Source organism: Ambystoma mexicanum, chromosome 4p, assembly GCF_040938575.1.
Source record: "Ambystoma mexicanum isolate Mex_15411 chromosome 4p, UKY_AmexF1_1, whole genome shotgun sequence".
NCBI classification, from domain to species: domain Eukaryota; kingdom Metazoa; phylum Chordata; class Amphibia; order Caudata; family Ambystomatidae; genus Ambystoma; species Ambystoma mexicanum.
In genome coordinates this window covers 1126544009-1126688187 of record NC_090927.1, presented here as the reverse complement: position 1 = coordinate 1126688187, position 144179 = coordinate 1126544009, and positions in this window count along the sequence as shown.

Genomic DNA, 144179 nt, shown 5'->3' with positions numbered 1-144179 from the left:
GCCCTCCAAACAGAGGTGAACAGGGCTGTTGATATAACACAATCACTGTCTAGGGCAGTTTGTCTGCACTGGTTTGTGGTGTCTGTAACTACATTCGACATGCGGCAGGGAAGTAGCAAGGGTCACCAATAGACCCCTGGGTTCACAAAAAAGCAGAATATTACTGCGCTGAACACCCCTGTATCTGGACACATGCGCTTTAATGTAATGTTTACATCTAGTATGTGTGTAGTGCACTGTTGATACAGATGACAAAGTGTGAAGGTCGGGTAACAGAGCTATGGATGTAACAGACATCATAACATAAAAGGTGATATAACATAAACGTGCTAAGGAGGCCAGATGCATTGCCTAGGACATTGGAGGCATGGGCTCGTGTTGGCCAATGTCCTATTTAAAAAGCGTGTGTAGGGCCATGTTCCTTTCTACATTTGTTTTTGGGAGAGAGAGCTTGTGTTGGGCGTGGAATGAAGTTGGGTTTCAAGTGGGTGTAACACTTTGGGGATTGTTTGGCATAGTAGGGGTTACGACTAGATGTATATGTTACTAGCAGAAGTACCCATTCCTCGAACAGGTTCTGTAGACAGAAATGATAACACTGGTCCTGTAGGTCACTGTTCCGATTCGCTTACCGCTTGATGTGCTTTGCACCCTGAAGTGAACTGCACTGGGAATGAGCGCATGTGGCTGACTGACATACCACGGAGCAGAAGTTGGGTGGAGGCAAGAGTTGGTGTGCTGCTGCATAATGGGACCTTCTGTGCTCTTTCCCCACCTGTCGCCTCACCCTGGCGCTTATACGACCACATTGATGTTTTACCGATTACAGGCAACCGTATCATGTGTGAAGGTGCTGAAATCTGGGGAAAGGAGTGGGGTGTCCACATGTCATGTAGTATTGTCCGGAGGGTTCTGACAGGTAACTATGCAAAGGTTGGTTCAGATTGGTGAAACGGTGTGGAATTGTATAAGGAACAATGCTTCACCCAGCCACAATCCCAGAAACAAATTTGGACTTGTGCTGAAATCCGGGGAACGGGGTGGGGTGCCCAAATGTCATGGAGCAAGTATGCAACATTTGGTGCAGATTGGTAAAACTGTGTGGAATTGTATCCTGCCACAAACCCTGAAACACATTTTGACTTTTGCTGAAATCTGGGGAAAGAAGGTGGGGTGTCCAAATGTCATGGAGCCAGTAATGTCCGGAAGGTCCGGTGCAGAGTGGTGAAACAGTGTTTAATTGTATAAGGAACAACTCTGCGCCACATATCCTGCCACAAACAAATGTTCACTTTTATATATATAGGTAGAGTTAAGGGAGGTGGCAGATAATGTTTGGAAGTTGCCAAACTGGGTGGGTGGTATATTGTGCATTTTGCGGATGTTGGGGTCACGGCTGGAGTTGATTTTAAGATTATGGGTTTCTTGAGTTAGTGAGAGCGTGAAAAGTAGGCGTTGGGTTAGAGCAAGATCTGGGGGGCAGTGTGGTACCCGTTTGGTTTATGCATGTGGTTTTGGTTGTTAACAGCTGTATTTATTTATTTTATTTTGCATATCACCAAGGCGCCTAACAAATAGCTTCAAGGCGCTTGTGTGGTGCTTGCCGAATCAGTTTTCAATGCAGACCTCATTTAACACTTCCGATTTGCATGCTGGGTATGCTGTCTTGCTAACGAAAAGACTTATTGATACTTTTGTGTTGGCAGTTTCGTTTGTGGAGGGTAGCACAAATTCACCATCTTGGGTTGGCCTCACTCTCATACAGGTGATGCAAGGGCTTCCTTCCGCAATAAGACGCATTCTACCAATCGCAGAATGTACTGCCAGGCTGGAGAATGTAAATAATCTTTTCCGTAGCTGGTTCCAAACTACATTTTCTTCTGTAAAATTGTTTTCCCACCACACACTCTTTCCTATCCGTATTGCACTTTTTCATTACAGCCTAGAAACACTTTTGCCTATACACACTGAATACAATATAAACGGCATTCTTCTGTTGCATGCCCCCCATCCCCCCACACGATTATGTCCATTATAAATGGAGGCATAAATGGCATATCATATCATTACACCATTACAGGGAATGGAGCCCAGAGTTAAATACTTCATATGCCATTAGAAATACTGAAAAGTATTCCAAGTAGCAGGCAACATGGATTGCATTCCAAATTGCTAGATAGCTCCATTATGAACAGCTCACATATGATTGTGTTTAGACATCTTTGTCTTTAGATTTTTTCCTATAGGTTGTAGCTCTGTAAACCACCATTTCATTATTATTGATGTTGCGCATTCAAATCAAACAAGGATTTGGATTTATTGAGTTATCTATCTTATTACACGGTAAAGGTAAAATAAACACAGACGATCTCACACTGAGACGCCAGTTGTCTGTTTTACAGCGAAAAGAACCCTTCTTTCGGTCATCGTTCGTTTTCTTTTGCTGGTTTTATCGGAAAGGAACATGACCAAAGAGAAATTAAGCGTCAGAAATAGGTGGAGGCAAGGCGAGGTGTACTTCTTCTTCTGACCACCAGAAAGCGCTAAAACACTACAGTTCATGAACCACTCGGCAAGGCGCTCCATCCTCGTGTGGTCTGGCGGAAGGCAGCCTGAACACGTTGATAATGTCATTGGCCGTGATGAATGTTATAAAACAGGGCAACATGCTTTTTCTTCCTCCATTTTTCAGCATTCCCCTCGGTGTTCTTGCATTTGTCTGACACCGAAAAACGAATCCAGTGCAAGCTGCCCGTTTAGTCTGTGCTTCGCAGGTGAGCAACATGAGTTAATGCGTGTTTAGAGACACATATTATTTATAGTTTGGGCGCAGGTGCAGTGGGAGAAATGTAAAGACATGGTGGACAAGCTCCCGCTTTCCTCGAGGGTTTCCATCGTGTACTGAAAAACGCAGGTTCCCAGATACCTGCTTGCATTCTGCTTTCCCGTGAGGAGCAGCGGGAGTCCAGTGGCTCTGAGTCTAAAGTTGTACCCATGCTCGTCCCCATTTTTTTAAAACACGCCCTTTCCTTGTTTTTTAACCTTAATTTTACCACCCCCCCCTTATTTCCAAAAACAAGTAACCGTCCCTTACATCACCCTTATGCTTGAAAATGCAGATTGCCACCCATTTTTCTTTACGATTCCCTTTTCCTTGTAATATAAAGATTGGTCTTACTAATAGGCCTAAGGCTTCCTTTCCTTTGATTCCCAAACTAATGGCTCTACACCGAAGCAAAGTCATCATGTTGGGAAACAGATGAATACGTCATCCATAGCTGCTACCCCTCCCCCAGACCAATACCGCACAGGTGAGAAACGTTGCTCACTAAGGCCACGGTACCGCCCATATCCTGTACAGCTGGAAAATACCACAATCTGAGCTAAAGATGGCGACAACTAACTAACAATGTAACAAGGCATGTGCATGTATTAGACAAGTAGCAAATATGCACTCAACGTGAAGAAAATGAACGTTAGGTCAGATATGCATGAAAAATATTAACATATCATCCACAAGACTGGAATACTAGTATCATAAGCAATGTATACGCTGCATGCAACATGAACAATAAGCACATATATCTCACTAACATAGAAAGGCAACAGTAATGGGCAGACTACTTTTCCAAAATGGAAGCCACAACACGCTTCTAAGTAAACGAAGGGTATCAAAATTCCACGAGAATATAAAATGCTGAAATACAGATTTGTGCAGAGCTCAGACAGTAGCTCAAAGCCCAAGCCAAGGTTACCAAGAAACTAAGGAGGCTCTGAACGCTACAGAAACGGCACGAGATAACGATTCCCAGGATGTAAGAAGTATGCTCCCCAATTAATTAACATTCTAGAATAGCACAACCGGCCATTGTGAGCCAGATACGAGAGAATTAGACGTCAAAAAGACTCCATGAAGAATAACTCAAGCGTGTCCCCAGTGTTAAAAGAAACCAACACATTCACACTAATATTAGCTAAAATACTAATAAATGCAGGGTGAACTAATTCCAAATGTGGTCTCATCACACGTGACCCATAATTAAAGGACACTGTCTATTCATTAGCAAAGAACACAGATAAGACACTTGCCTCACTCCTCACACATATCCCCAGACACAAGGCACCTCACCAGGTTAAATACAAAGGGGTCCCTCTGGCTCATGGCCTAGAAATGAGGGCTGGTATCTTCTTCAATTGAAAGGAAAGTAGTCTGTGGACCTCTCTCCCGCTACTCCTGTCTGGCTCATGTCTTGATGACTTGTCAGTTGCCCAAGGTTGGTCTGTAGCACGCCAACCAATCAAAACTCCTGATGCTAGGCCGCCCGTTACATATTATGCCAACCAATAATTTATTGTAATGATGATGTACTTGCCATTTGCATCTCTATCCTGAAAAATGAGAGTGAGTTGGCAAAGGATTCAAGCAATGTGGATATCATTGAACAGGATTCCTGAATACTCAAAATCTATTGCAATATCACCTTCGTATCCTGGGGAAGTGATGCAAAAGCATTAGCACCTTATCAGCAAAAGTTGTGCATTTTTCAATTTGTGTGCTTTCTAACAACATCTTCAAATGAAGAAGTCTTTAGTAAACCTGTTTATTAGTTAAAAAAAATAAAGTGAAAAGCAAAGCATTTTTTTTCAATCACTGTTCATTTCTGTCTGCAGATAGTATAGTGTTTTACCTCCTCTTCTGAGCTGTAAACTGTGTTCTCAGATTAGTTTTTACCTAGGTGGGCTTTTGAGCCATGTTCTCTGATTAGCTGTTGAAGAAGGAATGATGCATTGTGTCTGTGGCTCCTGAGGCAAAACAGACAAGCATCACCCAGCATTTTGGATTGTCAGGAAGATCCATTAAGCGACAGGGAAGAAGTCTTTTACGCAATTGGGAAGCCAGAGTAACTAAACAGAAGTAGCAGCCTAAAGATCGGTCAACATATTAAAAGCAAACATAGCAGGTGACGCTACATTACTAGAGGGACCAGATACAGATGGTGAAAATTAAGAAAGAACCAAAAATGCTTTTCAATGAGACCCCAGTGGGTGGGGTTTTGTTCGGGGAGAGGTTAGTAGGGGGAGGACATTCACATCAGCCTTAGCTTAGCCATGGGCATTATCTGGAAGGGCCCATAACCAAACAACACCTTCAGGCTGTGTGTCCCTCCTCACATCCTCACATACATCTCTCTCCTACCTTCACTTCCCTTGACTGTAGTTTCGGCTTATAGGCAGCGCTTGCAGTGCCACCTAATAGTAAAAAACCTAAAAACTTTTTATCTTTACTAACACCAGAAATTAAGGCACTGATGGTGGATTGTTCGGCAAGTTAACCTTCATTAGCATTATTAAGTAAGGAACTCACTGTACCCTGAATATTTGTGTATCCCCAATGTATTCAATAGTTTTGTTACTCCTAATCTTTCAACCACTTGCTGTTTTCCTCTGAGACAAGCTTCTAATGACATGACCCAAGCTTGTGGAACCAGTAAACTAAAGCAGAATGGAGTTGATTTCCTGGAAGTCAAACTGTGAAAAAATGACTTCTGCTCTGAAGGAGTACAAGAGTGAGAAGTGGGTAAACTGCCAACTTAGCCTCCACACTTCTTCAAGACAACACAGTTTTCCAGTCATAAAGGTCATTCAGGCACTGCTAAGAGCTACACCGCCTTTGCCTTTTGTGGTAACGTTGGACAAGGGAAGGCTATACCCTCACAAGGGGTGCACATGTGAGCCAGTAGCAACTCACAAAGCAATAGTATGCAGCTCCGAAATAAAAGAATGCCCACTGAAGGTTGTATGACAATACAAACTGTCATTAGACAAATCATGTACATAACTCTTAAAACACCATTAAAAGCCCACCCTTGTAGAAGGTAGACTGAAGATACAGAACAGAAATATTTCAAAACTCTGGATACTTTGTAAACGAGGGGAACAGGCAGTAAATGCAACACTGAGTTCGAAAAGTATATGTCTTGCTCGAAAAAGGTGCAGAAGGGACTTAACCAGTTGCGGGTTCCCCCAAAGGTGGACCAGGAGATATGTCACTTCAAAGTACCTGATTCCAATGTTAGGTGTTTTGGCAATGTTTAACCAGGCTTAGGATGGTTGTGCTTGCAAGCGAATCAGGTTCAAAGGCATCAAATCACATTCATACTAGGCAATGAGTGCGCGTCAAGTCTGATTCGAGTGGGTGCTCCATCCGGTTCTATGCCACAGCAAGCAATGTAATTCACATGGATCACCAGAAGCGGTTTGACAGTTGAGCATGGTTTGAAATGATGAGTGCCACTGGTTTGGCTTGACAAGGGATGCAATGGTCTAGTGGTTCAAGTTGGGCTACAATGCAACTTCCGTGCAGTTCATGCTTTGCTCTATCTGGCAGTTTGATGTTGTATGCATGGTGTGCTTGTGCTGAAACTGGACAGGTGATGAGGCTCTGCTGGGGTGCAATTCGATGATGCAAGCACAGTGGTTGGAGGTTCGAGAGTGTCAAAAACAGCAATGGTGGGTTCCTTTGGTTCAAGTGTGGTTAACATGCTTGTATGTGTTTTGATGCAATGAAAACAGATACAATCTGGCTGTCCGGATGTTGTGAGACCCACTGCAGGGGATGCTAGGACAATGTAGGGAAATATATCTAGGCTACTTTCACCACGTGCAGGAATATGTGTTTCTTTGCAAACACTTGTATAAACCTATTACTAGGGAATTAGTACACTTGTTTACTATTATACTTTTTATGTGTGATGCTTGGCTAGTGAAATGCCAGACTTGGTGCAATGCCAGGCACACTAAGTTTTCACATCAGTTATACTGATCACCAAATAAACAGATCACACAATAATAAACCACCTGGAGTGTCTACGATTCTGTCCTGAGGCCCTTTATAAACTTTCTACTGACTAGGACAAAAACACACAGGGACAAATATCAACATTGCATGTTCATTGGACCTATGTAAAACACAGGAAGAAAAGCATAAGCCAACTTAAAAGAGAAAACAGTTTTACACAATCTGTCAGTGCGTTTATATTTTCACTTACTTTGGCATCAGCTTGCTTGGCATCCCCCACCCCAGAAAATGATTTTCCCTTTTGTCTTCAGCAAAATTAGCTACTCGTTAGAGAACTTGGCAGAATATATGCATACTTTGAATACGTAACCTTGGAAGTGTGAATGATAAAATTTAGCAGTTCTGCACACTTCCCCTTTCCACCAAGTTATTTTTTGCACACGGGTGACAGAGAAATACATGGTTCTTGCCCTTCATGACATAAATAGATTAAAACAGGGTTTATCCTAATTAACTGTTTCTTTTTTCTTTTTAGACCTATATTCATTAATTTCAGCCTGAAGATTCTGTCTGCATGACTGGGTGCCCTTTGTCTCACAGGCACTCTCCCCCCCTCTTTCTCTCACTCTCAGGTGCTTGCAGGGATGCAGCCAAGTCTTCCAACACCCGTCTCCCTCCTCTCTGCAGTCCGGCTCAGCAAGCCTGCCGTCTCACAGCACAGTGCAGCCCCAATTCAATGTTTTTTCTTTTCACTTTTCTCCTCCTTCCCTTCTTCCTCTACTCGATCATTTTCTTGCCAACACCCTTCTTTCCTCTTCCTCTAGCTTTTAAGTTCTCCTCCATTCTCCTCCCCAATGTCTATAATTTCATAAAGATCTATATTGTTTCACCACCCATTTTAATGCATTCTGTCATGATGTCATCAGTCAATCATCAGCTCCCCTTTTAGTCAACACCCCCAGTAACTTTATAAACCCTTTCTGGTTCTCCACAGTGACGTGACCTTTGTACAGCACTTTTCTCCAGCCTGGATGAAATGTGCAACATGGCATCCTGACATCCTTTCTATCTTTCCCGTTTAAGGAGCTGTTTTTTTTGCAAGCCACATTCTGTTGCCACATTGTCTTCTGAATCTAACCTCTGCAAAGCACACTGCTGTGCAGCTTTCACATTTTCGCCTTTATTTGCTAGGTTGCAGCAGGTCTATGGGCCAAGCAAACCACTCTCATCACTGCCCTATGCTATGATAAGTCCTAAATCACCCCCTCTTTAGTTTACCCTCAGTGCCTCACATCAGTGCTAAGTCACACCTAACACATGCTGCAACACTAGCATAATTTTAAAATGGTGCACATTACCCCTATTGAAGTCAGTGGTGCTGCTGGAATTAGTGCACTAATTACTCAAACATCTTCCCCCCTTCTTTTGCAGAGACTTGGGGCCTCATTACGACCCTGGCGTCCCGTAATGAAGGGTGCCGGTACGGGACCGGCACCCTTCATTACGGGACGCCCTATTACGAGGTTCCCTTTGCGGGACCCGGTAAGGACGCCTGGTAAAACCAGGCGTCCTTAGCGGGTCCCGTGAGGGGAACAGGGAGCTAATAACAGGCCGTTATTAATGGGCCCGTTATTAGCTCCCTCCCCATTCCCATTGAGCCCTATGGGGGCTCAAATTGGAATGGGGATGAGTTCCTTCAAGGACAAATTACCGGGTCCTCCAAAGTCGGAATGACCCGGTTATTCCTCATTGAAGGAACCCAGTACTGGGTGCCTTATTTAGGGCATGGCTGCCTCCATACTCGTAACGAGGCACTTGGATAAACAAAGTCCTCTGCAAAAGTATGAGTTTTAGCTACACCTCACCAACCCATGTGATCCTTATGATAAAGCAAATGACCCGTCACGGTGCATTTGACATTTTCACATTATGTTAGTGGGCATTCATCTCCAAACCCAATACTTCACCCTTCCCCATTATACAGAGACATAACCCTAACCAAATCATATGTAATTGCTCATGTAAACATGTGAGTATGTGTTTTGCAACTATGTTGCGAAAATATATATGTATTTCTTTTTTTAACTTAAGCTTTTCAACCAAGCTCATCAACATATAACAAATGATTTATTCATTCATGAGAGTAAGTGGTCTGCTAAATATTACAATAACCGAGTCCTTTTAAAAAAATAAAAAATAAAAACTTTACTTGATCACAGATTTGAAAAAATTAGCAATATTCGTCCACACAGGCAACACATGTCTATACCTACGAATAAGTGGCAGTAAATGTCCATACCTATGAATACATTTCAACCAATGTTCATAGGTCAAGGATAGAACATGAGACAGAGGATATAGAAATTAGGATATTATGAAAGAATTGTAGAGAAGCAAAAGGAATGAAAAATGAACACTTCATCAGACCTGGCAGTGGCATATCCATCACAAGGCCTAATGCTGGCCCCATCAGTTATGCAAAGTGCATATGTTTGCTGGAAATGTCTGTGTCTATACCATGAATTTCTTTACAACATGGATGTAGATGTTAACCTCCTACATCTGGGTCCTCTCTTTACGCTCTTCGGTTTCCTATTCCCTTTTTTCCTTCCTTCTGGTCTTCTTTTTGATCCCAGGGACTCTCGTTCATCCAAGGGTCTCCTCTGTCGACACCCGGTTCCATGGGTGCTGGTGAGGGAAACGAGTTAGCAATCAAAATCAGAGAAGAGAGACAGACAGATTAAGTATCAAGCAACATATTGTTTTTACTCCCCTTTTCAACTACCTGGAAACAAATATGTGCATTATACAACATACAAACATAATAAAAGTATTTATTTTACAACTCCTCTTTTCAACTACCTGGAAACTAACATGTGCATTATATAACATACAACCATAATATTCATAAGCCTGTAATTGTTTTTTCCTACACACCTACTTATCTGCTCCGATGAATCCTTTTCGTCCTTTGAGTGAGCTGCTTATCTCACTGCCATAAACTGACCTACTCACCTTCATTTTTATGGAACCGTTGCAGCTCTCAATCCCTACTGGTTTATCCAGTCTGTTCCAGCCTCCCGATTTCATGTGTCGGGTGGAATGGTTTTATGTGGTTCACATGGACAAATTGATACAGAGCCAGTTCTCCTTCCTTCATCATAATCCCTTATACGACTGGTGAACCGTTGTCCACAATTTTGAATGGGCCGTGCCAGGATGCCAGGAATTTGGCATTTTTGTTTTTCCCTTTCAAAAAATGTCATTTCTATAGCTGACGCCACCAACTTCATACTCCTTAACAGGTGTTTTCCTGTCATAGTATTATTTGGCACCCTCAGCTGACTTTTCCAGATTTTGCTGTGCAAATGTAAACTCGTACTGCAAATGCTTTGTCAATTCTTCCACATATTCATGAATCGTGAATGCATTCACAAGGACTTGTTCATTGGTCCTGTACAACAAATGTTGAGGCAAATCCATTTTCCTGCCTGTTATAATTCCAGGTGGGCTGAGGCTTGTGGACTTTGATGGTGTTGCCCTAATGGCCATTAGGACCAAAAGGAGTCACAAATCCCAACTGGACCCTGCTTCGGTCATACATTTGTTTAGAATGTCAATTATTATTTTTAAACATTTTTTTTAAACTTAGAATTATCGATCACTTCCAGATTTCTATCATTCTCAGACATTAGTCTGAACACCTCATCCTCCAATGCTTGTAATTCCATAGAAGACTGACTATCACATTTACGTAGTGCCTGCACTTCTGATAAAGCAACATTTCTGTCATTCCATACATCTTGAAAAAACATTTCCAAATGAGCAATTTCCTCCTCCCCTTCAATCATCTGCCTCTCTTTGTGTGCACTCTTCACATTTAAATTGTCACATCTGGCCTATAATTGTACACTAAGTTCACCCTGTTTCAAATTCTCTTCTAATTGTAAAATGCTCTCATGCATAGTTGCCAAGTCACATCACAGACCTGCCATGTTCTCACCATCCTTCATTCTCAGTTCAATTAGGCTATGTAAAGCAAACCATGCTTTCTCTCCAAGGTGAATTAAACAATCAATTTGTGTCTTCTGGTCCATGGTATTCAAAAGTCTCAATAAAGATCTCTGCAAAATAGTCCCCTCTGCAAACAATTACTCAGGACATTCTTCACTTATCTCTGACACTATTCGCTCCCACCACCTTGAAATAGTTTCAGTCATCCAGGTCGGTAAAGAAAACAACTTTGTTTCTGTGTGTGTGTCCCACTTTTACTTTCATACAATGCCACTAAAGCAATACAAAATAAAAAAAAGTGCACCCAGCATGACACAGTATGACCACGCCACAAAGGAGCCACGCCTAGCAACTGCACCGAGACAAAAACTGCCTGCATTCTCCACCAAATATGTAGGGAAATATATCTAGGCCACTTCAACCATGTGCATGAATATGTGCTTCTCTGCAAACCCTTGCATTAGCTTATTACTAGGTAATTAGTTCACTTGTTTGCTATTATACTTTTTATGTGTGATGCTTGGCTAGTGAAATACCAGACTTGGTGCAATGCCAGGCACACTAAGTTCTTACATCGGTTATACTGATCACCACATAAACAGATCACACAATAATAAACCACATGTAGTTTCTACGATTATGCCCTGAGCACTTTATAATATTTCTACAGATTAGGACAAAAACATGCAAGTAGAAATATCAACATTGCATGTTCATTGGACGCATGTAAAACACATGAAGAAAAGCATAACCCAGCTTAGTAGAAAATACAGTTTACACAATATGTCAGTGCGTTTATATTTTCAGTTACTTTGGCATCAGTCAATCATAACCTTACCTTTAAGTGAACACCCCCAGTAACTTTCCAAACCCTTTCTGGTTCTCCACAGTGACGTGACCTTTGTACATCACGTTTATCCAGCCTAGATGAAATGTGCAACATGGTGTCCTGACATCCTTTCTGTCTTTCCTGTTTAAACTAAACAAAGGAGCTTTCTTGCAAGACACATTCTGCTGCCTTATTGTGCTCTAAATCTAACATCAGCAAAGCTCACTGCTGTGCAGCTTTCACATTTTTGCCTTTATTTTCCTAGGCTACAGCAGGTCTATGGGCCAAGCGAACCACTCTCATCCCAATCTTATTTCTAATGTCAGTAGGATTATATTTAGTTATTGTTAGTGGTATTAGTATTTAGTAATGTTAAGCTTTATTTGCACCCTACACTACGCTATGCTGTTCTAAGTCCCAAATGACTCCCTCTTTAGTGTACCCTCAGTGCCTCACATCAGGGCGGCAACAGAAGCATCATTTTAAAATGGTGTACATTACCCATATTGAAGTCAGTGGCGCTGTTGAAATTAATGCACAGTTAAAAGGGTAATTTATCTAACAACAAACTGAGTCCTGTCAGCCTCTGCTCCCAGCCAAGGGGGATTTGCAGCTCAGTGGTGGTAGGCCTTGTTCCTGAGCAAAAGTCACCCACAATGTGCCAGGGGAGGGGGCGATTTGCAGACCTTGCCTCTGCCTTGGAGCAAACCTTCTTCACATTAATGACTGAAGGTTTTGGAACAATATACTCTCCCAAAAGAGGTCCAAATATATTCTTCCATCAGACATGGATGATGCAAATGTGAATCAAATAAGAGGTGGAAGACCCCCCTCTTTTATACGCAAAATGACACATGGGGTTCGAGGAAAACAAGACTCATTTAAGAGTCCAATCCCTGTACTTGTAACAAGTGCACCTTGTCTTCTGATGCCATACCCAGAATGCTTTGCGGTACAGGAAGTGTGGGGGGACAGGAAGGAAAGAGAAGACACAGAAAATTAACAGAACAAGGTCTTCCTTGTGCTCTGCCGGTATGATTGTGCCTGCCTCTTTCTTCAACCTTGCACTTAGCAGGCTCTCTGCAGTGCACCGCTTGGTGTGAGGCAAGATTCCATGCCTGGCGAGGAGGGCTTACCCTATGGCAGGGTCTGTGGCTCAGTGGACTAATGCATCCCCGAGAGGGGGTCTGTGTTTGACCTCATGGTCACAGGTTCAAATCCCGGTAGGTCTGCTCAGCCCTTCATCCTTCTGAGGTCGATAAAATGTGTACCATTAAGTTCGGTAACAGTAAACATCAGTTATTAGTGCCCAGATTCCCCATGGGGGGTGAACATGTGCTTTATAAATGCACCTGTTATGTTCCCTCCAAGACGGTTAATGGAAGCATGCATTTTTTTTGCGCTTTGTCTCATTCACTGGAATGTAGACAGGGAGGAGCCTCTCATAGCTGTCTGAGGTCACAAGGATGTCGCTGGTTTGCTACACATCAGATATCATTGTAATAATTATGTGATCTCCCCATCATCATACCAGAATAGGTCTGGCTTATATTTTTAGAGTACCCTGTCAACAGGTGTGTAGTTTATCATAATTATATTGAATTTGGAACATAGGTGTAGACTACTACCTCTGTACTGTGACAACTTGGGTGCCACCCGCTGTGGTCAAACAGGGCACCTGTGGTTTATGAACCTACTCTGTGCCACTTTAGCACAGACACTGTAAATCAGGATACTGATGCAGCAGGGCCAATGTGTACGCTATGCTTTTGGCATGGAGTTTGTTTAAAGGTGGGGGTCTGGGTGACAGACCACCCTTAATGAGATGGAATTACCTACATTGTTATGCTATTCAAGAAAAAAAGCAGGGCTTCTACATCCTTGCCAGATGGCGATCCCTAACACAAACTATGCAGATGACACCTAGTTGATTCTTGAAATCAGAAGGGATCATGACACAGATACCGTGAACCTGAATTTCACCAATGCTATCATTGAATGTTGGATGACCGAAAACCGGCTCTGTCTTAATGGAACAAACACTGAATTACTGTTATTCGGAAGTTCCATGGCCAGAGCCAAACTTGAGAAGGAATACTAATGCTTCAGCATTCAGGATTGTTCTATCCATGTCGTTAGAAAAGTTAAGATGCTGGGTGTCTTTCTTGATTCTTACCTCAGACTAGTTATATCTCTAGGAATGTTCAGTACCACCTAAGACTTCTCAGGAATATCAAGCCTTTCATTTCAGAGGCAAACTGCTCCTCAGACGCTCAAGCCATTATTCTTTCACGCCTGAACTACTGCAATGCATTACTGTTGGAGGTCAGTAAATATATTTTGCAGCATCTTAAAATCCTTCAAAATGACGCTGTGCACATCATTAAGGGCATCCCCAGACATGAGCACATATCAGCTGGTAGGCAATGTTTACATTGGTTCCCTATTGCTGATCAAATTCACTTCAAGACCGTATCCATAGTGCTTAAATGCCTCGTTGGTAAAGCGCCTTCCTACCTGAAGACTCGCATTTCCCAATACAAACCCGGATGCACTTTAAGTTCCTCCGATCTGGGACTTATCAACATCCACAAATCAAAGACAGCTAAGGGTCCAGGGGACTTTCCACACAGTGGCAGCACAGGTATGGAACTCCCTACCAACTGCCCTACATCTAGATACAAATGTGAACACTTTTTGATCATCACTGAAAACCATACTTTTCAAATAAATATCTTCCTTCCTGCTCTATTAGTGTAGGAATAAGTCCCTTGAGTCCCGTTCTATATATGTTTGTCTACTTGTGCCTGTGTGCGCCGAGATGCCCGTGGATCCACTGTGCGTTATAAATAAATAAATAAAATTAACCATCTATTGGATACAGAAAACTGAGCCCCCCCCTTCACTCCCTCTTGAGCAACTAAATATGGTTTTAAAGGTATTGTTAGCCATTTAAAAACATAAAGCAAAAACATCCATACTGTCCAGATGAATGTACTAGTAAGATCTCAAAAATACACTTACCCTCCAGATAGTACTAAAAGAGGTAACATTATGAATACTAACATTAAAACCAAAGCCATGACCCACAAATCCTGTAAAGTTTTCTATATGCATAGTGTACCTCCCCTCTTAAGTGTAATACAAAGCAGGGGAATGCTCCAATTAATAAATGATGTCAATCAATAAGACATGACAGAGGATGCAAGTCCATGTGTAAATGTAGAGTGGTCAATGTACACCTATGTGATGAGTTCAAACTAGATCTTGATATTATTAAGTTAATTCTGTATGATGAAGAATTTGTGGAAGGATTGCTCTCTGTTGCATTTAGATGCTTTTCTCCATCAGATACAAATATACAATGAAGACTCTCAGAGATTGTGGAACAGCAAAAGACAGATCCTTAAGCACCCCTTACCAGTTGTATCTACCATGAGCCGTCAATGGAAACAAGTGAAGATTATCCTGTAACGATCATGTCATTTGTGGTAGTCACACCTGACTCTGCCAACTAAATTGAAATTGAAACTATTGTGAAGAAAAGCAATAAAAGGTAAACTTAGAAAGCAAAGTCGGCAATAGTCCTTACACGATAAAGTAAGTAATTCATTAAATAGTGAATAGTAAATAAGAAACACAAAAACAGTTCTTAGGGAAGAGATGGGTAGATCATGTTGGGGTGCACATACAGCGTCCCTGCCAGGTGAAAAGGTTCAGGCTGAGAAAAGCATATTAGAACGTACCACTCTGTGAGCAGGACGAGGTTTTTGTGGCACTAGGTACATGTATTGTTTTAGTTAGGTTTTGCACATATTTGATACTCACATATAGCAACACAGAAAGAGCAACAAACATATTAATGTTGCGGTTGAAGAGGTTTTAGAAAGGGCAGTGTTATAGGCCCTGTGTTTTGTCGTTGTATCCAAAGATATGTTTTTAGTGAGATGTGCGGAAAAGAGCGGAAACAAGTGAAAGATGGAGTCTGAAAGGTACTGCGGTAGAAGCGAGGTCAGTGTATTAACATGGCAGAAGTGTCGCCATATTGGGTGTTAAGGCCTAGTACATAAACAGAAGAGAACGCAGGCCCTGATGAGGAGGTCCGACTCTGTTTAGTTCAGTCCCAAAAACAAATCCCAGTTTCAGTTGCCCAGAAGAAAAGCCGAGATCAGAGGCACCAACGGTGCACAGTTAACCTTGAATTGCATCCAGCTGCAAGACCTAAGCGTGGTAGGAAAGGAAAGTTAGTTGTAGGGAGGGCAGGCAGGGATGCACCCTTCGAAGGACAAATTAATTAGAACAGCGGACAATGTCTTTTGATACCAATAGGCCCGTTAAACATTTAGAACACTACTTCCCTCACCTAGGGGTGGTCATCCCATATGAATTACAAGTAGACACACAATCAAAGCAAATAAATCCCTGAAATTCAGACATGAGAGTGGTTCCCGGATCATGCCATTACTGGGCACCTCAGGTTTGAAGGAGATAAGGGGGGCAGTCTCTGCTGCGTTCTGTGATTTGGGATAGGAGGAGCAGAGGTGATGCTAATCCATTTAGTTCAAGGTCCGGGGTGCAACTTGTGTTCGCTGCGGTGTCTGGTATAATGAGAAGGCCTATTGTCTTACTAAAGCAGAGTTAGCCTTGCCAGTTTACTTTGAACTTGTCTCACTTGGAGGGTTGCACATCACGAGACAGTCACGATTTATCCGTGTGCCAATATTTTAGTAACCAATACCGTACCTTGATTCAATAGTGATGATGTAGTGGATCACGTGTCTAAGGAAATGGGTTTAGATACAGCGTGACCAATTGGTTCAGGGACTATACAGAGGTGTTATCATGGTCTATAGGTGGTAGTCAATGAGAGTGGTGGGATAACATTTTAGCCCACATGAAAGAGATGCAAACATTTAAAGCAGAATCTAGCTCAGAAAGAGTTAAAAGACTGAAAAAAGATTTAACTAATTTTGCGCATGAGAAGGCTTTCCAATATGTCACCAAAGATTACAATTTTGGAGCATCCACAGGAGGCCAGAGACCGAACCGTCGGGTGAGATTCAGGAATACATCGTATAGTTCTAGTGATGAAGGAGGTACACCGGGTGAGGACGAAGAAACCAATGGTGCAGGACAAAGAGGAAGAAAGAAGAATACCTCAACCCAAAGGGGCCGTAATACAGGAGCAAGGAATGGGTCGAGACGCCCACCTTTTTTAGGCAGAGGGAACAGTCGGCAGGAATGGCAAACAGACCGCATGCAGACACGCAGCAACCGGGTTGGTAATGAATCCATCTAGTGAAACCTTAACTAAGGATGAAGAACGATGTCTGAATAAAGGCCTGAATTTTGTGATATCTAAATACCACAACCCTTCTGAATTCAGGATAGAGTTCAGTGCATTTATGCGCAAGTTACTTCTGAGAGAATTCTTTGAAAATCAACCAGCCAGCTTGCATACTAATTTTAGTGGGTTGAGAAATCCCTCTACTTGGTGCCCACCACATCACACGCATTCTTCTGAAAAGAAGGCCTTACAAGAACTGAGAAAACTTGAAACTAAAGGCATTCCTAAGAACTCCAATTTGAGTCAGCAAGAAATTGCCATATTGCGAGGTTTGGGGAAAAATGAGAGAATTGTCATCCGCCAGGCCGATAAAGGAGGAGCGATTGTCCTTTTGAATAGGAAGCAGTACATTGAAGAATGTCACAGACTATTGGCAGATAACATCAGCTATTGTAAAATAGATCAGGATCCCAGTCCTGGAATTATGAAAATGATAAAGGAGAAAGTTGACAAAGCTGTCGATTTAAAACAGATCAGTAAACAGGAAGGAGACTATTTAACAAGAGAGACAGCGAGAACTCCTATTTTTTACATCCTGCCTAAAATGCACAAAGATCTGGTGAGACCCCCTGGCAGACCCATTGTGTCTGGTGTCAATTCCATTTTGGAACCCCTCTCCAAATTTGTAGACTTTTATTTACGTCCCTTTGTTATGAAAATGAGAAGCTATGTTCAAGATACCGGCGGAGGCCATCGGGAAAATTGAAGGGTTGACTTTTGATCACACCAAAGATATACTTATTTGCCTGGATATTCAATCCCTATACACGAACATCCCACAAAGAGCCACTCTTGAAGTGGTGGAGGAGACATTGCTTCAACGTGATGATGATCATCCTGTGAGCAATGCCTTCATCCTATGGTGCGCTGAAACAGCTTTGACAAATAACTTTTTCCAATTCATGGGCCAATTTTATCTACAGGTTGAAGGCACAGCCATGGGTGCTGTCATGGCCCCAAATTTGGCCAAGTTGTATGTAGATATGGTGGAGAAAACAGTGATCTATTCAGAAATCAATCCTTTCAAACAACAAATAATACAATGGCTAAGATACATCTATGACGTGTTCATGGTATGGCATGGCTCGATGGATGAAGCCAACAACTTTCTGGTTTGGCTAAACAATCAGAATAGATACCTGAAATTTACAGCTATCATGAGTTCCATAGAGGTGAACTATTTAGATCTGCACAATTTACCATCAGAATAACCAATTATGGGTGAAACCGTTTGTTAAAAGTACAGACAAAAATGCGTTACTTCATTACAGAAGCCATCACGCTAAACATGTCTGGGATAACTTGCCCTTCGGGCAGTTTCTACGGTTGAAACATAATAGCAGTACCAAACAGGATTATGAAGTAGGCGCCAACATACTAATGGATAAATTGATTGATAGGGTTACCCTACCAAGGTAGTCAGGCAATCGGCCAAACGAGCTTTTAACAACAACCGGGAAGCTCTTCTGGTAAAGAAAAAGAAAAACACTGCTAATCATGATACCCCATTGGTGTTTGTGAACACTTTTAGCAACATGTCCTACAAAGTAAAGAACATCATTTGTAAAAATTGGAAAAAGACAATGAATAGCCCACTACCTTTGATAGTGTTTAAAAAGAGCACTAATATTCGCAATCTCGTCATGAAGATTGATGTACATAAGGTAGTTAGTAATGAGGGCGCTCAAAGTACATTGTGGGGTCTGCCCCGAGTGATGGGTCATCATCCTTGTGGAGAATGTGTTATGTGTCCATTTACAAAGAAAATGACCTCTGCTGATTTAGGTCTAACTGCAGAATGGATATTAAAAGAACATACAAATTGCAAAACGTAAAATGTAACTTATATGATTAAATGTCCGTGTGACCTAATTTATATAGCAAAACTCACAGAAAGTGCAAGACTCGCATGATCGAGCACAGGAGCTGTTTGAAAAATCATATTGATAAAGCTCCTTTGGTAAAACACTTCAAAGATAAAGGACATGCATTCTTGGATTTTGAATGGTGTATTTAAAAAAGATCAAAGGGAGATCTCAAGATTAAATTAATAGGAAATTGATTAATCTGGAACAGAAGCTTATCTTCCTTACTAACAGTCACATCACAGGATTGAATGAGAATATTGAGTGGCATAATATTAGATAAGCAAGCCACCAGTTTCGGTATAGAGCTCTTAAGGTCTTTGGAGTTTTGCACTTTCTGTTGGTACCCACTGAGGGAGAATATCAATCTCTATGTTTACAAATATGGAATTATGTAACATGATGAACAATAGAGTGGGGTGCTGTAATATAGGTGATGTACAAAATTGAGCATGGGTATATGTCACTTTTGCTTGCTTCTGTATATGGGGTAACCTACATTGTGAGGTGTGTCCCGTTTCGTTGCCACGTTCCTTGGACATGATCAGGGTCAGGGTGGTTCAAGGTGTACTATGGGCATTGGTTGCCTGATTAGTTAGCCTTTGTTTGCAATATTGGGGAAAGTCTGTGTTGTTCACAATTATTTTTCCCGTAGAAACCTATTAATTGCTATTTTTTTAGCTTTTGGTAAGGTACCTAGGTTTTTCTTTTGGGCACTCTATTGGCCCCTTGCACTCGGGGTGATTGTTGTAGTCCCCGGGTTTCCTTTGGCAATGGTTACCTGGCAACCTGGCCAGGATCAGGGATCTCATTCCAGTCAGGAGCGGGTGCGGCGACATATGACATCACCGCGCTATGTTGAGCGCGATGACGTCATCACGTTGCGTCAGTGACGCGGAACGGGGATTGTTGAACAGCTCCTTGCCGTGGCCACAGTGTGTGTTTCCGCCGTTTCCTAAGTCTGAGTCTTAGTACTCTGCCATTTTTCAGGACTACACCTACCCCAGAGAAGGTAAGAGCCGGGGGGGGGGGGTGTTGTCCAGTTACTAGAGTCCAATGAGGGGGGTAATATTTTAGATATCCAATTTTGCTCACTTATTTATTTAATTAATTACAGAGCATGAGGCTGATCATCCCATAGAAGGAGGAGGCTCTATCCTGACGGGCACTGACTTGAGTGCTTAGTGGATGGCTTACAACAGCCTGAGATAGGTAAGAGCCCTCGGTTGACGCGCACAATAGGGACATTTATGTATATCTTGTAAGATTGATACTTATTATAAACTCCCCTTATTTTAGGCATCGGAAGGCCAGCAGGAAGTCAAAAGGGAACACGGGTTGTTACGGCGATTGTGATCTGGTCATGTCTAGGAAGGAACAGCTTGTACATCCTAGAGTGAGCTGCACTTTTTTTGTTTCAGGTGCTACTGTATATGGGCATGCTAATATCCCATGTGTTCAGGAGTAAGGACAGATACTAGGAATATTATAGCCCTTGACAAATGACTCCAAGTACTCTAATTTGAATCCTACATGCTTAAGTAGTGAAGAGCTAGAATTATTTTGGCTTTTGAGGTCAAAGACATACATGTCTTGTGACCGTTGAATCAGGTATTTGATATATTGTATACTTGATACCCTATTGGTGATTAGGGATTGGCTATGGTGATTAATTATACCTATAATGCCCGTATTAGTGATACGTTCTTGTCTTTTTTACCCTTGGATATAGCAGTCTGGTGTATGAATAGGAAGAATCTACCTGAAACACAGGAGTACTTCTGCCCCTGATGAATGTCCGGTTACTTGTAACAAAGAGGACAGAAACTTATATAAGTTGGGCTTGTTCACACAATGGGAAATGGGAATAATTGAGTTGCCATTGTTGTGTTGGTGCCGATCAAATATTTGGCATTTTTTCTGATACTGTGAGGTGGAATGATTTTAACATGTATATGACTATGTGATGTGTATATGTTTTTTAACAATTGTATTACTTGTGTATTACTTGTGCTGAAAAGAGACGAATATATTAAAAATGATATTTTTTTGGTAACACTGTTTTTTATGATCTTTTAGAACATATAATGCAGCCCACATTTGTTAAATGGCTGTTATGAGAAACTACTGTCTAAGGGTATATTTACTGTTTGATATAGTTTGTTGAGTGTTCCTTCCTTTTGTTGAAATACATATTACATATCCTCACTTAGTAGAAGGGAATATCACCAGTATGTGGGGTTACCCCTGTAGAAAAGTACCGGGATAACATTGTAACCTTTGTATTCAGATTTTGCGGTTTTCCACTATATAACCAGTACCATTTTGGGAAGTGATGAGCTCCATCTCATTTCAGTTGTTCGGGACTGTCTGTGACCTTTTTGCATGTAATAAACCTTGTTTTCCCTTGCAAAGAGGTGCAGTGATTATTTGGCCTGTTGGATTATTTTGACCATTCTGGTTTGGCTTTGCTTTCCTTTTTCTTTTTACAAATTAGTGACCCCAATGTGCCGCCAGGCTCTCTGAGAGGTTGGAGATGTCGCAGCCATGCATCCTTGGGTGTGGCGCCCATGTGCAGTGACCAGTATCCCGTGCACGATCTGAAGAGGTTTGCAAGTGCCATGTTGGCAGAATTCCTGCCTGTTCCTTAGAGCATGGTGCTGCTCCCAGATTGTGCAGGCCATTGATGGGACCCCGTATTGGAAGTGCCCAGGAGAATGCAGGAGAAAACAACACAAGGAGAGTGTATGTGTCTGGAGTGAGTTGATTGTGAGTTGATTGACTGTAAAAGACCACATGGCAATATTTAGTGTTTTTTTATATATAGTGGTGGTCAGAGGGATCTCCTCCGCTGAGAGGGAAGGTGACCTAACAATAATATAGAGTGAGAAAAAGAGAAGAGAGAGGAAACAGGATCTCATTCATGTAGAGGAAAGGCAACGCTGCAAGTAAAAGTAGAGGTCAAGTATATAGAGGACCTGGAATCCCTTTACTCAGCAAAAGGGAGTGTGAGGAGGGGACATTCCCTCATCCCAAGGTGAGGGAGAGAGGAAGGTTCTAAACTATAATGTAAATAGGTATGATTTATTGTGCAGGTCCATTATCAACAATAATGGGACTATGGGGGTTGTAGGTTGTAGGTAGCATATCCCGACATAACAAGATGTACATTATATTATGGTGCGAACTATGAAAGAAGACGAAGACCCAGCACAATATATACTTCAGATTCTGGTAATGTGGAGGGCCGAGACAGAGGAACTGTGGGATTAGAGCATAGCAATATTTTATCATATGTAAAAGAAAGGACTCCCAAAAGAGGTGCAGACATATCTGGGCAAAGTGGTTGTGATAGAGGTTAAGGGATGGGCGAAGATTAAGGCGATTATAGTACATCATTGCAGGTGACAGGAGAAAGATAAGGAAGTGGTGGATAACACGCAGAAGGCTTAGGCAAAGTATAAAAGAAATGAGGGAAGTTGCACATAGAAAGGGTGGTGATTACAGAGCCACCTGTAGGGCAGGTCATACTGAGAATGCACAGGTAGAACAGAAAGTGACACTGGAGTAGACAGAAGGGTGTCATGGCTATCCAGACAACCAAGGTTATTCAGGGAGGGTATCAGGGAGTTTATCAGGGGAGCTTCCCACAAGGGGGATTTCGGAGATGATGACGGGTAGTGGAGGAGGATTTGGTGGGATGGGTTCAAAATTTAGTGGACCAGGACCATATTTGTCATATGGGAGACTAGACCATTTTGCATGAGATTGTTGGAGCAGGCAAGCATATGCTGAGTGTATCCCAGTGGACCAGCGGACCTCGTTATATGTCAACAGCAGTACGGAATGGTGCTTCCAATTCCCCTCTATGGTATGGTGACCGTACAGGTTACCCGGAAGGGAAAACAGCCACAGTATCACTAATAGGTGTCAGTACCACAATAAATGCAACCCCCAGTGCCCAACAGTACACCAGTATATGTGCAGCAATGAACACAACAGCCAGCACAGACAAAAATTACTTACCGCATGGCACAGTGACACTGTATACAGGGACGCGTGTGGTGGGCAGTAACCCATTCAGATTCCCAGGGTCAAACACATATCCAGATCAGGACAGCCCACAGAGAGCACTGATGTGCCCAGTCCTTTCAGCCACCGCCGACCCAGAAGAGGAACCCATGGCAGGTGGGGAGGCAACATACAGATGCGCAAAGAAAGTGAAGATTTCAACCGAGATGCTTCAGAAGTCATCAAGACCTTACAGAAGAAGAAGATTGCTTGCTGGCAAATTCAAATTTAGGTCGATTGAGGCAAGCACCCAGCCTTTCAGAACACCACACTGCATTCATACCATTTTCGGGCAGTGCTGTCTCATTCATTGTGTCACACCCCAGAAACCAGACACCCGTAAAATGAAATGTATGTTTGGTTATACACTCGTTTCACCCAGGTCCCTCCCCAAGGGCGTACCCACAACATACAGTCATTGGGGAGCCTACAGCCAGTCTGGCCTGGACTTCCGCACAATCCATATATGGGACTTCCACCCAACAGCCAATCAGGGGAAGGGACAGAGCCAGGGCTTCCCAGGACTTTGGGGAAACAAGGTAACAGGCAATAGAAAGCAAGAGGCCACAAGGGCCATCTTATCTCCTATCAGGAATCAACTGATTCCAGTGGCAGGGCCTGAGAATCCCAAAATGGAGGATATTCAGAGCACCTGTCAACATCTGGATGGAGCTGCCACCAGCACATACCCTGCTCTGTGGGCCGCACACAGGTGCCCAAAAACATACACCGGGGGCACAGGGTTGTACCCCCACCCATGAGTGCCATATGAGTATCCCAAGGGTTTCTGTTCACCACAACCAAAAAGATGTAGAGCTGCACTGCCAGGAGTCCCACATGGACTCCTGGGTAGAAAACAACACAGAACACACATGAAAAAGGAGTACAGGACAAGGACACGGAGGCCATGTCCCTCCAATGCATTTCCAGCATCACAATGGCAAATTTGCATTCAGGTGTGCTTTCCAACTGTGCATCCTCCATTTTGTACTGCTGTTTGGTGCTTGTTGGCAAATTCAAATGTAGGTGTGCTTTCCAACTGTGCATTCTCCATTTTGTACTGCTTTTTAGGGCTTACTGGCAAATTCGAATTTAGGTGTACGTTCCAACTGTGCATTCTCAATGTTGTACTGCTTTTTAGTGCTAACTGGCAAATTCAAATTAAGGTGTGCTTTCCAACTCTGCATCCCCATTTTGTACTGCTTTTAGTGCTTACTGGCAAATTGCCATTCAGGGGTGCCTTCCAACTGTGCATCCACCTTTTTGTACTGCTTTTTAGTGCTTACTGGCTTTCCAACTGTGCATCCTCCATTGTGTACTGCTTTTAGTGCATACTGGCACATTTGCATTCAGGTGTGCTTTCCAAATGTTCATCCTCCATTTTGTACTACGTTTTAGTGCTTACTGGAAAAATTCGAATTTAGGTGTGCTTTCCTATTGAATTTATCTTTGATTCTGGATATTCTAGTGTGCTCATTGATTTGATCTGTTTGCCCGCCTGGTGATATTCTACTGTTGCATAGTGCTTCTAACTCTCTCTCTTGCTATCCTCTGTATCTGTCCTTGGCCCAGAGGCTCTCTGTATCCCCTATATATTCTAATTGCTTCTCCATCACCTATCCCCCTTCTCTCACAAAGTCTGGAAGGAAGAAACTTAAAAAGGCACTCCTGAGATACATCCCTGGTCTGCACATTGCATACACCTACATCAATGTTTCCTGCAGACCGACTATCACTAACATTCTCTTTGCTGTATCTTCTTCTGACCTATGGACCCCCCTTTGTCTTCCTCACCCATCACTTGTGGCACCAGATGGGAAGTACTCTTGGCTCACTTTGCATCTTCCAAGTGCACCATTAATGTCTATCACAATGGCACTATCATGGCCCAGGGATCTCAGCCCAGCATCTTCCTCCTTGACAGACATCTTCTATCTCTCTTCATCTCTCCCCCCTCCTGCCACCCCTCCATTGCTCATCCCCACTTGCCCGAAGGGTTGGCACCCCACCTCTGTGTCTCGCTCACAAATTATTTAATGGGAGCAAGCAGTTTCTCTCAATTATCGCTCCTCTATCAAACACTCCTCTGACATCTGTCGCATCCTTGAAGAGTTTTACCTTGATGTCCTTGCTCTCACTGAGATGTGGTTCGAGGCCAGCCCCATCACTGCTTTTGACACTCTCCTCCCGGTGGGCTACAAGATCCTGTCCAATCCCAGGCCCTCCCAGCCTGGTGGCGTTGTGGCTCTGATCTTCACTGAGTGGGTTCCTGCCTCCACCATCCCCACTCAAACCTACTCATCCTTTGAAAGCCTAGTCTGCAGGCTATCTGTCTCCGCTACCTTCTCTATTACTCTTGCTACCACCTACAGGCCCCTGGGACTGACCTCCCTCTTCCGCTCAGAATCGGCAGACCTGTCTTCCTCTCTTCTTGCCTCCCCCCCCAAACATATATTCCTTGGGGTAGATAACATCCATCTTGACTCTCCAGATGTGGCTACTGTACTCTTCCATGACCTCTGTGACTTTCGTTCCCTCACAATCCTTTCCTCTGGCCCAACCCACTGTGCCGGACACATATTTCATGCTCTCATCTCATCAGACATCCTACTCTCCAACCCTCTTACTAACCCGCTCTCCTGGTCTGACCACTCTGTCCTCTCTTCCTACCTGAACCTCCTATTTCCCCTCGTGATTACACCGACCACACTGGCAGTTTTCTTCTCCGTCATTGGATCAATGAAGCTCGTGCCAGTTACTGCAGTTGCCTCCTCCTTCACCCCCTCCCTTCATTTGACTCTCCTTCTGACCCTGTTCTAGCTAACCTCAAACTCTCTATCACTACACCCTGGACATCCTTGCCCCCGGTCATGAGGATCCACATGAAGCCTGCCTCCAAATACAACTCTTGGTGCGACTCCTACTTGGCAGCATTGAAACACAAGTGCAAAACTGCAGTGCGAATGTCGCAGGCATCTAGCTCATCCTCTGACAAATTGGCCTGCTGTCTACTGCAAAAGCAATATTGTCTCGCCATCTGCTCCAAGAAGAGGGCTTATGTACAATTCCACATCTCTGGAGCCAACAATAACACAGCTGAACTTTTTAAAATCAGCAAGGAACTAGCCAATCCTACTGCAGTCTCCTCCTCTCCTCCTCCCTCCCAGGCCCTCTGCACTGCACTGTCCGCCCACTTCTCCTAAAAAACTCAGGACATCCTGTCCTCTCGGTCACCTTCTCCCCCCCAGGTCCCCTTTCTCTTGCCTCACTTGGCCCCCCAGTCCCTCATACTCCATCTCTCCCATTGCACCAGATGAGATCTCTAGAGTTGTTCGCTCTATGAAAGTCTCCTCTAAATAGGTGCTCCCCTGCTCTTCCAGTACCATCAAGTATAACATTGCCTCTCTCACCACAGCTTTGCCTGACCCCTGCAACCACTTCTTTGTCACTGGCTCTTTCCCACAACCCCTTAAGCACTCTCTTGTGCACCCTCTCCTGAAAAAGCCATCTGCTGACCCGTCTTGCCCGGCTAACTATTGCCGTATCTATATCACCACTTTTTTAGGCAAACTCATGGAGCAGCTGGTCATCCCCCACACTGAATTGGTTCACTGCCTCCATGACAACCAGTCTGATTTCAGGGAATCCAGAGGCACATAAACTGCTCTCCTTAACACCCGTGAAGACCTGCTCTCTAACCTGGACTCAAACTCACCTTCTGTTCTGATCCTTCTTGATATTTCTTCTGCCTTTGGCACAGCCAATCACTCCATCCTCATAAACTGTCTCCATGATACCCTTAGCATCACAGACTATGCACTGGAGTGGCTGACCTCCATCCTTTCAAACAGACCCTCCTAAGTGCAAATGGGTCATTTTCTCTCCTCCACCTCACTCTCTACCTGTGGCGGTCCTCATGGCTCTATCCTATTGCCATGGATCTTCAACATCTACCTGGACCCTCTGTCCCACTTGATATCCAGCATCTGACTTCATTTCCAGTGTTATGCAGACGACACACAGCTATCCTTCAAGCTGCCATCCTCTACTGCCTCACCCTCCTAACATACCTGAATGCCTGACTGCTATTCAGGCATGGTGCTCTACCAATGATCTCTGCCTTAATGCTAGTAAGACAGAGATCCCTCTCATTTCGGACACCTGCTCCTTGCTTTCCCCCATTGATTGGCCAGACTCCTTGGGTCCTCTCCCTTCACAAACTTGTGAGGCAAAAAACCTGGGGATCATCTTTGACTCCTCTCTCTGTTTCTCTCCACACATCACAGACCTTGCCAAGAAGTCCAACTTTCAGCTCCATCTTCCTAGGTGCATTCTACCTCCTCACCTTCCCCTAGAAGCTCAATGTCTCCAGAGCTCTGGTCCTCTCTAGATTGGACTATTGCAACAGCCTCTTCCTCAATCTGCCTCTTTCCTCTCTTTGTTCCCTTCAACTAATCCAGCATAGGAGTGCAAGACTTATCCTTGGCCTCAAGCTCAGGAACCACATCTCCCCAGCTCTAAAATCTCCCCACTGATTCCTGGTGACTGCAAGGGTCAAGTGAAAGACCCAATGCAACATCCACAAGGCTGTCTGGGCCTGGGACCTCTCTACATCCAGCTTTCCCTCCCTAAATACCTCCCTTCCAAAGTCCTTTGGTCCTCTGACTCCAACTCTCTGCAGGTCAAACGTTTTTGCAAGCAGAGAGTGAGCGGTAGATCCCTCTCCTCAGTTGTTTCCTCCCTGTGGAACAACCCCCACTACCCCCTTAGACTTGAGCCGGATCTTCTTAAGGTCTGGACACTTCTCAAGACTTTTCTTTTCTCCTCTTGCTTCCCTCTTCCCCTCCCATGCTAAATGTTCCCTCTGCCACTGCGACTGGGGCCTGGTCCCTTCAGAGTCATACAGGGGAAAGACCACCCCCTATAAATCCATCTAGCATCCTTTGCCAGCACATGCCTTCTGGCTCCCTTGCCAGGACCAGCCCTAACCTGGTCCAGCCTGTCGACCACACTCACCCTCCCTTCTCCCCTCTCTTTCCCCTGGCACTTGGTGTCATGTCCCCCCAGCCCTTGACCGCCCTCCATCCCTTTGGGCACCCCACTCCTGCACTTCTCCCTCCCCTCCTACACTTATGACCTTGTATTGTACTAGCATGGTACGATTTTCACAAGGCCAATATAATACTTTTTGTTGTTTTCCTATATCCTCCCCTCCCCCAACTTGTCTTGTAGTTTCTGGAAACACTTGTGTATAGGCACCTGTTAGGGCAAATTCTCCAGAATGGCTAATTTCCCTTACCTATTGAGTCCCTCAGCAGCTTTGCTGGATTTCTAGGATTTATTTTTTTCACCTGGTAAGAGTGTGAGCCTTTTTTCCCACTGTTACATGTGTTTTTGTTGTATGTTGTACATTTTGTGCTCATGGGCTATGGAGTCTCACATACTCCATAGGCATCATCTTTTTACTCTGTGTCACACAGCACCTTTAGTGCAGTGACACAGGGTTGTCTTTTTAGACTTCCCACTATTAAACTCCATTTTCTGGGACTGACTACTGTCTCCCAGAACATGTAAAGTTGCCATTGACTTTACTAGTCTTTATAAATTTACAGACCCACTACAAACTATCTTCCATAGAGTACGGGAAGGGTTAATAGTTATCCCTTTTGTCTGTTTCTCATGGAACATCATTTCGTTCCCCTTTATCTAGGATTTGGCTGGTGGCAGTGGTATCTACCATTTCTATTTTACCGCGAGCTATGAGAATAGCCTCGAACTTTAATCCGCTGGACGCCTTTTAATTTTATTTGGTTCTGGTTGGGTTTATTCGCCATTTCTTTTTGTAAAGGTCTTTCTCGTGTTTTACTCTGTGCACCAAACCAGGTTTGGTTCCTTTGTTCGCCATCCTTTGGCGGGCTTCTACACAGAAACCCTCCTTAGGCGCCTGAGTGTTTGGGTGGACAGGATGTTAGTGAGGGGTTTTAGGCCCCCTGCACAGGGTCTCCTTGGAGACCCAAGTCGCACTGTAGTTTGATTGACAGCCAGGCTCTGTGAATGGGGGAAAACTACTTAAAAGCAGGTCTCTGTGACTTGGGAGGCAGAGTCGCCACTGGAATGAGAGAACCAACGAGGAGCTGAAGGAAGACGACTGCTGCAACTACTGGACATCCCTGTGAAGCCCTGCTGCAGGTCTGAATCGCCTGAAACTTCGACAACAGAGGAGACCACAAGGAGTCTTCTTTTTTTTATTTTTTTTTTATTTTGATACAGCTGGATAAATCAACTTTTCAAAATTATCAAACAGATATATATTTCCAATTTCATTCAGCACAATTAATAACAAACAAAAATTTAACAATGATAAAAGGTTACAATTCGGAACATGGCAAATGAAACAGAATGTGAGCGATTAATATGGGAATTTAAAACTTAAAATCTAATACATTTCAATTGATTTCTCAAGTGCACAAAAATAACTTTGAGTATATACAAATGGTATTCATAGTTCAAATTAAGTTTGTAAATAGATTTCACCAGGTAAAATGGCTTCCAAAAAGTGCACCAAGGCCTTTATGACCGAAAATCTTGCGCTATTAACTAAAATGCTCCATATTTCATTTTCATCCAGTTCCTCATGCAAATTCAACAGATTGGTGAAATGTTTAGCCCGCATGTCCTTCAACTTAGGGCAAGATATTATCACATGTTGTAGGGTTTCCCCCACAATATGGGATTCACAAAACCGACAAAAAGTTAAATCAGCAGAAATACCAACACTTCCCTAGTCGTCCATAAGTTGAGTCTCAAGCGCAGAAATGTATTCCCTACATTCGCAGAGGGGCATTTCAATAGATAACCTGCCACTTGACCCAGACGCTTAATTCCAAAATGATTATTATTGAAATCTTTATATTTTGTACAAAGGTCATAATTTTGAATCCAATTCCATAGATAATACTTTGTTTTAGCACAGGCTGGATTTTCAATTAGGAGCTGTAATGGAATATAGGCTGCTACCAAGGTATTCAGTACTAGATTTCGCCATTTTAAAGGAAAAGCAAGAGTAGAAGAGAACAAGTAGCGGTCAACCGTACTCAGTATATTATTGTTAGCCACGCCAAGCAAACATTTACAAAAGAAAGAGCACATTCTCCATTTGACCCTGCTAAATAGTGAATTCAGACCCAATTCAAAACGTAATATAGGCATGGGAGAGCAATTCGGTAAATGTAAAACCCTTTTCCAAAACGCTGCCTCCAATTTATTCCATGTTTCATCATTTGAATACAACTATGATTCAACACCATAAAGGAGAACAGGAATGACTTTTTGCTCATAGAACATTAAGAGATGCTTTAAAGTCAATTTCCCATACTTAGAGAGAAGTATTTTAGCTTTTGAGATCAAAGTCAGAAGTTTTGACTGTAAGGTAATCAAATATTTGCTATCACCAACACTATTTTGTATGAAAAGGCCCAAGTATTGGTATTCCAGAACTATTTCCATGGGTTCCTGTCGCATGCGCCAAATTCCATTATAATTTTTGGATTTCCCTTGAGGTCTGCACACCAAAATCTGAGATTTGTTCAAATTTACTATAAGTTGATTCCTCTGAATATAATCAGAGAGGGCTGATAACAAATTCTGGAGTCCCCTGGGAGTTTGAGATATTAAAACTAGGTCTTCATCATAGAGCAGCCAAGGTATACGCTGACCACCCAATTCAGGAGCATCCGAAATGATTCCGAGAAAAGAGAGACCCATGTCAAAAATAAACAAATTAAACAGTATTGACGCTAAAAAGCAACCCTGTTTAAGTCCCAAAAAAGTGGGAAAGGAGGAAGACAGAAGACCTTCAAAGGATAGCCTAACTCGCATGGAGGTCTCCGTGTGTAGCTGAATAACTAAAGCAAAGAGAGATGATGGACCGCCAAGAGATTTTAACTTGTAAAATAAGAGATCACGGTTTATGGAGTCAAATGCTGATCGGAAATCAATAAATGCAAAGTATAAAGATTGTTTCCGACACGCATATTGTGATTTAAGCATATTAATGGTGATAATGTTAGGAAGAGTGCCAAGGCCACTGACGAATCCTGATTGAAGAGGATCTCTCTTATAGTAGTTTTTAGTCCAAGTATTCAACTCTCTCAGAATTAGGCGACAAAAGATCTTCCCAGGCACATCAAGCAAAGAGATGGGCCTATAGCTAGCCGGGTTAGCCCGATCACCCTTCTTATAGATGGGGATAACGATGGATTGTTTCCAGGACATTGGGATTTTCTGAGAAACATTAATGGACTCAAATATAAGATATAATATATATGCCTAGATGTCTGGGAATTGCTTCATTTGTGCATTCGACAAGCCATCCGGGCCAGGTTCTCTAGAGTGACTTGCTTGTTTGATGAAATACAGAATGTCGTCTTTATCAAAACATAAGTGGAAAGGAGGCTGAGACTCCGACATAGATATACTTGGATGTGCCAGGGGGGGCAGCAAATAATTCAGAATAGTAATGAATCCACATCTCCTCAGTCACATCATAAGTTTGAACAGCAACCTGGTGACCTGCCGTTACTTGATTTATGATGTTCCATGACTGAGCAGAGTTTTTAGCTGCCAATAGTTTCAACATATTGCTTCCATCAGTTTGATAAAGTTTGGCCTTCATGCCTCTTACCCAATTCCTATACCTGGTTTTAATAAGGGTTAGGCCCGCTAATCGTGTGTCTACGGGGAGCTTGAGGGCTTCCCTCTTTTCTGCCCGAACCATGGATTTCCTAATTCTGATTTCATGGTCGAAAATGTGCAGATGCGGTGTTTGTTTTTGTTTCTGTATGATTGAGCCTGGTTGAAATAGCTGCATTGAATCATAATACACTACATCTGAGGGAAATTTACACACAGCTTTGCTCTTCAACTCAGCGTCATAGCATGACCTAAAGGCTTCCAAGGATGCCTCAGTCCACGTTAATCGATTTCTGGCTGAGTTTACCTTGTAGGAGCCCATAAGATAAGTGGATTTTGCTTGTGCTGTGATAGAATTTGAGCGCCAAATTGTATGTAGGACATTGTGATCACTCACTTCTGTGTCAATTATTTGAAATGATATTACATTGTTTAACATGTGTGCATTGACATAGATGAAGTCAATAATTCCCTGGCTACGAGCACGGTGCCAAGTGGGTCTCGGTGAAATGTCCCGAGCGAATGCACCATTTAACATAAACAGGTTTCGGGATTCGATGAAGCTTGTCCACTTAACAATACGATGTGTTTCAGATTTACAATTCGGACCCAAGCAGTGAAGGTTTAAATCGCCAGCTAAAATGATGTGGTTTGTATGCCCATCGAGAGTGACAATATCAATAGCTTTGTTCACAGATTTTAGAAACCAGTCATCAGAAATACCCAAGGGATTCCAGTAAACATTAATTGCAGCACATGAAAATATTTTTCCAACAATTCTAGTCATTTGTAAAAATGCATTCGGGGAGAACCAAGGTTCGACTTTTAAGGTGGAAGACTGCTTGACAGCGGTTAACAAACCAGAGGTAGGACGCCCTAGGCAACCTTTGACTGCAGGTATCAAGAGGACATCATAATTATTCCATGATGGAACGCTAGTAAGCCAAGATTCTTGTAACAAAATTACATCATGGTCTAACAACTGCAAAGTCCGATTATTCAATAAATGCCTATGCCCTCTGGAATTCCAACTGATCAAAGACAAAGCAGGTTCTAAAGATTTAAAATGCTAACATTGGTTACTTTTAGGGTCACAATTACATGTTTGGGAGGAAAAACCTTGAGTTTTGTTTGCATTTTGCTTTGAGTGTGTATCCTGTTGTCGTGTTAATAAGCAATCTGGGGAATCAGAAGTTGGCAAAAGGATAAATCCAAGATCAAGGAGTTGAGACTTCACAGCCCAGATTGCATTAACTACGACCCTTGAATTGTTCCAGAGATTTACAGAGGACTGTTTTGAATGATGAATGAACTCCACTAGCTCAACGTCGATGGTGCCAATGTCATCGAGCTCAGGAATTTCACTAAATATTGGCAACACAGAGGTACGATTAAGATTATCAGGGTAATTCATAGAATTTCGCAGAAAAGTGTCGCAAGCGGCTGGCGCAGAGTGTCCGCCTGCGATTGTCCAGGCACATGCGCTAAAACCGATTTCCGCGCACAGCGTATTCATGGATTTTAGGCTCCCAAACCAGCCGTGGCGCAGAGAATCGCAGCGACCCTGCAGCAGCGCCAGTAACGCCCCGAAAAACGCCCTTGCGCAAGGAAAAGCCATCAAAATCGCAAAATCACCGCAAAGGGCTGCGCTAACCCTGGACCAGTTCACCGGGCTGGCAAACAGCAAATGCCAAGCGGGGAACGTGTATTTCAGGGGTGCGCGGGAAGTTCCACACGCGATTGGCCCAGTGCGAGCAAGGTATGTGAATTTCAGGGGTGCGCGGGAAGTTCCACACGCGATACCAGCAGGGAATGTGTATTTCAGGGGTTCTGGGGAGTACTACACGTGAATTGGCCATGTGGGTCCTCCCAGGTGTATGCTCCACAACCTCCACGGCCCCTGCAGGCAGCCCACACCACGGGGGACTACCCTGCACCCCTGCCCATGTCCCGCAGGCAGCCCATTCACCATGGGCATGCCCCCCAGCCAACCCACATGTCACCTTGCACTACTGATCAACAATGCATGTCTCCCACCACCCCCACCCCCCAGCAGTGCAGGGGCAGCCTCCACCAGGCCCCCACTCATGTCCCCCTGCACCCCCATCCCCCAGCATCCAGGGTCACCCTCCACCAGGCCCCCACTCATGTCTCCCACCACCCCCACCCCCCGGCAGTGCAGGGGCAGCCTCCACCAGGCCCCCACTCATGTCCCCCTGCACCCCCACCCCCCAGCATCCAGGGTCACCCTCCACCAGGCCCCAACTCATGTCTCCCACCACCCCCACCCCCCGGCAGTGCAGGGTCACCCTCCTCCAGCAGCCCCCACTCATGTCCCACTGCACCCCCACCCCCCAGCATCCAGGGTCACCCTCCACCTGGCCCCCACTCATGTCTCCCACCACCCCCACCCCCCAGCCACCATGGGCAGCCTCCACCAGGCCCCCACTCATGTCTCCCACCACCGCCACCCCCCGGCAGTGCAGGGGCAGCCTCCACCAGGCCCCCACTCATGTCCCCCTGCACCCCCACCCCCCAGCATCCAGGGTCACCCTCCATCAGGCCACCACTCATGTCTCCCACCACCCCCACCCCCCAGCAGTGCATGGTCACCCTCCTCCAGCAGCCCCCACACATGTCCCCCTGCACCCCCACCCCCCAGCATCCAGGGTCACCCTCCACCAGGCCCCCACTCATGTCTCCCACCACCCCCACCCCCCAGCCACCATGGGCAGCCTCCACCAGGCCCCCACTCATGTCTCCCACCACCCCCACCCTCCGGCAGTGCAGGGTCACCCTCCACCAGGCCCCCACTCATGTCTCCCACCACCCCCACCCCCACCCCCCGGCAGTGCAGGGTCAGCCTCCACCAGGCCCCCACTCATGTCCCCCTGCACCCCCACCCCCCAGCATCCAGGGTCACCCTCCACCAGGCCCCCACTCATGTCTCCCACCACCCCCACCCCCCTGCCACCATGGGCAGCCCCCACCAGGCCCCCACTCATGTCTCCCACCACCCCCACCCCCCAGCAGTGCAGGGGCAGCCTCCACCAGGCCCCCACTCATGTCTCCCACCACCCCCACCCCCCTGTCACCATGGGCAGCCTCCACCAGGCCCCCACTCATGTGTCCCACCACCCCCACCCCCCAGCCACTAGGGGCAGCCTCCAGCAGGCCCCCACTCATGTCTCCCACCACCCCCACCCCCCAGCCACCAGGGGCAGCCTCCACCAGGCCCCCACCCATGTCTCCCACCACCCCCACCCTCCTGCCACCATGGGCATCCTCCACCAGGCCCCCACTCATGTCCCCCTGCACCCCCACCCCCCAGCATCCAGGGTCACCCTCCACCAGGCCCCCACTCATGTCTCCCACCACCCCCACCCCCCTGCCACCATGGGCAGCCTCCACCAGGCCCCCACTCATGTCTACCACCACCCCGCAGTGCAGGGGCAGCCTCCACCAGGCACCCACTCATGTCTCCCACCACCCCCACCCCCCTGCCACCATGGGCAGCCTCCACCAGGCCCCCACTCATGTCTCCCACCACCCCCACCCCCCGGCAGTGCTGGGGCAGCCTCCACCAGGCCCCCACTCATGTCCCCCTGCACCCCCACCCCCCAGCATCCAGGGTCACCCTCCACCAGGCCCCCACTCATGTCTCCCACCACCCCCACCCCCCTGCCACCATGGGCAGCCCCCACCAGGCCCCCACTCATGTCTCCCACCACCCCCACCCCCCGGCAGTGCAGGGTCACCCTCCACCAGGCCCCCACTCATGTCTCCCACCACCCCCACCCCCCAGCAGTGCATGGTCACCCTCCTCCAGCAGCCCCCACACATGTCCCCCTGCACCCCCACCCCCCAGCATCCAGGGTCACCCTCCACCAGGCCCCCACTCATGTCTCCCACCACCCCCACCCCCCAGCCACCATGGGCAGCCTCCACCAGGCCCCCACTCATGTCTCCCACCACCCCCACCCTCCGGCAGTGCAGGGTCACCCTCCACCAGGCCCCCACTCATGTCTCCCACCACCCCCACCCCCCGGCAGTGCAGGGTCAGCCTCCACCAGGCCCCCACTCATGTCCCCCTGCACCCCCACCCCCCAGCATCCAGGGTCACCCTCCACCAGGCCCCCACTCATGTCTCCCACCACCCCCACCCCCCTGCCACCATGGGCAGCCCCCACCAGGCCCCCACTCATGTCTCCCACCACCCCCACCCCCCAGCAGTGCAGGGGCAGCCTCCACCAGGCCCCCACTCATGTCTCCCACCACCCCCACCCCCCTGTCACCATGGGCAGCCTCCACCAGGCCCCCACTCATGTGTCCCACCACCCCCACCCCCCAGCCACCAGGGGCAGCCTCCAGCAGGCCCCCACTCATGTCTCCCACCACCCCCACCCCCCAGCCACCAGGGGCAGCCTCCACCAGGCCCCCACCCATGTCTCCCACCACCCCCACCCTCCTGCCACCATGGGCATCCTCCACCAGGCCCCCACTCATGTCCCCCTGCACCCCCACCCCCCAGCATCCAGGGTCACCCTCCACCAGGCCCCCACTCATGTCTCCCACCACCCCCACCCCCCTGCCACCATGGGCAGCCTCCACCAGGCCCCCACTCATGTCTACCACCACCCCCACCACCCAGCAGTGCAGGGGCAGCCTCCACCAGGCACCCACTCATTTCTCCCACCACCCCCACCCCCCTGCCACCATGGGCAGCCTCCACCAGGCCCCCACTCATGTCTCCCACCACCCCCACCCCCCGGCAGTGCTGGGGCAGCCTTCACCAGGCCCCCACTCATGTCCCCCTGCACCCCCACCCCCCAGCATCCAGGGTCACCCTCCACCAGGCCCCCACTCATGTCTCCCACCACCCCCACCCCCCTGCCACCATGGGCAGCCCCCACCAGGCCCCCACTCATGTCTCCCACCACCCCCACCCCCCGGCAGTGCAGGGTCACCCTCCACCAGGCCCCCACTCATGTCTCCCACCACCCCCACCCCCCGGCAGTGCAGGGTCACCCTCCACCAGGCCCCACTCATGTCTCCCACCACCCCCACCCCCGGCAGTGCAGGGTCAGCCTCCACCAGGCCCCCACTCATGTCCCCCTGCACCCCCACCCCCCAGCATCCAGGATCACCCTCCACCAGGCCCCCACTCATGTCTCCCACCCCCCCCAGCCCCCTGCCACCATGGGCAGCCCCCACCAGGCCCCCACTCATGTCTCCCACCACCCCCACCCCCCAGCAGTGCAGGGGCAGCCTCCACCAGGCCCCCACTCATGTCTCCCACCACCCCGACGCCACCATGGGCAGCCTCCACCAGGCCCCCACTCATGTGTCCCACCACCCCCACCCCCCAGCCACCAGGGGCAGCCTCCAGCAGGCCCCCACTCATGTCTCCCACCACCCCCACCCCCCAGCCACCAGGGGCAGCCTTAACCAGGCCCCCACCCATGTCTCCCACCACCCCCACCCCCCTGCCACCATGGGCATCCTCCACCAGGCCCCCACTCATGTCCCCCTGCACCCCCACCCCCCAGCATCCAGGGTCCCCCTCCACCAGGCCCCCACTCATGTCTACCACCACCCCCACCCCCCTGCCACCATGGGCAGCCTCCACCAGGCCCCGACTTATGTCTACTACCACCCCCACCACCCAGCAGTGCAGGGGCAGCCTCCACGAGGCACCCACTCATGTCTCCCACCACCCCCACCCCCTGCCACCATGGGCAGCCTCCACCAGGCCCCCACTCATGTCTCCCACCACCCCCACCCCCCGGCAGTGCAGGGGCAGCCTCCACCAGGCCCCCACTCATGTCCCCCTGCACCCCCACCCCCCAGCATCCAGGGTCACCCTCCACCAGGCCCCCACTCATGTCTCCCACCACCCCCACCCCCCTGCCACCATGGGCAGCCCCCACCAGGCCCCCACTCATGTCTCCCACCACCCCCACCCCCCGGCAGTGCAGGGTCAGCCTCCACCAGGCCCCCACTCATGTCCCCCTGCACCCCCACCCCCCAGCATCCAGGGTCACCCTCCACCAGGCCCCCACTCATGTCTCCCACCACCCCCACCCCCTGCCACCATGGGCAGCCCCCACCAGTTCCCCACTCATGTCTCCCACAACCCCCACCCCCCGGCAGTGCAGGGTCACCCTCCACCAGGCCCCCACTCATGTCTCCCACCACCCCCACCCCCCGGCAGTGCAGGGTCACCCTCCACCAGGCCCCCACTCATGTCTCCCACCACCCCCACCCCCCAGCCACCATGGGCAGCCCCCACCAGGCCCCCACTCATGTCTCCCACCACCCCCACCCAAGGCAGTGCAGGGTCACCCTCCACCAGGCCCCCACTCATGTCTCCCACCACCCCCACCCCCCGGCAGTGCAGGGGCAGCCTCCACCAGGCCCCCACTCATGTCCCCCTGCACCCCCACCCCCCAGCATCCAGGGTCACCCTCCACCAGGCCCCCACTCATGTCTCCCACCACCCCCACCCCCCGGCAGTGCAGGGTCACCCTCCACCAGGCCCCCACTCATGTCTCCCACCACCCCCACCCCCCAGCCACCATGGGCAGCCTCCACCAGGCCCCCACTCATGTCTCCCACCACCCCCACCCCCCGGCAGTGCAGGGTCACCCTCCACCAGGCTCCCACTCATGTCTCCCACTACCCCCACCCCTCGGCAGTGCAGGGTCAGCCTCCACCAGGCCCCCACTCATGTCCCCCTGCACCCCCACCCCCCAGCATCCAGGGTCACCCTCCACCAGGCCCCCACTCATGTCTCCCACCACCCCCACCCCACTGCCACCATGGGCAGCCCCCACCAGGCCCCCATTCATGTCTCCCACCACCCCCACCCCCCGGCAGTGCAGGGTCACCCTCCACCAGGCCCCCACTCATGTCTCCCACCACCCCCACCCCCCGGCAGTGCAGGGTCACCCTCCTCCAGCAGCCCCCACTCATGTCCCCCTGCACCCCCACCCCCCAGCATCCAGGGTCACCCTCCACCAGGCCCCCACTCATGTCCCCCACCACCCCCACCCCCCGGCAGTGCAGGGTCACCCTCCTCCAGCAGCCCCCACTCATGTCCCCCTGCACCCCCACCCCCCAGCATCCAGGGTCACCCCCCACCAGGCTCTCACTCATGTCTCCCACCACCCCCACCCCCCTGCCACCATGGGCAGCCCCCACCAGGCCCCCACTCATGTCTCCCATCACCCCCACCCCCCGGCAGTGCAGGGTCACCCTCCACCAGGCCCCCACTCATGTCTCCCACCACCCCCACCCCCCGGCAGTGCAGGGGCAGCCTCCACCAGGCCCCCACTCATGTCCCCCTGCACCCCCACCCCCCAGCATCCAGGGTCACCCTCCACCAGGCCCCCACTCATGTCTCCCACCACCCCCACCCCCCGGCAGTGCAGGGTCACCCTCCACCAGGCCCCCACTCATGTCTCCCACCACCCCCACCCCCCAGCCACCATGGGCAGCCTCCACCAGGCCCCCACTCATGTCTCCCACCACCCCCACCCCCCGGCAGTGCGGGGTCACCCTCCACCAGGCCCCCACTCATGTCTCCCACCACCCCCACCCCCCGGCAGTGCAGAGTCAGCCTCCACCAGGCCCCCACTCATGTCCCCCTGCACCCCCACCCCCCAGCATCCAGGGTCACCCTCCACCAGGCCCCCACTCATGTCTCCCACCACCCCCACCCCCCTGCCACCATGGGCAGCCCCCACCAGGCCCCCACTCATGTCTCCCACCACCCCCACCCCCCGGCAGTGCAGGGTCACCCTCCACCAGGCCCCCACTCATGTCTCCCACCACCCCCACCCCCCTGCCACCATGGGCAGCCCCCACCAGGCCCCCACTCATGTCTCCCACCACCCCCACCCCCCGGCAGTGCAGGGTCACCCTCCACCAGGCCCCCACTCATGTCTCCCACCACCACCACCCCCCAGCCACCATGGGCAGCCTCCACCAGGCCCCCACTCATGTCTCCCACCACCCCCACCCCCCGGCAGTGCAGGGTCACCCTCCAACAGGCCCCCACTCATGTCTCCCACCACCCCCACCCCCCAGCCACCATGGGCAGCCTCCACCAGGCCCCCACTCATGTCTCCCACCACCCCCACCCCCTGGCAGTGCAGGGTCACCCTCCACCAGGCCCCCACTCATGTCCCCCACCACCCCCACCCCCCGGCAATGCAGGGTCACCCTCCTCCAGCAGCCCCCACTCATGTCCCCCTGCACCCCCACCCCCCAGCATCCAGGGTCACCCTCCACCAGGCTCCCACTCATGTCTCCCACCACCCCCACCCCCCTACCACCATGGGCAGCCCTCACCAGGCCCCCACTCATGTCTCCCATCACCCCCACCCCCCGGCAGTGCAGGGTCACCCTCCACCAGGCCCCCACTCATGTCTCCCACCACCCCCACCCCCCAGCAGTGCAGGGGCAGCCTCCACCAGGCCCCCACTCATGTCTCCCACCACCCCCACCCCCCAGCCACCATGGGCAGCCTCCACCAGGCCCCCACTCATGTCTCCCACCACCCCCACCCCCTGGCAGTGCAGGGTCACCCTCCACCAGGCCCCCACTCATGTCTCCCACCACCCCCACCCCCCGGCAGTGCAGGGTCAGCCTCCACCAGGCCCCCACTCATGCCCCCTGCACCCCCACCCCCCAGCATCCAGGGTCATCCTCCACCAGGCCCCCACTCATGTCTCCCACCACCCCCACCCCCTGCCACCATGGGCAGCCCCCACCAGGCCCCCACTCATGTCTCCCACCACCCCCACCCCCCGGCAGTGCAGGGTCACCCTCCACCTGGCCCTCACTCATGTCTCCCACCACCCCCACCCCCCAGCCACCATGGGCAGCCTCCACCAGGCCCCCACTCATGTCTCCCACCACCCCCACCCCCCGGCAGTGCAGGGTCACCCTCCACCAGGCCCCCACTCATGTCTCCCACCACCCCCACCCCCCAGCCACCATGGGCAGCCTCCACCAGGCCCCCACTCATGTCTCCCACCACCCCCACCCCCCGGCAGTGCAGGGTCAGCCTCCACCAGGCCCCCACTCATGTCCCCCTGCACCCCCAACCCCCAGCATCCAGGGTCACCCTCCACCAGGCCCCCACTCATGTCTCCCACCACCCCCACCCCACTGCCACCATGGGCAGCCCCCACCAGGCCCCCACTCATGTCTCCCACCACCCCCACCCCCCGGCAGTGCAGGGTCACCCTCCACCAGGCTCCCACTCATGTCTCCCACCACCCCCACCCCCCGGCAGTGCAGGGTCAGCCTCCACCAGGCCCCCACTCATGTCCCCCTGCACCCCCACCCCCCAGCATCCAGGGTCACCCTCCACCAGGCCCCCACTCATGTCTCCCACCACCCCCACCCCACTGCCACCATGGGCAGCCCCCACCAGGCCCCCACTCATGTCTCCCACCACCCCCACCCCCCGGCAGTGCAGGGTCACCCTCCACCAGGCCCCCACTCATGTCTCCCACCACCCCCACCCCCCGGCAGTGCAGGGTCACCCTCCTCCAGCAGCCCCCACTTATGTCCCCCTGCACCCCCACCCCCCAGCATCCAGGGTCACCCTCCACCAGACCCCCACTCATGTCCCCCACCACCCCCACCCCCCGGCAGTGCAGGGTCACCCTCCTCCAGCAGCCCCCACTCATGTCCCCCTGCACCCCCACCCCCCAGCATCCAGGGTCACCCTCCACCAGGCTCCCACTCATGTCTCCCACCACCCCCACCCCCCTGCCACCATGGGCAGCCCCCACCAGGCCCCCACTCATGTCTCCCATCACCCCCACCCCCCGGCAGTGCAGGGTCACCCTCCACCAGGCCCCCACTCATGTCCCCCACCACCCCCACCCCCAGCCACCATGGGCAGCCTCCACCAGGCCCCCACTCATGTCTCCCACCACCCCCACCCCCCGGCAGTGCAGGGTCACCCTCCACCAGGCCCCCACTCATGTCTCCCACCACCCCCACCCCCCGGCAGTGCAGAGTCAGCCTCCACCAGGCCCCCACTCATGTCCCCCTGCACCCCCACCCCCCAGCATCCAGGGTCACCCTCCACCAGGCCCCACTCATGTCTCCCACCACCCCCACCCCCCTGCCACCATGGGCACTCCCCACCAGGCCCCCACTCATGTCTCCCACCACCCCCACCCCCCGGCAGTGCAGGGTCACCCTCCACCAGGCCCCCACTCATGTCTCCCACCACCCCCAGCCACCATGGGTAGCCTCCACCAGGCCCCCACTCATGTCTCCCACCACCCCCACCCCCCGGCAGTGCAGGGTCACCCTCCACCAGGCCCCCACTCATGTCTCCCACCACCCCCACCCCCCTGCCACCATGGGCAGCCCCCACCAGGCCCCCACTCATGTCTCCCACCACCCCCACCCCCGGCAGTGCAGGGTCACCCTCCACCAGGCCCCCACTCATGTCTCCCACCACCCCCACCCCCCAGCCACCATGGGCAGCCTCCACCAGGCCCCCACTCATGTCTCCCACCACCCCCACCCCCCGGCAGTGCAGGGTCACCCTCCACCAGGCCCCCACTCATGTCTCCTACCACCCCCACCCCCCAGCCACCATGGGCAGCCTCCACCAGGCCCCCACTCATGTCTCCCACCACCCCCACCCCCCGGCAGTGCAGGGTCACCCTCCACCAGGCCCCCACTCATGTCCCCCAGCACCCCCACCCCCCGGCAGTGCAGGGTCACCCTCCTCCAGCAGCCCCCACTCATGTCCCCCTGCACCCCCACCCCCCAGCATCCAGGGTCACCCTCCACCAGGCCCCCACTCATGTCTCCCACCACCCCCACCCCCCGGCAGTGCAGGGTCACCCTCCACCAGGCCCCCACTCATGTCTCCCACCACCCCCACCCCCCAGCCACCATGGGCAGCCTCCACCAGGCCCCCACTCATGTCTCCCACCACCCCCACCCCCTGGCAGTGCAGGGTCACCCTCCACCAGGCCCCCACTCATGTCTCCCACCACCCCCACCCCCGGGCAGTGCAGGGTCAGCCTCCACCAGGCCCCCACTCATGTCCCCCTGCACCCCCCAGCATCCAGGGTCACACTCCACCAGGCCCCCACTCATGTCTCCCACCACCCCCACCCCCCTGCCACCATGGGCAGCCCCCACCAGGCCCCCACTCATGTCTCCCACCACCCCCACCCCCCGGCAGTGCAGGGTCACCCTCCACCAGGCCCCCACTCATGTCTCCCACCACCCCCACCCCCCCAGCCACCATGGGCAGCCTCCACCAGGCCCCCACTCATGTCTCCCACCACCCCCACCCCCGGCAGTGCAGGGTCACCCTCCACCAGGCCCCCACTCATGTCTCCCACCACCCCCACCCCCCTGCCACCATGGGCAGCCCCCACCAGGTCCTCACAATCCCCAATCATGTGCGTAATGGTCAGCCTCCACAGCCAAAAAGCCCTACCAAGTAACGCATTCGCCCGCATGGAAATGGAAATCACATGTTACACCCCCAATGTTCATGAAGCTAATGAACCCATGTCCGTCACACACATTTTTTGCAATTGAATGGGAAAACACACAACATGACATGCATGAAACCAATGAGATGATACCACACAGTGAACTATGCAAACAAAATTGTATTGAAAAAAATAAAGAATGCTAAAGAAAGAAAACTAACTACAATGTGAATGCGAAAAAATAAGCTGCATGTCCGTATAAAAACACAAAACTGGAAATCCAAATCCTAAAAAATTTTGTCCAAAGTCAAATGTAAAAAAATCTCCATGCAACAAAGAACTATGTACAAAAATAACAAGGGTCCATGAGCCCAACTGAACAAAGGAAACCTCCTAAAAAACCTACCTAAATATCAACTATATATAAAAAGTGGAGCAGTGTCCGTCGACTCCAAATCATAATAAGAACGAAAGGAAACCTAAAACTAAAGAACTATATACAAAGGCGGCGGGCAAGTCCAGCGGCTCACTCTGTGGTGTCCCGGGCCAGGGCATCATCGAACTCCTGTTCGATGTCCCGGAGGCGGTCCAGTTCCATGGCCCCGAGGGTCCGCAGGGACGACGCTGTGTCCTCCTCCAACCCCCTGCGGATTGCCTCGAGGCACTCGGCCCACCTCAGGACCCTCCGCATGGAGTTCTCCGCCCTGACCATTGTGAGCCGCGCCTCTTCCGCCCGCCGCCGCTCCGCACCTATGGCGTGGCCCAACCGCTGCCACACGGAAGACACTCTCTGTCCTGGGTCCCCCTGCCCTCCGGCCGATGCCTGCCCCTCCGATGTCGAAAGCCCTGAGCCTTCATGTCTCCCACCATGTTGCTGCTGCTGCTGCTCTGCCTCTGCCCGTGCACTGCCTCCTGCTGCCTGCACATCCTCCGCCGGCTGGGGTGCACTTGTTGATGTGGCCACCCTTGCTGGACCTCCGACTCCTGACTGTGGCAGGGATGCCTCCTCCACCAGCCTTGCCGCACCGTCAGAGGCAGCTCCACAGGGCACCCAGGTGACTGATGGGTGGGAAGATGGCACAGAGGACGACTGGCGCGTAGGGGGTCCAGTTGAGGAGGGGGTCGGAGCAAGCCCCATCAGACAGCGGAATCCGGCCTGGGTGACCTGTCCCAGCAGGCTGACGTGGTCAACGAGCCATTCGAGATGACGTGCAGTCTCTCCATGAAAAGACTGCAGGTCACCTCGCATGGCCCATTGACGCAACGCCACACCAGCCAGGACAGGCTCAACCCGGACCTGGATGGCCACGTCCGCAGGCAGAGGAAGGCCAGTTGACGTCAGCTCATCCCCTGCCTGAAATCGGGTCTGGACGTAGGCATCCCTGCTGGTGCAAGATGATGCAGGGACAGGATCGGGGACAGGATTGAACACAGGCACCTCCGCGGCCGCTTGTGCTGCCTCCTGTCCCTGGTCCTGCACTGCACCACTAGCACCAGTGGGATCCCCACCTCCAGACCCTGTCTCTGGTGCTTGCGCGGCCCCCTCCTCCACCAAACCCCCCACCAACCTGGATGACTCCGTGCCATCTTCCCCTGTTGGGCCCTGTGGGGTCCCAGCTGCCCCTTCTGCTGCCGAGGAGTCCAACTGCAACCTCCGCCTCTTGGACCTTCCCCTGGCAGCTGCGGCCTGGGACGCGGCACCGGACTCCTCACTCCCCGACGAGATGACAACACGGGAGGGGAGCCGGGCCTTGCGTCTCCGGCTGGCGGTCGGATCCCCGCCGCTGTGCTCCACAGCACCTTCCCGCCCTCTTCATCAGTTGACGCTGCAGACAGGGAGAAACAAAACACAGGCATCAGGGCACTGTACAATGGACACATACACGCATGACAGTTGCACATGAGTGGCATTGGCAAACCTCAGACATGTCATCACAATCCCCAACACACATGTCATTGCAACAGGCACACATGAGCCATACCACAGCCATATCGCAACTGCCACCACCATCCCTACACATACAACAGCATCAGCAGCCAAAGGGGAGCCAGACATCACATGCAACACAGGAAGTGCACCACACATGTACACACACCACCACACTTGCATGCATGTCTACACCTCTGCCAAGTGTCGCACTGTTCAGACGGGCATCCATGTCACATCTGCCAATCAGGCTTCCACATACCGCTGTCACATGCATCCATGTTGCATCACTGTTGCACCCTTGTCAAATACACACACATGCACATGTACACAGTGCTCATACATGCAGCCGAAAACAACATACATGCCTGACATCACGGACATGTCTACTTACATACACATTCATCCAAACATGTGTGCACGCACAACTGCATTTGCCATGCAAGCCCACACACACAAGCACCATCCATGTCTCACACATTACAGCCCTCGCATGTGTCAGCCCCACGGCCCTGTACACCCCCACCCATACTCGACCCCATACAAACAGATGTGCAACTGGCACAATGGCGAATGATCACCACACGCACTGCTCACAACCAGGATGCATGTACACTCACCGCTCGACTCCAGACGGGTCTGCTTCTCTAGGACCTGGACGTGGAGCGCTGGGGATATGCGTTCCAGGACCCCCATCTGTTCTTCCGACAAGTGGCCCCGGCGCCCCTTGGCATCCGCTGCCTTCAAGAGGCGCCGGGCCTTGTTCAGGGTCTTCCTGACATGTTGTAAGTCCCGGACTGCCAACCCCTCCACGTTGATGGCAGTCACGATGTCAGTCCAGATCCGAGTCCGTCCTTCCTTGTCGGCGCGGGAACTTCCAAAGAGGGCATCATACTGCCCCAGGACTTGCTCCACCAGGACACCAACTTCGGTGGCACTGAAGCTGGTGCCCCTCTGCCTCTCTGGCCGGGGGTTGTCAGTGGTCACAGATGGTGTTTGCCCCGACATGACAACCCCAGAGGCAGGAGTGGGTGGGCAACTGGGTCCTGGGGCTGGGCTGTGGAGCGATGGAATTCCAGTAGGGAGTCTTCGGTTCATTCAGGGGTGGTCACAGCAACAGCACCCCTGGCTGATGTGCAGGCAGCAAATGGCAGTGCACGTGGGCAGCAGGCAGTCAGGCAGCAGCAGATGGCAGGTGCGAGCGTGCTCGGGGCTCTGGGGGGCAGTAGTTCGGCCTTCTGGGCAGGAGCGTGGTCTTCCGTGTGCTTACGCGTGGCCAGCTTGGTACGGAGTGATTTGGCACGTGAAAATCCTGCACGTCAGCGTGAAAACCGAGGAAAGGCCATTAGCGCGTAAGCGCGTCAGCACGCATACGCGATTCTATTGGACCAAAGGCCCTCAGCGCGTAAGCGCGTCTGTGACGTGACCCGCACGGGGGTTTCCCACACAGCACGTGATGACAGAGCACACGTAGAAAGACTGCACGTCAGAGTCTCATCGCGTGTGATTGGTGGAAATGGCCGTACACGCAGAAGTGACAAAGCGTGTAATTGGTGGAAACGGCCGTACACGCAGAAGTCACAAAGCGTGTAATTGGTGGAAATGGCCGTACACGCATAAGTCACAAAGTGTGTAATTGGTGGAAATGGCCCTAGCGCGTACACGCCGCGTAAGTGACGTTGGACGTGTGGGCCTGTATAAAAGGTACGCGTAGAACACCATTTCCTTGTACGTGCTTTTCGTGGAGAGCGAGTGGGTGAATTCTGTACTTCTTGTCGGTTCACACGCGATTTACTTCACTGCGTTTCAAGTTCGTATTCCCTGTTACCTCTGACAGATTTTTCTCTTTTTTCTCTTTTACTGGTTTACCTGGGCCTGTTCCCTCAAACAGTGTTCCCTTCTACTGTTGTCCTGTCTCCTCAGACAGCGTACAAATCTTCTTTTGGCGGGGGTGTTGCCAACCAAACACGCTCCTTTTTCACGCTCTTTTACCTGGCAGACGGTGAGTCACGCACGTATCTAACATCTGTGCTTGCCCCGTGTGTAGCCTACCCCTTCAGAGGTCATTCTAGGCTGCGTGTGACACGCATACGTTCATTCTTGTGTTACTGGGTGCCACAGCGTAGTGCAGGTTTTTCTTTCTGCACACGTGGTCTAGGAGGGGTTGCGTGCACGTCATCTCCCTTTTTTGGGGCTCCTTTGCGTAGCGTGACCCGTCATCTTTCCCCAGGGGTTACAATCAGCCTTGCAAGAGCACTAGGGTACAATTACCATCTGGTACCCAACCCCTTTGACCCCCAATTGCCCAGGACAATATTTTACAGCCACTCCCATACGCACATCAACATCAGTGCCATGGCTGGGAGGCGAGGATTCCGTAAGGGTGGCAAAGGTGGAAGAGCCACAAGTGGTGGCCGTGGTGGATCCGGTAGGGGACGTGGTCGTTACTTGCAGGGTGAGCCTGTCCCCCCATGTGTGGAGGACCAGTCAAGGACACCCATAATCCCCCCCCCTCCCGTTGAGGCTGATGTGGCTGACACCATCCATGCTCAGCCCTTGTTGGACCAGCCCATTGTGGCACCAGACCTGGCTGACTCCATGGCTGACTTCCAGGTCAGCAGGCCTATGACACGTGCGCTCGTGCACGTTAATGTCACCATGCCACGTGCATCTGGGGCAGCAAGGTCATCTGCTGCACCAAGTAGGCAGGGCGGAGAGGCTGCAGGGGCAGCTGAGGCTCCATCCCCCCCAGCCCTCACACACCCAGCCCGGACAGTGTCGGTCCTAGTCCATGCTGCTGATATTCCCCCTGACACCATCACACTAGAGCCAATGCCTGCACCAACTCCCATGCTGAGTGTGCAATCCCACACTCCTGATACAGAGTCCACCAGGGCTCCTGCCCCTAGTGTCCAGAGCGGCGCAGGACACTCAGGATCACCACCACCTTCCAAGCGGAAGAGGAAGAGTGCTCGTCCGGCACAGGCTGATGCCCCAGACACGGCTACACAGTCCGGCCCGTCCAGGAAGCCCAGCTTCACGGATGACGAACTGAATGCACTTGTCGAGTATGTGTCCGCACATGACAACGAGATGGTCATTGTTGCAGGATCCAAGACCACACCTGCACAACGCCAGGCACACTGGCAGACCGTTGCGGACATCGTAAGTGCCCTTGGAATCGTGAGGCGCACAGCCAATGATTGCTATAAGCGCTGGAATGACCTAAAGCGCAGGGCAAAGAGTAAGCTGGCCTCAAGTCATGCCGCAACTCTAGTGACTGGAGGTGGGTCTCCAGTAGTAGACATGGAACTCACTCCACATGAGTCAGTCGCTGGGAACTACGTCACGGAGGAACAGATCCAAGGGGTGGGAGATCTGCCTGATTACGAGGCATTGTCCGGTGAGTACACATGCATGTGTGTGTCATCCATGTGCATGGTGTGTGTGAGGGCTTCTGTTTGTGTGCCAGGTGAGAGTGTGTGCGCCTGAGTGGTATGGGTCAGCCATGTGCTTCATGCAATACATCCTGCGCAGCTGCATTGGCCATAGCAGTATCCCTTCTGTCAACAGTAGACATCTAGCCCAACTGCACGCCAGTTGCCCTTGAAGTGTCACCTTGCCACAACATTGTTGCTTATTTTTCACTGTTCATTCAGTCAGATTGTTTGCATTCCACCACTTTTACTAGGCATGTCGCAGTCCTCTAGTCACATGTCTGACATGGCTATGGTAAAGTGGAGTGACTTTGTTACCTGGATATCATTTGTTCAAACATGTCCCTGTGCAATTGCACCATTTCGGACTGGCAGCTCCAGGTGAAGAATCTGACCTGTTAGAATTAGAAAAGCTATTACATGCGGGAACTGGACAGTATGCATAGGTGCTGCCCTCCTCTCCATCTTCACTCAATAGCAATGGTACATGCCATCTGTGTGATGGCATGTGTGTTTCACCTGCCAATCACAGGCCAATGTGTGATGCCACTGCCAGGCAGCATGCAGAAAATGTGTTCATCTTCAATCTTGGTGTCATCAGTGTGTGCCATTTGCCTGCCCTTCATATGCAGTGAGGGTGCATGCATGGGAGGGTTTTAGTCATGTGGGACATGTGTCAAACAAGTACTGGTTCTCTTGCTTCTCAGCCCTCATTGTGTGCCATGGTGCTAATGCCTGTTTCCATTTCTTTGTTTTTATGTCTTTGCAAGGGAAGACGCACCTGTTACTGCTGGGGTTGTGGAGATGGTGCAGACCCAGGAGGGGCCCGAGGGCCGACCAACCACCAGTGAGGGACGTGGTGTGGTGGTGGGTGAGAACCCACAAGTGCTGCAGGTCGTGCTCTCAAGGGGTGTCTCTGGCTGCACCTCCCCCGAGCTGTACTCAGGTGTTGATTCGGATGAGACCTACGTGCCGTCGCAGGTGAGTGTTCCAGGGAGGGATTCTGTTCTGTCTCACCCACCTGCACCAGGGTCAGAACCCTCAATGGGGATGTCAGTGTTGGCAGCTACGCCTTTGGTGGTTACGGATGCAGGGTCACACTCCGTGACATCTGATCCTGTTCCTGGGCCAGCAGATCAGAGGGGGAATGCAGTCCTGCAGCCTCAGGCAGTGCCGGCACAGCAAGGCGCAGTTCGCCTTGCCCCAGACAGGTGTGGTGCCCGCCGACGTGGTGGCCGTACGGCACCTGGCAATACTGCATGGGAGCAATCCATTTACCGTATGGCAACCCAACAGCAGCATCATCCGAGATGATGGCTCAGGCCATGGATAGGGTGGCCACTTCCATTGTCCCCCCTGAAAGGCTGATGGAGCGACTAGAGCAGGCAACCGACACCATCTGCCAGTCACACAGGGAGGACATGTTGGGGTCCAACAGGGACAGGCGGGCGGCACTGGCGACTCTGCAGGAGGCCATCTCCATTGAGTCCCAGGGCCACAGGGAAGCCCTGAGGCAGGAGCTCCTTCACCTCAGGACGACTCTTGTTGAGCTTGAGGCTTCTACACACCAAAGGACAGAACAGCAGCTGGAGCGTCTCACCCGTACGTTCTCAGCTGAGATGCAGGCAACGAGGGCGGAGGTCCGGGCATCCCGTGAGTTGTTGCATGGGGACCTCCGCACACTCATCCTCCAGAACCAGACCTACCACACCCGCATGCTTGCAGCCATGGAGGAGCAGACTAGGGCCTTGTGTGGGCTGCCTCCCATAGTGCAACCACCTCCGGATGCAGCTGCACAGGGTGTTAATAGCGACAGCAGTGATACTCCCACAATAGGGTAGCCGTGTGGGCCATGAGCACATGGAGGTGTTTTTTTCCCAGGATCCACGCAGGTGGGTTCTGGTGTGCATCCTGTCCTCGGACCTCCTGGGTGGCCTCCCCAACCCCCCCGGGCCCTTCAATGGCCATTTTTGATTTTTATTTTTATTTTTTTTTATTTTTATTTTTATTTCTTTTATTCCCAATTTTTTTGGGACGATTTGTTGGCTTCCGTGGTTCCTGTGGGCATACGCTGCATTGTGGCTGGGCACATGCAGGCTTGTAATGTATTTGGTTCAGATGCTTGGGTTTGAGTCACACACACCCCTCCTGCTTCCCGTTTCCATGGGCTTGCAAAGGGTGTGCCCAAGTGACAGTGAATTACACAGTGACGTTGGACTCCCATGAGCTGTGTGGGCAGTCTGTAGACAATACTGTGTATACATTCCTAGTGCATATTGCTGTTGTGTTGTACACTGCATGTTGCATTGATGTGTAACTCATCTTCTGTGTCTACCTCCCAATTTGCAGGTCCCTTCCTCATGTCTACACAAGGACCTCTAGTCTGGAGATGTGGTCCATGTTGGCAGCAGTGGACCTACAACTCTACAGGCGCCAACACTGCACAGTTGGTAGTGGTGGGAGTGCAGGCATTTCCAGGTGGTGAGACTACTAATATTATACATTAGTGATGTCATGTTAATGGTAGTACGTGCTCAAGTTTGTTGTTGGTCCGGCATTACTGTGAGCATTTCAGGTGTTGCAAGTTTCTAATAGGGACACTGTACATTGTGACACTAGTGTCATGTTGTGGGGATTACTTTGTTTACGTGCAAATAGCATGACATGGCACGGTGTGTCGTGTGGCGGTGCTGGGGTTGGGTTGGCTGACATGGCACTGTCCTCTTGTTGCATTTTGCAAGTGGGTATTCATTTCAGCTGCTTGAATGTGTAACCTCACAAAACTGCATTGGTGGTGTCAGTGTGGGTAGGGATGCACACATTGTGACACTTCCAGGTGAACAATCTCAGGCTGATATGGTTTTCACGGTTCTTTCTCCAGACATTCAGGATCAGTGTCAGGTTGAGTCATCATTGATTGTCAGATGGAATGTGCCAGGGCAGTGTGCACTCCACAGGGGTGTGATTTCTATGTGAAGTAATTAGCCACTAGCTGTGTACGGGCTGCCTCCCCCTGTGCCCTTTCCCCTCCCATGCGCAGCGGCTGTGCATGTGGTTGGGGATGGGGGGGCACCACCATGTCCACGGCCAGGCCCCGGCGTGTTGCAACGTTGTGCAGGACACATGCTGCCACTATGATCCTGCACACTACTGAGGGAGCGTACAACAGCTGCCCTCCAGAACGGTCAAGGGAGCGAAAGCGTGACTTCAGCCCTCCGAATGTGCGCTCCACTATGCCCCGGGTTGTAATGTGGGCAGCGTTAAATCTTACCTGGGGTGGCGTGGTGGGGTTCCGAATTGGCGTCATCATGTGGGGGCTGAGAGGGTAGGCACTGTCCCCTGTGGAGGTGGTGATTGGTATCATTGGTGGGGTTGTGACCTTGCTCAGTATCTGACATGCATGCATGTGCAGTGGCATTCATACTCACCAAGCAGCCATGTATCGCCATGCCGGCCAGCTTCTAGGTCCCGGCTTAGGGTGGACATTCGGTAAATGAAGCTGTCGTGGGTTGACCCAGGATAGTTCGCATATACTGAGGTGATGATTCCCTTGGCATTACATACTACCTGCACGTTGATGGAATGCCAGTGCTTGCGGTTCCTATAGATGTGCTCAGATGCCCTGGGGGGACGTAGAGTCACATGGGTGCAGTCAATGGCACCTAGCACTTTGGGGAATCGTGCCACAGCGTAGAAATCCAGGGCGGCAGCATGCCTTTCTGCAGGGGTTCTGGGCAGGTATATGTGCCTGCGGACTGATGGGCGTGCAGTGATGATGTTCAAGACCTGGTGTAGGCAGCGTGACTGGGTGGCCTGTGATACACCACCCACAATGGCACTTGTCCGCTGAAATGATCCAGTGGCTAAGAAGTGCAGTACATTGAGGACCTTCTCCAGGGGGCTGAGTGCTTGGGAGCACAGGGTGTGTGTTGTGAGGTCGTCCTCCCACTCACTCACCAGGTCCAGTATGATGTGTGGTGGAAACCTGTACCTCCCATGCACCTGGTCATCAGGCATCCCGAAAAGGCTGGTTCTGGGTGTGAATATTCTGGCCCTGACTATCCTCCTCCTCCTCCTTTGGTAGGCCACGCCCACTGCTGCTAGGAACGGTATGTTCATCCTGGGTCTGAGCTAGTTATTTTGTTAGCGCGCAAATTAATGCGTTGCGCGTGTTGTAGGCGAGCGTGTGACCCGCGCACCCCTGAAATCCAGTGCCCAGTCCAATAGCGTGTGGAAATTGGCGCGCACACCGGGATACAGGTGCGCTGACGTACTTGCGTGTGTAAGTGTCCGCGCACACCTGATATACACGTACATAGGCCAATCACGTGTACACGCACTTTTGTCCAATTACACGCGATGAGACTCTGACGTGCTGTCCAATTACACGCGATGAGACTCTGACGTGCAGTCTTTCCACGTGTGCTCTGTCATCACGTGCTGTGTGGGAAACACCCGTGCGGGTCACGTCACAGACGCGCTTACGCGCTGAGGGCCTTTGGTCCAATGGATTCGCGTATGCGTGCTGACGCGCTTACGCGCTAAGGGCCTTTCCTCGGTTTTCACGCTGACGTGCAGGATTTTCACGTGCCAAATCACTCCGTACCAAGCTGGCCACGCGTAAGCACACGGAAGACCACGCTCCTGCCCAGAAGGCCGAACTACTGCCCCCCAGAGCCCCGAGCACGCTCCCACCTGCCATCTGCTGCTGCCTGACTGCCTGCTGGCCACGTGCACTGCCATTTGCTGCCTGCACATCAGCCAGGGGTGCTGTTGCTGTGACCACCCCTGCTGGAACCGAAGACTCCCGACTGGAATTCCATCGCTCCACAGCCCAGCCCCAGGACCCAGTTGCCCACCCACTCCTGCCTCTGGGTTTGTCATGTCGGGGCATACACCATCTGTGACCACTGACAACCCCCGGCCAGAGAGGCAGAGGGGCACCAGCTTCAGTGCCACCGAAGTTGGTGTCCTGGTGGAGCAAGTCCTGGGGCAGTATGATGCCCTCTTTGGAAGTTCCTGCGCCGACAAGGAAGGATGGACTCAGATCTGGACTGACATCGTGACTGCCATCAACGCGGAGGGGGTGGCAGTCCGGGACTTACAACATGTCAGGAAGCGCTGGGAGGACTTCAGGTCCAGGACCCTGAACAAGGCCCGGCGCCTCTTGAAGGCAGCGGATGCCAAGGGACGCTGGGGCCACTTGTCGGAAGAACAGATGGGGTCCTGGAACGCATATCCCCAGCGCTCCACGTCCAGGTCCTAGAGAAGCAGACCCGTCTGGAGTCGAGCGGTGAGTGTACATGCATCCTGGTTGTGAGCAGTGCATGTGGTGATCATTTGCCATTGTGCCGGTTGCACATCTGTTTGTATGGGGTCGAGTATGGGTGGGGGTGTACAGGGCCGTGGGGCTGACACATGCGAGGGCTGTAATGTGTGAGACATGGATGGTGCTTGTGTGTGTGGGCTTGCATGGCAAATGCAGTTGTGCGTGCACACATGTTTGGATGAATGTGTATGTAAGTAGATATGTCCGTGATATCAGGCATGTATGTTGTTTTCGGCTGCATGTATGAGCACTGTGTACATGTGCATGTGTGTGTATTTGTCAAGGGTGCAACAGTGATGCAACATGGATGCATGTGACAGCGGTATGTGGAAGCCTGATTGGCAGATGTGACATGGATGCCCGTCTGAACAGTGCGACACTTGGCAGAGGTGTAGACATGCATGCAAGTGTGGTGGTGTGTGTACATGTGTGGTGCACTTCCTGTGTTGCATGTGATGTCTGGCTCCCCTTTGGCTGCTGATGTGTTGTATGTGTAGGGATGGTGGTGGCAGTTGCGAAATGGCTGTGGTATGGCTCATGTGTGCCAGTTGCAATGACATGTGTATTGGGGATTGTGATGACATGTCTGAGGTTTGCCAATGCCACTCATGTGCAACTGTCATGCGTGTATGTGTCCATTGTACAGTGCCCTGATGCCTGTGTTTTGTTACTCCCTGTCTGCAGCGTCAACTGATGAAGAGGGCGGGAAGGTGCTGTGGAGCACAGCGGCGGGGATCCGACCGCCAGCCGGAGACGCAAGGCCCGGCTCCCCTCCCGTGTTGTCATCTCGTCGGGGAGTGAGGAGTCCGGTGCCACGTCTCAGGCCGCAGCTGCCGGGGGGAGGTCCAAGAGGCGGAGGTTGCAGTTGGACTCCTCGGCAGCAGAAGGGGCAGCTGGGACCCCACAGGGCCCAACAGGGGAAGATGGCATGGAGTCATCCAGGTTGGTGGGGGGTTTGGTGGAGGAGGGGGCCGCGCAAGCACCAGAGACGGGGTCTGGAGGTGGGGTTCCCACTGGTGCTAGTGGTGCAGTGCAGGACCAGGGACAGGAGGCAGCACAGGCGGCCGCGGAGGTGCCTGTGTGCAATCCTGTCCCCGATCCTGTCCCTGCATCATCTTGCACCAGCAGGGATGCCTACGTCCAGACCCGTTTTCAGGCAGGGGATGAGCTGACGTCAACTGGCCTTCCTCTGCCTGCGGACGTGGCCATCCAGGTCCGGGTTGAGCCTGTCCTGGCTGGTGTGGCGTTGCGTCAACGGGCCATGCGAGGTGTCCTGCAGTCTTTTCATGGAGAGACTGCACGTCATCTTGAATGGCTCCTTGACCACGTCAGCCTGCTGGGACAGGTCACCCAGGCCGGATTCCTCCGTCTGATGGGGCTTGCTCCGACCCCCTCCTCAACTGGACCCCCTACGCGCCAGTCGTCCTCTGTGCCATCTTCCCACCCATTAGTCACCTGGGTGCCCTGTGGAGCTGCCTCTGACGGTGCGGCCAGGCTGGTGGAGGAGGCATCCCTGCCACATCAACAAGTGCACCCCAGCCAGCGGAGGATGTGCAGGCAGCAGGAGGCAGTGCACGGGCAGAGGCAGAGCAGCAGCAGCAGCAACATGGTGGGAGACATGAAGGCTCGGGGCTTTCGACATCGGAGGGGCGGCCATCGGCCGGAGGGCAGGGAGACCCAGGACAGAGAGTGTCTTCCGTGTGGCAGCGGTTGGGCCACGCCATAGGTGCGGAGCGGCGGCGGGCGGAAGAGGCGTGGCTCACAATGGTCAGGGCGGAGAACTCCATGCGGAGGGCCCTGAGGCGGGCCGAGTGCCTCGAGGCAATCCGCAGGGGGTTGGAGGAGGACACAGCGTCGTCCCTGCGGACCCTCGGGGCCATGGAACTGGACCGCCTCCGGGACATCAAACAGGAGTTCGATGATGCCCTGGCCCGGGACACCACGGAGTGAGCCGCTGGACTTGCCCGCCGCCTTTGTATATAGTTCTTTAGTTTTAGGTTTCCTTTCTTTCTAATTATGATTTGGAGTCGACGGACACTGCTCCACTTTTTGTATATAGTTGATTATTAGGTAGGTTTTTTAGTAGGTTTCCTTTGTTCAGTTGGGCTCATGGACCCTTGGTAGTTTTTTATACGGACATGCATGTTTTTTTTTCTCATTCACATTGTAGTTAGTTTTCTTTCTTTAGCATTCTTAATTTTTTAAATACAATTTTGTTAGCATACTTCACTGTGTGGTATCATCTCATTGGTTTAATGCATGTCATGTTGTGTGTTTTCCCATTCTATTGCAACCATCGTGTGTGACGGACATGGGTTCATTAGCTTCATGAACATTGGGGGTGTAACATGTGATTTCCATTTCCATGTGGGTGAATGGGTTACTTGGTAGGGCTTTTTGGATGTGGAGGCTGTCCATTACGCACATGATTGGGGATTGTGAGCACCTGGTGGAGGCTGCCCCTGCACTGCCGGGGGGTGGGGGTGGTGGGAGACATGAGTGGGGGCCTGGTGGAGGCTGCCCATGGTGGCAGGGGGGTGGGGGTGGTGGGAGACATGAGTGGGTGCCTGGTGGAGGCTGCCCCTGCACTGCTGGGGGGTGGGGGTGGTGGTAGACATGAGTGGGGACCTGGTGGAGGCTGCCCATGGTGGCAGGGGGGTGGGGGTGGTGGTAGACATGAGTGGGGGCCTGGTGGAGGGTGACCCTGGATGCTGGGGGCTGGGGGTGCAGGGGGACATGAGTGGGGGCCTGGTGGAGGATGCCCATGGTGGCAGGGGGGTGGGGGTGGTGGGAGACATGGGTGGGGGCCTGGTGGAGGCTGCCCCTGGTGGCTGGGGGGTGGGGGTGGTGGGAGACATGAGTGGGGGCCTGCTGGAGGCTGCCCCTGGTGGCTGGGGGGTGGGGGTGGTGGGAGACATGAGTGGGGGACTGGTGGAGGGTGACCCTGCACTGCCGTGGGTGGGGGTGGTGGGAGACATGAGTGGGGGCCTGGTGGAGGCTGCCCATGGTGGCTGGGGGGTGGGGGTGGTGGGAGACATGAGTGGGGGCCTGGTAGAGGGTGACTCTGGATGCTGGGGGGTGGGGGTGCAGGGGGACATGAGTGGGGGCCTGGTGGAGGGTGACCCTGCACTGCCGGGGGGTGGGGGTGGTGGGAGACATGAGTGGGGGCCTGGTGGAGGGTGACCCTGTATGCTGGGGGGTGGGGGTGCAGGGGGACATGAGTGGGTGCCTGGTGGAGGATGCCCATGGTGGCAGGGGGGTGGGGGTGGTGGGAGACATGGGTGGGGGCCTGGTGGAGGCTGCCCCTGGTGGCTGGGGGGTGGGGGTGGTGGGAGACATGAGTGGGGGCCTGCTGGAGGCTGCCCCTGGTGGCTGGGGGGTGGGGGTGGTGGGAGACATGAGTGGGGGCCTGGTGGAGGGTGACCCTGCACTGCCGGGGGGTGGGGGTGGTGGGAGACATGAATGGGGGCCTGGTGGGGGCTGCCAATGGTGGCTGGGGGGTGGGGGTGGTGGGAGACATGAGTGGTGGCCTGGTGGAGGGTGACCCTGCACTGCCGGGGGGTGGGGGTGGTGGGAGACATGAGTGGGGGCCTGGTGGAGGCTGCCCATGGTGGCGGGGGGTGGGGGTGGTGGGAGACATGAGTGGGGGCCTGATGGAGGGTGACCCTGGATGCTGGGGGGTGGGGGTGCAGGGGGACATGAGTGGGGGCCTGGTGGAGGGTGACCCTGCACTGGCGGGGGGTGGGGGTGTTGGGAGACATGAGTGGGGGCCTGGTGGAGGGTGACCCTGGATGCTGGGGGGTGGGGGTGCAGGGGGACATGAGTGGGGGCCTGGTGGAGGATGCTCATGGTGGCAGGGGGGTGGGGGTGGTGGGAGACATGGGTGGGGGCCTGGTGGAGGCTGCCCCTGGTGGCTGGGGGGTGGGGGTGGTGAGAGACATGAGTGGGGGCCTGGTGGGGGCTGCCCATGGTGGCAGGGGGTGGGGGTGGTGGGAGACATGAGTGGGGGCCTGGTGGAGGGTGACCCTGGATGCTGGGGGGTTGGGGTGCAGGGGGACATGAGTGGGGGCCTGGTGGAGGGTGACCCTGCACTGCCGGGGGGTGGGGTGGTGGGAGACATGAGTGGGGGCCTGGTGGAGGGTGCCCCTGGTGGCTGGGGGGTGGGGGTGGCAGGAGACATGAGTGGGGGCCTGCTGGAGGCTGCCCCTGGTGGCTGGGGGGTGGGGGTGGTGGGAGACATGAGTGGGGGCCTGGTGGAGGGTGACCCTGCACTGCCGGGGGGTGGGGGTGGTGGGAGACATGAGTGGGGGCCTGGTGGGGGCTGCCCATGGTGGCTGGGGGGTGGGGGTGGTGGGAGACATGAGTGGGGGCCTGGTGGAGGGTGCCCCTGGTGGCTGGGGGGTGGGGGTGGCAGGAGACATGAGTGGGGGCCTGCTGGAGGCTGCCCCTGGTGGCTGGGGGGTGGGGGTGGTGGGAGACATGAGTGGGGGCCTGGTGGAGGGTGACCCTGCACTGCCGGGGGGTGGGGGTGGTGGGAGACATGAGTGGGGGCCTGGTGGGGGCTGCCCATGGTGGCTGGGGGGTGGGGGTGGTGGGAGACATGAGTGGGGGCCTGGTGGAGGGTGACCCTGCACTGCCGGGGGGTGGGGGTGGTGGGAGACATGAGTGGGGGCCTGGTGGAGGCTGCCCATGGTGGCTGGGGGGTGGGGGTGGTGGGAGACATGAGTGGGGGCCTGGTGGAGGGTGACCCTGGATGCTGGGGGGTGGGGGTGCGGGGGGACATGAGTGGGGGCCTGGTGGAGGGTGACCCTGCACTGGCGGGGGGTGGGGGTGGTGGGAGACATGAGTGGGGGCCTGGTGGAGGGTGACCCTGGATGCTGGGGGGTGGGGGTGCAGGGGGACATGAGTGGGGGCCTGGTGGAGGATGCCCATGGTGGCAGGGGGGTGGGGGTGGTGGGAAACATGGGTGGGGGCCTGGTGGAGGCTGCCCCTGGTGGCTGGGGGGTGAGGGTGGTGGGAGACATGAGTGGGGGCCTGGTGGGGGCTGCCCATGGTGGCAGGGGGGTGGGGGCGGTGGGAGACATGAGTGGGGGCCTGGTGGAGGGTGACCCTGGATGCTGGGGGGTGGGGGTGCAGGGGGACATGAGTGGGGGCCTGGTGGAGGGTGACCCTGCACTGCCGGGGGGTGGGGTGGTGGGAGACATGAGTGGGGGCCTGGTGGAGGGTGACCCTGCACTGCCGGGGGGTGGGGGTGGTGGGAGACATGAGTGGGGGCCTGGTGGGGGCTGCCCATGGTGGCAGGGGGGTGGGGGTGGTGGGAGACATGAGTGGGGGCCTGGTGGAGGGTGACCCTGGATGCTGGGGGGTGGGGTGCAGGGGGACATGTTTGGGGGCCTGGTGGAGGCTGCCCCTGCACTGCCGGGGGGTGGGGGTGGTGGGAGACATGAGTGGGGGCCTGGTGGAGGCTGCCCATGGTGGCTGGGGGGTGGGGGTGGTGGGAGACATGAGTGGGGGCCTGGTGGAGGGTGACCCTGGATGCTGGGGGGTGAGGGTGCGGGGGGACATGAGTGGGGGCCTGGTGGAGGGTGACCCTGCACTGGCGGGGGGTGGGGGTGGTGGGAGACATGAGTGGGGGCTTGGTGGAGGGTGACCCTGGATGCTGGGGGGTGGGGGTGCAGGGGGACATGAGTGGGGGCCTGGTGGAGGATGCCCATGGTGGCAGGGGCGTGGGGGTGGTGGGAAACATGGGTGGGGGCCTGGTGGAGGCTGCCCCTGGTGGCTGGGGGGTGGGGGTGGTGGGAGACATGAGTGGGGGCCTGGTGGGGGCTGCCCATGGTGGCAGGGGGGTGGGGGTGGTGGGAGACATGAGTGGGGGCCTGGTGGAGGGTGACCCTGGATGCTGGGGGGTGGGGGTGCAGGGGGACATGAGTGGGGGCCTGGTGGAGGGTGACCCTGCACTGCCGGGGGGTGGGGTGGTGGGAGACATGAGTGGGGGCCTGGTGGAGGGTGACCCTGCACTGCCGGGGGGTGGGGGTGGTGGGAGACATGAGTGGGGGCCTGGTGGGGGCTGCCCATGGTGGCAGGGGAGTGGGGGTGGTGGGAGACATGAGTGGGGGCCTGGTGGAGGGTGACCCTGGATGCTGGGGGGTGGGGTGCAGGGGGACATGTTTGGGGGCCTGGTGGAGGCTGCCCCTGCACTGCCGGGGGGTGGGGGTGGTGGGAGACATGAGTGGGGGCCTGGTGGAGGCTGCCCATGGTGGCAGGGGGGTGGGGGTGGTCTGAGACATGAGTGGGTGCCTGGTGGAGGCTGCCCCTGCACTGCTGGGGGGTGGGGGTGGTGGTAGACATGAGTGGGGGCCTGGTGGAGGCTGCCCATGGTGGCAGGGGGGTGGGGGTGGTGGGAGACATGAGTGGGGGCCTGGTGGAGGGTGACCCTGGATGCTGCGGGGTGGGGGTGCAGGGGGACATGAGTGGGGGCCTGGTGGAGGATGCCCATGGTGGCAGGGGGGTGGGGGTGGTGGGAGACATGGGTGGGGGCCTGCTGGAGGCTGCCCCTGGTGGCTGGGGGGTGGGGGTGGTGGGAGACATGAGTGGGGGCCTGGTGGAGGGTGACCCTGCACTGCCGGGGGGTGGGGGTGGTGGGAGACATGAGTGGGGGCCTGGTGGGGGCTGCCCATGGTGGCAGGGGGGTGGGGGTGGTGGGAGACATGAGTGGGGGCCTGGTGGAGGCTGCCCATGGTGGCTGGGGGGTGGGGTGGTGGGAGACATGAGTGGGGGCCTGGTGGAGGGTGACCCTGCAATGCCGGGGGGTGGGGGTGGTGGGAGACATGAGTGGGGGCCTGGTGGGGGCTGCCCATGGTGGCAGGGGGGTGGGGGTGGTGGGAGACATGAGTGGGGGCCTGCTGGAGGCTGCCCCTGGTGGCTGGGGGGTGGGGGTGGTGGGAGACATGAGTGGGGGCCTGGTGGAGGGTGACCCTGCACTGCCGGGGGGTGGGGGTGGTGGGAGACATGCGTGGGGGCCTGGTGGAAGCTGCCCATGGTGGCTGGGGGGTTGGGGTGGTGGGAGACATGAGTGGGGGCCTGGTGGAGGGTGTCCCTGGATGCTGGGGGGTGGGGGTGCAGGGGGACATGAGTGGGGGCCTGGTGGAGGGTGACCCTGCACTGCTGGGGGGTGGGGGTGGTGGGAGACATGAGTGGGGGCCTGGTGGAGGGTGACCCTGGATGCTGGGGGGTGGGGGTGCAGGGGGACATGAGTGGGGGCCTGGTGGAGGATGCCCATGGTGGCAGGGGAGTGGGGGTGGTGGGAGACATGGGTGGGGGCCTGTTGGAGGCTGCCCCTGGTGGCTGGGGGGTGGGGGTGGTGGGAGACATGAGTGGGGGCCTGCTGGAGGCTTCCCCTGGTGGCTGGGGGGTGGGGGTGGTGGGAGACATGAGTGGGGGCCTGGTGGAGGGTGACCCTGCACTGCCGGGGGGTGGGGGTGGTGGGAGACATGAGTGGGAGCCTGGTGGGGGCTGCCCATGGTGGCTGGGGGGTGGGGGTGGTGGGAGACATGAGTGGGGGCCTGGTGGAGGGTGACCCTGCACTGCCGGAGGTGGGGGTGGTGGGAGACATGAGTGGGGGCCTGGTGGAGGGTGACCCTGGATGCTGGGGGGTGCAGGGGGACATGAGTGGGGGCCTGGTGGAGGCTGCCCCTGCACTGCCGGGAGGTGGGGGTGGTGGGAGACATGAGTGGGGGCCTGGTGGAGGCTGCCCATGGTGGCAGGGGGGTGGGGGTGGTGGGAGACATGAGTGGGTGCCTGGTGGAGGCTGCCCCTGCACTGCTGGGGGGTGGGGGTGGTGGTAGACATGAGTGGGGGCCTGGTGGAGGCTGCCCATGGTGGCAGGGGGGTGGGGGTGGTGGGAGACATGAGTGGGGGCCTGGTGGAGGGTGACCCTGGATGCTGGGGGGTGGGGGTGCAGGGGGACATGAGTGGGGGCCTGGTGGAGGATGCCCATGGTGGCAGGGGGGTGGGGGTGGTGGGAGACATGGGTGGGGGCCTGGTGGAGGCTGCCCCTGGTGGCTGGGGGGTGGGGGTGGTGGGAGACATGAGTGGGGGCCTGCTGGAGGCTGCCCCTGGTGGCTGGGGGGTGGGGGTGGTGGGACACATGAGTGGGGGCCTGGTGGAGGGTGACCCTGCACTGCCGGGGGGTGGGGGTGGTGGGAGACATGAGTGGGGGCCTGGTGGGGGCTGCCCATGGTGGCAGGGGGGTGGGGGTGGTGGGAGACATGAGTGGGGGCCTGGTGGAGGCTGCCCATGGTGGCTGGGGGGTGGGGGTGGTGGGAGACATGAGTGGGTGCCTGGTGGGGGGTGACCCTGCACTGCCGGGGGGTGGGGGTGGTGGGAGACATGAGTGGGGGCCTGGTGGGGGCTGCCCATGGTGGCAGGGGGGTGGGGGTTGGTGGGAGACATGAGTGGGGGCCTGGTGGAGGGTGACCCTGGATGCTGGGGGGTGGGGGTGCAGGGGGACATGAGTGGGGGCCTGGTGGAGGGTGACCCTGCACTGCCGGGGGGTGGGGATGGTGGGAGACATGAGTGGGGGCCTGGTGGGGGCTGCCCATGGTGGCTGGGGGGTGGGGGTGGTGGGAGATATGAGTGGGGGCCTGGTGGAGGGTGACCCTGCACTGCCCGGGGGTGGGGGTGGTGGGAGACATGAGTGGGTGCCTTGTGGAGGGTGACCCTGCACTGCCGGGGGGTGGGGGTGATGGGAGACATGAGTGGGGGCCTGGTGGAGGGTGACCCTGGATGCTGGGGGGTGGGGGTGCAGGGGGACATGAGTGGGGGCCTGGTGTAGGCTGACCCTGCACTGCCGGGGGGTGGGGGTGGTGGGAGACATGAGTGGGGGCCTGGTGGAGGCTGCCCATTGTGGCAGGGGGGTGGGGGTGGTGGGAGACATGAATGGGTGCCTGGTGGAGGGTGACCCTGCACTGCCGGGGGGTGGGGGTGGTGGGAGACATGAGTGGGGGCCTGGTGGGGGCTGCCCATGGTGGCAGGGGGGTGGGGGTGGTGGGAGACATGAGTGGGGGACTGGTGGAGGGTGACCCTGGATGCTGGGGGGTGGGGGTGCAGGGGGACATGAGTGGGGGCCTGGTGGAGGCTGACCCTGCACTGCCGGGGGGTGGGGGTGGTGGGAGACATGAGTGGGGCCTGGTGGAGGGTGACCCTGCACTGCCGGGGGGTGGGGGTGGTGGGAGACATGAGTGGGGGCCTGGTGGAGGCTGCCTTGGTGGCTGGGGGTGGGGGTGGTGGGAGACATGAGTGGGGGCCTGGTGGAGGGTGACCCTGCACTGCCGGGGGGTGGGGGTGGTGGGAGACATGAGTGGGGGCCTGGTGGAGGGTGGCCCTGGAAGCTGGGGGGGTGGGGGTGCAGGGGGACATGAGTGGGGGCCTGGTGGAGGCTGCCCCTGCACTGCCGGGGGGTGGGGGTGGTGGGAGACATGAGTGGGGGCCTGGTGGAGGGTGACCCTGCACTGCCGGGGGGTGGGGGTGGTGGGAGACATGAGTGGGGGCCTGGTGGAGGGTGACCCTGTACTGCCGGGGGGTGGGGGTGGTGGGAGACATGAGTGGGAGCCTGGTGGGGGCTGCCCATGGTGGCTGGGGGTTGGTGGGAGACATGAGTGGGGGCCTGGTGGAGGGTGACCCTGCACTCTCGGGGATGGGGGTGGTGGGAGACATGAGTGGGGGCCTGGTGGAGGGTGACCCTGGATGCTGGGGGGTGCAGAGGGACATGAGTGGGGGCCTGGTGGAGGCTGCCCCTGTACTGCCGGGGGGTGGGGGTGGTGGGAGACATGAGTGGGGGCCTGGTGGAGGCTGCCCATGGTGGCAGGGGGGTGGGGGTGGTGGGAGACATGAGTGGGTGCCTGGTGGAGGCTGCCCCTGCACTGCTGGGGGGTGGGGGTGGTGGTAGACATGAGTGGGGGCCTGGTGGAGGCTGCTGTTAGGGAGAATTCTCTGTTTAGGCTGAATTTCCCTACCTAGTGAGTCCCCCAGCGGCTTTGCTGGATTTCTGGGGTTTCTTTTTTTCTCCTGCCAAGAGTGAGACTCTTTTACCCTCACTCTTGGACATGTTGAAGTGTGTTTTCTTGGTTAAACCTTGTGTTGAATGGGCTATGGGGTCTTTTACTCTATAGGGCCTCATGTATTTTTGTGATGTGGGTTACACAGCACCCTCTGTGCCGTGACCCAGGGGTGTCCTAGGGACTCCCCAACATAGACTCCATACCCTGGGACTGACTACTGTCTCCCAGGGCATGTAAAGTCACCAAAGACTTTACTAGTCTTAAATCCTGAACAGAACCAGTACAAACCATCATATTGTGGACGTACTGGCTGGGGCAATTCGATTGCCCCAGGGTCTGTTAGTCGAGGGGGCACGTCTCCGTCCCCCCTGATCGAGTTTTGGCTGGTGGCAGTGGAAACTACGTTTTATATTCGACCGCGAATATTTTCCTATGGGATTTCCCATTGTTTTAGGCTAACACATTTAATTATTTATTTACGGTAGCCTTAAACATACCGCCGGTTTATATATTTATTATTATAACTCCGGTTGGGACTTTTTGCCAAAACTTGATTCTAAAATGGCGTTGGCGTTCGCCTCTGTAACACTGACCCAAAGTGGAGCCCTTTGTTCCACTTTTGGCGGGCTTCTCCACAGAAGCCCTCCAAAGTGGTGCCACTCTGTCTGGGGTACTTAGGAGGGGTGGAGGGGGATTTAGGCACCCTGGACTGAGTTACCTTGGTAACTCAAGTCGCACTCCGTCCTGATTGGCCCAAGTGGTGAGCCGGCCGGCTCACCACTTAGCATGTTTGAGTGACAGCTAGGCTGGGTGAATGGGGGTTTGCTGCATAAAAGCAGGGCTTTGGGGACTGGAACTTGAGAAGTCGCCACAGGACCAAGAATCCGACGAGGGAAGAGCTGAGCCGACCTGCTTCGACGACACCACCCGGTGGAGCCCTGCTGAACCGTCTCACCACTTTTCCCGACGACCGAGGAGAACTCTTAACGGAGTGGCTCCTTCCCTTGACTGGTGGGGACAACCAGTTTTCACCTTCTTTTTGCTCCTCGAGGTATCTCGTGGCCGCCTTTCCCGTGCCAAGCACCCCGGCAACCGGAATACCACACTTTTACCCCTAACCGCGAAAGTCGGTACAACCCTTTAACCGGAGGACTCCGCGGCTGGTTTCTTCCCGGGCAGTGCAACGACCTTCTTCTTCTGCTCTTCAGCGAGAACTTCTTCTCCCCTGACCGACGTCGAGCCTTGCTGCCACTGCCTGGAACAACTGCCACCGCTGGAGGATCCTTTCCGCTTAAGGTACCGTGTTCCGCCTGGCTTCCCTTGCCACCGACTGTACGGGGTAGATTTAGCCCCCGGCTTTCGAACCTGGGAGTGCCTGGGACACCCTGGCTAAACTTTCTAAGCCACTCTAAACTCTTTCTAACTCTTTGCAAGACTTTGAATCCCTACTAACAGTGTGATCTTGGGCACATTTTCGCTCCGGCTACTCTAAGAGTGGGCCCTGCCTAGTGACTTTTGCTCACCTGTGACTTTGTACTTCTTTGAGCCTATTGCAAGTGTTCTGGACCTTAGAGTGGTGTGTATAACCTATTTCTGTTTCTTTTATCCCTTTCTTGAACCTACTAGAGTGTCATCTAACGTTAAGCACTCACCTCTGTTCGAATTATGTGGTGTTAACCTAGAGTTGTCTAGATAGGAGTAAGGGTTGAAACTGCTTTCATTATAAGTGTGTTTGAAGTGTTTTTACTATATTTTTGCTAGAGTGATTTCAACTTATGTGTGTTTTATAAATAAATAACTATATACTTTTGAAACCAAGCTCTGGTCAATGTTTGCTTGTGCTATTGTATTTGAGTACCTATGGTGTATACTTTACATACTGCCTAACTCTTCTTGAGGGAAGTCTGACTGCTCAGCCACAGCTACCAGGTAAATCTGGGTGGTGCAGACTGCTACCAAGTGGGTTTACTGCTATACCTGTAGTCTTAAATCTTTTGCAGTGTTCCCCAAGGGAACTGCACAGGTTTCTGCCTAACACTGGTGTACAGCGGTGGGATTTGTATTGAGTATACATTTTATTGTGCTTTGAATACCTTAGTGCAACTAACCACAAAGCTTAGCACTATAAAAGTAAACCTCTAACATGTCAGTTATAGAAAGCTATAGTCAAGAGTCCCTTGCAGCCAAAACTGCTGATTGTTTAAGAGTGCTCTGTAAACATAAGGATCTCCTGACTAAGGGCAAGAAAATGGAGCTGATTGAAAGATTGTTAGCTAACCAAAGTCTGGGTGATGGTTCAGAGGAACCTATCACTCCAGCAACTGTAGATGACAGTATTGAAGTTAACATGGAGCAAAATGTTGATGATTCTGAGGAAGAGTCAGAAGAGGAGGGTGAGGCTGTTGTGACTGTCCCCCCTAGGCCTCTGCCTGCTCTACCTGCTGTACCTACTGGACCTTTACCAGGTCCCACATTTAGTCCTCAGTACTTTGAACTAGAGAAAATGAAACTAGAATTGGAGTATAAGAAACTTAATGCTCAAACTGACAAAGAACTAAGGCTAAGGGAAATGGAGCTCAAGTATGACTTAGAAATGAAGAAATTATCTGTTGAGAATGTTTCTCTCTCTGGCTCCTCTAGAAGTTCCAGTCCTAAAAGACCCCGGATGCCTAAAGAATTGATTGGTATGTATGAGCCTAAGTTGGATGTGTTGGATTGGTTGTCTCTGTTTGAATATAATCATGGGCTCCAGAACATCACAGGAAATGACTTACTCACCTGGTTGTTCTCTAGGCTTCCCCCTGTTGCAACTGATGTGGTGATGGAGATGGGGGAGGAGGATAGGAAGGACTATGAATGTGTGAAACTAGCTTTGATAGCTAGGTTTGGGAAGACCCCTTCCCAGTATCTTAAGAGGTTTAGGAGCCTCAAAAAGCATGATGGTACCCCTTGGGCTACCTGGGTGAGTGAATGTTTGAAAAACTTAGAGGGATGGATTAAGGGTTACAAGGTGAACACTTATGAAGGTATGAAGAATTTGTTTATGTTGGAGACTATTTATGATGCCTGCTCTCCTGAGCTCAGACAACACTTGGCTGATTCCAGGGAATTAGATTCCCGGAAACTAGCTAAGGCCGCTGACTTGTGGGTTGCCAACAGGGCCACTCACAAGGATTCTGGGGTCACTCAGAAGAAGGATGGGGAGAAACAGCCCAAAAAGGACTCCAAAGAGAATTCTAATACTACAAATTCCAAAGAGGGCCCCAAACAAAACTATAAGGGTAAGCCACAAGGGAAACCAAATCAGGCTAGTGTACCTCCTGGTCCCAGACCAGAAGGAGGTCAGAACAAGCCTCCATTCCAGCGAGCCTTTGGCTCATGCTTTGTTTGTAAGGCTACTGACCATGTGAAAGGAGATCCCAGATGTAAGGGTAAACCTTCAGGGGTCCAGCTTGCCTCCTTAGCCTTCGCTCCAGAGGAGGAAGTACATATGGCAAGTGGAAACTTCCTATTACTAGCTGATGAACCCACTGGAGTCTCAGCTAGTGTTTCTTTAGTCTCTCTGGGGTTGTGGGAACAACAGAATTTAGATGTCTATAACTCTATCCCAGATAATACTAAAGAGTATTATAAGGACAGTGTCCAGGTGAATGGTCAGGAGACTCCTGCCATTGGGGACACTGGAGCCAGCATAACTGTGGTGGATGAATCATTTTTCAAGGCAGAGGATGTTGCTAAGGCACCCAAATGCCTCACCAAGTTAGCTGGTGGGCCTGTGCAGATGTGTCCCCAGTTACCAGTTCTCATCCAATGTAATGATATGGCTGTAAAAATACCTGTCAGTGTACAATGTGAAGTGCCAGGTAGGGTTCTGTTGGGTAATGACCTCAAAGCTCTTGGAGTTGTGTCACATACCCCCAGACCCCCTAGCAAAAGGTTACAGGAGCTCACAAAACCTGCAAGAGAGAAAACCCTGAGAGGGTTATCTCAGGAGATGATGACAGAAATCACTCCTCTCCCACTGGAGCAACTTACTGCAGTATCAACCAGATCAGGAGCAAAGGGGCAACCCAAGACTCCTAGGAAAAAGCCAGCAGCAAGCACTCCAGTGCTTCCACCAAGGACTTCCCCTAGGTTGTCCAAAGTTACACCTGTAACTCCACCTCCAGCTGAGGCTGAGAGGGAGGTACAACCCTGTGTGGTTGAGCTAGACTCTGAGGAAGAGCTAGAAGGAGGCCCCAACCTTATTGGAGACTTGGACCCTGAGGACCATCCTGAGCTGCAGTCTTTACTGGCAGAAGGTGGGCCTAGCAGGGCAGCTTTTCGTAAGGGGCAAAGAGAATGTCCAACTCTGGAAGGTCTCCGCCACCAGGCAGCTTCTCAAGCTGATGGGCAAGAGCCTGGGAAGTATAGGTTACACTGGGAAGATGGCCTCTTCTACAGTGAACCGACTGAGTCTGAACCTGGAGACTACAAACGCCTTGTAGTCCCACAAGAGAACAGACAACAGTTCTTACAACTAGCCCATGAGATACCTTTGGCTGGTCACTTGAGTTTCAAGAAGACCAAGGAAAGGCTCTCACTCTACTTTTATTGGCCAAAGATGGGGGCTGAAGTAGATAGATATTGTAAGAGCTGCCATACCTGCCAGACTTCTGGTAAGGTTGGTTCCAAGAATGTGGCACCTTTAGTGCCTCTCCCAGTTGTGGGAGTCCCATTTGAGAGGGTAGGGATTGACATTGTTGGTCCCCTTGATCCTCCAACCTCCTCAGGCAACAGGTTTATACTTGTTGTAGTAGACCATGCTACTAGGTACCCTGAGGCAATTCCTATGAGGACTGTTACAGCTCCGGCTGTGGCTAAGGCCCTCCTTGGTATTTTCACCAGGGTTGGGTTTCCTAAGGAAGTAATCTCTGACAGGGGATCAAACTTTATGTCCCACTACATGAAAGCCATGTGGAAAACCTGTGGAGTTACTTACAAGTTCTCAACAGCATACCACCCTCAGACAAACGGGTTGGTTGAAAGATTTAACAGAACCATGAAGAGCATGATAGGTGCTTTAGAGGAACCCCTTAAGAAAAAGTGGGACCTTCTACTGCCATGCCTTCTCTTTGCTTATAGAGAAGTCCCTCAGGAGGGAGTAGGCTATTCTCCCTTTGAGCTTCTCTATGGCCATCCAGTCAGAGGTCCATTGGCCCTGATTAAGGAGGGATTGGAAGGTGCTCCTCCCCTCAAGCCAGTCAGAGTGACTGACTATGTGATAGGTCTCCGGAGGAGAATGTCACACATGATGGCAGAAGCAAGTGACAACTTGAAAGCTGGTCAAGCTCTGGTCAAACATTGGCATGACCAGAAGGCTAACATGGTTGAGTTTAGTCAAGACCAGCTAGTTCTAGTTATGCTCCCAACAAGGCAGAGGGCCTTGCAAGACAAATGGATGGGACCCTTCAAGATTGTGGGAAAACATGGAGAGGTCAACTATCTGGTGGATCTGGGCAGACCCAGGGAAGCTCCTAGAGTCTTCCACACCAACCGACTAAAAGCATACATCTCCAGGCCTGATGTAGGAGCCTTACTTCTAGCTTCAGCTGCAGAGGAAGAAGAGAGTGAATCTCTCCCGGATCTCCTCAGAGGTGTGCCTTTAGATGAGAAAGTTGAAGGAGTCAATCTCTCTTCAGACCTGACCCCTGAGCAACAAGAGGAGTGCAAATCTATGTTAAATCAGTTTGCCTCCCTGTTCTCACTGTCACCAGGCTTGACCCCTTGGGGCCAGCATGAGATACTCACTGGTGACTGTCTGCCAGTCAAAAGCAGAGGGTACAGAATGTCCGAACATATCAGAACCCACATCAAAGGGGAGGTCAAGAAGATGCTTGATCTCGGGGTAATAGAGCCCTCTACCAGTCCATGGTCTAGCCCAGTTGTGTTAGTACCAAAGGCAGGATCCAAAGACTTGAGATTCTGTGTGGACTATAGAGCTCTAAATGCAGTCACCAAGACTGATGCCCACCCTTTGCCCAGGACAGATGAGTTGGTGGATAAACTTGGTGCAGCCAAGTACCTCAGCACATTTGACCTGACGTCAGGCTATTGGCAAATAGCCCTGACAGACCATGCCAAGGAGAAAACTGCATTTTCAACCCCAGTTGGCTTGTACCAGTTTAAGGTCATGCCTTTTGGACTAAAAAATGCACCTGCCACATTCCAAAGGATGGTGAACCAAGTTCTGGCTGGGATGGAAGATTTCTGCATGGCATACTTGGATGACATTGCAGTCTTCAGCCACTCCTGTGAAGAACATGTGAACCACCTAGGACATGTGTTGCAGGCTCTGGAACAGGCCCATTTGACAATCAAAGCCAGTAAGTGCCAGATTGGTCAAAGTAAAGTGGTCTACCTTGGACATGAGGTAGGAGGTGGAGAAATAAGGCCTTTGCCCAGCAAGATTGAAGCTGTGCAAAATTGGACAACACCAACTACTCAAACCCAAGTGAGAGCTTTTCTAGGCCTCACTGGATATTACAGGAATTTCATTGAGAACTATGGGACCATAGCTTCTCCACTGAATGTAATCTCCTCTCCCAAATTCCCTAAAAAGGTAAAATGGAATGAGGAGTGCAATCAGGCCTTTGAAAAACTAAAGAGAGCTCTTTGCCAAGCTCCAGTCTTGAGAGCTCCTGACTACCACCAACCTTTCATTGTACAAACTGATGCTTCCAATGTAGGTATAGGTGCAGTTCTAAGCCAACTGGATGAGAAGGGTAGGGAGCACCCCATTTGCTTCATCAGTAGAAAACTGAAGGATCCTGAGACAAGGTGGGCAACTATCGAAAGAGAATGCTTTGCTATTGTGTGGGCACTGAAGAAGTTTAGGCCATACTTGTATGGTTCTACTTTTGTTATTCAGACTGACCACCAACCCTTGAGATGGTTAATGCAAATGAAAGGGGAAAATCCAAAACTATTGAGATGGTCAATCTGCCTGCAAGGGTTTGATTTCACCATTGAGCACAGGTCAGGGTGTCACCATCAAAATGCTGATGGACTCTCTAGGATGTATATCATCGACTAGAGGTATGAGGTTCATCCAGGAGTGGATTAAATCCTCCTGTCCCTTAGTCTGGGGGGGGGGCGAGTGTTAGGGAGAATTCTCTGTTTAGGCTGAATTTCCCTACCTAGTGAGTCCCCCAGCGGCTTTGCTGGATTTCTGGGGTTTCTTTTTTTCTCCTGCCAAGAGTGAGACTCTTTTACCCTCACTCTTGGACATGTTGAAGTGTGTTTTCTTGGTTAAACCTTGTGTTGAATGGGCTATGGGGTCTTTTACTCTATAGGGCCTCATGTATTTTTGTGATGTGGGTTACACAGCACCCTCTGTGCCGTGACCCAGGGGTGTCCTAGGGACTCCCCAACATAGACTCCATACCCTGGGACTGACTACTGTCACCCAGGGCATGTAAAGTCACCAAAGACTTTACTAGTCTTAAATCCTGAACAGAACCAGTACAAACCATCATATTGTGGACGTACTGGCTGGGGCAATTCGATTGCCCCAGGGTCTGTTAGTCGAGGGGGCACGTCTCCGTCCCCCCTGATCGAGTTTTGGCTGGTGGCAGTGGAAACTACGTTTTATATTCGACCGCGAATATTTTCCTATGGGATTTCCCATTGTTTTAGGCTAACACATTTAATTATTTATTTACGGTAGCCTTAAACATACCGCCGGTTTATATATTTATTATTATAACTCCGGTTGGGACTTTTTGCCAAAACTTGATTCTAAAATGGCGTTGGCGTTCGCCTCTGTAACTCTGACCCAAAGTGGAGCCCTTTGTTCCACTTTTGGCGGGCTTCTCCACAGAAGCCCTCCAAAGTGGTGCCACTCTGTCTGGGGTACTTAGGAGGGGTGGAGGGGGATTTAGGCACCCTGGACTGAGTTACCTTGGTAACTCAAGTCGCACTCCGTCCTGATTGGCCCAAGTGGTGAGCCGGCCGGCTCACCACTTAGCATGTTTGAGTGACAGCTAGGCTGGGTGAATGGGGGTTTGCTGCATAAAAGCAGGGCTTTGGGGACTGGAACTTGAGAAGTCGCCACAGGACCAAGAATCCGACGAGGGAAGAGCTGAGCCGACCTGCTTCGACGACACCACCCGGTGGAGCCCTGCTGAACCGTCTCACCACTTTTCCCGACGACCGAGGAGAACTCTTAACGGAGTGACTCCTTCCCTTGACTGGTGGGGACAACCAGTTTTCACCTTCTTTTCGCTCCTCGAGGTATCTCGTGGCCGCCTTGCCCGTGCCAAGCACCCCGGCAACCGGAATACCACACTTTTACCCCTAACCGCGAAAGTCGGTACAACCCTTTAACCGGAGGACTCCGCGGCTGGTTTCTTCCCGGGCAGTGCAACGACCTTCTTCTTCTGCTCTTCAGCGAGAACTTCTTCTCCCCTGACCGACGTCGAGCCTTGCTGCCACTGCCTGGAACAACTGCCACCGCTGGAGGATCCTTTCCGCTTAAGGTACCGTGTTCCGCCTGGCTTCCCTTGCCACCGACTGTACGGGGTAGATTTAGCCCCCGGCTTTCGAACCTGGGAGTGCCTGGGACACCCTGGCTAAACTTTCTAAGCCACTCTAAACTCTTTCTAACTCTTTGCAAGACTTTGAATCCCTACTAACAGTGTGATCTTGGGCACATTTTCGCTCCGGCTACTCTAAGAGTGGGCCCTGCCTAGTGACTTTTGCTCACCTGTGACTTTGTACTTCTTTGAGCCTATTGCAAGTGTTCTGGACCTTAGAGTGGTGTGTTTAACCTATTTCTGTTTCTTTTATCCCTTTCTTGAACCTACTAGAGTGTCATCTAACGTTAAGCACTCACCTCTGTTCGAATTATGTGGTGTTAACCTAGAGTTGTCTAGATAGGAGTAAGGGTTGAAACTGCTTTCATTATAAGTGTGTTTGAAGTGTTTTTACTATATTTTTGCTAGAGTGATTTCAACTTATGTGTGTTTTATAAATAAATAACTATATACTTTTGAAACCAAGCTCTGGTCAATGTTTGCTTGTGCTATTGTATTTGAGTACCTATGGTCTATACTTTACATACTGCCTAACTCTTCTTGAGGGAAGTCTGACTGCTCAGCCACAGCTACCAGGTAAATCTGGGTGGTGCAGACTGCTACCAAGTGGGTTTACTGCTATACCTGTAGTCTTAAATCTTTTGCAGTGTTCCCCAAGGGAACTGCACAGGTTTCTGCCTAACAGCTGCCCATAGTGGCAGGGGGGTGGGGGTGGTGGGAGACATGAGTGGGGGCCTTTTGGAGGGTGACCCTGGATGCTGGGGGGTGGGGGTGCAGGGGGACATGAGCGGGGGCCTGGTGGAGGATGCCCATGGTGGCAGGGGGGTGGGGGTGGTGGAAGACATGGGTGGGGGCCTGGTGGAGGCTGCCCCTGGTGGCTGGGGGGTGGGGGTGGTGGGAGACATGAGTGGGGGCCTGCTGGAGGCTGCCCCTGGTGGCTGGGGGGTGGGGGTGGTGGGACACATGAGTGGGGGCCTGGTGGAGGGTGACCCTGCACTGCCGGGGTGTGGGGGTGGTGGGAGACATGAGTGGGGGCTTGGTGGGGGCTGCCCATGGTGGCAGGGGGGTGGTGGTGGTGGGAGACATGAGTGGGGGCCTGGTGGAGGCTGCCCATGGTGGCTGGGGGGTGGGGGTGGTGGGAGACATGAGTGGGTGCCTGGTGGAGGGTGACCCTGCACTGCCGGGGGGTGGGGGTGGTGGGAGACATGAGTGGGGGCCTGGTGGGGGCTGCCCATGGTGGCAGGGGGGTGGGGTGGTGGGAAACATGAGTGGGGGCCTGGTGGAGGGTGACCCTGGATGCTGGGGGGTGGAGGTGCAGCGGGACATGAGTGGGGGCCTGTTGGAGGGTGACCCGGCACTGCCGGGGGGTGGGGGTGGTGGGAGACATGAGTGGGGGCCTGGTAGGGGCTGCCCATGGTGGCTGGGGGGTGGGGGTGGTGGGAGACATGAGTGGGGGCCTGGTGGAGGGTGACCCTGCACTGCCGGGGGGTGGGGGTGGTGGGAGACATGAGTGGGTGCCTGGTGGAGGGTGACCCTGCACTGCCGGGGGGTGGGGGTGGTGGGAGACATGAGTGGGGGCCTGGTGGAGGGTGACCCTGGATGCTGGGGGGTGAGGGTGCAGGGGGACATGAGTGGGGGCCTGGTGGAGGCTGACCCTGCACTGCCGGGGGGTGGGGGTGGTGGGAGACATGAGTGGGGGCCTGGTGGAGGCTGCCCATTGTGGCAGGGGGGTGGCGGTGTTGGGAGACATGAGTGGGTGCCTGGTGGAGGGTGACCCTGCACTGCCGGGGGGTGGGGGTGGTGGGAGACATGAGTGGGGACCTGGTGGGGGCTGCCCATGGTGGCAGGGGGGTGGGGGTGGTGGGAGACATGAGTGGGGGCCTGGTGGAGGGTGACCCTGGGTGCTGGGGGGTGGGGGTGCAGGGGGACATGAGTGGGGGCCTGGTGGAGGCTGACCCTGCACTGCCGGGGGGTGGGGGTGGTGGGAGACATGAGTGGGGGCCTGGTGGAGGGTGACCCTGCACTGCCGGGGGGTGGGGGTGGTGGGAGACATGAGTGGGGGCCTGGTGGAGGCTGCCCATGGTGGCTGGGGGGTGGGGGTGGTGGGAGACATGAGTGGGGGCCTGGTGGAGGGTGACCCTGCACTGCCGGGGGTGAGGGTGGTGGGAGACATGAGTGGGGGCCTGGTGGAGGGTGACCCTGGATGCTGGGGGGTGGGGGTGCAGGGGGACATGAGTGGGGGCCTGGTGGAGGCTGCCCCTGCACTGCCGGGGGGTGGGGGTGGTGGGAGACATGAGTGGGGGCCTGGTGGAGGGTGACCCTGCACTGCCGGGGGGTGGGGGTGGTGGGAGACATGAGTGGGGGCCTGGTGGCGGCTGCCCATGGTGGCTGGGGGGTGGGGGTGGTGGGAGACATGAGTGGGGGCCTGGTGGAGGGTGACCCTGCACTGACGGGGGTGGGGGTGGTGGGAGACATGAGTGGGGGCCTGGTGGAGGGTGACCCTGCACTGCCGGGGGGTGGGGGTGGTGGGAGACATGAGTGGGGGCCGGGTGGAGGGTGACCCTGGATGCTGGGGGGTGGGGGTGCAGGGGGACACATGAGTGGGGGCCTGGTGGAGGCTGCCCCTCCACTGCCGGGGGTGGGGGTGGTGGGAGACATGAGTGGGGGCCTGGGGATGCTGCCCATGGTGGCAGGGGGGTGGGGGTGGTGGGAGACATGAGTGGGTGCCTGGTGGAGGCTGGCCCTGCACTGCTGGGGGGTGGGGGTGGTGGTAGACATGAGTGGGGGCCTGGTGGAGGCTGCCCCTGGTGGCTGGGGGGTGGGGGTGGTGGGAGACATGGGTGGGGGCCTGGTGGAGGGTGACCCTGGATGCTGGGGGGTGGGGGTGCAGGGGGACATGAGTGGGGGCCTGGTGGAGGCTGCCCATGGTGGCAGGAGGGTGGGGGTGGTGGGAGACATGGGTGGGGGCCTGGTGGAGGCTGCCCCTGGTGGCTGGGGGGTGGGGGTGGTGGGAGACATGAGTGGGGGCCTGGTGGGGGCTGCCCATGGTGGCAGGGGGGTGGGGGTGGTGGGAGACATGAGTGGGGGCCTGGTGGAGGGTGACCCTGGATGCTGGGGGGTGGGGGTGCCGGGGGACATGAGTGGGGGCCTGGTGGAGGCTGACCCTGCACTGCCGGGGGTGGGGGTGGTGGGAGACATGAGTGGGGGCCTGGTGGAGGGTGACCCTGCACTGCCGGGGGTGGGGGTGGTGGGAGACATGAGTGGGGGCCTGGTGGAGGCTGCCCATGGTGGCTGGGGGGTGGGGGTGGTGGGAGACTTGAGTGGGGGCCTGGTGGAGGGTGACCCTGCACTGCCGGGGGGTGGGGGTGGTGGGAGACATGAGTGGGGGCCTGGTGGAGGGTGACCCTGGATGCTGGGGGGTCGGGGTGCAGGGGGACATGAGTGGGGGCCTGGTGGAGGCTGCCCCTGCACTGCCGGGGGGTGGGGGTGGTGGGAGACATGAGTGGGGGCCTGGTGGAGGGTGACCCTGCACTGCCGGGGGGTGGGGGTGGTGGGAGACATGAGTGGGGGCCTGGTGGCTGGGGGGTGGGGGTGGTGGGAGACATGAGTGGGGGCCTGGTGGAGGGTGACCCTGCACTGCCGGGGGGTGGGGGTGGTGGGAGACATGAGTGGGGGCCTGGTGGAGGCTGCCCATGGTGGCAGGGGGGTGGGGGTGGTGGGAGACATGAGTGGGTGCCTGGTGGAGGCTGCCCCTGCACTGCTGGGGGGTGGGGGTGGTGGTAGACATGAGTGGGGGCCTGGTGGAGGCTGCCCATGATGGCAAGGGGGTGGGGGTGGTGGGAGACATGAGTGGGGGCCTGGTGGAGGATGACCCTGGATGCTGGGGGGTGGGGGTGGTGGGAGACATGGGTGCGGGCCTGGTGGAGGCTGCCCCTGGTGGCTGGGGGGTGGGTGTGGTGGGAGACATGAGTGGGGGCCTGGTGGGGGCTGCCCATGGTGGCAGGGGGGTGGGGGTGGTGGGAGACATGAGTGGGGGCCTGGTGGAGGGTGACCCTGGATGCTGGGGGGTGGGGGTGCCGGGGGACATGAGTGGGGGCCTGGTGGAGGGTGACCCTGCACTGCTGGGGGGTGGGGGTGGTGGGAGACATGAGTGGGGGCCTGGTGGAGGCTGCCCATGGTGGCTGGGGGGTGGGGGTGGTGGGAGACATGAGTGGGGGCCTGGTGGAGGGTGACCCTGCACTGCCGGGGGGTGGGGGTGGTGGGAGACATGAGTGGGGGCCTGGTGGAGGGTGACCCTGGATGCTGGGGGGTGTGGGTGCAGGGGGACATGAGTGGGGGCCTGGTGGAGGCTGCCCCTGCACTGCCGGGGGGTGGGGGTGGTGGGAGACATGAGTGGGGGCCTGGTGGAGGGTGACCCTGCACTGCCGGGGGGTGGGGGTGGTGGGAGACATGAGTGGGGGCCTGGTGGGGGCTGCCCATGGTGGCTGGGGGGTGGGGGTGGTGGGAGACATGAGTGGGGGCCTGGTGGAGGGTGACCCTGCACTGCAGGGGGGTGGGGGTGGTGGGAGACATGAGTGGGGGCCTGGTGGAGGGTGACCCTGCACTGCCGGGGGGTGGGGGTGGTGGGAGACATGAGTGGGGGCCGGGTGGAGGGTGACCCTGGATGCTGGGGGGTGGGGGTGCAGGGGGACATGAGTGGGGGCCTGGTGGAGGCTGCCCCTGCACTGCCGGGGGGTGGGGGTGGTGGGAGACATGAGTGGGGGCCTGGTGGAGGCTGCCCATGGTGGCAGGGGGGTGGGGGTGGTGGGAGACATGAGTGGGTACCTGGTGGAGGCTGCCCCTGCACTGCTGGGGGGTGGGGGTGGTGGTAGACATGAGTGGGGGCCTGGTGGAGGCTGCCCATGGTGGCAGGGGGGTGGGGGTGGTGGGAGACATGAGTGGGGGCCTGGTGGAGGGTGACCCTGGATGCTGGGGGGTGGGGGTGCAGGGGGACATGAGTGGGGGCCTGGTGGGAGGATGCCCATGGTGGCAGGGGGGTGGGGGTGGTGGGAGACATGGGTGGGGGCCTGGTGGAGGCTGCCCCTGGTGGCTGGGGGGTGGGGGTGGTGGGAGACATAAGTGGGGGCCTGGTGGGGGCTGCCCATGGTGGCAGGGGGGTGGGGGTGGTGGGAGACATGAGTGGGGGCCTGGTGGAGGGTGACCCTGGATGCTAGGGGGTGGGGGTGGTGGGAGACATGCATTGTTGATCAGTAGTGCAAGGTGACATGTGGATTGGCTGGGGGCATGCCCATGGTGGATGGGCTGCCTGCGGGACATGAGCAGGGGTGCAGGGTAGTCCCCCGTGGTGTGGGCTGCCTGCAGGGGCCGTGGAGGTTGTGGAGCGTACACCTGGGAGGACCCACAAGGCCAATTCATGTGTAGTACTCCCCAGAACCCCTGAAATACACATTCCCTGCTGGTATCGTGTGTGCAACTTCCCGCGCACCCCTGAAATACACGTAGCCTGCTCGCACTGGGCCAATCGCTTGTGGAACTTCCCGCGCACCCCTGAAATACACATACCCTGCTCGCACTGGGACTATCGCGTGTGCAACTTCCCGCGCATCCCTGAAATACACGTACCCTGATGGGATCGCGTGTGGAACTTCCCGCGCACCCATGTAATACACGTACCCTGCTCGCACTGGCCCATTCGCGTGTGGAACTTCCCGCGCACCCCTGAAATGCACGTACCCTGCAGAATTCGCGTGTGGAACTTCCCGCGCACCCCTGAAATACACGTACCCTGCTGAAATCGCGTGTGGAACTTCCCGCGCACCCCTGAAATACACATACCTTGCTGAAATCACGTGTGGAACTTCCCGCGCACCCCTGAAATACACGTACCCTGCTCGCACTGGGCCAATCGCGTGTGGAACTTCCCACGCACCCCTGAAATACACGTACCCTGCTCGCACTGGGCCAATCGCGTGTGGAACTTCCTGCGCACCCCTGAAATACACGTACCCTGCTCGCACTGGGACTATCGCGTGTGTAACTTCCCGCGCACCCCTGAAATACACGTACCCTGATGGAATCGCGTGTGGAACTTCCCGCGCACCCATGTAATACACGTACCCTGCTCGCATTGGCCCATTCGCGTGTGGAACTTCCCGCGCACCCCTGAAATGCACGTACCCTGCAGAATTCGCGTGTGTAACTTCCCGCGCACCCCTGAAATACACGTACCCTGCTGAAATCGCGTGTGGAACTTCCCACGCACCCCTGAAATACACATACCTTGCTGAAATCACATGTGGAACTTCCCGCGCACCCCTGAAATCCACGTACCCGGCCAAATCGCGTGTGAGACCCGGTATACAAGCACACGTATTTTTTGTCAGCGGGTCCGTGTTTGTGGGTACCCCTTTGCACGTCATTTGTCCTGGAGGGCCACAGTATAGGACATTCATCATGGCAGTATATAGGTGCTATTTGTTGGCGCACCTTTTGGCACACATTTCTTACAGCCGCAGGGACGCTACCGCCTGCTTTCTTGTGGCGGTCGTGTTTGTGCCTGTGCGCTGGTTTGAGCGTGCGCTTTTTTGCCCTATTCTATTCCATGAATACGTGTTGTAGGCGAGCGTGTGGGCGTTCCGCGCACTTGTGCCCTGTACTTCCCCCGTGACGCCCACGTTTTGGCAAGTTGTTCCCCATTCCGAGTGTTACGCCCGTGTTCCGCCTACTTTTGTTGCGTGCGCCGCGCTATGTGCGATTTTCGCTCTGGCCTGTGCGATTTTCGCTGTGACCTGGCGCACGCTGTTAGATGGCCTGTGCCCCAACGTGCGCCGCGCACTTTTTTATCGCACATCCGCTGGTTTTCTCGCGCACGGACTTCCATGAATCGATGTGCGCTGCTTTTCGTGCGATTTTCGCACTTGCACTGCGATTTTCGCTATTCCACTGCGATTCGCCATTTTTGCCCACTTGCGCCGCGCTAATTATTCCATGAATCGGCCTATATATTGTTTAGCTGGCAAGGGCTTGCAACTGAGTGTCAGTGAATGAACCGCTGGGCGCTTAAGACACGCAGTCACAGGTTTTTGATTAGCTGGAATGGGCGGAGTGTTGGAGATTGGCTGGTTTACAGTACAAACTTTAGTTTGGGAAGAGGCAGAAGCCTCCAAAAATTTGGTCAGTGCAAATTGAATCAATTTTTCCTTATCACTAGAAGCAACAAAATCAGAGGCGGCAACATTTGTCTTATTCTGAATTGGCGCCTGGAACATGGTTTGTGTTGAGTCAGTCTTGTCAGAAACACGTGAACATGTTTTTTCCGCTTTCTGTGCAACAGGAGCAGAAGGCTCATGCATATTAACCATTTCACACGGCGCAAAAGTCAAGTTCTTGGAAACAGATTTGGAGGACATGTATTCATCGACTGCTTGCCTTATTTCTTTACAACGCTTTTCATTGTTCGAAACTCCCATGGCCAAAAGAGGTTTAAAACAAAAGCCATTGGATGTTTGTCTTTTAGAAGTGTTTTGAGACATGTCAGCAGCAGCACTTAACAGATCATTTAAAGGACTATAGGCCACAGCAGAGGCAGCTGGAGCTGGCAATATCTTTGCCTTCTTTGCCTACGATTGTTGAAAATATTTTTTTGCTATAGCTTTAGAAGCGATTGCTTTAGTTGTAACTGGAGTTGAAAGGTTCTTGACAAAGGATGTAGTTTGAGTTGTACGTTTGGCCACAGATTTGATGTTTTTAGATTTTTTTAGATTTTTTGAAAAGGCACCCTTTTTAGACCCCGACTTCACTGCATCAAAAGGGTTTGTATTAACACCAAAAAGTGAGTAATTTGTTTTTTTTTGCTGGTCAACTGATGTTTCATTTACAACATTCATCAGATCAATTATAGGATTTGGTATGCATGGAATGGTCTTATAACGATGTACAGGAACATCAGATTGGAAAGAAGTCTGGGAAACTACTGACCCTCTAATAATAGGTAAGGTAGCAGGTTGTCTCAGACTTTCAAGCTTATTGAAGATCGTAAATTGCTCAAATAGTAGCTGATCAAGCTGATTAGAATGGACATCAGCCTTGTTAGCTAAAACTTCAAACAGTTTGGCCAAAGCAAGAATAGCAGTGTTCATGGAAGTCAGAGCAATACTAATATTTACACTTTGAGTTTCAACCAATCAAACATCAGAAGTACACTTGTCGCCCATTTTTTGTGGTGTTGGAGCAATAAATGACAAATTGGCCACAGAGTTAGCAGCGCTGATGTTTGTGAATAAGTTTGGAGACTTAGATACATTTTCAGAAAAGGTGTGTGCTGAAAAAGCAGAAGCATTTGTATCAAGATCAATTACAGCCATATCTCCGGTATTCGATATGGTGGACAATTTGGAACTAGAAGTGTCATTTACAGACAAGGCAGAGCTGTTAGATGCTTTGGCAGAGGGCACAACAGCACCAGTTAACACATTATTTAGCATAATACTGTCTGTAAGAGACACATTTTCCTTTGCAAAAGTGACCGTGGAGACGGTCGACGGCACAGACTTTGATGTCTCACCAGTTATTCCATCATCCGCTGCATTGATCCTGGTAGATTGTCCGTGTGATAAGTCCTTTTTGGAAACAGCAGATGTTTTATCCGCACAAACAGGTGCTGCTGCTGAAGTGATTCCATTATTGAAATCAAAAGAGTCCACATGACTTGGTTCACGACAAAAAAAGGGCGAATGTCCATCCCTAACAATAGCTCAGATTTACGTTTTTGGTTTGGGTTTCATGATGCTCATGCGAGGGGTAGAGCTTAGTCGAGACTTTTTAGTTCGAGAGGATGGTGAATTAGAAGGAAGGCTCACACCATTAGTGCAATGTAAAGCGGTTACAGTGGGCATCCCTGATTTTAAAGATGTAATGCCTCGTTTCATATTGAAAAAGAGTTAATGAGCTCAGAGGCAAAACGCTATGCAGAATGTGGAATAAGAATTATTTTAGCTGATAAGCCCACAGTCTAAGACCCTCACCACTCACCGCAACGAGCGCGGCAAAGCGGCAAAGCGGGACTTAACGGGGCTTCTCGGGTGCGTGCGTGCGGTGCGCACGCAGCCACGTATATATAGCCCCTCCCAAAGCAGGAAGCCTGAATATAAACAAAAAAGAATATATCAGCATATATATGCAAGTAGATGTTAACTATAAGTTTCTTGGGCAATTCTTCACCTGCTGGTAGTTGAAGTGCGGATAAAAAGTCAGTTGAAAACGCTGAATCCACAAAGAAGCACGGGAAGCACAGGAACTCCAGAGCAACCCGCGGCAAAGCGGGACTTAACGGGGCTTCTCGGAGTCTTCTCCCCTTGAGTCTGTTGGGACCAACCAGCTCACAAACCCCTTGGACCTCCTCTTCAGCCTGGGCAAATTTGCTGTGCTACAGGAAGCCGGATAGCCAGTGAGAGAGAATCCATTTGTGCTTTTAAGGAGCGCATCTTTTATTTGACGTTTTGCTCTGCTGCTGGCTTCTTCCCTGGGCAGTGCAGGACCGTCTAGTCTTCCTCCTTCTTGTCAGTCCGACAGTCGCTCCAAGAACTGTGAGCCTGCAGGAACTGCAAGGAACTGCCACCTCAGCTACATCTTACATTCTTCTTCATCTAAGGTACTGTTCAAATCCAGTCGTTCGTTCCATCCGACCGTGGTGAAAGTGTTTTAAATCTTTTGCCTCTCCGAAGGCTTGTCCTTCTCTACTCTTTTGACTAACTTTTCCTCCGACCAACTTCGTTTTGAACTCTTGGCAAAGACTTAACCGCAAACTACTCTGAACTGTGTGATCCTCTGCAAAGACTCTGAACCATTAACATTGGCCCAGGCCTATTTATTTGAATCCTTGTTGTAGTAAGCCTTTTCTAGATTGCCATGCCTATCACTTGTTGGTGTTGTTGATTTTTTGATAACCTTGTCCTTTCCCTCCCTTTTAAATTGCTGGAGTGGCATTTTGCTCACACTTCATTTTGAGCTTAACTTGTCCAGAATTGATTGGGCGTTGTGTGGTGTATTAAAATTGTGATTTTCTGCTGCTTTATATTAGTGAACTGTTTTATAACTGATGGTGTAAATAAATGTATATTATTTTACTCAGAAACCTTGAATCAGTGTTTGTTTGAACCAAAGTAATTACTGTCCTTTGTGTAACTTATGATACTACTCACTTTACTCTTGAGATAAGTCTGGCTGCTCAGCCATCGCTACCACATTACTGTGTAGTACAGGCTTGTACCAAAGGTGAATTTGTACTTGCACTTGTAGTCTTAATTGTGTGTGGTGTTCCCAAAGGGTATTGCATATGGTTCTGCCTAACAGCACCATACAAATTTCCAAAAATAAAATAAATACATTTGTTTTTATGGTTGACACAGGTGCAACAAAATCATATATAAAGGAAGGGCACATCTCCCTATCCGGAAAGGTAATGGACATCCAAGGGTTATGCTGATTTGATATGATATGATATGGCATTTATAACGAGCCTATACACAAGTGTTTCAAGGCGCGATGAGGCAAGGGAGGGAGAAGTGAGGGAAGACAGAGACAATGATCTTACTAGGCCGGTGACATTGAGATTGCGCAAGTGCAGGGCAGGGGGGAAGGGGAAAAGTGGAGTGGAAGAGGGGGAGAAGGGGAAGGGGCAGTGCAGTGCATAGGATAAACTGTAAAAAAAAATAAGATAATAAATAAAACATGCGGCTAGCTAATGGCAAGTGCAAGGGCAAGTGCAGACATCAGGTGTCAAGTGTTGGAAGGGGGCTGTAGGGATACAGAAACAGTCCCCGAGGGCAAGTGTTGCCAGTGGGGCAGTGCAGGGGTGCAACTGGCGGGGAGGGGACCTGAGCCCGACATCAGATGGTAGCCAGGTAACCAGTGCAGTTTCAGTTTCAGCCAGGAGATCAGCAGGGGAGCGGAGGAGAGAAAGCAGAAACAAAGATGAAGGTCTGCAGAAGAAGAAAGAGATCTACCACCAACTTATTGCTTGGAGAAGCGACTGGCCCTGAGGGGGTTGGAGGTGGATGAGTGAAGAGCATGAGAAGGAAGACATTTAGGAAGAGAGAGTTGAAGGCATTGAGGCTCCAAGCCCCAGAAGGCCTTGTGGACAATGCAGAGGGTTTTGAACTTAATCCTCGCTGCCACTGGGAGCCAGTGCAGAGATTTCAGTCCTGGAGAGATATGGTCCCTGGGCTTGAGGCCAAGAACAAGTGTTGCAGTCCTGTTTTGGATGAGTTACACAAGGCGGAGAGTAGAGGTAAGCAGATTTAGAAAGAGGCTGTTGCAGTACTTCAGCCTAGAGAGACCCAGAGCTCTGGACACAATGAGCTTCTGGGGGAAGGAGATGAAAGGAAGAATACCTCTGAGGAGGTGCAGCTGGTAGTGTGACTTCTTAGAGATGTCAGAGATGTGAGGAGAGAAGGAGAGTGTGGAGTCAAAGATGGCCCGGAGGTTTTAAGCCTCACAGGTGGGAGCAGGAAGAGGGCCAAGAGAGTCTGGCCAGAGAGTGACAGGAAAGGAGGGAGCAGGTGTGCCGATGAGGAGAATCTCAGGCTTACTGGCATTAAGGCAGAGATCATTGACGGCACACCATTTCTGGATTGCAGACAGACAGTCAGAGATGAGAGAAGAAGAATAGGTGGTGGAAGGGAGCCTGGAATTGAGTTGAGTGTCATCCGCATAGCACTGAAAGTTGGGTCAGAGAGCGGCAATGCGGTGGGCAAGAAGTGCCAGGTATTGGTTGAACAGCCAGGGAGAGAGGTTAGACCCCTGGGGAACACCACAGGTAGACTTAGAGATTGAGGTGAGGAAGGACCCACGTTGGACCTAGGAGGGTCGATCGGAGAGGAAAGAAGTCAGCCAAGCCAGGGTCTGATTGTTGATACCCAGGTTATTACAGAGACATTGAGCAGGATGGCATGGTTGACCATGTCAAAGGCAGAAGCGAGATCAAGGAAGAAAAGGGCACAGAGGGTGTTGGAATCAAGGTTGGAGAGCAGGGCTTCATGGATTTTCAGGAGAGCAGTTTCCATGCTTCTGGCAGCTCTGAAGCCATACTGAGTGTCATGGAGGCAAGCAACAGATTCAGTGTGAAGATTAAGCTGGGAGATGGCCAGATTTTCCAGGAGTTTGTCCAGGAAAGGAGTGATGGAGATTGGGCGATAGTTAGCCAGGCAGCAAGGGTGGCAGAGGGTTTTTTAAGAAGAGGGTACACAAGGGAGTGCTTCGGAGGGAAGGGAAGACTCCAGTTGCGAAGTAGTGGTTGCAGAACTCAGTCAGAGCAGGAGCCATGGGTGTCAATGTGGTACTTGATGGTTTTGGAGGAACAGGGGTGAACCTGTTTTGGCAAGACTTTCATAGAACGACTTGTCTAGAAACCGTGTTGGGGAGAACAGGGGAAAGGCAGAGACGTAGGGAGGAGAGTTGGCTGAGGAAGGGCCAGAGGAAGAGCAGGGAGGAGGGAGAGACGAAGAGAGAGAGAGAGGACAGGATGCCTTGAGTTTTAGAGATGAAATGAGAAGCCAGGGCCGTGCAGAGGTAGAGACTACGGCAGGATTGGCCAGCTCCTTGCACTTTTTTTTTATTTTTTTAAACTTCTTTTTTATTCATTTTCAATTTCAGAACTGGATTGTAAACAGCTTGCATAAATGAAGATAAACAACAGAGTCCATTATAACCTAAAACCCACCCCCCCCTTCCCCCCCATAGGTATAGCACCCGGAAAGCCGTTCCCATTCTCTTCTCTCCTGAGCCAGCTTCTATCCACCAATGTCCAAAAGTTTGAGTCTCTGCGGACATCATTGTTCTCTAAAATCCCCTTTTAGAAATTCCAGGGTCTCTCCCCATTCCGTGTGGAATGTCTCCAGTTTATGGTCCGCTGCGCAAGCAGCCCATTCTAGAGAGACAATGTCCCAAAGTTTCCTGAGCCACTCCTGCTCCGTCGGGATCACGGGGCTCTTCCATTTTTGCGCAATGAGGGATAGGGCAGCCAGTACAAAAATCGTCGGTGCTTTGCGCCCGCCCGGTCCTACCCCATTAGCCCCCAGCCCGACTCCTACCCCGCTTTTCCCCAGCAAGACTTCACACGGATGTCGGAGGGATCCTCCTCCCAGTGCCTGTGCCGTGGCCTTCTTAAGATCTTCCCAAAAGGGCTGAATAACAGCGCAATCCCACCAGATATGTGAGGCCGTGCCCCTCTCCCCGCACCCACGCCAACAGTCCCCGGAAACAGCAGGGTTCATTGCTTTGAGACGGGCAGGAGTATAATGCCAACCCAACAAACATTTATACCACACTTCTCGGACCTGGATTGCCTTTGCCAATTTAGGGATCCGCGCCCAAAGCCTTTCCCAGTCCGCTGGCACCAAGGGAGCCCCGGTGTACCTCTCCCAGTAAGCCATATAGGGCCCGGTAGTTCGCGGGGTGCCCCTCTCAAGATGCTTATAAAGAGCCCCTATCAATCCCCTAGTGCCCTCATTGGTTGTTAGGAACCTTTCGAAGTGAGTCAGATCTCTAGTGGCTGCCTGCCTAACAGCCGGGGACATCGCCCAGTGTCTGATTTGGAAGTAACGATGCCGCTCCTTTTCCCCGAGACCAAATTAATTTTTACATTCCAGGAACGTTTTCAATCTACCCCCAGTGAACATGTCCCTTATGATCCTACATCCCCCCTCTTCCCACGCCAAAAAGGCTCCCACCTCCACCCCAGGAGTGAAGTCCCCGTTGCGAAAAATAGGTGTAAACGGAGAGGGAAAAGTCGTGATCCCCCATCATGCTACTGATCGATCCCAACATTCAACCACACTCTTTGTGATGTCGCTCAGGTAAACATGGGAGGGTCGCAACCGTTTCGGGAGCCATAGTACCTCCCCCAAGTGGTGCCTAGCCACCGCCCGATCCATCTTCACCCAATGTTTCTGATATTCCTCCGCAAACCATTCTCTAATGATTCGGAGCTGAGCCGCGTCGTGGTAGCGACGAAAGTCGGGGAAGGCCAATCCGCCTCTGTCTCTAGAAGTAGTGAGGAGTTGCCTAGAGACCCGCGGTCTCTTCCCCCCCCATATAAACCCTCTAATCAGTTCGTCCATCCTCTGGAAAAATCTCTCCGGAACCCTCAAGGGGATGGCTTGAAAAAGGTAGAGTACCCGAGGGAGTATCACCATTCTGAGAACCGCCCCTCTACCCAGCCAAGAGATCGGAAGGGCCCTCCACCTTTGTAGATCTTTCCGGATTGCCAAAAGAAGCGGTTCGTAGTTCGCACCGTACCAACCCGCCAGGGAGGGGGTGATCCGCACCCCTAAGTATCGCAGCCCGGAGGGGCTCCACTTAAAGGGAGACAGCTCCCTGACCTCTCTCACTTCCCCCTCTCCCAGGGAGAGGGTCATCAGTTCCGATTTCTGAAAGTTAACTTTAAGGCCCGAAACCTCGCCAAATGAAGCTAATAGTGTCATACATGCTGGGAGGGATTTTCTAGGGTTGGTAAGTGTGAGTAACATGTCGTCGGCGAAAGCCGCCACTCTATGCTGCCATCCCCCAAATGGAATTCCCTCTATCTCTGGAGATCGACGGATGGCCGATAGCAGGGGTTCTAAGTAGATAGCGAACAACAGCGGGGAGAGGGGACAGCCCTGTTTCGTTCCCCTCGGGAGGCTAAAGGGCCTAGTCACTTCTCCATTAACCACTAGGCGTGAAGTGGGATTTTTGTAGTTGGCTGCAACCAGGTTAATAAAGCCCTCCCCCAGACCCATCCTCTCCATTACCTGAAATAAGAAGGACCACTCAACCCGATCAAACGCCTTCTCAGCGTCTAACGCTAACAGGAACGCCGGGATATCTGATTTACGGGATTTCTCGATGAGGTGGGCTACCCTCCTGATATTATCCGCTGTCTGCCGCCCCATGACAAAACCCACCTGGTCCTGATGGATCAGGGAAGGCAGGTGTCCCTCCAACCGCCTTGCCAGGACTTTAGTGAAAATTTTGGCCTCGGTATTGATGAGGGCTATCGGACGGTAAGAAGTGCAATCTTCCGGATCCTTTCCTGCCTTGTGGATTAGGGTGATCTTAGCCTCCTCCATCGATCGGGAGATGCCACCCTCCGTGTTAAACGAGTTAAAGAGCTGGGTCAAGTGAGGGACCAATAGTTGAGAAAAGGTTTTATAGAAGGAGGCCGGGAAGCCATCGGGACCCGGCGCTTTATTGCGGGGAAGAGCCGTGACGACTGCCCTTACCTCGTCCTCCGAGATGGGGGCACCCAGTTCCTCAGCCACGCTCCTAGGGACCTGCGGAAGACGTATATTCTCGAGGAAAGTTCTCTGTAAGTGAGGGGAAGGATCCTGAGAAGAGTATAGGGCCTCAGAAAATTTCACAAATCTTTCCCTTATCTCGTCGGACCTAGTCAGGCGCCTGCCCCCCTGGTCTTTAAGTGCGGTAATTACTCTCTGATCCCTCTGCCCCCTTAAAAGGCGAGCAAGCAAGGTGCCTGTCTTGTTGGCCTTAGCATAAAAGGTATGCCTCATCCTGAGGAGGGCACCTTCAGCTCTCTTAGTCCTCAGAATCCCCAATTGGCCCTCCGCTAGTCTGTAGGCCCTAAAGGCCCTCCGCGTGGGGGTAATACGCAGTTGGACTCTGGCAGACTCCACCTCTCCCTCCAGCTGGGCCTCCAGCCCTCTCATCTGCCTATTCCTCTCCGCCCGCAGGGCAATGAGGTCTCCCCGTATAGTCGCCTTGAAAGCATCCCACCTCACGCCCAGGCTCGTGTCGGTGGGCGCGTTTCTCTCAAAGTAGTCCCGAATTTTGTCCTCCAACTCGCTGCGTATTCCGGGGTCCCTCAAGAGCTCTCCCGGAAGTCTCCAATTCCACACCCCTGGCCCGCGTCTCCCCAGCCTCAGTACCATTTCCACAACCTTATGGTCGGCTATCCCCAGGGGGCCCACCTCGACCGCCTCCACCGCCCCCAGCAAGCTAGCGGAGACCCAGATATAGTCGATTCGAGATTGGGATCTATGAACATCAGAGAGAAACGTGAAGCCCTCCTCGCTCCCCCGCAGTGATCGCCAAACATCCCGGAGGCCCGCCCCGACCATCTCTCCCTTAACTGGGGGGAGGCCACTGCACCTCCACCTCCCTCCCCACCTCTAGATCGATCTCCCCCCCCTATCCCAAGCCAGGTTAAAGTCCCCTAACAGAACCACTTGGCCTTCAGCAAAATTCTCTATGGTGTTTAGAGTGTCTCGCAGAAATTGGTCCTGGCCTGCATTAGGCGCGTATATTGACCCAATAGTGTAAGTCGAACCCATTACGGTCCCCCTCACAACCACATACCTCCCATTGACGTCCCTGAGAATGTCCTGGAGCTGAAAATTTATCCTCCTGCTAAAGGCTAGAGCCACCCCTCCCCTCTTCGTGGGGCCCGACGCAAAACACATCAGGGGATATCCCTTAAGCCTCAATCGAGTCTGATCACATTTCCTTAGGTGGGTCTCTTGCAAAGCCAGTACGTCTGGTTTATGGGATCTCACATAGTGTTCCAGCTTTGCACGCTTGAGGGGGGAGTTCAGTCCCCTTACATTATGTGTTTGCCACTTGAATGTAACAACTGGGCATATCGAGCCATCAACCACTTACGTGCCCGGATAGCCTGAGAGAGCCCCAGATAGACTTCCCTCCCACTATGTGATCCTGAACCCCCATCTCCGCCCGCTCTCTCCTTCCCAGGTGGCCGCCAACTAGAAGCCCAGCTCCAGGGGTACCGCTTTCCTGACGTGTGCTATACCGACCCGCCCCCCTTCCCTCCCCTCCTTTCCCCCCCGTGCCCGCACCGGGCAACCCTCCCCTGTTCAACCCCCTGCCTTCCGATCCCCAACTTGGAAGGCGTACCAATTCTCCCCCCCAAACCCCCGGACTCTCCTGTCCTTGCGTGATCCAAGAGGTGCAGCCCCGCCCCCTCCCCGAGACCGCTGAAAGCTTTCTTCCCACCACCCCCCTTTACACAAACCAAGATCTTTTCACACCTTCTCTGCCGGACTGCCCCCGAACCGTGGACCACCCCCCCCCCCCGATCGGGCCTCTCTCTCTCCTCCCGCGGGCGCCTCCGCGACATTTTCTTCTTAGAGCTGGCGCCCACCGTGGACCACGTCCACGGTCGAATTCCATCTCCCGGGGTTGGGCGACCATCTCCGGTGGCCCCCCCGCGTCCTCGAGGGGCAGATTGATGATGTTCGCTGCCTCCTGTACACTGGTAGCCCTCCTTTGGGCGCCTTCCCATTCAAACAACAACCCAAATGGGAAGGTCCACTTGTACTTGATATTCTTCTTTGAGAGTGCCCCAAGAACAGGGCGCATTGCCCTCCTTTTCACCAGAGTACTGTTGGCCAAGTCTTGAAATAACGCAATCTCCTGGCCCTCATAAAGCAGAGGTTCACGCAGTCTAGCCGCCCGAAGCACTGCCTCCTTTTGAGTATACCGTGCGAATGCTGCCAGAACGTCCTGTGGCCTAGCATCCCGGCCGGGGGGAGGCCGGCCCACTCTATGCACCCTGTCCAGCTCTATCTCCTCAGGGTCATCTCTCCCCAGCAGGCCCACACAAATGTTCTGTATTACACCCTTCAAGTCCCTATCCATGACTGATTCAGGAAGGAGTTTCACCCTGATATTGACTCGCATCGACCTATTCTCCAAATCCTCTAGTTGGGTTTCTAAGTTGCGGGTCGCTAGGTCGAGGCGGTCGATCGCCTCTCCGGCGGCCGCGCCATCTTTTTCCAGTTCCTGCAGGCCCCTCTCCAGAATATCAGTCCTCTCGCCCAATTGGGCTACCTCCTGTTTCACCTCCCCGAGGGCCGCATTTAGGTCCGACCGCAGCAGCTGGAACTGGTCCTGGACCGCTTTGGCTAGAGTCTCTCCCAGGGCCTGCATTTCGCCTCTGAGGTCCCCCCTTGTTAAGGGCTCCCGGTCCCCCGCTCCCGGCATCTCATCCTGTTCGGGGCCTTCTCCGCCGGCAGCCTCCATTGCCGCTGACCACAGGGAGGGAAGGGTGCCCAGTGGGTCCCCCCCCCTCTGTCCGGTGCGTGATGCTCTCCCCCTGGCTCTCGAGGGCATTAGGGAGCAGGGTTAGCCTGCCAGTTCATCCGGGGCAGACCACAGCTCTCTCTCCGGGTGCCTCCCGGGGTCGCTTGCCGCTTCTATGAGGGGTAGGTGTCCGGAATACCAAGGGCCCCGGTGGTCTCACTCCCACTCTGGGGGGGGCCCGCGCTGCATCCACGAGTCAAAGCGGGCCAGGGGGGGGGGTGGGGGGCCAGGCCCGCTCCCCGAGCAGCGCCCCCAGAATCTCCAGCAGCAGCACCGGGGCCGAGCCGCCCACCCGGGGGCCGCCTCCAACGCTCGTCCCCCCCACTCACCGGCCCCGGCCGCTCCTCACCTCCTTCGTTACGAGCCGGGAGGCCCTCTCCTGCTCTCCGGAGGGGCCGCTCCTCCAGGCGGCCTCCGGCAGTCCCACCTTCTCCGGCCCGGGGATGCGGCCGCACTCGGGACCGTCCGCTGCCTCGCGCTTCCTCAGCTCCCTCGAGGCGGCTCTTCTCCTCGGGCAGGCACAGTCCCCCACCGGACTCAGCCGCAGCCAGGCCCGACCCCCTCCGCCGCGCCGACCTCCTCCGCAGGCTCCACTGTTCACGGGGCGGGGGGCCGGGCTCCTCTGCACGCGAGGCGGCGGGCCTCTCCCGGCCGCCCACACCAGTCACCGCTGACTCTCGCCGCGGGGCTCCGATAATGAAGCGCCCGCCAGTCCGCCTCCGCCGGCTGCCCGTTCTCACTCCCGATGGAGCACCGAGCCCACGTAGCCACTGGAAGCCTTCAGGGGGGTGGTGGATCCCTTAGGAAGGCCTTGGGGTTCAGGAGCTGCCGTCGGCACGTCAGTTACTGCCGGCGGCCATCTTGAATCCTCCTCCTTGCACATTTTAAATAGTTCAACCGAGATGTTAGATGCCACAGAGACACAGGCTTGGATGAGGCAACACATTCAGTTCCATTAAAAAAGACTTACCCATCAAGGTAGGTATACAAGAGGTGTTAGCTCTGCTACTGTTTTCAACTGCAACACTGGTGAACAAGTTAGGCAGGGATCTGTTAAGCAAGCTAAATATGACAAGTTAATTCACAGAAGAAGAGCTAGTGTGCTCCACCCCAGGATTCTCTAATGGTAGGGTCCTGGTGATAACACAAGCATTGTACAGTGATGTCACCACTAGAGGAATACCTGTGCACCCAAATGTGTATGGTGCAACCATGTTGTTGAGTTGGGTGCCAGGTTTTAGAAACAATCCATGGAGGGTGCCGTCAGAATTTATTTTTAGGCCAGCAGATCTCTATGACCATGCTCCGGGTACCATTATCATGCTAGAACTTGAGGGGGTGTAGATTGCTGATTACAGGGGCGAGTGGCCAGAGCAGGATGAAAAAGTTTTGCTTCAGGAAATCAAACAACAAGTCACTGCCATAGATTTAGATACATGGCAGGACCAGGGTCCATTATACTAGGCACTTAGTGAACTGTATATGGCCCCAAAAGTAAAAGAAGAGCAATGTAAAATTGTCAAAATAGCAGCTTACCTTTACTTCCACATTGAAGTAATAGAGGAAAAAATGCTGAAAGCCTAGATCTGGCAAAGAGGCAAGTACAATCCCTCGAGAAAACCCAAACTGATCTGGACTCTGCAGGGCAAAGGCTACAAAAGAGCCAAGAATCAGAGAGAGAAACAAGACAGTACCTGACAAAATTAAAGGAAGATCTGGATCTCCTGCAGCAAGAGAAGGCAGAACAAGATACCAAATTACTGACACTGCAAAAAACGTGTCAAGAAAGGTTGGATTCTCTACAACAGAGCCAATAAATGCTGGAGCAGCAATTAAATTATAATAGAGCCTGCGCAGGGCAGATAACTGCCCTAGAATGTTAGATTGATTAACTAAAGGAGGAAAATAATAAATTAATAGTGAAGGATCTCCACACTCAAACCGATTTTGATGAGGAGCGCCAGAAATTATGTTCCATTGGAAAACAAAGGGACTACCTGGCTGAGCAGAGGGGAACTCATGTCAAGAGAGGGACGCCTTAGGCCAGGAAGTGAGACAGTTAAATACCAGGTTAGAAGAAAGAAAGTTGGCCCTCTGGGAGCTTAGTGTAGTCAAAAACGAATATGAGAAGCTACTAGAGCATACCAGGAGGGTGGAAGATGGCTTGGGAGAGAGCAATCAGGCCAAAGATGCTAGAACTCAGGAGGTGAATCTCCTGCAGCAGAGATTGGCCCAATACTCCCAATTCAGGCAGGAAGCACAGAGAGACAATGAGGCTCTCTGTGAAAAGAATGGCAGGCTCCATAGACAGATAGCCATTCAAGAACAACTCATAGAGACCAGTAAGGCATTAACAGAGGAGCAAAGAGGTTAGATATTGGCATGTCATCAGGAAATAGGGTCTGAAAAAGATGAGGTAAGATGGGATAGGGAAACCCCTGAGCATAGCCTAAGGAACCCTGGCGTCAGGGACTTTAATCCCCTCAGTTCCTTGGACTCTGCCACTCCCATGTCCACTGGCTCATATAAACCAAGGGCCACAGGGATGGTAGAATTCAACACAATGGGAAATATGGGACTGACGGATCAACGCCTCCCAGAAATGGATGCGTGGGCATCTATGTACAGTTTCCCAAATATTAGGGCCAACCTCTCTGATCAGGGAGACTCCAGTGAGGGGAGAATCAGAGAACTGGATCCTCAAAAATATCACCTACATAGAGATCAGTCAGTCAAATTTGGTGTGGAATTCCATGAAAATAGGCCCACTAAGAGCATCTTAAAAACCTCATCCCAGCTAGGACAGTGGGGAGGGGGGATACTCAGCCAATCCTGGGAGCAAGGGAGAGTCAGAAGACTCTTCTGAGTGTCACAGGTCTCAAGAGAGTGGGCCCACACCTCCTGCCAGCCATTCCCAAGCTTGCAGAATCAGGGAGAGCATAGAGGAACAGACAGCCACCTCTGGTAGCAGTGCCTCTGAGTCAGAGGATGAGTGGACCAGGGTGACCAGAACTAAAAAGCCCAACAAAGTTAAGAGAGCTTTACTGAAAGATTCCCTGAAGCAAATCAAGGCTATTAGGACCGTCATCACGCCCTACCATAAGAATGCCAAATATTCAGTTTGGGAGCACATTGATCTGTTTGAGCAAATGATGGAGACTTTCCACCTGAAGGACAGCCAAAGCTGTATTCAGTATGTCAAGTGGGCATTTTCACCTGAATACTGCAGCTTCTTTGCAGGGCTGGAGGAGCAGAACCATTCAAGGTGGTCCATCTATATGGCGGCAATCTTGAAGCATTTTTCAATCCATAGAAACCCCCTAGAGGCCCGCAAGGCAGCATACAATCTGCAATGTGGGGAAGACCAGGCCCCACAAGAATTTGTCCAAGAACTGAAATGTGCCATTGCGCAGACCACCAGGAGGGTGCGCACTGACAGTAGGGAATTTGTCAATACCTTCTTTCATGCACTCCCTAAATACATTATGACCCAGCCGGTGAGGGACTTCCATGAGAAAAGAGCACTAGACTGGGTCATTGAACAAGCAACTCGCATCTACGAAGTGCAGAAGCCATTAGAAAGTAAAAGTGCTAATAAAAACCCAAAACCAACCAACACCCCTGCTGCTGCTAATGTGGCAGAGGTGAAGGTTGCCCCCATTTTAGACCTGGAGATGGGGGGGCCTAAAAACATTCCTGCACAGAATCCCACTAACCCAAGACCCAGAAGGCCCTCGGGCCAATCCCAAACAGGGAGTCAGGAAGGTAACCCCACAAATGGGACCCCTAACTCCCCAGACTACATCAGCCCCTGTTACAAGGGCAACAGACCCATCCTGGGCTATGTGTGGACTCCTCCAGCCCAAGGGGGGGGATCCAACCAGGCAGCTGCCAACCCAGGAAACTTCCCTCATCACTTTCCCCAGGAGGGCAGTAATTCCCCAAATGCCGGATTGACTTTTTTTCGCCGGTACCCGCCAAACCTCAACCCCCAAAACAACCTTTCTTTCTTTCCCCACTTCCCTGAGCCCAGACAGCCCAATCCGGGAGGGGGTACCAGAACTATCCCAACCAGGGGTATTATGGGAGAAGGGATAGTTACCCTTCCCGTGATCAACCAAGGGTAAACCAGAGGACCCCGTACCAACCAGAGCGGGTGTCCCAACTGGAGCGCCAGGTCCAGAACTTGGCACAGGCTCTGGGTTGCGTGTTGAAGACGCAGCAAACCCCTCCAATGAACATGGTGACTCAGAACTACTCAAATCAAGGGTCTGGTGCTCCAGAACAATGATGGGGGAAGAACCCCAACAACACACCGGTTCCCAGGGAGGAGGCACAGGGGGAAGGAGGGTGAAAAGCCTTAGAGGAAGCTTCCTTCCCTACTTGTGGGAAGCCCCTGGAAACCCAGGAACCGGAACCAGAATTTCCTGCCGCCGAAAGTCTGCAACCTAAGGAACAGAGGGCGGGTAGGAGAAATAAAGAGCCTAAAAAGGCCCATTTTGTGGAAGAGGTGCAAATCTTCCAATTTGAAGGAAAGGGGTCCTCAGAGGATTCTAGGAAAAGGATCTTCTCCTTCAGGGATGGGGAACTCCTCCCAAAGAAAAATGGGTCCTAAGAGATCCTGATCAAGACTCGGTAGATGTGGGGACTGAGTTAAAACCGCCCATCATCAAACCCAAGAATGACCAGCAAGAAAATCCCCTTGTTCAAACTAATTCTGGTGACTGCCTCCAAAAAGGGACAGGGGGGTAGCCCAGAATCAAAACCAGGGGAGCCCAAAACTTCCCCCATATCCAATTGCCACCTTTTTCTTACAGGTTCCCAAGATCCCAAAGAAAATCCTGCCCAAATTACCCCTCTGTCAGAATCCAAAGCAAAGAAGTTAACCCACCAATTGGCCAAAAATGTGCATTATCTTTGCCCCTTGAAGAGAAGGAGGGAAGATGTTATGCCCCGGTCCAAATACAGGGGCAATGTACAATTTTGGTGCTGGTGGACACTGGATCCTAAGCCACCCTTCTGTCAAAAAGGGCCTTTGATCAGCCGAATTCAGGAAGGGGGGAGAAATACCAAATCCCTCTCACCCCTCTCCCTGGACAACTTCAGAACTTCGATGGGAATGAAATTCCTGTTGAGGGGACTGTGGATTTAGACAATAAAATTGGACGACACAAGGTGAAACACCCGGTCATAGTTGTGAATCCAGAGGGCACACCATGTTTACTAGGGAATGACATCCTGCGTAGATTGTCTCCCCTCATAGATTGTGTAAACAAGGTCCTCTGGACCCAGACTAACTGACCAATAAAATTAAAACATAGTTTCAACCAGGTTAGTTTAAATGGCTCATGCCACATGATTGAACATGAACCTGACCAAATTGAATTCCACTTCCAGAACAACCAAATCCTGGACGAGCCCCCAGATTTGTTAAGGATTTCAATCAGGCGATACACTCTGCTCTCAGCCTAGTGTACAGTGCAATGGAACAACTTATTGATATATATATATTCAATTATTTGAACGATATGCCACTCGTATCACCCCCCTTACTTAACAATACCCCGGGTCACGCTTGTCAGGAACCAGGATTGGAAATGCTGGAGTCGATGGAAGTTCCGAACCCGAGGATCTTTCTAGTCCTCATCCAACATGGCGCTGTGCCTTTAAAGGCAGTCTCCGCCCCCCTGCTCGGCGCGTTGTATCTGTTGCTGTTTCATTCAACGCTCCGAGTGCTGCTTACTCGTATCTTAGTTCCGTGCTTCCTGCTCATTCTACAGCCCTCCCGTAGCAAGCCTGTACTACGATTGTTTCCTTTCCTCTCTTACCTATCTATCCTTTTTTCTGTGTTTCCGTTTCCCTACTTTTGCCTCCCCAGTTTACTTTCACATTCTACCTTGTCGCTGTTGCTCTGTACTGTCAACAATACTTTCGTTTGCTTAGAGCGCCTTCCTATCAACCAGCAGATTTGGTTCTACTTCCTACCTTTTGAACGCAGTGCCAGTTCTTCGCACCGTGTTCTCTATTCTTTTCTGCTGCCTTTCGTCCACTGCCAACTCGGCAGCTCCCTTCTTACGTGATTCTGTACCCCCAGTCTTCGCTCACCTCTGCGAAGTTTATCTAGTTTACCATTGGATTGTAATTCACCTCTCTGGATCCACAACAAGAGCTGCTGAGCATCTGTGCCATCTCTTCGACCCATCATCAAGACCATCTATGAACTAGGGTTTTTTCTGCCTCGTGCTTTTTCCCTAGACTGGAGGCTGGCCCCCTGGGGTTCCCTTAAGACAGGTCTTTGCCTCTGTCAAGGTGGCCTCCGGAGGGGCTAGACCTTACCTGCATGAAAAGAAGGTTCGAGCACCCAAGGGCAAGGGTGCAAGGATTAAAAAGAGACTCCAGAAGACAGAAACCGGCCGTCAAGAATCCACCTCAGGAGAGTCAGGTGAGGAGAAAGGGGAGGTAGAATCAGATCTTGACAGAATACAACGCCAGTGCAATACCATGGCCTCCTTGGAACAATACCAAGAACTAGTGGCAGCTATGCAGAACCTAACTGCAGAAGTCCAAGCGCTGAGGACTGAGGATATCGCCCTCAGACAACAGGTGGTCTTACACCGTGACGACCGCGGGGATCTACCCGCTATGCCCCTTTCTTTTGGCAAGTACGATGGTCACCCAGGGGGATTAAAGGACTTCCTCGACGCCTGCAATGTTTATTTCGCCTTTCGCACCCATGCCTATGAAACCGCCAAGTCCAGAGTCGGATTTATTATTGCCAACCTCATTGGCAACGCTCTGGCTTGGGCTACTCCCCTGGTAGCCAGAAATGACCCCTCCCTGAACGATTATGATCGTTTTGTGGAAGCCTTTAAGGATATGTTTGACAGACCAGAAGTATTCTACTCTTCACTGGGAGCTATATTGGATGTCACACAAGGGAACACAGACGTCCAGACCTACATATCCCGCTTCCAGAGATTGGCGGCTAAGGCAGATTGGCCGGACTCTGCTCAACAAACAATATTCCGAAGAGGGCTACACGATGAAATCAAGGATGAGTTAGCTCGTGTAGCTCGACCGGTGTCCTGCCAAGGATTGATGACTCTATCTCTACAGATCGAATTCCGTTTATCTGAACGGAGACAAGAAAGAAGACGAATCAGAGGTACCCCTCAGACTGTCGGTCTACCTGCTCCTTCTCCCTCATCCAGGTCAAACCTCACTCCTGAAGAACCTATGCAAATGGGAGCCACCCGAGGGCCTCTCACACCTGAGGAACGCAGACGAAGAAGAGAAGCCGGATTGTGCATGTACTGTGGCTCCTCCAAACATTTACTAAGAAACTGTCCAGAAGTTCCTCCTAGGCAGAAGGAAAACTACAGCCCCCGATCTGCCGCAAGGGAAGTCTCGGGGGAATTGCCAAGTACCCTTGCAACTCCTCAAGAACTATGAATAACCCTGAGGAGAACAGTCTGATGGTGTTCCGAGTCAAATTGTGGCTATCTGACTCGAGTCCCACCGAAGTTCTTGCTATGTTAGATTGCGGAGCAGCCGGAATCTTTATGGACTCCAATTGGGCTAAGGAACATCAGGTGTCCACTAGACCAAAGACAACTCCCATACCTGTAGAAGGTGTGGATGGGAGGCCTTTGTCCTCCGGACCTATTACTAAGGAGACTATACCCCTGAAGATGGAATTGAGTCACCATTCTGAATATTTGGTGTTCGATCAGATCCGAGCTGCGCACTTTCCATTGGTCATAGGTATCCCTTGGTTAAGACGACACAATCCTCAGATCAACTGGAAGGACAATAGAGTGAGCTTTAATTCGCACTTTTGTAAGTCCACTTGTATGAACCAGTCTATCGGCTTGACTCACCATGGAGGGAGGTTGGGTCCTGCTCTAAGTCCGGCTATCATCGCTTTGATTCCAACACATTACCAAGAGTATTCAGAGGTGTTTTTATACATCCAACCACGTGAGTTACCTCCTCACAGGGCAGAAGACTGTGGTATCGACTTACTTCCGGATGCTGTAGTTCCGTTTGGACGGATGTATCCCTTGTCTCTCCCTGAAAGAAGAGCTCTACGGAATTACCTAGACTCCAATCTTCAAAACGGGCTTATCCAAGAGTCCAGATCTGCTTGTGGTGCCTCCTTGTTCTTTATTCCGAAGAAGGATAGTGCAGAATTACGTCCTTGCATAGACTTTAGAGGTCTAAACAAGGTGACGATTCGGGATAGGTATCCCATGCCTTTGATCCGAGATATTCTGGAGGCAGTACAGGGGGCTATTTACTTCACCAAACTGGATTTAAGGGGTGCTTACAACCTCCTAAGGATAAGAAAAGGGGACGAATGGAAGACGGCGTTCCGCACCCCATTTGGACTTTTTGAGTACAGGGTGATGCCGTTTGGCCTTGTCAATGCCCCAGCCATTTTTCAAAGATACATGGACAAGGTATTCGCGGACATGTTGTTCGTATCTGTTGTAGTGTACTTGGACGACATCCTGGTATTCTCCCAGACATTAACCAAGCATAGGGTACTGGTTAAGAGAGTACTGCAACGTCTTCAAGAACACCAGCTATTAGTTAAACCGGAGAAATGCCAATTCGAAACCACCTCAGTATCCTACCTAGGATTCCTTTTGTCAGGAAGAGGCATAGAAATGGATGCAGGTAAGATTAAGGCCATCAGGGAATGGAGAGAACCCGCCACCGTCAAGGAGCTACAAAGCTTCTTAGGGTTAGCCAATTTTTACAGGAGGTTCATTCCCAACTTCTTCAACCTAGTGCTTCCTCTTACCTCCCTGCTAAAGAAGGGTGTCAAGTTTGCCTTTGGAGAGGAACAACAGAGGGCTATTCTAACCCTTAAGGAGTGTTTTTCTTCTGCTCCAGTTCTGGTACAACCAGACCAAACCAAGCCTTTCATTTTGGAGACTGATGCGTCGATAGGAGCGATAGGTGCTATCCTATTGCAGAAGGCCGCGGATGATTATGAACACCCAGTGGCATACTTTTCTAAGACCCTCACCAGCAGCGAACGCAATTACTCTGTTCTGGAAAGAGAGCTGTTGGCCATCAAATTAGCCTGTCAAGAATGGCGACATCTCCTACAGGGCGCTACCCATTGTTTTGTGATCAGAACTGACCATCGTAACCTTCGGGTTCTCCAACAAATGGAGTGTACCAATGCCCGACATGCCCGGTGGGCTTATTTCTTTTTGCAATTTGATTTTGTGTTAACCTACATTCCCGGTTCTGAAAATAAGAAGGCGGATGCCTTGTCACGAAGCATCGGGGACAGCTCAGGGAATTACGAAGGGCATGACCGTATTTTCCCAAATCTTAAGGTTTTAGCAACTACTGTCTCCTTCCTCCAAGACCTGATACCTCAATATCAGGCTTGCACAGAACTCCCTTCTTCGGTCCGCTTAGGTAGTGATGGGTTGTACTACCATGAAGACGCACTATTCATTCCCACTAAAGGTCTGCAGAAACTCATTCTTTCCTGGTGTCATGATTCTCCCTTGAGAGGACATCCCGGTATCCGAAAGACCTATGAATTGCTGCAACGAGGTTTCTGGTGGCCAAGGTTAAGAAAGGATTTGCACCAGTATGTCACTTCATGCTCTATATGTGCTTCTAATAAATACCGCACTGGCAGACCACTCGGTCTCTTGCAGCAGCATTCCTTACCATCACGACCATGGGAACACGTGTCTACAGACTTCATTGTTGATCTCCCTCCTTCTAACAACATGACAGTAATCATGGTCACAATAGACTCCTTCAGCAAGCTGGCCCACTTTTCTGCATTCAGGCAGATACCAGCCGCCTCTGAGACCGCTGAGATCTTTCTTCGAGACATTGTCCGACTGCATGGATTACCCCGGACTATAGTATCGGACAGGGGACCTCAGTTTACGTCCAAATTCTGGACTTCACTTTGTCAGACTTTGGGAATACACCGCGCTCTTTCCTCGGGCTACCACCCTCAGAGTAACGGGCAGACAGAAAGGCTGAATGCCAGCCTAGAACAATACTTGCGGTGCTTCTGCAGTCCACAGCAGGAAAGGTGGTACCATTTCCTCTCGCAAGCAGAGTTTGCATACAATAACACTCTGCATACCTCTATCCAAATGAGCCCCTTTTTGTGCACATATGGGTATCATCCTCAACATCTACCGGGCCTTAGTTCTCCAGCCACAAAGATCCCTGCCTTGGACGGTATCTTGCAGGAAATACATGAAATACATGGTCTTGCCAAGAAGGCACACCAGGCCAGTCTACAGACTCAAAAGAGATGGGCAGATAAGAAACGGGGATCTAATCCCAACTGGAGTGTGGGACAACTGGTCTGGTTGTCAACCAAATTCCTACCTCGATGGGTTCATGCTGAGAAGTTTTCCCCTCGATTTCTTGGGCCGTTTTCTATCCTTCAACAAATCAATCCGGTAGCCTACAGGCTCAGACTTCCGGACTACCTCAAGAGAGTTCATCCGGTTTTTCACATATCCTTGCTTAAGGAGTATAAGGAAGATCCGTTCCTTAGACCCATTCACAAGGGTCGAGCCCAAGTACGATGTGTTCCGGAGGAATACGAAGTGGCTTACCTTGTGGATTCCAGATACCGCAAGGGCAGACTCCAATACCTGGTACACTGGAAGGGCTATCCAGTGGAAGAAAGGTCCTGGGAACCAGTTAGCCACATCCATGCACCCAGACTTCTCAGGATGTTCCATAGTCTCCACCCAGGCAAGCCTGGGGGTCCCCCGAGAGGAAGGAGGTATACTGTCAGGAACCAGGATTGGAAATGCTGGAGTTGATGGAAGTTCCGAACCCGAGGATCTTTCTAGTCCTCATCCAACATGGCGCTGTGCCTTTAAAGGCAGTCTCCGCCCCCCTGCTCGGCGCGTTGTATCTGTTGCTGTTTCATTCAACGCTCCGAGTGCTGCTTACTCGTATCTTAGTTCCGTGCTTCCTGCTCCTTCTACAGCCCTCCCGTAGCAAGCCTGTACTACGATCGTTTCCTTTCCTCTCTTACCTATCTATCCTTTTTTCTGTGTTTCCGTTTCCCTACTTTTGCCTCCCCAGTTTACTTTCACATTCTACCTTGTCGCTGTTGCTCTGTACTGTCAACAATACTTTCGTTTGCTTAGAGCGCCTTCCTATCAGCCAGCAGATTTGGTTCTACTTCCTACCTTTTGAACGCAGTGCCAGTTCTTCGCACCGTGTTCTCTATTCTTTTCTGCTGCCTTTCGTCCACTGCCAACTCGGCAGCTCCCTTCTTACGTGATTCTGTACCCCCAGTCTTCGCTCACCTCTGCGAAGTTTATCTAGTTTACCATTGGATTGTAATTCACCTCTCTGGATCCACAACAAGAGCTGCTGAGCATCTGTGCCATCTCTTCGACCCATCATCAAGACCATCTATGAACTAGGGTTTTTTCTGCCTCGTGCTTTTTCCCTAGACTGGAGGCTGGCCCCCTGGGGTTCCCCTAAGACAGGTCTTTGCCTCTGTCAAGGTGGCCTCCGGAGGGGCTAGACCTTACCTGCACGAAAAGAAGGTTTGAGCACCCAAGGGCAAGGGTGCAAGGATTAAAAAGAGACTCCAGAAGACAGAAACCGGCCGTCAAGAATCCACCTCAGGAGAGTCAGGTGAGGAGAAAGGGGAGGTAGAATCAGATCTTGACAACGCTGGACCAGGAATCAGGCTGATTTGTAAAAGGTATTATTTATTTATTTCTTTAAGATCAAAACCACAGTATATATTTTAATAGGTAAAGAACAATCACCAATGGGGTGACAGAACACTGAATAATATCTTTAATACGCTAGGACTAAGTAATGAGCAAAACAAATGCAGCACAGAAAATAATACTTTGTGTTGGTTTCAGATCAGATAGCACTATGGTTAGACATTCCCCCTGCAACACACCTCCACCCACCAATAAGCAAATTTAAATAAATGTGAGGAGATAGCAGGTATTCAGAAATAGTACAGACCAAACAGTGTCTCAATTACCCATTCCCCCCTTACACAGAAAGAGAATAACAAAGTGGGCTTTTCAACTGTCAGCTTGACAGTTCTAATCCCAACTGGAGTGTGGGACAACTGGTCTGGTTGTCAACCAAATTCCTACCTCGATGGGTTCATGCTGGGAAGCTTTCCCCTCGATTTCTTGGGCCGTTTTCTATCCTTCAACAAATCAATCCGGTAGCCTACAGGCTCAGACTTCCGGACTACCTCAAGAGAGTTCATCCGTTTTTTCACATATCCTTGCTTAAGGAGTATAAGGAAGATCCGTTCCTTAGACCCATTCACAAGGGTCGAGCCCAAGTACGATGTGTTCGGAGGAATACGAAGTGGCTTACCTTGTGGATTCCAGATACCGCAAGGGCAGACTCCAATACCTGGTACACTGGAAGGGCTATCCAGTGGAAGAAAGGTCCTGGGAACCAGTTAGCCACATCCACGCACCCAGACTTCTCAGGATGTTCCATAGTCTCCACCCGGGCAAGCCTGGGGGTCCCCCGAGAGGAAGGAGGTATACTGTCAGGAACCAGGATTGGAAATGCTGGAGTCGATGGAAGTTCCGAACCCGAGGATCTTTCTAGTCCTCATCCAACATGGCGCTGTGCCTTTAAAGGCAGTCTCCGCCCCCCTGCTCGGCGCGTTGTATCTGTTGCTGTTTCATTCAACGCTCCGAGTGCTGCTTACTCGTATCTTAGTTCCGTGCTTCCTGCTCCTTCTACAGCCCTCCCGTAGCAAGCCTGTACTATGATCGTTTCCTTTCCTCTCTTACCTATCTATCCTTTTTTCTGTGTTTCCGTTTCCCTACTTTTGCCTCCCCAGTTTACTTTCACATTCTACCTTGTCGCTGTTGCTCTGTACTGTCAACAATACTTTCGTTTGCTTAGAGCGCCTTCCTATCAACCAGCAGATTTGGTTCTACTTCCTACCTTTTGAACGCAGTGCCAGTTCTTCGCACCGTGTTCTCTATTCTTTTCTGCTGCCTTTCGTCCACTGCCAACTCAGCAGCTCCCTTCTTACGTGATTCTGTACCCCCAGTCTTCGCTCACCTCTGCGAAGTTTATCTAGTTTACCATTGGATTGTAATTCACCTCTCTGGATCCACAACAAGAGCTGCTGAGCATCTGTGCCATCTCTTCGACCCATCATCAAGACCATCTATGAACTAGGGTTTTTTCTGCCTCGTGCTTTTTCCCTAGACTGGAGGCTGGCCCCCTGGGGTTCCCCTAAGACAGGTCTTTGCCTCTGTCAAGGTGGCCTCCGGAGGGGCTAGACCTTACCTGCACGAAAAGAAGGTTCGAGCACCCAAGGGCAAGGGTGCAAGGATTAAAAAGAGACTCCAGAAGACAGAAACCGGCCGTCAAGAATCCACCTCAGGAGAGTCAGGTGAGGAGAAAGGGGAGGTAGAATCAGATCTTGACAACGCTGGACCAGGAATCAGGCTGATTTGTAAAAGGTATTATTTATTTATTTCTTTAAGATCAAAACCACAGTATATATTTTAATAGGTAAAGAACAATCACCAATGGGGTGACAGAACACTGAATAATATCTTTAATACGCTAGGACTAAGTAATGAGCAAAACAAATGCAGCACAGAAAATAATACTTTTGTGTTGGTTTCAGATCAGATAGCACTATGGTTAGACATTCCCCCTGCAACACACCTCCACCCACCAATAAGCAAATTTAAATAAATGTGAGGAGATAGCAGGTATTCAGAAATAGTACAGACCAAACAGTGTCTCAATTACCCATTCCCCCCTTACACAGAAAGAGAATAACAAAGTGGGCTTTTCAACTGTCAGCTTGACTTTTAAAGTGGCTGAGCAAGAACTCTAAATGTGTGGAAAAATGCTTAAATTATTATAAACTCCTACAGGAGCCACTTTGAACAGTTGCACACAATCACCAGCAATGATTTAGTCCACAGAAAACATTTTGAGGGTAATTCATAGAAATTCGCACAAAAGTGGCGCACGCGGCTGGCGCAGTGTCCCCGTGCGATACACTGCGCCAGCCGCGTGCGAAAAAATCCTTTTCATCGCACAGCGTATTCATGGATTTTAGCCTCCAAAACCAGCCGTGGCGCAGAGTGGCGCAGCGACCCTGCAGCAGCGCCAGTTACGCCCCCAAGAACGCCCTCGCGCAAGGAAAAGCCTTCAAAATTCCCAAATCATCGCAAAGGGCTGCGCCAACCCTGGACCAGTTCACAGGGCTGCCAAACAGCAAACGCCAAGCGGGGAACGTATATTTCAGTGGTTCTCGGGAAGTTTCACACGCGATTGTCCTGGGTACGTGTACATCAGGGGTGCGCGGGAAGTAACACACGCGATTCCATCAGGACACGTGTATTCCAGGGGTGCGCGGAAAGTAACACACGCAAAAACAGCAGGGTACGTGCATTTCAGGGGTGCGCGGGAAGTATCACACGCGATTCCATCAGGGTACGTGTATTCCAGGGGTGCGTGGGAAGTATCACACGCAAAAGCAGCAGGGTACGTGTATTCCAGGGGTGCGCAGGAAGTATCACACGCAAAAGCAGCAGGGTACGTGTATTTCAGGGGTGCGTGGGAAGTATCACACGCGATTCCATCAGGGTACGTGTATTCCAGGGGTGCACGGGGGGCACCATACGTGAATTGCCCGTGTGGGCCTGGTGGAGGGTGCCCCTGACTGCTGGGGGGTGGGGGTGCAGGGGAACATGAGATGGACATGAGTGGGGGCCTGGTGGAGGCTGCCCCTGACTGCTGGGGGTGGGGGTGCAGGGAGACATGTGTGGGGGCCTGGTGGAGGGTGCCCCTGACTGCTGGGGGGTGGGGGTGCAAAGGGGACATGTGTTGGACATGAGTGGGGGCCTGGTGGAGGGTGCCCCTGGCTGCTGGGGGGTGGGGGTGCAGGGAGACATGTGTGGGGGCCTGGTGGAGGCTGCCCCTGACTGCTGGGGGGTGGGGGTGCTGGGAGACATGAGTTGGACATGAGTGGGGGCCTGGTGGAGGGTGCCCCTGGATGCTGGTGGGTGGGGGTGCAGGGGGACATGAGTGGGGGCCTGGTGGAGGGTGCCCCTGGATGCTGGTGGGTGGGGGTGCAGGGGGACATGAGTGGGTGCCTGGTGGAGGGTGCCCCTGGCTGCTGGGGGGTGGGGGTGCAGGGGGACATGAGTGGGGGCCTGGTGGAGGGTGCCCCTGACTACTGGGGGGTGGGGGTGCTGGGAGGCATGAGTTGGACATGAGTGGGGGCCTGGTGGATGGTGCCCCTGGATGCTGGGGGGTGGGGGTGCTGGGAGACATGAGTGGGGGCCTGGTGGAGGGTGCCCTGCACTGCTGGGGGGTGGGGGTGCTGGGAGACATGAGTGGGGGCCTGGTGGAGGGTGCCCTGCACTGCTTGGGGGCGGGGGTGATGGGAGACATGTGTAGGGGCCTGGTGGAGGGTGCCCCTGGCTGCTGGTGGGCGATGGTGCAGGGGGACATGAGTGGGGGCCTGGTGGAGGGTGCCCCTGACTGCTGGGGGGTGGGGGTGCAGGGGGACATGAGTTGGACATGAGTGGGGGCCTGGTGGAGGGTGCCCCTGACTGATGGGGGGTGGGGGTGCAGGGGGACATGGGCTGGACATGAGTGGGGGCCTGGTGGAGGGTGCCCCTGACTGCTGGGGGGGTGGGGGTGCAGGGGGACATGAGATGGACATGAGTGGGGGCCTGGTGGAGGCTGCCCCTGACTGCTGGGGGGTGGGGGTGCAGGGAGACATGTGTGGGGGCCTGGTGGAGGGTGCCCCTGACTGCTGGGGGGTGGGGGTGCAGGGGGACATGAGTTGGACATGAGTGGGGGCCTGGTGGAGGATGCCCCTGACTGCTGGGGGGTGGGGGTGCAGGGGGACATGAGTTGGACATGAGTGGGGGCCTGGTGGAGGCTGCCCCTGACCGCTGGGGGGTGGGGGTGCAGGGGGACATGAGTTGGACATGAGTGGGGGCCTGGTAGAGGGTGCCCCTGACTGCTGGGGGGTGGGGGTGCTGGGAGACATGAGTTGGACATGAGTGGGGGCCTGGTGGAGGGTGCCCCTGGATGCTGGTGGGTGGGGGTACAGGGGGACATGAGTGGGGGCCTGGTGGAGGGTGCCCCTGGATGCTGGTGGGTGGGGGTGCAGGGGGACATGAGTGGGTGCCTGGTGGAGGGTGCCCCTGGCTGCTGGGGGTGGGGGTGCAGGGGGACATGAGTGGGGGCCTGGTGGAGGGTGCCCCTGGCTGCTGGGGGGTGGGGGCGCAGGGAGACATGTGTGGGGGCCTGGTGGAGGCTGCCCCTGACTGCTGGGGGGTGGGCGTGCAGGGGGACATGAGTTGGACATGAGTGGGGGCCTGGTGAAGGGTGCCCCTGACTGCTGGGGGGTGGGGGTGCTGGGAGACATGAGTGGGGGCCTGGTGGAGGGTGTCGCTGGATGCTGGGGGATGGGGTGCTGGGAGACATGAGTGGGGGCCTGGTGGAGGGTGCCCTGCACTGCTGGGGGGTGGGGGTGCTGGGAGACATGAGTGGGGGCCTGGTGGAGGGTGCCCTGCACTGCTGGGGGGTGGGGGTGATGGGAGACATGTGTGGGGGCCTGGTGGAGGGTGCCCCTGGCTGCTGGTGGGTGGGTGTTCAGGGGACATGAGTGGGGGCCTGGTGGAGGGTGCCCCTGACTGCTGGGGGGTGGGCGTGCAGGGGGACATGAGTTGGACATGAGTGGAGGCCTGGTGGAGGCTGCCCCTGACTGCTGGGGGTTGGGGGTGCAGGGAGACATGTGTGGGGCCTGGTGGAGGGTGCCCCTGACTGCTGGGGGGTGGGGGTGCAGGGGGACATGAGTTGGACATGAGTGGGGGCCTGGTGGAGGGTGCCCCTGGCTGCTGGGGGGTGGGGGTGCAGGGAGACATGTGTGGGGGCCTGGTGGAGGCTGCCCCTGACTGCTGGGGGGTGGGGGTGCTGAGGGACATGAGTTGGACATTAGTGGGGGCCTGGTGGAGGGTGCACCTGACTGCTGGGGGGTGGGGGTGCTGGGAGACATGAGTTGGACATGAGTGGGGGCCTGGTGGAGGGTGCCCCTGGATGCTGGGGGGTGGGGGTGCAGGGGGACATGAGTGGGGGCCTGGTGAAGGGTGCCCCTGGATGCTGGGGGGTGGGGGTGCTGGGAGACATGAGTGGGGGCCTGGTGGAGGGTGCCCCTGGCTTCTGGTGGGTGGGGGTGCAGGGGGACATGAGTGGGGGCCTGGTGGAGGGTGCCCCTGACTGTTGGGGGGTGGGGGTGCAGGGGGACATGAGTTGGACATGAGTGGGGGCCTGGTGGAGGGTGCCCCTGATTGCTGGGGGGTGGGGGTGCAGGGGGACATGAGTTGGACATGAGTGGGGGCCTGGTGGAGGGTGCCCCTGACTGCTGGGGGGTGCAGGGGGACATGAGTTGGACATGAGTGGGGGCCTGGTGGAGGCTGCCCCTGACTGCTGGGGGTGGGGGTGATGGGAGACATGTATGGGGGCCTGGTGGAGGGTGCCCCTGGCTGCTGGTGGGTGGGGGTGGAGGGGGACATGAGTGGGGGCCTGGTGGAGGGTGCCCCTGACCACTGGGGGGTGGGGGTGCAGGGGGACATGAGTTGCACATGAGTGGGGCCCTGGTGGAGGGTGCCCCTGACTGCTGGTGGGTGGGGGTGCTGGGAGACATGCGTTGGTGATCAGTAGTGCAAGGTGACATGTGGGTTGGCTGAGGGCATGGCCATGGTGGATGGGCTGCCTGCGGGACATGAGCAGGGGTGCAGGGTAGTCCCCTGTGGTGTGGGCTGCCTGCAGGGGCCGTGGAGGGTGTAGAGGGAACACCTGGGAGGACCCACGCGGTCAATTCACGTGTAGTACTACCCGGCACCCCCATAATACACGTACCCTGCTGAAATCGCGTGTGGAACTTCCCTCGCACCCCGGAATACACGTACCCTGCAGGATTAGCGTGTGGAACTTCACGCGCATCCCGGAATCCACGTACCCTGCAGAATTAGCGTGTGGAACTTCACGCGCACCCCGGAATACACATACCCTGCAGAATTAGCGTGTGGAACTTCCCGCGCACCCCGGAATACACGTACCCAGGCCAATCGCGTGTGGGACTGCCCGCGCACCCCGGAATACACGGACCCAGGCAATTCGCGTGTGGGACTTCCCGCGCACCCCGGAATACACGGATCCAGGCAATTCGCGTGTGGAATTTCCCGCGCACCCCGGAATACACGTACCCAGCCAATCGCGTGTGGGACTTCCCACGCACCCCGGAATACACGTACCCAGGCAAATCAGGTGTGGGACTTTCTGTGCACCCCAGAATACACGCACACGCTATTTTTCACACAGCGGGTGTCCGTGTTTGTCGCGTACCCCTTTGCACGTCATTTGTGTTAGAGGGCCACAGTATGTGACATTCATCATGGCTGTATATAGGTGCTTTTTGTTGGCGCACATTTTGGCGCACATTAATTTCAGGGGCAGGGACACTACCGCCTGCTTTCTTGTGGCAGACGTGTGTGGGCGTGTGCGCTGGTTTGACCGTGCGCTGGTTTGCCCTATTGGATTCCATGAATACGTGTTGTAGGCGAGCGTGTGGGCGTTCCGCGCACTTGCCTCCTGTACTTCCCCCGTGACGCCCACATTTTGACGAGTTGTTCCCCATTCGGAGTGTTACGGCCCGTGTTCCGCCTACTTTTGTTGTGTGCACCGTGCTATGTGCGATTTCGCTGTGGCTGTGGTGCACGCCGTTAGATATCCTGTGCGCCGGCATGCGCCGCGCACTTTTTCAGCGCACATCCGATATTTTTCTCGCGCACGGCCTTCCATGAATCGATGTGCGCTGGTTTCCCTGCGATTTTCGTACTTGCACTGCGATTTTCGCACTTTTACTGCGAATCGCACGTTTTGGCACCTCTGCGTGGGAATTTTCGGCGCACATTAGTTCCATGAATCGACACCTTTAACTCTTAAAGTCCAGGTCGGAAACAAATGGAAGCTATTTCACACGTGTAAACATTTCTCAAAATGGGAATGTGCTGCAAACTTTTATGTGCACGATATTCGCGATAACGGGAAAATTGCACTGTTTTGTATTCTATGGATAGCTATGGATGTTGGGTACAAGTAGGAGTTGAAATTTTGTTTCTATCACAAAAACTGAGGGAGTTATAGAGGTTTTAGTTAAGGTCGTTTTTGCGAGATGGACGCGAGAAGGGAAAGAGGCTTCAGTTTTAAAATCAGAAAAATATTGACTATGGACTAGATCATCCAAGCTAAGCCACCAGGACGGCACAATGTAAGAGAAACGAGTGATTTGCGACTCAATCCTCGTTCCTCGATGTCCACCTTGGAGCGCTAGGCTGGTCACTCAAATTAAATTAATAGATCAAAGTTGACAAAATGACTAGGAAAAGGATGCTTTTACAGGTAGACAGAATAAGATTTCACTACGGATTTATACAATGTTACTGATTATGTTAGTAAGGATAAATCAGAGATTAGGAGGGGACAAGATAATGCACGGTAATCAATAGTTTCTAGCTTCCTGTTAATACTCCCAAAACAAATGGATTTAGGATTTTGGACCGTCAGGATTCTGGACCATTGAATCGGATCTATTAGGGATGGACAGATGGGCACATCAAACTGGACACGGTAAGCAAGGTTCTCTGGTCACAGCACGGCAGAGGACCGCACGGGATCTGCCCTTCTTGGTTCTGAGGATATTTCAATTCAGCAGGCAAGCATTAGCAGCACGCCCGGCTGTATTATGATGCTTCCCCCAGGCTTTTGGGATTCTTTTCTAGAATTTGAGGCCTAGCTGAGAATCGTTCAGCTATGCATAGGCCTTTGCTTTGCCAAGTTTCTGGAGTCTGGAACAAGAAAGATGTAGATTTCAGCAGCAGAGCGCTCTGCCAGCAGTCAGGAGATAGAAAAGTTACATAAGTCCCTATCTGTTGTCAGCTGTCCCTATATATTATGCCTGATGACATCATGAAATGGCAGTATTGGGCCAGTTTAGCTACACCTGCCCCTGTGGAAGGTGATTGGGTCAGAGTCTACTCTCTGCCTTGATAGGAGGAGAGAAACAGAGTGTTATTTTTATGGTATAATTTTATGATGCTGAGAATCCACCCCTAGCCACTGGGACATAAAGTCTAATTTTGGCAAAATACATATTTACACATGTGCAAAATCCCATACACAGATTGCATATTTTATGGAGTATCTTTGTTTTGCCTTTCTGCAGAATTTTGTCAATTTTGTAATGTGAACAGGTTCCTATATTTTTGTAAATTTCCACAAATATGCACGTTTACTATGGGAAGGCTTGTATAAAGTTTCACAATTTTAGCTGAAATACAGTCCCCATAAACCCACATTTATTGCCATTCCTGTTCAGAATAAGCTACACGGTTGTACTAAGTTTTCAAAGGTAGTGCTAAAAATTAGGTTAATTAATCTGCCATTTTCAGATTTTGCACCCCTTCTGATAATAAGTTATACACCTTCTAAAAATAATCCATTACATATCCTGCTAAGACCAAATGGTCACTCCTTGAAGCATGTGCTCGCCCCCTCCTTTGGAATTTTCTTCTGTCAGCCAGGAGTTTCCAGGGCTGCAGCAGTTTTATGACCCTTCACACCTTCAATATCCTGGGTTGGAGGATGTCCATTGTTTAGTCCTGGGCTATCCAGCAATTAGCACCTCCCCGTGAGTTTCAGCTGAGAGGAAGGCCCTCCTTCTGGGAGAAACCTTCTTTTCCAGTTCTTGCAGCTCAGCCAGGTTTAATTTAATTGTTAAATTATTTTGGCTTTGCTTTAGCACAAAACAAACTTGTTGCATCAAATAACAGATAGAATTCTCATTCCAGATTTTAAACCTATGTGATCAAAAACAACTACAATATGGGTTACTATCAATAACAGGCCTCTTATATTGCAAACATTTGACTTTCAGTTTATAACGTGTTAAAGTTTAATCAGGAAGGTCCCTGACAGCTGTCATCACAGGTAGCCCTCTGCTGCACAGAGAATTTTTTACAGATCCACGGCCAGGCCACTTTAGCTGTGGAGATCTCTTTTTGCTCTTAGCCTTTCAGGACTTTGTAAATTACAGTGATTCCTTGAACTAAGTGAATTCTAGCACCCAGTGAGAATTTTGAATATTTGGAAGGTGTCCTGTACTGGCATTCTGAAGTTTTTGCAGCAAAGAAAAGGTGATTTAAAGCAATATTTGGAGTTTCATTTAGCAAAGCCATGCTTTTTCCTTCTGTACTCTGCTTTCAATTGTTGTGGAGCCCAGTGACACATTTCAGTTGTGAGAGCTCTGTTCCACCACTGACAACATGCGTGGCAGATTGGGTAACCATCTTTGTGTGCATTGAAAAGCGCGATATTCAGGGTTTTTGGCGCGCACAAGGGTTTTGCGGCCATTTTGCTGTTTCTGGCACCACCATAACAGAGTGATGCAGCATAGCAGAGCAAAAGTGAGTCACTACATCCCACAAGACCATCAGGTGCCATAGACATAATGTGTTTACTTGCAATATGCACAATCCAGGCTTCATGGCCTGTATAATTTTTCTCAAACTGTAGTCTCAAAGGAATAATTACCCCATATGGCCTCTGAAGTATTTCAAATGCCTTGTTTGCCTGGGAGGTACCTTATTTCATAGTCAATTCGGTTCCACAGCTCCCACCCAGTGGAAATGCACAGCTGATTGAAAGAATGAAAAATGTAATGCAAATAATAAACACAAAATGCATTAAAGGTAATCTCTAAATATTCCTAGAGAGACAACCCCCTTTGTTGTATGTCAATTTAATTATTCCATTGCATTGAAAGAAACAATGTATTTGTTGGCATTGTCATTACTAACTAGCAAAAGAGAATGAACAGACAGTCTTCTGCCCCCTATCCCTACCCCTCCAAGATGGGGGCCCTGCTAGTGTCCCTTTTGCCATCTGATAAAGATGTCTCTGCTCCGACCTATTCTGCATATCCCTCCTTGCCAGGTTATCACATATCCTTTATCCTTTCTTTTGCCAGGGTCAAACGCCACTTCCAAAGTAGTCACTACCCATGAAAGATTCAATTTTCTGCCAGACCCATGGCTGGTTTGTATTGGTTATATTCCTTCCAAAGCAGAAACCTATTCAGTGGAATCAATATATACTGAGTCCCAACACTGCTTTGATCCAATAGATTTCAGGCCTCCTTTGCAGGTGACAGGCTCCTGTTGCAGTGTGAGGTGTACACCCATGTGCGGGAAGTTATCTATCCTTCATTCCTGATCCAGTAGTCAGTATTATCTGAACCAGACCATTCCACCGGGCTGCCAATAGACTCTTGTGCTGGAAACACCTGATGACTACATAGACCTGATGGTGCAGTCAATGGCTGGCTCCTTCTGGCTCCTTTGGCAATACATATCTCTCCTACATAATGACAGATCTAATGATGGAGATCACATTTTTGCAGTAATCAAGGAGTGCGTAATCTGACAGATGAATACTGGCATGCCTATTATTGACAGGTGATAGCAGGGTAAATGCATTGATTTCCCATAGAGAATGTTATGGGGGTTTACTGCAGGGTTTGTAAAGTCTATTTGACAGAATTTGCAGAGTCTGTCACTCCACTGACTCGGCAGATTGAGGATGTTGTGTATAATGGATCTTTTGCTGTATGTTCAGTGCCATACACAGTTCTTTTATGACAGAATATGTCCTCTGTCACTGTTTATGTTAGCTGGTATTCCAAATCTTTGTATAAAGTCCTTCAAAAAAGCCTTTGCTACTGAGATGCTGTCTGCCCCCATGCATGGGCACACTTCTAAACAGCCAGGGAAAGTGTCCAAAACCACTAACATTAACTGTAGATTTTTATGTCAGGGTAATTGGATAAAATCCACTTACAGATTGGCAAAGGGACCATATGGTGGTAGGTGTGCTGCCTCTGTGGTGCACACTGCCTTCCAAATATTATTTTGGAAACAGATAACACACCCCCTGCAACAGTTCTGGGATATAGGTGATAAGATGGGAGTCCTTCTGATGCCCTTCAGTCTTAATATGAACTGACTCTGAGAATCTGGAAGGGCCGCCAATTTAGCAGTAAAGTGTGCTGAATAGTTCCCACACAAGACCTCACTATCCAAAGGTTGGTGTGCAGTGCACTTAATGATAGCTATTTGTTTAGGCAGCATGAAAGCCTCTAGCAAGACTTTTACATAAGCACCATTCTTTACAGGGTACTTGGATGATGTTAGGAAGCCTGACCAGAGTCATTGGCAGATCTAAGTGTATATTGTGAGTCTGTGCAATTGTTAACAGATTGCTGTTCAGACAGTGTGTGTGTGTGCGTGTCAGTGCAACCAATTCTGCAACATAAGCTATAGTCACTTTGGGTAATTCCCCACTTTCTCCAACATCTCCCAGTGGGTATGCAGTCTTTATACTGAATGAAAAAAAACAGTGCTTTCAATTTTTTCATTATTTTAATCAAGTGCACTATCAAACACTTTCCCCAAAAATTCTAGCACTGGAGTTAGTATATAAAATTACACCAGTCCTAAAATATGTTGGGGAGGGTGGTTGGCGCATTTAAGTAGAATAATGATCTGCAGTGGTTACATGTGGCTCAATAGTGTCTGATTCTCCATTGAATGGGGTTGGAAGTGGGGTTGCTGGGTTCAACACAAGGCATCTACCTGAAGTAATATTGGAAGAGTTTAGGAGTAGCACCTCATATTTGTTTGATCGGGGCACTGACATGTGATGTGGTTTATTTTTCAACAACAATGCCATCACTGAACAAGGTACTGCGACTTCTAATGCAAACCCAAAATAATAGTCTCTAACAGCTGTGCTGTTATTGCAGCAGCTGCCACTGAGTAGATGTGGGAGGGCATTCCCACAGCCACCGGATCCTATTCCTTACTTTAATACACAAAAAGTCTCTGATTCCGACCATGTGACTGTGTTAATAATTCTGATGCAAACCTATTCCTTGCAAAAACAGAGTGAATTTATATTTATAATCAGGGAGAAGTGAGTCCTAGAGCTGGGGCTTCAGTCACTGCACGTTTTACTGTGTCAAATGCCCTCTCTGACTCAGATGTCCATTGGAGCAGCTCTGGTTGTTGGTCTTCATTTATTGTTGTATCTCATAACTTACTATCTGCTGCCTAAATTAACTTAACATGCCTAACAATGCATTTATCTGTGTGACAGTCTAGAAATTGGAAATCTTGTGCACTATGTCTTTCCTGAAGGTGGCTTCTAGACTTAAGCCTGAGCATAACGTCATATCACAAATAATGCACTCTTTCTCTACACAACTGGAGCTTCTGTTTGGATGTTTTCTGTCCCTTGTTTGCCATTGCGACTAGCAATACCTCAGTGTTCTCTCTGCATGCATCATAGGAAGGGGAGGCTAACAACAAATCATCTACATGCAGAACCAACACTAAATTGCTGGGCACGTTAATATCATCTATGTCCTACTTAAGCTGCTGTAAGAACATTGTAGGTGATTCAATGCACCCTTACAAAGCTTTGTCCAAGTTTACTGATTTCCACAATGTGAACATGTAAATCGAAACTGGCTTTTGGGATGGATTGGGATAGAAAAGAATGTAGAAACCAGATCTACCGAAATGTAGAGAAGTCGATGGGACATGAAATATGAAAGTGGCTGGATTGGGTACCACTGTACAATCTGAGACACCTTCTGAGATCACTGCTCCCAGTCTTGCCCAAACTCGTATGTGTCTCTTCCAAGCTTTTTGACTTTCAAAATATGGATGTAAGTGGGAATATGAGTAGGTATTATATAATCTTTTGCATCAACAAGGACTCTGATGCTTGTGTCACGCGCTCTTCAGCTTTTGGTTTCACAGGGTACTGATTAATATGTGACAGTTGTCTAGGCTGGTCTATTTTATTCTTAACTGGTGCAGCCTTTTTAATGTCACTAACATCATCATCGTGCAACGACATGATGGATTCAGGGACAACTTCAATCACTTCTTGCAAATCTGGTGACCAGTGATCATCTGGTTGTTGTATTGGATTCTCCTGTAAAACATGCAAGGTGGCCAGAACTGCATCAGCATTCTTACTGAGGACACTCAGAAACACTCCATCCGGGGTATATGCAATTCAGTTTGCATAACAAATATCTCCTTGGCAGATTAACTGAGGCTGATGGAGTGAGAAAGAAAGCATATGTTGTTGCCTAGGGATCTAGGCCCAAATGAAGGACGCACACACGGAGAGATAAGAGGAACTTCTTTATTCTTTCACAACCAAACTGGAACTGGCACTCGCAGCGCACGTGCCCCATAACCCCCTTGCCCAGTCAAACTCCGCCTTTCCAACGGAGGGGGCTCACGAGCGTTAACCCCTTGAGTCCCGGGTAACACTACCCCCGGACAATATGTCCAAACATCAACTTGACACGCTGTGTCTCAACAAATAACTCAACACTCTTCAACAAGTCTCATCGGCTTCTTTATGAGCCGTCTCGGCCTCTCACCTCGAGTCCCCAGATCAGGCTCCTCTTCAATCACTTCACTCTGGGCCATGTCCCAGGGGTCCCCTTCCGGGGGAAACCACTCATCATCCCTCGGCATCCGTGGTTCCGGTGAAAGTGCCCTTTGGGTTCCTTCCGTGGGCTCTCTCCTTGTATATGGCCTGAACTGCTGACAGTTTCTGGTGATGGTCCTGTTCTCATCTTCCGCCGTCACCATCGTGCCTTTCATGGCAACAATCCTCATGGGGCTTGGAGCAAACCGCGGGTCTGTCTTCCTGCTTGCCGGCTGCTGTACCAGGACTTCGTCTCCCACCTGGAGCTCCGGCAGCACCGCTCCTCTTCGTGCATCGGTGCGACGCCTCGCAACCTCTTTTGCCACCGCATCTCTCTGGAGCAGATCTTGGTCGGCCGGCTCAGCCTGCACCGTACTCCTCGGGATGCGAGTTCGCACCACATATCTGAACATGAGCTCTGCAGGCGTCTTATTTGTGACCTCGTGAGGAGTGTTCCTGTAGTCTCTTAACAAGCGGCATAGCGCTTGGTGTGTATCAACGGCGTCCAGCCGTGCCCTCTGAATGGTCTTCTTAATCGATCCCATAAATCGCTCCGCCATTCCATTAGCCTGGGGGTGACGTGGTGTGATCTTCATGTGCCTGAACCCCAGGTGCTCTGCCAATGTCCCAAATTCGTGTCCACAGAACGGTGGTCCGTTGTCGGATTTGACCCACTTGGGGATCCCCCACTCACTAAAGACCTCTTCTATCGTTGCCGCAACTTGAGAGAACGCTGTGGAACTGACTCTCTTGGCAATCGGGAATCTTGAGTGTTCATCCACGAAGAGCAGAATGTAGTCGCCCGCTTCAGTGGGCCCGTAAAAATCCATGGCTACTCGTTCCCATGGGTGCTCAGGTATTTGAGTGTGTTGGAGCGGGGGCGGACGTTCTGCAGGGGCTGTGCACTGACAGGCGTGGCAGTTCTTCACCCACTCGTCCACAGCTGCGTCCAGGAAGGGGAACCACACATGGCATCTGAGCTGCTTCTTTGTGTTCTCCGCTCCCCTGTGACCTTCGTGCGCTATGCTGACCACCTCGCTCCTGAGTGTGGCAGGGATGACGATCCTGCACCCTCTGAGCAGAATGTTATCGTCCTTTACCGCCAGTTCACCATGGACCCTGGCTAGCCGTTCGATTTCTTGCTTGTTCACGCCCGGGTGAGCTAGGGTGGCTCTCTGGTGATCTTTCCACTTGTTGGCCGTCGTGAGGCTGATCGCCAGGGCTGTCGTGGGATCGGCTGCCGATGCGGCCGCTACCCTTTCAAGTGATAGTGCCGGGGGCAGCGCCTGAGCCGCCACATATTGCACATACGCAACGTCACCCTTCCGTGCCAGCGGGGCCCCTACTGGGTGTCGGGAGAGGTAGTCAGCGGGGTTAAGGTCGCCCCCCGGGCGGTGTACGATATCGTAATCATATTCCTGGAGGCGGATGCCCCACCTCTCGATCCTCGGTGGCATCTTGGTATGCGGGTTCCCAAACAATGAGAGGAGTGCCTGATGATCGGTGATCAGCGTAAACTTCTTTCCGATTATAAAGTTATGAAAATGCTCACACGCCCAGACGGCTGCCAAGCTCTCCTTCTCGGCTTGGGAGTAGGCTAGTTCAGGTGTTGATAGCGCTCGGCTCGCGTATGCAATCACGTGTCTGGGGTTAACATCCGCGCCACTGGTTTGGGCCAGAATGGCGCCGAGGCCTACGGGGCTGGCGTCGACTACCACCTCGGTGTGCCACTGTGGGTTAAAATATGCGAGGCGATGAGCCTCGGCGAGGGCTTGCTTGATGTCCGCGAAAGCCTGTTGGCAGGCCTGTGTCCATTCAAACGGCGACTCCTTCTGTAGCAGTTTCCTCAGCGGGTCTGTGATGGAGGCATAGTGGGGGATGTACCTCGCACAGTATCCTGCCATGCCAAGGAACGAGCGGACGTCCGCCACTTGTCGGGGCTCGGCGAGGTTGGTGATCGTCTCGACCTTCTCAGGGTCAGGCAGCATGCCGTCCTTGGAGAAGATATGTCCAAAGAACTTGAGTTTTGTTCTGCTGAACCGGCATTTTGATATGTTGAGCGTGAGGCCGGCACTCTGAAGGGCTTCGCATGTGTCGTGTAGAGCCCTGTCATGGGATTCCTTGGACGATCCAAAGACGAGAATGTCGTCGCTGTAATTGAGAGCCCCCTTGATAGGTCGGATGATCTGGCGTATAGTTTCCTGGAAGATCTCAGCGGCAGATGAGATTCCAAAGTTCAGCCTCCGGTATCTAAAGAGCCCATCGTGTGTCGCAAACGTGGTTATGGGCCGGGAATCAGGGTGGAGCTCCAGCTGATGGTATCCCTGATTTAAGTCCAGTTTGGAGAACATTTGGGCACTGTTCAGCAGCACAATCATGTCCTCAATACATGGTCCCGGGTGTCGCTCCCGTTGAATCGCCGTGTTGGCCACCCGCATGTCCACACACAAGCGGATCTTACCCCCTTCCTTGGGTACCACCACAAGGGGGGACACCCACGGCGTCGGCCCCGTCGCCGGTTCAATAATGTCGTCGCGGAGCAGTTGCTGGAGCGCCTCCGAAACTGTCTCCTGAAGGTGGAATCCGACCCTTCTGGGATGTTGCGGCACTGGACGCACGTTGGGGTCAATGTGGAGCCGGATGGGGGGTCCCTGTAGTTTTCCTAGCCCCACGCAGAGCTTGGGGAAGGCCTCCGCGATGTCTTCTTGTGAGACGAGCGATTGAGTTTGATGATAGGCAATCGCATCTACCGTGTTCCCCTGGCCGGGTTTGGCCGCTGCGGCAGTGATCACGTCTCCCGCATTCACGTGAATTTCGATCAGTCCGAGGTGCGACGCCGTGTAGTAGCTAAGGAGGCATCGGCTCTTGGCGAGGGACCGTATCACGTGAATGGTCGCATCGACTTGCCGCCCGTTCAGGAGAAGGCACTGGGTGAATTGACCCACCGTTTGGAGCGGGGTGGCGGCACCCCACTGGAAGATTCTGGAGCGAGACGGACTGAGCTGTGGCGGGCATGGTATCCTGGCGTAGTCTTGTTCACCCATGATGTTCACTGTGGCCCCAGAGTCGATCATAAATTGAAATTGGCAATTCGCCATCTTGAGCGGGATCTGCGGGGCCTCCCTGGCCTCTTTGTTGTCGAGGATGAGGTTCACGAACTCATCCTGGTCGTAGTGGTCCTGCGGCGCGTAGTAGGCCGCCGCCTGGTCGTCTTGGCAGAGGGTTTCCGGCCTGTATTCTGCAGGCGGGTTGTCGTATTCGTCTGTGAAATGTCTGGGCTGTTCGGCCTGGTCATACGGAGGGGCATATCCTGCCGCTAGGTATTCGTCCATCGCACGAACGTAACGCCTCTGGCCGAGGCCCTGTTGATATGGTCTCGGCTGGCTGTATTGCAGGGGTTGCGGGCGGAACGGCATTCTGGGGGCCGCCTGGGGCCGCATCGGTGGAAATGGTACGCCCTCCCTGCAAACGGAGTGAAAGTGTCCTTCTCTCCCGCAGTTGGTACATCGCTGGGACAGGGCTGGGCAAGACCCTGAGTGGGGGAAGGACATCCCGCAGCGGTAGCACTGTCTTTGCAAACGCGGGGTTGACATCGACGGGGCAATCGGTGGTCTATATGGCTGAGGGCCCCTGTCGCCTTGACGGGGGGGCAGTATGGCGGCCACGAATTCCCCTGAGTCCACTTTCGCGTTGTTGGAATGGCCCATGGCTGAGGCCTGCGCATCCACCCTCTCGTGGATGCGGGCGAGTTCACTGACCTCGGGCATGGTGAGCGGTTTCTTGAGGAGCTGTTTCTTGAGTGCGGGGGAGAGGCATCCCTCGATCACCCTCAGCCGGATAGCTTCCTCTAACGAGAACGCATCAAATTGGCAGTTCGCCCCTTTCACCCGTAGACGTGTGATGAATTCGTCGACGGTCTCTTGCGGGAGTTGGGTGCATTGATTGAACAGGTATCTTTCATAGTCCCGATTGACTTCGATGATAAGCAGTTTGTCCAAAGCGCCGATCAGCTTGGGAAAAGTGTCCTGGTCTGTGGGCGGAATGGCCTTGACGACCGTTTTGATCTCTCCCCCTACCAGGTTAAGGAAAATGTCTCTCATATTGGGGGAGTCCCCGTCGCCGGAACCTCTCACGAAGTGTCGAAAATCGTCCATCCAGTCGGTCCATCTGGGGCCTTTGGTGGCCTGAGGAGTCATAGTGAACGGCGGGGGCAGTCGTAGTTGAATCGACTTCGCCACCCGTGGCAGTTGAGGCGAGCCCTGGCTGGACCCCGGGTTGGAGGTGCTCATGGCGCCTGGGAGAGAAGGCCCACGGGTGCGCGGGCGGGGTCGCTTCCGCGGAGGTTCGACGGAGGAGGTCCGGCAAGGCGGATTCGGCGGAGTGCCGTGTTGCGCGGAGGTGGAGCAGGAGGAGGGGGCTCGCTGGATCGGCCACCACAGGCGGACTGCCGTAGGAGGAGGACTCCGGTGCGCGGGAGAGATCCTCGTCGCCAAATGTTGCCTAGGGATCTAGGCCCAAATGAAGGACGCACACACGGAGAGATAAGAGGAACTTCTTTATTCTTTCACAACCAAACTGGAACTGGCACTCGCAGCGCACGTGCCCCATAACCCCCTTGCCCAGTCAAACTCCGCCTTTCCAACGGAGGGGGCTCACGAGCGTTAACCCCTTGAGTCCCGGGTAACATATGTGTCAGTGATTGAACCTATGGTAACTGTAACAGGTTCAGAAAAATGATGAGGAGCTGGGATGTTGGAAATGCACACTGCCTTCACTGTTTCTGAAGACAGAGGGATATCCGGGAAGGACTCATTAGGAATGTCTGACCAACTGGCTCCCATGTTCACCAGGCAAGAAATGGCTTGCGCATCAACTTCACATTGAACATACAGTCCTTCCTGGTCTTCGGATATCATGCGGTACATAGGGAGGTCTTCTTTCAGGCTGTCCCACTATTGCTCTTCGTCCTGATGCAGCTGGGGAGTTTTGGCAGGAGTAAACACAGCATTCAGATTGTTCAAGAAATGGAGTCAGGTCATTGCACTGTCTATGGTCTATATGGACACTTATTCCTCTGACGTCCCACCTGCTTGAAATAATTACCGGCCATAAGGTCAATATATTCGAGAGGTTGTCCCGATTGACTGCCATTTGGTGTGCCTCTTCCTCTCCCTCTTTCTCTTCCCCTAAATCCACCCTCAACGCCTCTCCCGCCTAGCAGTGGGCCCCGGCCCTGCAGATTCTTTAACTGTAGTGACATGAGTTAATTCTGAATTTACTCTTTCTTATGTTCTTGAGACGCTACACAGTGGTTCGTCACTCTCACTAGCTTGGACTATGTTTAATTCTGCCATCCTATACAAATTGTTTTCAATTGTAACTGGAGTTTAGTATGCAGTCCTGATACAAAACCTGAGCAGTCTTGTTGGGTTTGATAATAGCTGAGTGTTGGGTAAGCACTACCCTCAGTCAATCTAAATAATCTTCTGTGGATTACCCTTTGTTTTGTCTGCAGCTAATCTTGCCCCAATCTGTTTTCATGGAGCACAATTCAGGGATGACAGCAATAATTCTACTCTGGCCCTGATCTAATGGATCTGCAGTTCCCGTGAGCCACTGGGCTTGCAAAGTAAGTCTCTGACCTCCAGAGGCATTTCTACCCTTATGGGTTGGGTCATGTCATTCCAGGCTGGTTAATAACATTGTATGATAGTTTGTATCTCCTCGATGAAACATTGAGGTTCCGCCCAATTGCAAGGATAGTCTTTAGCCATGTTTCTCAAATCACCTGGAGTCAATGGCACAGGGACTGTCACAAATCGATTATCTAATCTGGCTGGCCCTCAGACCTGCCTAAGGAGTACCTGGATAACTGTACTGTCTCCTCCATAGTTACTGCCTCCCCTGTGAGAGATAGAGTAAAAGGGGAGCGTGAATCTGGGATCTGTGACCTATCTCGCTAATGGGGATAAAGGGTCAGGAGCGCTCACAGTGGGATGTGGGACCACAAGTAGTGGTGGTGGCTGTGACTGCATTACAGCAGTTGAGATAAACCCTATGGCTTAGGCAGTCAGGGCGACCACCTGTGTTCCCTTAAGCACTGGTGTACATACATTGGTTAAGAAATCTATCAGATCTTCCCCTGTTTCTTCATCCTGCTTTTCATCTACAATTTGGGGGTAACATAGAGTTGGGGCCTGACAATTTCCCATTATCTCTAAATTCCTCAGATGTTTCATGTGGCCTCGTAGCTTTTCATTTGAATCCCATAGCTCACTGAGTTTAGAGGCATTCTGCCTATCTGAGGATACCTCAAACCATGGATCATAGAGCCTCTCATTGCCGCTGACCCACTCTCCCCTTCTTAGATTCCAATGCAGATAATCGTCCTAGCTGGAAGGTTCCTTCAAGCAGTAATTGGGCATGTTCATTCTCTCACGTTAAATTGGGCTACTCTTTGATGAATTTGTGGATGGCACCATTATATATAGTAAACATATGGTGGGAAGGTGTGCCCTTACGTGGTACTGGCATCTGCTTTGACTGACCTATGTTTATGTCTGTCCCTTGGTTTATCATCACTCAATCAATAACTCAGCCGTCCTTGTCCCACACATACTGCAACTCCACTTATTATGCGATCTTGAGAGGGATGGCAATCAATTACCAGAGCCATCTCTGAGTTATCCTGAAAGGGATTTGGGGCACTCTCTCTGTACTCATCTCAATCTGACACTATTTAAGATGAGCAACTCAAAGTTCCTTTCCCATTACATAATGATATTGCTATTTTTCTTTCAATAGATTACCCGACTAGAATTACGAGAAAACCTTGCCAGGCTAGAATAACCAGGTCAACACACCTTTTCCAGGAGGGAATTACCAATACCAAAGCAGATCATTACCATGCCAATACAGATACAATGATAAAATAAAGCACATTTACAGATGAACCTGGCAATTACAATCATTAAACCAAAATAACCAAACTGGAACTTCAGATCAGTATTAGCATACCACCTCAACTCACCTGAGCGTCCACAATAGTACGCCACTTACAGTCATCCTTTTTGAGACAAACCGGGTGGCTTTTTTTTAAGGAGGACTCCTTACCTTTCTGTTTGTGCGCACTGTGGACTTCTGTACAATGTGGTCTGCAAGTTTGTGAGTACAAATGCATTGCGTGACATGTTTGAGTCACAGAGCCAGATTATCGGTGAAACCAGGCTCACACATCAATTTCAAGTGATGACAAATAAAGGCAGCTTTATTTGTAGTCTTCCAAGGAAAGGAAAAGCATTGTACATCTATTTGTAAGTAACCAATCCAATCTACCCACCCTCCAGATCCCTTGATCTGATAGGTCATTGGTCACCTGACATTCAAAACCTAAGACTATACTAGAAACCATCACCAGGCCTTCGGACACATTTATCCTGCCTCCCTCGAACACAAAGAATCCCGTCATTAGTCCTCAGTCCTTTCAGGTTGTCCACAACCCGTAACCACTTCAAATGACTACTTCCAGTGGTGTGATTCCTGCAGAAGGGCATAGGCACTGCTCCCACATTGACAACTTCCAATCTTTTATGAGAACCCCAGTGACCTTACCAGTTCAGACAAGTCCAAGCGGCCACATGGATGTCATTGACTTTGGCAACAATTCTTGCTGAACAGCACTTGAAAGCAATCTGGTCTCAACACGATATCACATAAGCAAAATAAAGAACACACACTGCTAGGAAATGAGACCAGGAGATGGATTGCAAGTTGAACAAAGTTTTATAGAAAGTTGTGCATGCAAAGTACTCTGCAGCCCTGAAAGCACTCTGCCAAACATTATAAGAACAGTACATTATAAATCCTGGAAATGTCACTATTGACGTCTTCCTATAGGTGCATGAGAGTCCATCAGGATTGGTGCAATACATAGGTACATTATAGGAGCTTATAGGCTGGTCCCACGGGATTTGCTGGCAGTTTGGAGGTTCTGCGGGGAGCATGTGGGTCAGCTGGGCTCATCTCCAGGTTATGCGCACCAGATGCAACTTTTTCTAGCTAATCTGTCCTAGCATAACAGGAATTGATGATGGAACTGATGATATGAGACTAATGGCTATCATAAAAGTTTGCATTTACTGGGGTGTTGCAAAGTTCATTCTGACAAGTATGTGGTTAACCTACCCTTTTCCCACATGGGCCCATAAACCATAGTGCCCCGAACCAGGTGCCCCTTTTGTGGGGTTTTGATCTGCCTGATGTCTCATGATATGAATTGACATGTATTGTTTCTACAGTGGATATAGGGTGTGAAGAGATTAGGACTGCTGTGGGTACTCGGTTCGGTCACTACAAAGGGGTAGGGGTGTATATGCATCAAAGCAGTGAAGAATGTGGGCCGGGGGCTTTGTGAGCTGTAACATCTAGAGGTGGGGAGGGGTCGAGGGAGCACAAGCAGGTTTGTGGCGACGGATAGGCACACAAGTCATAGTTTGCTCCGGCCACACGCAGGGCAGTGAGCTCATCGGAAGAAGAAGGATACAGTAATCTAATCGTGAATTTACAAGGGCCGTTGCCAACATAGATACGTTCTTTGGAATTAAATAGGATTTAATCTGCCACAAGAGCTTTGTCGTGTAGGCACACTCTGCTTTCATCTGTAGAATATGTTTTTATATATTCAGATTGCAATCCAGGTGGACCTCAAGTGTTTTAACCCAGGGGCTCACCTGGATTGTGCTGTTGACTACTATGAACTGACTATATCTGCTCTCAAGTTTGCCCAAGTGTTGACTCAACCCCATCATCAGGAGTTAAGTCTTGTTGGTGTTCAGGGCCAGGTAGTTGACATCCATCCATCCATCCCTGGATCAAAGAGTACACCTGGGTGATGTGCTGCAGGTCCTTCTCGTAATTTCCTGACATCTCAAGGACCACCTGGGTATCGTTGGCATAATTGGTGTATTTGACGGCGATGCTTTCCAGGAGGTCAAAGAGCCGTCGGATGTAGAGATTAAACAGGGATGGGGAGAGACATGCGCCCTGTGGTACACCACAGGTCAGCCATTCTGGGGGTGCCTGGAATCCCTCAAGGGCTAAACATGCCATCCTAGGCCCCAGAAAAGATTTCATCCACTGCACTGCCAATTGAGAGCAGTTAGTGATAACTCACAACCTCTCAAGCAGCAATCTATGATAAATAAGATCAAAAGCTGCATAGAGATCTAGAAGCTTCAACAGAGCCACCTTTCCGGAATCCACAATGCTTACCAGGTTACTTCTAAGGTCTAACATCACTGTTTTGGTGCTGTGCCTATCACAGAAGCCGGACTGAAATTCACCAAATAGATTGTTTTTGTCCAAGTGGTTCCAAAATTGTAAATATGCTTTCCTGTCCACAATCTTTTATAAAAAACGGGACATTGGTTATGGGACGGTAATTCTCTACCATTCCAGGGTCCATGGATTCTATTTTAAGAATAGGCATAATCCACACTTCTTTTATTGTGGCGAGCACCACTGATGAGGCAAAGGAGGCATTGATAATGTTGGTAATATATGGCACAAGATGAGCAATGGCGTCCTGGATAATACTTGATGGACATACATCACCAATGCAGTTGGTAGGGTTCAGATTCTTTAGGATGTCTAAGATATCTTCATCCAATAGCTGATTAAGATGAAATTCAGTAGTGCTGTGATTAAATTCAGGTAATTCTGTGGGAACTCCAGCCACTTCTAGATGAACGAGTGGGAATGTCTCTCGTTGTGTCTCAATAGTGGCCTGGTGAGAGTTTATTTTGGTAGCAAACCCTTACTGGATTTTAGTGCACCATGAGTCACTTTTATGAACAGCAGGATAAGTGCTGGATTTCCCCTCCATCTCCTTTAGGGTGGTATATAGTTCCTTCTGGTCTGAATTAGCAGAGGAGATCCTATCTTCAAGGTATATCTTTTTCTCCATGATAAAAGCTTTTTTTATAGTTATTTACAGCAGTTGTGGTAAGGATAAGGTTCTCCTGGGACTGTGTCCTTCGCCATATCCTTTCCCACAAACTTTTTAATCTTCTAAATTCCAAGATACTCTCAGAGAACCATGTTTCAGTTTGAATCTTTTTAACAGCAATAGACGCCAGGGTGGTGATAAATGAAGAGGTTATATTTGTGAATTATCTACCAATACACATGGTTTCAGCAGAAGGGGCGAGGATTCGAAGGGATGATGTGGCCATATCCCCAAATATTTCCATGATGATCCTCCAGATGTTCCGAACCTGTTTCCAATCTTTTCCAGCTATTCATTTTTTTTAGTTTTAATGGGAGCGAGAGTGAGAAGGTAATTAGAAAATGATTGGACCATGGACATATGGAGATCTCAATGGGAAAAGTAAACACATTTTGGATCAATACTGCACCAACTGAGATATCCCTAATGCTTGGGTATCAATGAGGAGAGATTTGGCATCTGGGGCATCTCCATGATAAGCCCATAAATTAAAATTGTCCAGAATAAGTGCAAATGAGGATGTTTTAAGGAAGTCTCCAACAAAGTGAGCAATTGTTCTTCGAAGAGCGGGGTGCACATAGGTGGCAGATATGAAAACAAGTTCATTAATGGTAGTGTTACCTTCTATACTCAGCTTAATCAGGGTGTATTCACTATTATCCAGGGTAGAACCGTGGCACTGATGCACTCTAAATGAGTCTATTAAAATAACAGCTGTGCCGCTATGTGATGTGGGGATACAAGCCTGTGCGACGATTCCTTGTCACTGAATGATTTTAACTGTGCATGATCAAAATTAATTAGAAAAGAATCCCGTGCCTACCCAAACTATGGTTGCATTCAGGCTTGCCCTGATGAACGCTTAGCCCTTGAAATTACTTTGGTCTAGTATAGCCGAAACTGGAGTTGGCAGTTGTTTCATAGTGGTTTAGATTGGATTTATTATGTTGATGTGTTTTAAATAGAGACCAACACTATTGTGCTCTGAGCCAACACACAAGTGTGGCCCAAGGTGCAACTTTTGGTAAGTTATCTAAATGTGTTGCCACCTTTGTCTATCTACTTTATTTAACAGATGCTCATGTGGTGGTGGGCATTTTTCTTTAGCCTTTGTGGCCTTCTGGGTAGCACACAGACTTGCTTTCTCAGAATTACTTATGGGGTTTTCCTGTATATCTAAATTAACATCATATTTGTCTTTTGTTTATATAGTTTTGTCTCATGAATCTTTTCTGCATGCATTCAACATTAAGGGCCCGATTCATGGAATATTTGCCCGGTTCAAAGTGAACTTGCACTGCTGAAAAATGACTTTGCACTGCCGACACAAACCCCAAATGTTTTTATATTTTGCCGTACTGTTTGTTAATTCATGGTTTGACAAGTTTTTCAAAAATGTTTGTGCATATAATTGGACCTGTTTTTTCTTTTTTTTACGTGTTCTGATGCTACTTATTTGAGGGCCATCCTCAAATTATATTGTGGAGTTGCCTCATTGCTTTTGATTTTTTATTGTGCGTATTTGGGTTAAACTAGTGTGGCCTGTCCCCTTTAACAATAGTGTGCTAAGTGTGTTCAGTGATTCATATTTTCAGCAAAGACTTATTTTTATAGATCCTTGCTTTGACTTTCCTTATATTTTGGTACTTACCACACTGTTGTTGTTTGGAAGCTTCCACTGCTTCCACATTTCTGGAGAGTGAAGCCTGACTTCAGCCACCGCTACCAATATCGAGGCATGGAAGGTATACTTTTCACTGTTTTCCCTTTATGACTAAACCTCATCTATGCAGAGTTGGTGTACCAGACTCCCTTGTACTTCTTCTGGCCAGAAAAGGATTTTGTCACAAAATGTTTGGAGTATGGAGTCATATTTGACTTTAATGCAGCCTTAGTAGCTAATAAAATGAATATGTATTTGTTTCATTCTATGTCACCAAAGACCATTTTCTGCTTGTTTTAAATAAGTGCATGTTTCATAGTTTAATCCCGCTAGTCTAGAAACCATTAGCATTTGTTTGCATAATGCAACAAATAATGATGTATGTAAACTAATGCATTTAGGCATATGGGAACATATCTGTCAGCCTCATTAAATATGCCGTTTAGCCCGGAGAAAGACAATTAAACCAATTATTGTTTTGCTTCTTATGCATCTAAATCACAGATTAATGCATAATTGTACATCTTAGTAGACATCAATCAGCTTTCAAAAGCTTTGTTATTTTTAGTCGTTTAATGTATGCAACTTGCTTACTGAAACAGCCAGCAAATAAAAATGTCATGCAGCAATGTGAATGTTACAAAACAACTGTGCTGAATCCACCTGACACCAATAACTACTGCTACTTGCCTGACCACACTTGCCTTGGTTATTGTGCAAATCCACACACTTCCACTCTTTGCAGCATCGACCTAAATCTACCACCAGCAAATGAACAGCGGGTAAAGATAAAATAATACTTTAACATTATTTTGCAAGCTCTTTTGGACGGTGTTGATAGCTCACACTTTAAGTGCTTGCCACTGACTCGAGGCACACTTGTAGGTCACACATAAGGGCCTTAATCATTTTTTTAAAATCATGTTGCAAAGTGACTTTGCACTGCCATCAAACACCCTGAGTCACAAAGTGGTGCAAAGTGTATTATTTTTGCAGTGCAAAGTGACTTTGCACTGTTTGCACTGGTGCATTGTCACTTTGCACTGCAAAAATTCACTTTGCACCGCTCTGTGAATCAGGGTGTTGGTTGGCAGTGCAAAGTCACTTTGAACTAATGCAAAGCCACTTTGCACCACACTAACAATTCCATGGATCAGGCCCTTAAGTATCGCTTCAGCCAGCTCAGTCCTTCATACTTATGACAAACAGCTCCTGTGTGCAAAGCGTTTTCAGCAGTAACTGCTGTTTAAATGTCTAGGGCTGTTTATTATTATTTTTATTATTTTCTAATATTAATATAATAAAATTATACCTGTTTGTATCTCCACTGTTCTGAGCTGTGCACAATTTTACACATGAGTGTGTCAAGGCTCACTCTATCGCTGCATAATGCCTTTTCAATTATCGCTCCAATGGGAAACCAACAGCAACTGATCACTTTTTACTCCTGCTGTGATGTCTCAGCAGAGGATTATGGAGTTCATAATCAGTTGCTGCGATGTCACAGGAGTGGGATATGACATTTTGTATTCCCCCTCGGGTCTTTTAAGACCTGAAGGAAGAAGCAGCAGCCATCTGCACCCGTCGCTTCATTTCATTGGCCCGGGTGGTGTACTCAGGCTTTCTGCTGCCCTAGGCACAAGCAAGTGCATGCAACTCCCTCACCCCCAGGTATTACCCAAATTGTTCGTTCACAATTGTTCGAATGAACAATTGACCGAATTTAAAGGGTCACAATTGACCTTTTCACAATTGACCGTATAAATATATATATATATATTTATATATATATCGGTTTGGTAATATATATATATATAGGGGTTTTGGGGGGTTTGGCGTTGGGTGGGGGGTTGTGGGGGGTTTCCCCCCCACATATATGTTACAATTGACCTTCACCATTCGGTCAATTGTGAAAAGGTCAATTGTAATTTGAACAGTTGTAAAACGAACAATTCGTATACAACCCACCCCCACACAATGTAACACTTACCTTTTCCAGACCCTGACTCTTCCTGGGGCTCCACCCCTTTTTATTTCACTTACTCATAGCAGCATAACATTATTTTAACCCGTTCACATTTTAGTTTCAAACCACTGCACTGAGCAAGTTTTGCACCAGTTCTCAATAAACTAGCGCCTATAATGGCACAATCCCTTAGGAAAACACTCTGTGAATCAGGCCATATACGTTCTCCCAGATTTTGGGAGGAAATGATCTTCCATGAAGATAAGTGTTTTTGCAGAAACTCGCAATTGTAGCTATCAGTCACTCGCAGTACATTTGCACACACTTCTTGATAGAATTAGCAGATGAGTAAATCCATGTGAGCAGCAATGCCAGCAAGGCTTTAGCGCTTCCTACAGAACATCACACATCCTTAACAGCTTCTCTCACATAATCATTTCACTCTATACTTACTTTATGCAACTCAATCCTTTTTTGGAACTTGTTGTTACCATTGTATTGGATATAGAAATGTAGTGACTTCAGTCTCTGGAGCAGATGCCAAACCCTACCATTCACATTGTATAAAGCCATTTTACTAGGGTCACACCATTTTGACTGTGTGCAGTTCAGATTATAACACGGGTGCTGTCGTTCCAAATTCTAGATCCTCTACAACTGACACAAAAGTAAATTGGCATATCAATAGTTCATTTATACATCGGAAAACCAAGAATAACAACACACACGATTTCCTCAAATGAAACAGTTGTAAATTGTACATATATTTCTGAAATTCGTTGGAGGGTCCATAGTCTGAAACCGGCATCTCCTTTCTAATGGAGTGGCATGCAACACTGCTAAAGGGATTGGGAACTCAGGAGCAGAAAACAGGAAGGTGACAACATGTAAAGCAGGTAAACCCCATTGGCCAGTGAAATATTGCGCTAGCCGCTGCTGCTCTCCTGACAGCCTCACCAACAGGCCCGGGGAGCTGGTACGGTCACTAAAATTCTAGGAAATTACTCATGTTCGTTAACGTTCCTCAATCGCAGCTCCAACAAGAATCCTGTTGTGGGAGTTATATATTAGCGTTTTGAGAGACGAGTTAAAATACAAGTGTTTTCTTTTCGAACACAAAATTAAAAGAAGACACATGTTTTAAATGTGCAATAACTGTCAATCGGCACTAATTTGGCAGGCTGGCAACAGTTGATTTATCACAACAGTGCATGCACAATGTTACAGAACATTTGGCATCATTCCAAGTCGGCACTCCGGTAAAAAAGTGTGGATATTTTTTTCACTTTTCCAGGCCGCCCGACTACGGGTTTATCAGTGGGGCATCTGGATTACCCCTAGCTGGAGGTAAGGCAGGCGCCCTGCCGGCAAATTAAGCCCTCACTACCGGAAATGCTGGTGCCGCTAATAACGGCAAATCCGCATGGAGATTTACACCGTCACCCGGAATCCGGCGGCAATGCTGCCGGACCGAGTGCTGGGAATGGTACTAACCTTTTCCGGTAGCCTGGCAGCTCAACCGCCAGGATACCGGAAACGTTAGAATGAGTGCCCATTGTACCTTTGTTAATCTTGAACAGTAAACAATGACCTGCTTGCTGCCTGCCTCAGTTATGACGTTTTACATTTGAGAGTCTCTGAAACATTGCACAGTTGTTTAAAGGAAGGATATGGTTTGAGAGGTCAATCGCTTTTCTTTGATGTTCTTGCCCCATTGGTGAATCATAATCCTAGCTCCAGAAAAAAATTGAATAATGAGGCCTTTGCACAGGTGTGGACTGGGAATCAAAAGAGGCCCTGGACATAATTTTCAAAGTGGCCCCATATTACATATTTTCAGAAAAACCAAAGTATTTTCCTGTGAGAAAATGTGGAAATGAAATAGGTAACCACACAAAAATCCTTTTCCTGTCAAAAAATGTGGAAATGAATTAGGTCACCACACAAAAGAGGCCCAGGGTGCAGAGGCCTACGGGAAATGTCCAGAGTTCCCTATAGGCCGGTTCACTCCTGTTTTTTCACCTTTAACTTCCTCAAATCAGTTTAGATAACTTTTCATGGATTGATACACACGCACAAACAATAGAAGTTTAAATTAGCCATCCTTCACATGGAGACCATCTTGAATTCCCTCCTCATAGTCTTTCCCGCCATACAATGTTTTAACTGCGCAGTTACCTGCACTCGGAGTCTCCCCTTCACAGAATATAGCAGACCCTTGTTGTGCGCACATAAATACAGCACCGCCGAAATGGCGCTCGAAAATTAAAGAAGGGCAGGGACCCAGGATGCCACAATCAGTCCCTGCTTTACGAGTGCAGTGACTCTGCAGAAATGAAGGCGACGAGGGGCGGCAGCACGGTAGGACACCCTGTTGCATCCTGTCGCGGATAAGTACAGAGCGACTTGGCCTCTTTCATGACCTTTACAAAATGTTATCTCAAGTGCAGATCCACCTGCGTGAATCGGCCGCATATATTTCCAACAATATTGCGGGCTTCAGCCCAGCGTTAGTGCCTCGCCTATGTGTCATCTTTAACACCAGCAGGGGTGTTGCTAGGTCTGGAAAAGATCAGGGGCTACACTACTGTCGGGATTGTCGAGACTCGGGGCTAGCTAGCCTTTTGGTTGTAGACCCTGAGATTCTATCCGGGGCTACAGCCAAGAGACCAGGGGCTATAGCCCCCTGACCCCCCCCCAGCAACGCCTCTGAACACCAGACCGGCTGACCTCGCTCACCCCTCGTTTTTTTAGACCCTGCAAAGACACTGTGAGAAACATTAACACGCATTGCTTTTTGGAATGCAGTTAACACAATACACTGAAATATGGCCTGGAATTCTGCCGCCCTAGGACCGGGCCTAGAAGGCCTAACTGGAAACGAGTCCCTGATTGTCCCACCTCATGCGTCTCCTCCTCACTGCCTGCAATACTGGCCCATGGGCTCAGTGCTGAGGGTGGAACAGTGAAACAGGGGGCCATACAGAGTGTATCATTCATACATGGTTAGCTTACATCTATGGGGTGCATTCCATCTCTGTGTACCGAGTGACAGCAGAGACAAATCCAGCAGTCAACCAGGTGCTATAAGGATCCATTTGTTGCATTATATCCACATAGCTGACTGCTACCCATCCATAATTCTCTATGCTGCTGATCCCAAACATTTGCCCTGGAGCAAATCAAAGCTACACATGAACATTTCTGATGGGCGCCTTCTTTCTCATACCAGATCCACAAAGCCTAACACTGGAGCAAATCCTTAGATGCCGGCCGCTCCTCTGAAAAGGTGATCCTCAAAGATTTGCTTAATGGAGTCTCAGAGATGCTCCAGGGATCTCCAGGTCTCCTCCAGTGTTAGGCTTTGTGAATCGCAAAGGCTCACGGGCATCTCTGATTTTCTTCAGCTCGGATCTCTGCAAATCAGGTCCCATGTCTCTTACTCAGCCCCTCTCTGTTGGTTGAAACTTTAGGCTATGCATTCCAAACTGTTTACATAGGAGATATCATAAGCTTGTGACGTTTATCTTTAACCTAAGTACGAGGAGTTGTTGATATATTTTTTTGCCGCTGGATACATAAATGGTAGAGTGATATTCGGATTCTATTGATCAAAAATGTATTTTCTGAATAAATGCATAATAGATAACGCAGTCTGGCGGCTCAATCGTAGAGTCTATCTGAAGTAGAATGCATAGCATATAAATTACCCAAGGCTAGACTTTTTAGAACCGTCTGATATTCCCAATGGGACTGGTTTTGTTTGAGTATCCCAATAACAGATCGTGTCTTTTGAGGAATAAGCCCCATAACAGTAAGATTTTTTTCAGGTGGGTTTACGGTGCTTACTCATTCACGTTCATGCCCAAAAACCCTGGGTGCTTGCTTTGTGTAGCAAGCAGCACAACACCATTATCCAATATTCTCAAAGACATAGGGCCTCATTACACGGTAGGCGGTGGACCTTGGTCCATGCCGGTAAATTACCGGCATCGCCTTGGCGGAAAGGGGAATCACCGCCCTACTCCAAGGTTGGTGGGGCGGTAATTCCCCCTTCCACCATTGCCCTTCCCCATTCCCATTTTTGCTCCATAGGGCATAATGGGCATAATGGGAATGGGGAAGGTGCTAATTTCGGTACCGCAAATTTGCGGTGCCGTAATTAGCACCAAGTTCCCTTTGCGTGTTGGGTTTTAACGCCTGCAAAAAGCAGGCGTTAAATTCCCCAACCCGCAAAGGGACCTCGTAGTACGGCGGTAAGGGTTAACGGTCACCGTTACCATTAACGCTGACCGTTAACCCTTACCGCCGTCCGTGTAATGAGGCCCATTGACCATCCCCCATTTGCAATTAATAGGAAACTGTTGGCCACTCAGACAGCCCAACACACACAGGAATGCTCGGCGGCATAAATGCTACAACCAACATTGATTTGCTTGCCCACCGCCTCTTTGTTTTGCTCAGCATAACCTTTTTGAACAAAGCAAAAACAAACAACTAGCAAGCAATCCTGCAAGAGCTGTAATGTTATTAGGCCAATTCACAATGCAACTCATGTTCAATGATCCATAGCGTAATTCTAAAGGGTAAATGTTTTGTGTAAGACTTTTACGCATTGGATTAACGTCATGGCTACATTTTGTTCATTTATTTGGTGGAGAGAAGGCACAAATTGTAAGTTCTGTCTCACCCTTCCTCCCCGTCATGCAAATACTCTAGCATTTACACCAGCATGTATTATTATGCTGGCACACATGCTGTGGACATGCTTTCATGCGGATTCCATAGGAATACATTGTAAACGCTGCCTGCCATGCATACATAGCATGCAAGGCTTACTCATTTTGCATGACAAAGTGCAAAAGGGTGGCCGACGTGCAAGTGAGTGGGCCACCATTTAACACTCCCCTTTTGCACTCCACTGTGCAAAAGTTGAAAATCACGCGCAGGGGACCTGTGTACCACGTGGAAACAAGCTCAGATTGGTTTGGCACGTTTAGATGACAAGATAACCCCTTCTTAATCATGTTTGGGTTTGAGTGAAATAGCCATTCATGCCACTGTGTGTACATGCAAAGAGGTTTTGCTGTCAATTTATTGGCAACGCATACAGCCTGTTGATATTTTTTTGTGTCTATTATACTTGTGTTTTGCTTTAAGTGATCTTGTTACTGTGTTCTGGCTCATTGCTCCTCAGTTATTCAACCATCGTCCCGAACAATCTAAATTCTTCCAGACCCAGAACTGTTTCCCATTTTTTTGCGCTTAGGGTAGTTGTGCACTTATCACACCACAAAGAAGCCATTGTGCAATTGTACGTGACTGCATGTGTGTGTGTGTGTGTGCATAATAAGGTGGTAATAATGCCCCGTTTATCTACGTGTAATCTTTATTACTCCCAATCCTACTCTTCCTCGCCATGGTACATACTTATGAAGGCCCCTTGTCTTTCCCAAAGAGATCCTACAATCCATATCCTCTGTTCTTGTGAACCTCCATCCTATAAAGGAGGAAACTTAGGATATCACTTCCTCACATTCCACATCATCAAAGCGACCATGCACTGGGGATGGTATATAGAGTGTAAATACTGGGATGTGGAAGAGGACTTGTAGTAATGAATATTACTGGTAAGTAATCAGAGCATTACTTGCACGCCCCTCTTTTTTGTCCCAGTCCTTACACATGGAGCATAAAAAAGATGCAAATCAATTCAACACCAAAACACCATGAAACATCCATTGAACACCCAGTGACTTTAATGAAGCAGGGAACATTGCAGTGATGCAGCCACTGAAAAAGCATTACAAAATCGCCTCTCTCACAGACAGTGTAAAGGTAACCATTAGCGGTTGACAAAGGTTAACAGAGACGCTCATGTGGTAGTTTAACACAATTCCAAGATGGAAGAGCAGCCAGCCTCAGCCCAAGATGCAGCCGTACCTAGAATGGTACGACCCTGCACCATTGTGGGGGTGTGGGGTAGAAGATTCTCCATAGTGTAAGCCAGGGAGATAGTTCTCTTTAACCAGAGAGTGGTAGTAAGTGACAAGGCATTCCTCCCCTTGCTGAGACCACACAAATTCACAAGCAGGCTGCCATTCTTGCCAGATACACCAGCAGAACTACTCAAACATCCAGTTCAACCAACGCAAGAGCATCAGCCACCGACAGGTTCATAAGGAAAGAGGGGATGAATATTACCTGCGATATGGGGAAGGATGATACCACCTTAGGCATGAATGAAGGGTTGCAAAGCAGAGTGACTGTCTCCTGAGACACCACTAAATAGGGAGGAGAGCATAGCTAGGCCACATGCTCATTATGGCATCTTGCCACGGTATTAATGTTCAGAAACGCCGTTTTCGAGCTCAGGAATGTTATGTTACTGGAAGAACAGCAAAGGGTGGACATTGAGTGCCTTTACGACTCTAGGAAAATGCCAAACCAGGGAGAAAGTCCTAATCTGTGGATGGGCTGCTGAGAAGCGCTGCATGACAGCTCCTCACCCCCAACACCCTCATTGGGATTACCTTAAGGCTTTGATCACTCCCCTCTGAATCCAGAGCAACAAGGGAGCCAGACCAAAGTCAAAACCATCCAGTAGGAACTGAGAGCTTTCTAGACTCCCACACTCGAAGTGTAGAACCCTGTGATTCCCACACCAGGAATCATATGACTTCCAGTGGCACTCATAGGAGCGAAGAGTCAAGCTCTTACTGAAACTTAAAAATACACAGAGACCTCCTCCTTTAGACCCTGTCACCTAAGCCCTTACCCTTCAAGAGACAGTTGTTTCTCAGCCAAGAGCCCTTATGAGAGAGCAGCTGCAAGAGACACAAGCAAGGGGCCAATGCCAATAGCATCAGATGAGCAAACCAAGTCTTCCAGTTTCACCAAGGTGTGATCAGGATTCCATTGGCTCTGTTGGCCTTGATTCTATGAATAAGTATTGTTGGAAGTGGGGGAAAGGCATACAGAAAATCATTTTGCAATTGGAAAGAGCATCCATAACCCACGCACCTCCCACCCTGACCCATGAACAAAACAGGGCTAGGTGGGTGTTCTTCTGGTCTGCAAAAATGCCTATCATGCAAAAGCCTCAGGTCTGGGTGAGGAGGCTGAATGTCTAAAACAACCTCCACTCCACCAATGACGAAAATGCTTGACTCAACTTTTCACCAGAGAACTGTCTATCCAATCAAATGTATGATGCTGGGAAAAAAAAGATTGGCCTCAGATCAAAGGCCTATTTCCCAGGTTAGCCATTCCAATTGTCCTGCACTTGTACCCCCTATTAGTTAACATAAGCCATGGGTGATGTGTTTTCCATACGATCCAGGACTGCTTGGCCATGCATACCCTCTTAGGACATATATAGAGCTCGAAAGATGGCTCCAGTTCCCTGGGATTGGAGGAAATTCTGCTTTCCTGGAGTGTCCAACGGCCGATGCAGGATATGGACTCCAGAACGCCCCCCCCCCTCATTTTCTCATTTTGCCATGATGCAGGATATGGACTCCAGAACTGCCCTCCCCCCATCATTTTGGCTGTTGCGCTGGCATTCATGATGAGAATTTGAGGTAATGGGGGCTTCATTGGAGCCCCCCCCTCAGCAAGTACTCTGGGATCATCCACAATTGTAATAGAGCCTTTGGATCCAACAAGATAGGAATTTTCCTCTCAAAATGGTGGGAGCAAGCACACCACATCTGATGGAGATGGGATAACAAGGGATACAGGTGGGGGCATGCCCACGTGGTGCCAATCACTGTGGGTGCAATGAGGCCATTCCCTTTCAAGATGCATGGAATAATCCTCTGCAATGTTTCTATCTTAAAAGGGATATTTTTCACAAAGGTCTGTACCTCCTTCAGGTTGAAGACCAGCCTGCAACCTCCAGAGCTTTTGTGGATGAGAAAGACGACTGAATAGCACCCGCTACACTCCATCAGGGAACCTCCTGAATTGCACTGTTCTACTGAAGAGTCATCAATTGCTTCTCTAGTGTTAACGTCTTTCATTGTCTGCTGGAATAGGCATGATTTGGGTGCCCATCTCTGAGGGAGTCTCTGAGAATTCTTTGAGATATCCCTCCTTGATTATTGCCAGTACATAAGGGTACAATCTATCTTCCTCCCACTGCAAGAGGAATCGGGCGAGCATTACGACCACCTGCAGGTTGCTGTCCCAGTCTGCTGGTCCTCTGGGGATGAGAGCAGGCTTGTCATCCGATCATGTCTGCATGTTTGTCCTATTTGTAGACCCGTTCCCTTCTCTCCCAGGTCCTCCCCGAAAAGCCTTTCCCCAAGGAAGGGAAGATGCAAGGCCACCATCTTCTGGGCATTGTGTGTCTTTCAGTCTCTAACATGGATCTGTTGTCTGGATGTGATGCATGGTTTTAATCAGACCAGAACAGTTCACTCCTTCCTCTGTTAAATCATACAGCTACTCGAAATCCTCCAGCAAAGCCATCTCAGCATACAAAGAATAAGTACAAGGTATCATGGCGAGATGAAAACTTGCAAAGTTATTTTTAAGACCATTATCCACTCTGCGATCCACGGGTCTCAAACTGCTGATTCATCATGGGCCATCTTGGGTTGACCCATGAGGCTGGTTACCGGAAGATTCTCATCTGGCTCCAGGGGGTGGCGCTTACTCATAAAATGAGGCACAGAAATCGTATCAGATTCCCCCATTCTTTCAGCAGCTGTTCTTTAATGGCAGGGATGAGGTGTGGGCCCATCACAACCTCTTGTTAAAATTGCTGGATAGTCAGATACTCCTCATTAATAGGGTCTGGTACCTTAGATGTCATGCATTGTGCGTCACAGGTTTCCTTTTTTCTCACCTGTTTTTGCTGCCTTGCGGGATCCTTCGCCGGGGTCTTCTTCCGTGCTGTTTGGGTCTTGTGTAAGCCCGCTCGGCCGTCGTCGGATTCCAGGATTCGTTCAGCTTCTTCGTCCGGGACCACGGAACTCCATGAAGACCAGGAAGGAAGGCCGCACACGAGAGCGTTCTGCGCAGAATGCAGATGGAATACAGGTACAAGGGGTATTACAAGGGGGAGGAAGGAGAAGGAGAAGGAATGGATCCGGAAATTCGAGTAGCAACTCAGTTCCAGGAGCACGAACTGCGACGCACGTCTAGCCTCAGCTAACGATAGTGTTGAGACACGCGGAGCCGTGGGGGCATGGTTCCTTTATGGAACATGCTGCATGGACTTAAAGGTCGATAGACCACGTTCTGTGAGTTCGGCCATGTTGGGTGTACTACAGCGAGTAACCCCCGACGTGCCAAGGACCAGGAGGACCAAAAGGGGCGTGATCGATGGATCATGACAGCATGCCCCCTTCTAAAATTCGTTCCACCGGGTTTGCCTGGATGTATTAGATCGAACCTTCTGAGTAATCTGGGGGAGTTCAGGTTTGAGACGGGTTCCCAGGTACGTTCACTGGGTGGATAGCCCTTCCATTTCACCAGGTATTGAAGTTGTCCTCGCCTATATCTGGAGTCACATATTCAAGAAACTTCATATTCTAACTGGTCATTGACAATCACAGGACTGGGTCTAAGGTTAGTCCAGGTGGTTTGTAAGGCTTCAATAGAGATTTGTGAAAAACTGGATGGATTTTCTTCCAGGAGTCTGGTAGTTTAAGTCGAAAGGCCACAGGGTTAATGACTTCTTTTATAGGAAAAGGGCCATAATATCGAGGAGCCAACTTATTCGGTCTGAGATGTCGGGGCAGTAGCTTCGAAGATAACCATACTTTATCCCCAATGGTGTAAGAAGGCCCTGGTCTTCTCCTCGAATCTGCATAGTGTTTAGTTTGGATCTGTGTCCTTTCTAGATGTTCCTTGGCTTCTCTCTGTATATTGATGAGTGTTTCGATCCAGGAGTTGACTGTTGGAATTGGAGTAGGATGCGGAAGGACTGAAGATAATACCGCAGGGTGGAATCCATGGCTGCAAAAAAAGGGCTGGTTTTAACAGCCAAATGGTCTGAATTGTTGTAGGCGAATTCTGCCACTGGTATTAGAAGCGACCAATCCTCCTGGACCTTAGTAGAGAAACAACAAAGGTATTGTTCAAGGGTTTGATTTACTCGTTCTGTGACTCCATTGGTTTGTGGATGATATCCTGAGGAGAGGGCTCGTTGGATTCCTAGTATCCTGCAGAGGTGCTTCCAAAATTGAGAGATATACTGTGGTCCTCTGTCCGATAAGATCTTGTAAAGGAAGTCCATGCAGTCGGAAGATGTGTTCCAGGAAGATTCCAGCAAGTTCTGACAAGGATGGTAACTTATACAGAGGCATACAATGAGCCGTATGAGTGAACAAGTCAATAGTGACCATGATAGTGGTGTACCCTCTAGATGGCGGTAATTCTACAATAAAGTCTGTAGTGATTACTTCCCAAGGTCTCGTTGGTGGAGTAGGCTGTAATAAGAGTCCTGCTGGTTTCTGGTTGTCATGTTTGTTTTGATTACAGACGGAACAAGATTGAAAGTATAGTTGAACGTCAGCCTTCATTCTGGGCCACCAAAATTGTCTTAGTATTAGACGGAGGGTATTGGAAATGCCACGATGACCAGAGTGAAGGGTATCATGGCAGAGGTTTATAATCTTTTGTTGTAGTTTCTGTGTGGGAATGACCAGGTTGTTATTTTTAAACAAGTATCCGTCCTTGGTTCTCAGATCCCATTGATTTCTTTTTGAAAGACCCTTCCAGAGTTCCGAAGTCTGAGTTTGTATGCAAATGTCTTCCAGGAGATTGTTTGCTTGAGCTATAAATATTGTTTGAGGAAACATCTTGGGATATGCCCGATCTCCCGGAGGTTCATAGTCTGGACGTCGAGAGAGAGCGTCAGCTATTAGATTTTGTGTTCCGGGAACGTGGTGAATCTGGAACTGATATTGGGCAAAGAAGAAGGCCCAGTGAGCTTGACGGCTATTCCTACATTCCAAGGCCTGCAGTACTTGTAGGCTTCGATGGTCCGTGCAGACCTGGACAGGATGTTGTGCTCCGAGGAGAAGATGACGCCACTCGGTGAAGGCTTGACGGATGGCTAGCAGTTCCTTTTCCAAGACTGAGTAATGGGTTTCACTGGGAGTTAATGTCCGTGAAAGGTAAGCAATGGGGTGCTCCATCCTGCCCCCAAATAGCTGTTTGAGAACGGCTCCAATAGCGTAGCTGGAGGCATCTGTCTCCACTGTGAATGGTTGGTTGACATCAGGTTGAGCCAGGATGGGGGCTTGTGTAAACTCAGTCTTCAACCGTTGGAAGGCTTCCTCTTGAGCTGTAGTCAAAAGGAAGGGAATGTCTTTCTTTAACAGGGCAATGATTGGTTGGACTATCTCGCAAAAGGAAGGTATGAATGTCCTGTAGAAATTAGCCAAGCCCAGGAAAGTCTGGATTTGTTTCACAGAGGTGGGACTTGGCCAGGATAATATAGCCTTAACCTTGGATTGATCCATTCCGATGCTTTCTGGACTAAGGACAAATCCTAGGTAGTGTACAGTAGAAGCATGGAAGATGCATTTCTCGGGCTTTGCCAGGAGTTTGTTTTCGCGTAGTCGTTGTAACACTGCCTTTACATGTTCTTCGTGCTTGGAAATGTCCTTCGAAAATATTAGGAGGTCGTCCAAATAGACAATCACAAAAAGAAACAGTATGTCTGAGAACACCCTATCCATGAAGCGTTGGAATACCGCTGGGGCATTAGCAAGTCCAAAGGGCATGACCAAGTATTCATATTGACCGAAGTGTGTTCTGAAGGCTGTTTTCCACTCGTCTCCTGCCCTAATACGAATCAGATGTTAGGCACCCCTGAGAACCAAATTGGTGAAAACAACTGCGCCCCTTACTACCTCCAGAATGTCCGAGATCAAGGGTAACGGATAGCGATCCTTAAGGGTGCATTGATTTAGACCTCGATAATCCAGACACGGTCTGAGTTCCTTGGTATCTTTCTTGGGAACAAAAAACAGTGAGGCCCCTGCTGGGGATTTAGAGGGTCGTATGGTGTCATTTGCAAGATTAGTATCCAGGTATTCTCGAAGGGCTTTCTTTTCAGGTTCGGACAAGATGAACATCCTTCCAAAGGGAATCACAGCGGAAGGGTCCGTTTCTATAGCAGTCTTCTGGTCTATGGGGAGGTAACGCCTGGACAATGGCAGAAGAGAAAACATCAGAATATTCCTGGTATATCTCCGGGATCCGGATAATGTTTGAGACTGAGATTGTACCTTGGTGATTCGTAGGAGGTCCTTCTGATGGTGTCGGAGCGAGGTCTGACATTATGCAGTGGGACATACAAAATTCTGAGCCCAAGAACAAGGAACCCGCTGTCCAACTGATGTACGGATTGTGTATTTGAAGTCAGGGCATTCCCAATACCATTGGGTAATGGGCCGACTTGATGATGTCAAATTTTATCCTTTCTCCATGGTGGTTTATGGCAAGTTCGACGTCCTTGGTCTGAAGGGTTATGGGTCCTGAAGAAAGGGGCCTTTCATCAATTGCTTCTACAGGTTGCATAATAGTCCGGGATTCGTAAGGAATATGGTGTTTAAGAACCCATTCTTGGTCTATGAAAATCCCCATAGCTCCACAGTCCACCAGTGCCAGGATAGGATACGTTTCCTTCTTGGATGGCGATAAAAAGGCCTGTAAGATCACCAAAGAATTTTGTCCAGGAGAGTTCAAGGATGGAATTGATGTGGAGCAGACATCTCTCTCCCGAACCTGTGCTCCATCTAGGATCGGGAGCTGGCGTTTCCCGAGCGCCGTGGAGGGGCTATTGGGCACTCTCTTACTAAATGTTTGTCTGATGCACAATACATACACAACCCGGTATGGATCCTACACATTCTTTCTTGGGAGGATATGGGTCCACGGAATGCCCCTAGCTGCATAGGTTCAGGCTCGATACTCGAAGTGGAAATACCTTCAGGACTCAAGGTTATTCCAATGGGGCTCTTCTGGAGTGGTAGCTTGTTTTTCTTTTTCTCTGCCTTTCTCTCCTGAATGCGAAACTCAATCTGCAGAGAAAGATCCATCAGGGCCTGATAAGAACTTGGGCGCGCCACTTTGGCTAGTTCATCCTTGATGTCTTCGTTTAGCCCCCTTCGAAATAGGGTAAAACAAGCTTCAGAGGACCAATCCGCTTCTTTAGCCAACTGTTTGAAGCGTGTGACGTACGTGAGCATATCCTGGGAACCTTGTTGAAAGTCGAGTAGATGTTCCTGGGCACTGTAGACCAACTCTGGGCGGTCAAACATGGTCTTAAGGGCCTGTATGAAGCCATCGTAATCATCCAGGAGAGAACCCCCAGAGTTAACCAGTGGGGTAGCCCAGGTAAAGGCATTGCCGGAAACATGCGAAATAATAAAGCCCACCTTAGCCCTGGGCTTAGAAAAATAATAAGGCTTGAAAGTAAAGTGGACCAAACATGAGTCAAGGAATCCACGAAGGCTCTTTGCGGAACCTTCATATTTATCAACAACGCCGCCCAGGATTACACTCTCTTTCGTAGCAGATTCACGGGACAATACCAATTGCTTTAAGGCGGCGTTCTCTGCCTTTAAATTTTGCACTTCGGTCATCAGCTCTTGCATGCCACGCATAAGGTCCTGGATGGCCGCTTCCATGTCTGTGTCGAATTCAATCAGGTGGCGTCTCAATCTGTCACAGGCTTCCTTTTTCTCACCTGTTTTTGCTGTCTTGCGGGATCCTTCGCCGGGGTCTTCTTCCGTGCTGTTCGGGTCTTGTATAAGCCCGCTCGGCCGCCGTCGGATTCCAGGATTCGTTCAGCTTCTTCGTCCGGGACCACGGAACTCCAGGAAGGAAGGCCGCACACGAGAGCGGTCTGCGCGGAACGCGGATGGAATACAGGTACAAGGGGGAAGAAGGAGAAGGAGAAGGAATGGGTCTGGGAATTCGAGTAGCAACTCAGTTCCAGGAGCACGAACTGCGACGCACGTCTAGCCTCAGCTAACGATAGCGTTGAGACGTGCAGAGCCGCGGGGGCGTGGTTCCTTTATGGAATGTGCTGCATGGACGTAAAGGTCGATAGACCGCGTTCTGTGAGTTCGGCCATGTTGGGTGTACTACAGCGAGTAACCCCTGACGTGCCAAGGACCAGGAGGACCAAAAGGGGCGTGATCGATGGATCATGACAGCGTGGCTACATGGTGCAGGACCAAGGACCAAGTCCACTGCCTTGCAATCCAGTAGCTTGTCTTTAGGCTTGAAAGCTTCCTCAGATTCAGAAGAGATCGAGATGGAGGAGGAGGAAGAAGAAGGATCTCTTTTGTGATTCCTCAACCACCTCCTGGAAGCTCTTGTTACTTGAGCTCTGTTATGGATGT